The sequence below is a fragment of the Oncorhynchus kisutch genome, linkage group LG13 (assembly GCF_002021735.2).
Source record: "Oncorhynchus kisutch isolate 150728-3 linkage group LG13, Okis_V2, whole genome shotgun sequence".
Taxonomy (NCBI): domain Eukaryota; kingdom Metazoa; phylum Chordata; class Actinopteri; order Salmoniformes; family Salmonidae; genus Oncorhynchus; species Oncorhynchus kisutch.
In genome coordinates, this window is record NC_034186.2 from 30,708,592 (window position 1) to 30,852,770 (window position 144,179).

General features: G+C 42.3%; 3 protein-coding genes across 6 annotated transcripts; 2 read left to right on the plus strand and 1 right to left on the minus strand.

Moving 5' to 3' along the window:
* Nucleotides 1-953: 953 nt before the first annotated feature.
* On the minus strand, nt 954-26,050 carry cdkn2c (cyclin-dependent kinase inhibitor 2C (p18, inhibits CDK4)). 4 transcript variants are annotated; one of them, XM_020499127.2, is made up of 4 exons: nt 25,941-26,050; nt 9,616-9,733; nt 4,034-4,160; nt 954-2,332 (listed from the first exon to the last, which is right to left on the minus strand). In XM_020499127.2, the coding sequence occupies exons 3-4, from the start codon at nt 4,157-4,159 to the stop codon at nt 1,973-1,975; spliced, it is 486 nt and encodes a 161-aa protein (XP_020354716.1). In that variant the 5' UTR covers nt 4,160; nt 9,616-9,733; nt 25,941-26,050; the 3' UTR covers nt 954-1,972. The 4 variants fall into 4 exon arrangements, with proteins under 4 accessions (XP_020354716.1, XP_020354714.1, XP_020354715.1 ...); XM_020499125.2 differs by lacking the exons at nt 9,616-9,733; nt 25,941-26,050 and adding an exon at nt 5,568-5,703; XM_020499126.2 differs by lacking the exons at nt 9,616-9,733; nt 25,941-26,050 and adding an exon at nt 4,951-5,548.
* On the plus strand, nt 25,743-108,075 carry faf1 (Fas (TNFRSF6) associated factor 1). Its single transcript, XM_020499122.2, has 19 exons — nt 25,743-26,061; nt 28,350-28,418; nt 33,908-33,954; nt 38,892-39,127; nt 39,754-39,845; nt 40,051-40,142; nt 44,497-44,602; nt 64,942-65,028; nt 71,544-71,639; nt 71,730-71,856; nt 71,953-72,016; nt 72,117-72,198; nt 82,013-82,167; nt 86,903-87,039; nt 87,231-87,319; nt 91,028-91,108; nt 91,399-91,476; nt 99,503-99,718; nt 106,868-108,075. Exons 1-19 carry the CDS (start codon nt 26,014-26,016, stop codon nt 106,949-106,951), a joined length of 1,986 nt encoding a protein of 661 aa, XP_020354711.1. The 5' UTR covers nt 25,743-26,013; the 3' UTR covers nt 106,952-108,075.
* Nucleotides 108,076-119,662: 11,587 nt separating this feature from the next.
* On the plus strand, nt 119,663-122,719 carry dmrta2 (DMRT-like family A2). Its single transcript, XM_020497567.2, has 2 exons — nt 119,663-120,554; nt 120,873-122,719. The coding sequence occupies exons 1-2, from the start codon at nt 120,107-120,109 to the stop codon at nt 121,715-121,717; spliced, it is 1,293 nt and encodes a 430-aa protein (XP_020353156.1). The 5' UTR covers nt 119,663-120,106; the 3' UTR covers nt 121,718-122,719.
* Nucleotides 122,720-144,179: the final 21,460 nt, after the last annotated feature.

Here is a 144,179-nt window from a genome sequence, read left to right on the forward strand (position 1 = left end):
AATAAATAGTTATATTAGCTATTACATAGCCATTCACAGTTTGACTACACTGATATGTATGCAGTGTGCTTTCTTCAAATAAATATTGACGTTTTCTCGCTTTTGAAAGAAAAATAACATTGACATTCAAAGCGCCAAAATTCGAAAATATGACCGTCGGACAAAAAAAGGACATGTTCCTCCTACTCACCTAACGGTTGTAGGCTATGCTTTTGCATTTCTCCATGTGGCATGCACAAGCGTGTGACTGTTTTAAGTTCGTGTTTTAATGTTCATTGCACTGTCAATTTGCAAAGGAATAACAATATATATAAAAAATTATATAAGAATCGCCTGTCTCAGTGGTGAGTGGCCTATAATTTCATGCAGATATTATTAGTGTTGGTTATATATCAAATAATGTTGTCTAACATGTGTCATAATCGCATCTGAAGTATCCTATAAGTATTACTGTAATTGTAAGTGAGGCATGCCGAGATGATGTACTGATTCAAAATCTGTTTGAATGTGAAATTAGGGTGGCCTATAGACAGACGTGTCTATAGACGGCTTGAATAGCCCCATAAAATAAAGCAACTCTATAGTCACAGCAAAACTAACATTATGTGATTTCATAATCACACTGATATTACTAGACACTCAATTCAGAAGTAACGGGGATGTCATATAGCCCATGTTTGGATATGAGTAACAATATTTGCAGCATTTTTCATTTTGAACACTATGTAGGCAATTTACGCTCCAGCTCAGATATTTAATTCCAATATATAGGCCTACTTTCAATAGCCTATATTTTCTTCTGACTGAGTAAAGGAAAGGCTACAGTGTAATGCAAAATGATTCATGTAGGTGCATTTATCACAACTGTAGTGCTGAGTAACCTCGGCTATCATGAAAGCATGGGGATCTAGATAAAAAGGTCAAATGCTAAAAGAAAAACGACAACAATCGAATAATCAGTGGACAACTGAATTTATTCGTCTCACAAATGACAACAGTGCAAAACATTGATTAGCAATATTCAAATAGAAGACAATACAGAAAAATGACGGCCGTCTACATTCTATTTCGACCTATTTTGACCTGACACGCCAATCAGAAAATGAAACAAACAGGTTAAACAATGCAGACCTGTAGTCAGTTGCTGTCTTTGGTACAAAATAAAACGTCAATATTAGCAAACGCATGCTTTCACAGTTCATTACAAAATGTACTTGTTTCCCTATTTACAAAGTGCAAATAAAATCGAAGAGAATCGCCACATCAGTCAGGCTACCATTAGATTGGTCATTTATTACCAATGGTATGCATGGAAAAGGAGAAGAAAGTTATAGGCTACAGCTTTTTAGTCAAAATATCATGAGTTTAATTAACCGTGACAAATGGGACAAAATAAGACATTTGCTATGGTGCACAAGAGTACAATGGTTGAAGAGGGTCATCTTTTTAAATTGTTACAGTCTAGAGAAGTTAAACGATACAATGTTGTTCCTCGTTTCATTTGAAATGGTCGGTATAGCCTACTAAACCCATCTCAAATTCAGTTATTATATGATTGTGATTGAATTGAAAGACAAATTCCTCTTCACTTTAACCAGCCATTAGGCTTACATTAGGCAACATCCCAAAACGCAAGATCATGTTGCCGCTCGAGATGTTGAGTTGTTAGGGAAATGTTGTGGGCCTAAAGGTTTTTAATGGATTCAAATTATTGTTATAGTTCCAGTGGCATATAATCTTGTCACATTTGTTTCGCAATGGAGCAAACTGGAGTCAAAACCTATATGGAATGTGTTCTTATCAGGTTACAAGGAAACGTAACTCGGCCTGAGTTCATGATAGTCTTTATGGTTGAAATTGAGGCTATCATGTCTGAAAACATCCAAACACATTGCAACAAAGGAGAGGTAGATTACATGTTTGCTACTCTCTCTCCACCTCTTTATCCCAGTCAGGATTGTCCCATGTATATTCATAAATTCATGTGCGCCTGAATGTATAGCGCAATGGATACTCTATTGTTCATAGTCGCCAAATCATAAGGTGTATGGCCTCCGGAGTTGTGCCTTGCGGCGTCCTTCGTACAACCAACAAGGAGCTGAACCACGTCAAGATAGCCTTCTCTTGCGGCTAGATGCAATGGAAGATTGCCGTCGTTGTCCAAGAGGTTGACGTCTGCGCCATGATCTATCAGGACGCGTAGGGTGTCCACGTATCCATCCCTTGCAGCATCATGAGTGATAGTGAGACCCCTGACATGGTCGCGCACGTTTGGATTTGCGTTAGCCCTCAGCAGCGCCTCCGCGATGGCTGGGTTACCAAGTTTCATCACCTGTAAAATATAATGAGAAGAGGTTATAGAGCAGGATAATTACACACAAGTAATAATATAAAGACAAAATGTACCCTATAGGATGTAAAAGCTACAGTTTTAATATAAAATATAAATCATTTAGGGATATGTTGCAGAGACACAGGTCTAGATTTACACCTATGTTTTCAAAAGGAATGATCAAAAATAAATCGTACCCACAAAAATATTTATCAGTCCTGGGATATAAATGATTATCTTCACCTTTTTTTATTCATCTTCAGACCTAAATGCTGTAGACCAATTACCGTCTGATAAACAGAGTACACTTAATTAAATCATAGAGCCTTAGTTGATCATCGGTATTTAACTAAGTTTCATGATAGGCCTATATATTTTTCATTTGGAAGAGAGGAGCGATACGAATAGCTCATTACAGTTTTGTGGCAGTTTTTTTGTTTGACACAGTGTTGTGTCATAGGCCTACTTAGATTATATATATTTTTTAAATAAGGTCAAGTTTGAGCGCTTTGAATAAAGTATGCCAATTTGTAAATTGTCATTATACATTCAACAGGCTAAAGCAACTTGTCCTAAATCTCTCAAAAACGTGTGTTATGGTTCAGTCAATGAACCATACTTGAAACCCTTTTCTTGTAGCATTTTCATCTGTGCCCTGTGCCCTATGACATGGTAAGAGATTAGCCTATCTGAAAATCTATGCAGCTTGGTCATATGAACAGGCTGTCCAAATCAACCAAGTCTTTCACAATCTGCAATGTGTTCGTTTTTCATATTAGTTTGATTGTGTAACTTGACAAAACAATAAACGGTAGTTACATTCCTATAGCAAACATAGCATGTTGGGACTCCCATGTGGTACAAGGAAGTTATTCAAAGGTATCGGTCAAGGAGGTAACAAAACAAGCAAATCAATACCGTATAAGTTCTCAACCACCATAATTGAAGTATGAGATGAAAAAACAGATAATTTTAACTATATTTCTATAAATCGAGAAATATTCTTGTTGAAAACGATTAACGTTTTCATAGGCCTATTTGAGTGTGCATGCGGGCCCAAAGTGCATGGGGTCATGCAGGGTCTTGATGTTTCTATCTTATTTTCTTATCACTACTGATCAATGATCTAAGGCACACATTATTCTTTAAAAAACAACATAATCACATTATTCAACGAGATTTCATAGTGAACCCATGTGATTCACCATCTTCATTAAGAAATATAATGCTGCTAATCTTTTAGCCTACAAAATGTGTAAAACAACCATATTACATTGCATTTAGAGTGTTGTATTCTGTATTTCACGTCTCTGGTAAATCATATATAAATCATTCATCTACATTGTTTTTTTTTGTGGTTCAGATAGTGCTACTAAATTAAGGCCTATAAATCACTTTAAAGCCCTCTAATTCCACAAATCATACAATACAATTATGACATCCAACATAGTAGTCTATGCTTTATAAGGCCTTGAAAATCACTTGGATTTTTTAAAGTAAATCCAAGTTACAGAAATTGTATAGCCTCTTAATACCTTTACCACTTTGTCACCAAAGCACACCGTTCAGTCTATTTGACATTATGTCAATGCACAAATATGCTAATATGTTGTAGTTTAAGTTGAAATCGATCATATAACTTCTGAATAGACCGAATAATGAATTTATAGATTTAGGCTTCATATAAAATGCTTTACCAACCTGTAACGGTGTCCTTCCGAATACATTGTTTGCATTAACATCTGCTCCGTTCTGTAATAACATCTCAACTTCTGCCAAGTCTCCTCTCGCAGATGCGCTGCTCAGTCTGTTTGCCTCTCCAGTCATTCTTGGTGGACGAAAACAATAAAGAGAATAAGGTTATATAATACAGGTTAAAAACCTTGATAGGCCTCCTCTGTATGTGCTTGATTTTGGTTGTAAGACTTGGTTGTGACACAAGGCACTGCTAAAGTGTAGTAAATAGTCTGTAGCCCTCTGAAAGAAATTGGTAGGCTACACTGCCAGGGTCCGCCTCCCTTTTTAATGCCATCCCACTGTAACAACTCGCTTCGGCACGGAAAACAACAGGGATGTCACGCCATTTCTAACTCAAATTCATGGTCATCATCACCTTCCTTAAAAATATTGATTTTCATCACGTTGGATTGGTGTTTGGGATTTCCAATAGAGGACCAAGACGCACGAAGTTGAAAAATGTCAAACTAATTCCAATCGTCCAGCTGCAGAGTTGACGTTCATACTTATTATTGAACCCCGTTCACGTGCAGTCGGTAACATTTGAGATTCTAAAATAGAGTACATGGATATTCCCCATGTTTATGTATAGGCTAGGCCGGTGTTATTCCAGATTATTTTACTCAACTCTGCAGGTAGCATAGCCTACCCTCATTAGATTTTAACCTATAGCCCGATAATGTATTCTAAATGCAGAGAGAGAGGGGGGGGGTCCATGAAATGATATCATCCAACAGTTACAACGCATTAGGCTACAACTCACATTCAATGTCCAATTCGACCTTAAGTAAAAACCCATATTAAACTATTCTGTTTCATAGACAGCCTACTCCGTTCGCTAGTCTACTTCACTCTGGGACTGACAATATAGGTTAGCCTACAGGTGCAACTCCCCAAAATGCTGGTCTGCTGCTCTCAAAAGCGTTGCTTTTGTCCTGCAACTGTATCCATGGCTGCCGTTTCGATAAGGGCTTGCAACTTTGTAGCGTCTGATTGCCGACTTGCTCTCTCACCAGTCCCGGATGAGAAAGAGAATAAAAAATATTCTGACAACGTTAGGTTATCCAATGACATTTGGAGAGATGCTTGTTCAGACTTTTATGTAAACTTCCCGCCCATTTTCAAATGATGATACTTGGTCTGGATATCGTCCTTCTTTTGGTTCATTAATAGTAAAGCGTTTGTTCAGACAGTGCGCGGGAACAGTTTCGTCATTTGATAAGCAACGTTCTCTTCTTCCACTTAGCACAATGTAGCAGTATAGGCGACCATCTGTTACAATTAAAATAGTTAGACTACTAAACTTTTGTAAAGGTGGGTAAATCAATAAAAAAATCAACCACACCACGGAGTTTACGGGACTTAGTAGCGTTTCAAGTTCAGCCTGCAATAGGCATATGCCGGGTAGGTGTAGCCTAGTCGTGTAGGAATATTAAACAGAAAAGCTTACACGATTTTCGATTTATAGCCTAGACTTGATATAACATCCCCTACTTACTAGATACAACACCTCAGCATCAGTTGTTGAATGAGTTCACTCATTCGATTGGTTGGCAGTCAATATTTAGATGGGAAAAAAACGCTGATTTTGACATAACTTATTTTTTGAAATACAGAGCCATACGCCCACATAACAGTCGATGAGAGCAAGAGAAGGAGGGCGGGACAAAAAAAGACTGCAGTTGTGACGATAGCCTGGGCTTCTTTCCCGGTTGTAAAATAACATTTTCATAACCGAAAAATGCCACGACGTGTTGCTCTAGAACAGTTAATATTGCTTTCTGGTTAGTTTCGGTAGCGCTCTATGGGAAAGACAACAACGATAACCTAAATCATAAGCATGATTCTTTTGCTATGAGGCCTGTATGCCTAGATGAGGTATTGAAAGCCCAGTCTTTATCATTTCAACACCCCTTTGATAAAATGAGGGATGGAAAATATTCAAAGGCAGAGCTAGGATGCAAGAATTGATATTCCATGGGATTGATAATTTGAACAATAATTTGAAATCTTTGCCACATGCGCCGAATACAAGTGTTGACTTCAACGTGAAATGCTTACTTACAAGCCCTTAACCAACAGTTCAGTTCAAGAAGAAGAAAATATTTACCAAGTAGGTTAAAATAAAAAGTAATAATAAAAAGTTACACAATAAGAATAACAATAACGAGGCTATATACAGGGGCACCAGTACCGAGTCAGTGTGCAGGGGTACAGGCTAGTTGAGGTAATCTGTACATGTAGGTGGGGGCGAAGAAACTATGCATAGGTAACAAACAAAGAGCGAGTAGCAGCAGTGTACAAGGGGGGATGTCAATGTAAATTGTCCGGTGGCGATTTTTATGAATTGTTCAGCAGTCAAATGACTTGGGGGTAGAAGCTGTTGAGGAGCCTTTTGTTCCTAGACTTGGCACTCTGGTACCGCTTGCCGTGCGGTAGCAGAGAAAACAGTCTATAACTTGGGTAACTGGAGTCTCTGACAATTTTATGGGCTTTCCTCTGACACTACCTATTATATAGGTCCTGGATGGCAGGAAGCTTGGCCCCAGTGATGTACTGGGACGTTCACACCTACCCTCTGTACCGCCATACGGTCAGATGCCAAGCAGTTGCCCTACCAGGCAGTGATGCAACCTTGTCAGGATGCTCTCGATGGTGCAGCTGTAGAAACTTTTGAGGATCTGGGGGCCCCTACCAAATCTTTTCAGTCTCTTGAGGGAGAGACTGTGCCCTCTTCACAACTGTCTTGGTATGTTTGGACCATGATAGTTCATTGGTGATGTGGACATCAAGGAACTTGAAACTCTCGACCCGCTCCACTACAGCCCCGTTGATGTTAATGGGGGCCTGTTCGGCCTGCCTTTTCCTGTAGTCCACGATCAGCTCCTTTGTCTTGGTCACATTGAGGGAGACGTTGTTGTCCTGGCACCACACTGCCAGTTCTCTGACCTCCTCCCTATAGGCTGTCTCGTCGTTGTCGGTGATCAGGCCTACCACTGTTGTGTTGTCAGCAAACTTAATGATGGTGTTGGAGTCGTGTTTGGCCACACAGTCATGGCTGAACAGGGAATACAGGAGGGGACTGAGTACACACCCCTGAGGGGCCCCAGTGTTAAGGATCAGCGTGGCAGGCTTGTTGTTGCCTACTCTTACCATCTGGGGGCGGCCCGTCTGGAAGTCCAGTCCAGGATCAGCAACCATCACTCCTGTGTTCCAATGGCACGTTGTGTTTGCCTCACAAGTCCTCAACTGACAGCTTCATTAAATAGTATCCGCAAAACACCAGTCTCAACATCAACAGTGAAGAGGCATCTGTTTCTCAAACTAGACACTCTAATGTACTTGTCCTCTCACTCAGTTGTGCACCGGGGCCTCACACTCCTCTTTCTATCCTGGTTAGAGCAAGTTTGAGCTATTCTGTGAAGGGAGTAGTACACAGCGTTGTACAAGAGCTTCAGTTTCTTGGCAGTTTCACACATGGAATAGCCTTCATTTCTCAGAACAAGAATAGACTGACCAGTTTCAGAAAAAAGTGACTTGTTTCTGGACATTTTGAGCCTGTAATTGAACACACAAATGCTGTTGCTCCAGATACTCAACGAGTCTAAAGAAGGCCAGTTTTATTGCTTCTGTAATCAGCACAACAGTTTTCAGCTGTGCTAACATAATTGTTAAATGGTTTTCTAATGATCAATTAGCCTTTTAAAATTATAACTTGGATTATCTAACACAACGTGCCATTGAAACACAGGAGTGATGGTTGCTGATAATGGGCCTCTGTACACCTATGTAGATATTCCATAAAAAAATCTGCTTTTTCCAGGTACAATAGTCATTTGCAACATTAACAATGTCTACGCTAACCCCTTCATCCCAAAGTTTTTTCCTGTAATCTAATTTAATATGACTGAAGATGCAGAAGTTTGCCAGACCCCTTCTAATAGGGTATAACAGACTTGTTAGAACTTTGACCACACGCCTTCTAGACGGACTACATGCCCTCTATCAAATCAAAACTGGAATATTTAGTCAAAACAAAGATTGTAAAAGTATGCTGGACATTTATAGAATAAATAATACCTGGTTTGATGTTTCTGTGACAAACAGTGAATTAGTTATTGATTCATACCAAATGGAATTTTATAGATTTTATGTATTTCTATCAAATCAAAACTGGAATTTTTCCTCAAAACAAAGGTTGTAAAAGTATGCTAGACATTTCTAGAATAAATCGTATCTAGTTTGATGATTCTGTGACAAACGGTGCATTAGTTATTGATTTTTGGCGAAAATCTGTTGAATGTCCGAATGTGTGAATATAAAACCAACTTTACCTTGGTCCTATATTTGGCCCAAATACAGACATCTATAATTGGTTTAGATTTGGTGCGGGCCTTAATTTGGCCCAAACATAGACATCTATATTTCACAAGTTTGGACAGCACAGCACAACACAGTACAGTAGAGCACAGCAGACTACAATACATTACATTACAGTAAAGAAAAGTAGAGTATATTACAGTACAGTACAAAACAAAAGAGCACAATAGAGTACTGTAAAGTAAATAAAAGTATTGTTCAGTACAGTATAATGTACTGTATTGTACCCTACTCTAATTAAAATATACTCTACTGAACTAAACTGTACTCTACTATACTATATTAAACTGTACTGTACTCTACTGAATTAAACACTACTGTACTCTACTGTAGTCTACTGTACTGTACGTGAAATTTATTTTCGTAGGATAGCCGGAGGCAAAGTCATTATTATGTGTTGGGTGATTAGTTGACGCATCTTGTGTGCTTGACATCACTCCGAGCCCTTACCAAAACACAAAACAATGGCAGACAATTTCTCTCACCTTGGATCTAAAACCAGTAGTAGCTAACCACCAACTTCAATGACAGTTATCTTAAAATTAAAAGACATATCTAATATTCCCACTGTCACGGCTTCTAGGAGTAGTGGGTGGAGAGTCAGGCGCAGAGAGCAGAGTTAGTTCAAACGTGGGTCTTTATTCCAGGAACAGAGTAACGGTCACGCCAAACACACGGGCGTATAAATAACCAAGTCCAAGAAACAGGACAAAACCGCCCAGAAAAAGGAATCCATATAAATCCACACACATGAACAGAAAAACAAGCCCGCCCCAAAGCAGGCGGGCATACCGGGTTTAAATAGCCCAAAACAAAACCCAAACAAGAAACAGGTGAAACTAATCAGACAAAACTAACTGAAACAGAAAAGGGGATCGGTGGCAGCTAGTAGGCACGGTGATGACGACCGCCGAGCGCCGCCCGAACAGGAACCATCTTCGGCGGGATTCGTGACAGTACCCCCCCCCCCCCCCCTGACACGCGGCTCCCTCAGCATGCCGACCCCGGCCTCGAGGGCGACGCGGATGGCGAGGCGCAGGGCGATCCGGATGGAGGCGATGGAACTCCCTTAGTAGCGATGGATCCAAAATGTCCCACACCGGTACCCAGCACCTCTCGTCCGGACCGTACCCCTCCCAGTCCACAATGTTCTGCAGGCCACTCACCCGGTGTCTCGAGTCCAGAATAGCTCGTACCGTGTACGCCGGGGACCCCTCGATGTCCAGAGGGGGCTGAGGGACCTCCGGCACCTCACCTTCTTGTAGGAGACCAGCTACCACCAGCCTGAGGAGAGACACATGAAACGAGGTGTTAATACGATAGTAAGAGGGGAGTTGTAATCTGTAACATACCTCGTTTAGCCTCCTCAGGACTTTAAATGGCCCCACACACTGCGGCCCCAGCTTCCGGCAGGGCAGGCGGAGGGGCAGGTTTCGGGTCGAGAGCCAGACCCTGTCCCCTGGTGCGAACACAGGGGCCTCACTGCGGTGGCGGTCAGCGCTCTTCTTCTGCCGTCCACCAGCCAGGGCGCCTTAGAGCACTGCACCCACTCCTCCACCGCAGGAGCTTCGGTCTGACTCTGATGCCACAGAGCCAGGACCGGCTGGTAGCCCAGCACGCATTGGAATGGCGACATGTTCGTGGAGGAGTGGCGGAGTGAGTTCTGTGCCCATGGGACGTACCTCGCCCATTCTCCTGGCCGGTCCTGGCAATACGACCGCAGAAACCTACCCACTTCCTGGTTCACTCTCTCCACCTTCCCATTACCAGAGGTCAGGCTGACCGAGACCCCAGACGTTCCATAAACGCCCTCCAAACTCGGGACGTGAACTGGGGACCCCGATCAGATACAATGTCCTCCGGCACCCCGTAGTGCCGGAAGACGTGGGTAAATAGAGCCTCCGCAGTCTGTAGGGCCGTAGGGAGACCAGGCAATGGGAGGAGATGGAAGGACTTAGAGAACCGATCCACAACGACCAGAATTGTTACGGTTTTCTTGCGGTGAAGGAGAGGAGGACCAAAATGCAGCGTAGTAATTTTGATACATGGTTAATAAACAAATAAACACGAACAATACAAAACAAGAAACGTAACGTGAAAACCTAAACAGCCTATCTGGTGCAAACAAACACAGAGACAGGAACAATCACCCACAAAACACTCAAAGAATATGGCTGCCTAAATATGGTTCCCAATCAGAGACAACGATAAACACCTGCCTCTGATTGAGAACCACTCCAGACAGCCATAGACTATTCTAGAATAACCCCACTATACCACAATCCCAATACCTACAAAAACCCCAAGACAAAACACACCACATAATAAACCCATGTCACACCCTGGCCTGACCAAAATAATAAAGAAAACACAAAATACTAAGACCAGGGCGTGACAAGAATGGTAGTGTTTCCCTGAGACGGGGGAAGATCGGTAAGGAAGTCCACCGACAGATGAGACCAGGGCCATTGTGGAACAGGGAAGGGCTGTAGCTTCCCTCTAGGCAGGTGCCTAGGAGCCTTACTCTGGGCGCACACCGAACAGGAGGAGACATAGAGCCTCACGTCCTTAGCTAAGGTGGGCCACCAGTATTTCCCCCTAAGACCCGCACTGTCCTCGCAATACCTGGATAACCTGAAGACGGTAGTGTGTGAGCCCACCGAATCAATTGATCACGGAAACCAAGCGGCACGTACCCGAGACCGGTAGGATCATGTGAAGGCGCAGGTTCCAACCACAATGCCCGCTCGATATCCGCATCGACCTCCCATACCACCGGTGCCACCAGCCTAGAAGCTAGAAGGATGGGAGTAGGATTGATGGACCGGTCCTCAGTGTTATAGAGACGGGACAGCGCTTCGGCCTTAGTGTTGAGGGAACCTGGTCTATAAGAGATTGTGAATCTGAATCGGGTAAAGAACATGGCCCACCTAGCCTGACGAGGATTCAGTCTCCTTGCCGCCCGGATATACTCCAGATTGCGGTGGTCAGTCCAGATGAGGAAAGGGTGCTTAGCCCCCTCAAGCCAGTGTCTCCACACCTTCAGGGCTTTCACCACAGCTAACAACTCCCGGTCCCCCACATCATAGTTTCGCTTCGCCGGACCCAGCTTCTTCGAAAAGAAAGCGCAGGGGCGGAGCTTCGGCTCTCGCGTTCTGACCTTAGTTCCTTTGTTATGTCTTTGTTTTAGTTTGGTCAGGGCGTGAGTTGGGGTGGGTAGTCTATGTTCTTTTTTCTATGTTGTGGTTTTGTGTTTGGCCTGGTATGGTTCTGTCACGTTCTGACCTTAATTTCCTTTGTTTTGTCTTTATTTAGTATGGTCAGGGCGTGAGTTGGGGTGGGCAGTCTATGTTTGTGTTTCTATGTTTTTTTCTATTTCTGTGTTTGGCCCGATATGGTTCTCAATCAGGCAGCTGTTTATCATTGTCCCTGATTGAGAACCATATTTAGGTAGCCTGGGTTTCACTGTTGGTTTGTGGGTGTTTGTTTCCGTGTGTGTGTTTGTCACCACACGGTACTGTTTCGGTTTGGTTATTTCACGTATTCGTTTATTGTTTTTGTATTTCATAGTGTTCAGTGCTTTTCTTATTAAAATCGTCATGAACACTTACCACGCCGCATCTTGGTCCGATCCTTACTCCTCTTCAGACGAAGGGGAGTGTCACGCCTTGGTCTTAGTGTTTTGTGTTTTCGTTATATATTTTGGTCAGGCCAGGGTGTGACATGGGTTTACGTGTTGTGTTTCGTATTGGGGTTTTATAGGAATTGGGATTGTGGTTGATTAGGGGTGTGTCAAGTGTAGGCTTGGCTGCCTGAGGCGGTTCTCAATCAGCAGTCAGGTGCTTCTCGTTGCCTCTGATTGGGAACTGTATTTAGGTAGCCTGAGTTCGCTTTGTATTTCGTGGGTGATTGTTCCTGTCTCTGTGTAGTGTTCACCAGATAGGCTGTAATAGGTTTCACGTTCCATTGTTGTTTTCGTATTTATTTAGTTATTTCATGTATCGCCGTTTTCTTTATTAAAGATCATGATTAACCACCACGCTGCATTTCGGTCCAACTCTCTTTCGACAAACGAAGAACGCCGTTACAGAATCACCCACCACACACGGACCGAGCGGCGTGGTTACAGGCAGCGACAGCAGGAGCAGCGAAAGGAGGACGTTATGGACAGCACTGGCATGGATTATACGACGTGGGAGGAAATCGACAGGTGGGCGGCCGACCCAGAGAGAGTGCAGGAGCCCGCATGGGATTCGCTGGAACAGTGCGAAGAAGGCTATAGGCGAATGGAGTTGGAGAAACAGACACGGCGGCGCAGAGCGAAACCCGAGAGTCACCCCAAAAAATTTATTGGGGGGGGGGGCTCAGAGGGAGAGTGGCTGAGTCAGGAGATGGACCTGAGCCAACTCTCCTTGTTTATCGTGAGGAGCCAAGGAGGAGACCAGAACCAGAGCCGGTGTTAGAGGTGAGCGAAGATGAGACTGTGAAGGAGTTAATGGGGAAAGTGGAGTGGAGAGTAATGAGGGAGTTGCTAGCTTGGTGCTATAGATATCATATTCGTCCGACGGATCGTGTCGGGGATTTGATGGCACCTGAGTTAGCGCTCCATACTCGTCTTGAGGTGCGTGTTAGTCGGCTGGTGAAGTTGGTGCCAGCCTCACGCACCAGGCCTCCTGTGCACATCCCTAGCCTTGCACATCCTGTGCCACCTCCACACACCAGTCCTCCGGTAGCAGCTCCCCGCACCAGGCTTCCTGTGCGTGTCCTCGCTCCAGTATCACCAGTGCCCGCACCACGCATCAGGCCTACAGTGCGCCTCGCCTCTCCTGCGCTGTCGGAGTCTCCCGCCTGTTCAGCACAGCCAGAGCCTTCCTTCCCTCCTGCGCTGTCGGAGTCTCCCGCCTGTTCAGCACAGCCAGAGCCTTCCTTCCCTCCTGCGCTGTCGGAGTCTCCCGCCTGTTTAGCGCAGCCAGAGCCTTCCCCCTCTCCTGCGCTGCCGGAGCCTCCTGCCTGTTTGAAGCAGCCTGAGCTGCCAGTCTGCAGGGTGCTGTCACTCTGCAAGGAGCTGCCAGTCTGCAGGGAGCTGCCAGTCTGCAAAGAGCTGCCAGTCTGCAGGGTGCTGTCAGTCTGCATGGAGCAGTCAGAGCTGTCAGTCTGCATGAAGCAGCCAGAGATGTCAGTCTGCATGAAGCAGCCAGAGCTGTCAGTCTGCAAGGAGCTGTCAGCCTGCAAGGAGCTGCCAGTCTGCAGGGAACTGTCAGTCTGCAAGGAGCTGTCAGTCTGCAAGGAGCTGTCAGTCTGCAAGGAGCTGCCAGTCTGCAAGGAGCTGTCAGTCTGCATGAAGCAGTCAGAGCTGTCAGTCTGCAAGGAGCTGCCAGTCTGCAAGGAGCTGTCAGTCTGCAAGGAGCTGTCAGTCTGCAAGGAGCTGCCAGTCTGCAAGGAGCTGCCAGTCTGCAAGGAGCTGTCAGCCTGCATGGAGCAGTCAGAGCTGTCAGTCTGCAAAGAGCTGCCAGTCTTCCAAGGAGCTGTCAGCCTGCATGGAGCAGTCAGAGCTGTCAGTCTGCATAGAGCAGCTAGATCCGCCAGTCAACCAGAATCTTCCAGATCTGCTAGTCAACCAGAATCTTCCAGATCTGCTAGTCAACCTGAATCTTCCAAATCCGCCAGCCAGCCAGGATCTACCGGAGCCTACTACCTACCTGAGCTTCATCTCAGTACTGGGCTTCCTCTCAGTACTGGGCTTCCTCTCAGTACTGGGCTTCCTCTCAGTACTGGGCTTCCCCTCAGTTCCGGGCTGCCCCTCAGTTCCGGGCTGCCCCTCAGTTCCGGACTGCCCCTCAGTTCCGGGCTGCCCCTCAGTCCCGAGCTGCCCCTCAGTCCCGAGCTGCCCCTCAGTCCCGAGCTGCCCCTCAGTCCCGAGCTGCCCCTCAGTCCCGAGCTGCCCCTCAGTCACGAGCTGCTCCTTAGTTCTGTGGGGTTCTGGGTGAGGACTATTAGGCCATGGTCGGCGGCGAGGGTGGATTATCCCAGGACGCGAAGGGGAGGAACTAGGACATTAATGAAGTGGGGTCCACATCCCGAGCCGGAGCCGCCACCAATGACAGACGCCCACCCGGACCCTCCCTATGGTTTTGAGGTGCGTCCGGGAGTCCGCACCTTGGGGGGGGGGGGGTTCTGTCACGCCTTGGTCTTAGTGTTTTGTGTTTTCGTTATATATTTTGGTCAGGCCAGGGTGTGACATGGGTTTACGTGTTGTGTTTCGTATTGGGGTTTTATAGGAATTGGGATTGTGGTTGATTAGGGGTGTGTCGAGTGTAGGCTTGGCTGCCTGAGGCGGTTCTCAATCAGCAGTCAGGTGCTTCTCGTTGCCTCTGATTGGGAACCGTATTTAGGTAGCCTGAGTTCGCTTTGTATTTCGTGGGTGATTGTTCCTGTCTCTGTGTAGTGTTCACCAGATAGGCTGTAATAGGTTTCACGTTCCGTTTGTTGTTTTCCTATTTATTTATTTATTTCATGTATCGCCGTTTTCTTTATTAAAGATCATGATTAACCACCACGCTGCATTTCGGTCCGACTCTCTTTCGACAAACGAAGAACGCCGTTACAGGGAGGAAATCTGCCGTTACAGGTTCTCGTTCGTTGTCTCTGATTGAGAATCATACTTAGGTAGCCTTTTCCCACCTGTGTTTTGTGGGTGATTATTTTCTGTTTAGTGTTTTCTGCACCTTTCAGGACTGTTTCGGTTTTCGTTTATTTCACGTTGTTATTTTGTATTTTCAGTGTTCAGTAAAATAAACATCATGAACACATACCACGCTGCACATTGGTCCAACATTTCATACTCCTCGTTAGAGGAGGACGAAGAATTCCGTTACACCCGCACAAAAGCAGGCGGGCATACCTGGTTTAAATAGCCCAAAACAAAACCCAAACAGAAACAGGAAAGGGGATCGGTGGCAGCTAGTAGGCCGGCGACCGCTGAGCACCGCCCGAACAGGAAGAGGAACCATCTTCGGCGGGACTCGTGACACCCACACCCCAATAACATTGTTGCCGAGGTGGGCTTGTTAGTTAGCTACAGGGTGTGAGTCACCTCAGCCATTTGTTACCTTTATTTAAGTAGGCAAGTCAGTTAAGAACAAATTCTTATTTACAATGACAGCCTACCCTGGCCAAACCCGAACGATGCTGGGCCAATTGTGTGCCGCCCTATAGGACTCTCAATCACAGCCGGATGTAATACAGCCTGGATTCAAACCAGGAACTGTAGATGCTGTGCCTTAGGCCACTGCGTCACTCGGGAACCCATAGACATAGGCTTCAGGAGCTAGCTGGTTAGATATGATTCCACCACGGGCAACAACAACTGGCGACAAGTTCGTTTTCAGACAAATATGTTAAACTCATAGTGTATCCACTGACCACCACATTTAGAAGGATAGCTAAATTACCAAAATGTTACTGGCAAACTAATTGTGATTTCATATTCTTTGATACATTTGGTTTAACTTGCTCATATCGAGTAACAGACAGTTTGTGGAAAGGTAAAAATAACAATAAGTGGACTAGTTTTATGAATCGGACAGGGAAACTAAAATAGATATGTAGCTAGCTGGTGAGGGTTTCATTTATTCTCCAGTTAATTAAGCTGAAGCTGGGTTTCCCGAGTTGTTCGGTACTTCTATATCTGCATTGCTTGCTGTTTGGGGTTTTAGGCTGGGTTTCTGTATAGTACTTTTTGACATTGGCTGATGTAAAAAAGGGCTTTATAAATAAATTTGATTGATTGATTGACTTACTGCTCATGCTGGCAAGCAAGCTAAACAGACGTCTCTGCAGCGTATCTGTGTGATGTTTGTTAGCATCCCTATTTGTCAGACTTTTATGTAGGATTAATAACCTAGCCTACTTAATTCCAGTGGTGGAAAAGTACTCAATTGTTCAAGAAAAGATAGGAAAATGACTCAAGTAAAAGTGAAAGTCACCCAGTAAAATACTACTTGAACAAAAGTCTAAAAGTATGTGGTGGTGGAAAAGTACAACATTGTCATACTTCAGGTGAATTCAGAAAGAGTGGGACATCATATAAACTGAGACAGCTTAATCCTGACACGTTTATTTCTTGGTCTGACATAAAACATTTTGTTGTTTCTAAACCACATGACCAAAATTACATCCCTTCATTGGTGTGACATCATAGAGGGCCGGAAGCTCACCCGGCTCAGTGACAGCTGTTTTTCTGTTTTGATGTTAAGGTTATAAAACGGTAATAAATAATGCACTGTCCCAAATTGTGATGTAAATGTGCATACTATGAACTGGTCAATCAAAACACATAAAAGAGTTGCCAATATTAGGTTTCAATTTTGTAATTCTGTTTTTTTTTTGTCATCCCACTACCATCCATAGTTAGCTAAAGTAAAAGAGCATGGAATAGCTAAAGTGGGACAGACTTACAGTATAAGCTTTTCCAGTTCACATTACATTACCCTGTGCTTAGGTTAGGCAGAACTCGGGTTCTTGTAGTACTATTCATGTATTTCTTGTACTGTTATTGTCACGGCTGGCTGAAGGACTGGACCGAGGTGCAGCACGGTAAGCGTACATTTGAACTTTATTTAAAAATGACTCCGACAAAATGAAGAACAAAAAAAACACCCGTGAAGCTTTGGGCTATGTGCCCTGAACAACTACAAAGTTAACTTCCCACAAAACAGGTGGGGGAAAAGGGTACCTAAGTATGGTTCTCAATCAGAGACAACGATAGACAGTTGTCCCTGATTGAGAACCATACCAGGCCAAGACATAGAAATACAAAACATAGAAACAAGGACATAGAATGCCCACGCTAGTCACACCCTGGCCTAACCAAAATAGAGAATAAAAAGCCTCTCTATGGCCAGGGCGTGACAGTTATTTGAGTGAATTCAGAAAAAGTGGGACACTTTTTGCGTTTCTGTCTTTTGTAACTTCTTCCGACATCTAGCCAACATATTAGCCCAACACATGATAGATATCTGAAATCGTCAGATGTTTCCAAATAACACACAATTGAATTGAATGGTGTCCCAGTTGATCTAACCTGCTTGATCTAGTCTACCGAATGCAAACTGAAAATAGGATTTTGACTCAGTGTACACATGCCTCCTGTGAATATGATATCAACATTTACTTTGTGTGTGATTAGGAAACATCTCGAGGATTTCAGAAATGTATCACGTGTTGGGCTAATATGTTGTATAATGTCGAAGGAGGTTACAGAAGACTGAATTGCAAGAAGTGTCCCATTTATTCCATATTCCCCCGACATCAAATTCTTTATATTAAGCAAACCAGACTGCACCATGTTATTATTTTTTAAATTACAGACAGCCAGTGGCACATTCCAACACTCAGACATTATTTACAAACGCAGTATTTGTGACCGCCAGATCAGAGGCAGTAGGAATGACAACGAGTTATATTGATAAGTGTGAATTGGACCATATTACTGTCCTGCCTGAGCCTCCAGGTGTCGGGGAAAATGTATGGGAGTAAAAAGTACATATTTTCCTAATCCTCTTAGGCAAAATTGGCAAAATAGACATACCCAAAATTAACTGCTAATCATGTGTAATTGCATGATTCTGACATGCCAAAACTTGGTATATTTGGAAAGAAGATATCTGGGAGATTATGAGGAAATTATGAGAAGGTAGATATGAGTTACACAGTTCAGAATACACAAGATCAAGCACACACAAAGTAACCGTTTTGTTATTTTGAAAGTAATCTTTAATTGACATCCTATCAGTGAGTTATTGATGCCCAGAGCTGGAAACACATCAGATGGCTTCCACAACATGTGAACAATATCAGGAAAAAATGGGATTGATAGAATTAACAACTAGAAATGGGCAGTTGTTTTTCGTAAGTGGTGTCAGGTGTGGTCACAGGACGTTTCAAAGTGTCCCTAAACCTCTCCAAATCAAATGTATTTGTCACATACATATGGTTAGCAGATGTTAATGCGAGTGTAGCGAAATGCTTGTGCTTCTAGTTCCGACAATGCAGTAATAACCAACGAGTAATCTAACTAACAATTCCAAAACTACTACCTTAAACACACAAGTGTAAAGGGATAAAGAATATGTATATAAAGATATATGAATGAGTGATGGTACAGAGCGGCATAGGCAAGATGCAGTAGATGTATCGAGTACAGTATATACATATGAGATGAGTATGTAAACAAAGTGGCATAGTTTAAAGTGGCTAGTGATACATTTATTACATAAAGATGCAGTAGATGATATAGAGTACAGTATATACATATGAGATGAATAATGTAGGGTATGTAAACATTATATTAAGTAGCATTGTTTAAAGTGGCTAGTGATGTATTTTACATCAATTCCCATTATTAAAGTGGCTGGAGATGAGTCAGTGTGTTGGCAGCAGCCACTCAATGTTAGTGGTGGCTGTTTAACAGTCTGATGGCCTTGAGATAGAAGCTGTTTTTCAGTCTCTCGGTCCCAGCTTTGATGCACCAGTACTGACCTCGCCTTCTGGATGATAGCGGGGTGAACAGGCAGTGGCTCGGTGGTTGTTGTCCTTGATGATCTTTATGGCCTTCCTGTGACATCGGGTGGTGTAGGTGTCCTGGAGGGCAAGTAGTTTGCAGACCTCACTACCCTATGGAGAGCCTTACGGTTGTGGGCGGAGCAGTTGCCGTACCAGGCTGTGATACAGCCCTACAGGGTGCTCTCGATTGTGCATCTGTAGAAGTTTGTGAGTGCTTTTGGTGACAAGCCAAATTTCTTCAGCCTCCTGAGGTTGAAGAGGAGCTGCTGCGCCTTCTTCACGATGCTGTCTTTGTGGGTGGACCAATTCAGTTTGTCTGTGATGTGTACGCCGAGGAACTTAAAACTTACTACCCTCTCCACTACTGTCCAATCGATGTGGATAGGGGGGTGTTCCCTCTGCTGTTTCCTGAAGTCCACAATAATCTCCTTAGTTTTGTTGACGTTGAGTGTGAGGTTATTTTCCTGACACCACACTCCGAGGGCCCTCACCTCCTCTCTGTAGGCCGTCTCGTCGTTGTTGGTAATCAAGCCTACCACTGTTCTGTCGTCCGCAAACTTGATGATTGAGTTGGAGGCGTGCGTGGCCACGCAGTCGTGGGTGAACAGGGAGTACAGGAGAGGGCTCAGAACGCACCCTTGTGGGGCCCCAGTGTTGAGGATCAGCGGGGTGGACATGTTGTTATCTACCCTCACCACCTGGGGGCGGCCCGTCAGGAAGTCCAGTACCCAGTTGCACAGGGCGGGGTTGAGACCCAGGGTCTCGAGCTTGATGACGAGTTTGGAGGGTACTATGGTGTTAAATGCTGAGCTGTAGTCGATGAACAGCATTCGCACATAGGTATTCCTCTTGTCTAGATGGGTTAGGGCAGTGTGCAGTGTGGTTGAGATTGCATCGTCTGTGGACCTATTTGGGCGGTAAGCAAATTGAAGTGGGTCTAGGTTGTCAGGTAGGGTGGAGGTGATATGGTCCTTGACTAGTCTCTCAAAGCACTTCATGATGACGGAAGTGAGTGTTCCGGGCGGTAGTCGTTTAGCTCAGTTACCTTAGCTTTCTTGGGAACAGGAACAATGGTGGCCCTCTTGAAGCATGTGGGAACAGCAGACTGGGATAAGGATTGATTGAATATGTCCGTAAACACACCAGCCAGCTGGACTGCGCATGCTCTGAGGGAGCGGCTGGGGATGCCGTCTGGGCCTGCAGCCTTGCGAGGGTGAACACGTTTAAATGTTTTACTCACCTCGGCTGCAGTGAAGGAGAGTCCGCATGTTTTGGTTGCGGCCGTGTCAGTGGCACTCTATTGTCCTCAAAGCGGGCAAAAAATTATTTAGCTGATGTTATTGAGGGTGTAGCGAAATGATTTTGTTTCTAGCTCCAACGGTGCAGTAATATCTAACAAGTAATATCTAACAATTTCACAACAATATACACAAATCTAAGTAAAGGAATGGAATTAAGAATATATAAATATATGGATGAGCAATATCAGAGTGGCATAGACTAAGACACAGTAGAATAGAATACAGTATATACAAAAAGTATAAACAAAAATATGTAACCGTTTTTAAAGTGACTAGTGTTCCATTATTAAAGTGGCCAGTGATTTCAAGTCTATCTATATAGGCAGCAGCCTCTAATGTGCTAGTGATGGCTATTTAACAGTCTGATGGCCTTGAGATAGAAGCTGTTTTTCAGTCTCTAGGTCCCAGCTTTGATGTACCTCGCCTTTTGGATGATAGCGGGGTGAACAGGAAGTGACTCTGGTGGTTGTTGTCTTTTGATCTTTTTGGCCTTCCTGTAACATCAGGTGCTTCAGGTGTCCTGGAGGGCAGGTAGTTTGCCCCCCTAGTGATGCGTTGTGCAGACCGCACCATGCTATTTGTTCAGTATGAAAACACAATTTCTACCATTTCAACCTCACTCAAACATTGTGGTGGTGTTATGGGGTATCAAGTATCCTTTCAACTTCTCTAAAGTGTCAGAATTTTTGCACACTGGACGTTTACCACCCTCTGGAGAGCCCTGCGGTTGCGGGCGGTGCAGTTGCCGTAGCAGGCGGTGATACAGCTCGACAGGATGCTCTCAATTGTGCATTCGTAAAGGTTTTTGAGGGTTTTAGGTGCCAAGCCAAATTTCTTCAGCCTCCTGAGGTTGAAGAGGCACTGTTGTTCTTTTTTTCACCACACTGTCTGTGTGGGTGGACCATTTCAGTTTGTCCGTGATGTGTACGCTGAGGAGCTTTCCACTTTCTCCACTGCGGTCCTGTCGATGTGGATAGGAGGGTGTTCCCTTTGCTGTTTCCTGAAGTCCACGTTCAGCTCCTTTGTTTTGTTGACATTGAGTGAGAGGTTGTTTTCCTGGCACCATACTCCCAGAGCCCTTACCTCCTCCCTGTAGGCTGTCTCATCATTGTTGGTGATCAAGCTTACTACTGTTGTGTCTTCTGCAAACTTGATGATTGAGTTGGAGGTGTGCGTGGTCATGCAGCAATGGGTGAACAGGGAGTACAGCAGGGGGCTGAGCACGCACCCTTGTGGGGCCCCAGTTTTGAGGATCAAAACCTCCATCGAAGTGGAGGTGTTGTTTCCTACCTTCACAACCTGGGGGCGGCCCATCAGGAAGTCCAGGACCCAGTTGCATGGGGCGGGGTTCAGACCCAGGACCTCGAGTTTAATGATGAGCTGGAGGTACTATGGTGTTGAATGCTGAGCTGTAGTCAATGAACAGCATTCTTACATAGGTATGCCTCTTGTCCAGATGGGATAGGGCATCGTCTGTGGATCTATTGGGGCGGTAAGCAAATTGAAGTGGGTCTAGGGTGTCGGATAAAGTAGAGGTGATTTGATCCTTGACTAGTCTCTCAAATCACTTCATGATGACAAAAGTGAGTGCTATGGGGCGATGGTCATTTGGTTCAGTTACCTTTGCTTTATTGGGTACAGGAACAATGCTGGCTATCTTGAAGCATGTGGGGACAGCAGACTGGAATAGGGAGAAATTGAATATGTCCGTAAACACTCCAGCCAGCTGGTCTGTGCATGCTCTGAGGACACGGCTAGGGATGGTGTCTGGACCGGCAGCCTTGCAAGGGTTACCACGCTTAAATGTCTTTCTCACGTTGGCTTAAATGTCTTTCTCACGTTGGCCACGGAGAAGGAGAGCCCACAGTCCTTGGCAGCGGGCCGTGTCGTTGGCACTGTTATACTCAAAGCGGGCATCTCATGTCTCGTGTCTGAGCCGTTGAATTGCGACTCCACTTTGTCTCTATACTGATGTTTTGCCTGTTTAATTGCCTTACGGCGGGAATAACTACACTGTTTGTATTCGGCCATATTCCCAGTCACCTTGCCATAGTTAAATGCGATGGTTCATGCTTTCAGCTTTGAGTGAATGCTGCCATCTATCCACGGTTTTTGGGTAGGGTAAGTTTTAATAGTCACAGTGGGAACAACATCTCCAATACACTTCCTGATAAACTCAGTGACTGTATCAGTGTATTTGTCGATGTTATTGTCGGAGGCTACCTGGAACATATCCCTAGTCCACGTAATTTAAAACAATCTTGAAGCATGGATTCCAATTGGTCAGACCAGCGTTGAATAGTCCTTAGCACGGGTACTTCCTGTTTGGGTTTCTGCCTATCGGAAGGGAGGAGCAAAATTGAGTCGTGGTCAGATTTGCCGAAGGAAGGGCAGAGGAGGGCCTTGTAGGTATCCCGGAAGTTGGAGTAGCAGTGGTCAAGTGTTTTAGCGTGAGTACTACAGTCTATGTGTTAATAGAACTTCGGTAGCATTTTCTTCAAATTTGCTTTGTTAAAATCCCCAGCTACAATAAATGCAGCCTCAGGATATGTGGTTTCCAGTTGACATAAAGTCCAGTGAAGTTCTTTGAGGGTCGTTGTGGTATCGGCTTGGGGGGAATATACATGGCTGTGACTATAACCGAAGCCAGCCATTCTTCTTCCCAGAGAGATATTTATTCCTGTCTGCACGATGAACTGAGAACCCAACTGGCTGTACAGACTCAAGACAGTATATCCCAAGATACTCTGTTTCACGGAAACTTGGCTATGTTACAATCCCTGATGTCTCATTGGAAGGAAATCCTCGCCCTCAGCTCGTCAACTTTATTACCCAGAGATTGAACATTAGCGAGTAATATACTCGGAAGCGGTGGGTGGTGTGCGTGCCTCCTGAGTCAGACTAGAAGTCCACTCTTCTCCGCCGGCAATATTTTGGATCTGCCTCTGGATCAGTTCAATTGCCCGGGTATGAACAAAGGATGCGATTTGGGAAAGTCGTATTCCTGGTCGTAATACTGGTAAGTTGTCGCTGCTCTTATATCCAAAAGTTCTTCCCGGCTATATGTAATAACACCAAAAAATATCTGGCCTAGTAATGTAAGAAATAACACATTTAAAAAACGGTAAAGTTGTGTAGGGGCTAGAAGCACGGCTGCCCTCTCTATAGGCACCCTTTTCAGTAAGTGGCATACGTCTGTAAATTAGATAATTGCCAGTGTGCTTTTACATATTTGTAATCCATAAATTATATTTGTTCAGTATAAAAACACAATATATACCATATCAACCTCACTCAAACACTGTAGTGTTGTTATGGGGTATCCAGGGTACATTCAAGTGTCCTTTCAACCTCCCCAAAGTGTCCAAATGTGGTAATTGTACTGTTTTTGCACACTGGATGTGCCTTAAGTTATTGTTCACTATAAAAATGAATGTCTACAACACCAACCTCTCTCAAACATTGTGGTGGTGTAGGGGATATCCAAGTGTTTTCATCATATTTTTCATGCATCATCAGATAACATTGGCAGTAGGCTAGATTTGTTCCAATTTAAGCATTCATTTCATACACCCCATGTAGCTATAGCTCAAACACAGACCAAATCTAAGATGTTTGCTGTTTGGTGAAAACGTTGTGTACAATAAACATTTTCACTCTCAGGGCTGCTGATCAATAACGGTAGGTCACAGGCAGACAAATAAGACATCCTCATGATCTGTGGAGTCCCGGCTTTCGGTGTGAATCAACGTATTCCGTGTTAATTTCGTTTATGCTTCACAGCGCTAACCGGAATGTAGGTAGCAGCCATCTTGAAATTAGGTCTGTATACGGGCATTTGTATGCCCATATATGGTAGTAAGTCACACCAAAGATTGTGCACAGATCAATAGCCAAGACACTCAGCTTTCCGCAGACACACTGCTTTTGCAAATAGGGACTACCGTTCACATACCAGACTGAATTGAAAATAAATAAATAGGATCCTCAAATATTGGGACTTTACATTTAAGAGGTTTAGGGTTAAACTTTGTGCATACAGTGAAGGCGCAAAGTTACAATGTTGCAGATAGAGCCCTCTTGGAGACTTTTTGTGCTTATACATTTCATTCCATCTGCAATATTCAGACCATTGTGGCAAAATTAACCATATACATAGAAAATAAAAGAGGCTTCTAGAGGCCAAAAGGCCGTTTTTGCATGGGCAGCGCCATTGAGGACTTCCACTATGCTTCCACCATTTTAAAGTAGTCAAAGTAGGCCCAGACAATTTGGTGGGGATTCCAATGGATTGTAGCCTAAATGGCACTGTGCCCATGCTGTCACTGACACTATAGATGGGTTAGCTGACAACGTCACAAAAAGGATGTGCACGCTTCAATGGGGAGTTGTTGTGATTCTAGATGGCCAGGTAGCTACCAACAATTACAAGAAACTGCCATGTGGGGAATCATAAGTGACTTGTTGGAGCTAGTTTCATCTTGTTCTTGATACCATGTCTTGTTTTGAGGTGTTTTGGCTGATTTCATGTCAATGCTAATATGGCTCAAATTCGCTAGCTAGTTAACCAACAACTGTAATGATGTATTTGAGAGATAAACGCTCATTGTGTACATGTATTTATGTTCTCAATAAACATTGGAGACAAAATATAATTGACATGTTGTCAACAATATATATTTTTTTTAAGTATTTTTTTATTTAACCAGGTTGGCCAGTTTAGAACAAGTTCTCATTTACAACTGCGACCTGGCCAAGATAAAGCAAAGCAGTGCAACACAAACAACAACACAGTTACACATGGAATAAACAAATGTACAGTCAATAACATAATAATAATCTAAGCCAACCCTGTCTGTTTTTCCACCTAGTTGCTCACGAGTCGGTTGTGTTGCTAAACATCCAACCCAACCCGTATATAATAGAGAAATAGTAATGGTGTCTTTTTGTAGGCACTAACTCCACTATGGTTCATGGAACAATCCCTATTGAGAAAATGAATGGCGTTTCAGTAGGGTTTTTGGATAAACACTGAAAATAAGGTCTGTGGTAGCCTAAACACTGGCGTAGGAGATCTTATATGTTTTGTTCTATGAGATAATGTTAATCAGCTAACATCCGTTTTTGTAAATTTTGAAGAATGTATGTTATAAAAATTTTTAAAAGCACATAGGCTTCATAATTCATAGTCATGTTAACTGGCTACTATTATATCACAGAACAAAACGTATAAGATCTCCTAAGCCTGTGTTAAATTAAGACCTTATTTTCTGCGTTTATTGCAAAATCATATTCTGTCCCCATTGATTTTCCATATAGCGATAGCTGAAACAACCAGAGCGAACTATTTTCCGGGTTTTAGGACTACAAATTGGCGAGCTCTATGGCACAGATATAAAGATGAGTCCTCTATCAATCTCTATTACGTTATCCCACTTTGTGATTGCCGTAAAGAGAAGACAAAGCCGTGAATACCAACCAGAAAAAAAGTGACGATAACAGAGAATTGAAATTCATTTAAGTCGTAAAACCCAACCCAAAGTGCGGCATTTGCAACTTACATAGCTACCGCATATATATATGTATTGAGTTTACTTAAGCAGATATTTACATGATATCGTACTCACCATTTGCTTGAGTGAGTGAGGCGAGAAAGCAAGTGATAGCTAGACGAAGAATCGCGTTTAAGCAGTCACTGTGATGGCCTCCGATAGCATGGACAGAGAAATGATTCTTGCTGACTTTCAGGTGGGTTCGGACTTTCCTTAGGATACAAAACTATCTAGATTGCTAGTTTAATTATGTTGAACCTTAACATTAAACAATAGGCAGTGTTAACGTCAACAGCAATGTCTCGTCAGCTGACACGGCAAACACATTAGCTTACTAGCAAGCTAGCTAACACGATAGCTAGCGAACATTAGATGCGTTACTAATGAACGTTAACTAGGTAACGTTACGTCTAGACGCAGGAGCGAGTTAGCTACTAAATAATTGCATTGTTGCATAGCATTTCGTAAAGCTGTCTACCCCAAAAGTATCCGAAGTCAGCAATATAATATACCAGTATGTCTGGTAGCTATCTAACAGTACTGTTATACGTCAATTTAGCGAACGAACGTTAGTTGTTAGCTAAAAAGCTAGCTAGTTAGTAAAAGCTGGGATCATCGTAGCTAATTATAGAGTAATTTTAAAACGATATAGCTACCGTTAGCTTGCTTTGACATTTCTCAGCGAAGATATATGCTGTATGAATTGTAAATGTTCTCAACTGAGTTGGTTAGCTAGCTAACTTGTGTTTGCTTAACTCTCAAACTAACGTTAGGTAGCTAACTACTTGCTTGGTCACTATTGAGTTTAGCTAGCTAGCCTACTATCAAGTGACATCACTAGCGTGCATTTCTTGTGCATGTTTCCAAGCTCTGTAGATTTAACGTTCGTGTTGAACGCTTGATCTCTTCATCCTGACAATTTACAGGTCTTTGAATAAATAACAGGGCCACAAAAAACTGAAGAACACAGTTTTAAGCTGTCAGTGCTACATGCACTCCTTTTTAGCTCCTCGTTAATCACATTAGGCTACATGGAGGTAAATAGTAATTCTGGAAAAACTTTCTTTCAATGTAGCACTAATACTAGCTTGAGCATACTTGGTTGGTGCAATGTAAATACTTCTAGCCCAACTGAAACATGTCGTTATACTGATAATGACCAGTCAGTCAAACCACCCGGTGATATACTGAGTGGAGGACCAGATTAATTTGTGAGGTTGATACCAGGTAAATTACAGTATCATTCAGTGTTATGATATTGATAAGGGTAATTTATGCGAGCAGTGTACTTTCAGCTCACTGTCCATTAGGAACATTTGGAATGTGGAACTTTTTGAAAGTCAGCTAAAAACCAATATCTTAATATCAATCAATCAAATGTATTTATAAAGCCCATTTTTACATCAGCAGATGTCACAAAGTGCTATACAGAAACCAGCCTAAAATCCCAAACAGCAAGCAATGCAGATGTATGGTGGTTAGGAAAAACACCCTAGAAAGGCAGGAACCTAGGAAGAAACCTAGAGGAACCAGGCTCTGAGGGGTGGCCAGTCCTCTTCTGGCTGTGCCGGGTGGATATTATTAGAGTATATGGCCATTAAGGCCAGATTGTTCTTCAATATGTTCAAATATTCATAGATAACCAGCAGGGTCAAATAATAATCTGGTTGTAGAGGGTGCAACAGGTCAGTACCTCAGGAGAAAATGTCAGTTGGATTTTCATAGCCAAGCATTCAGAGGTCGAGACAGCAGGTGCGGTAGAAAGTCGAAAACAGCAGATCTGGTATAAGGTAGTGTGTCCGGTGGAACTGGAGAAGCAGCACGACCGGGTGGACTGGGGACAGCCAAGAGTCATCAGGCCAGGTAGTCCTGAGGCATGGTCCCAGGGCTCATGTCCTCTGGGGGGGACATGAGAGAGAATAATACAATTCACACAGGACACCAGATAAGACAGGAGAATTACACCAGATATGACTGACCCTAGTTCCCTGGCACATAGACTATTGCAGCATAGATACTGGGGGCTGAGACAGGGAGGTCGGGGGACATTGTGGCCCCGTCCGACGATACACCCAGAAAGGGCCAACCAGGCAGGATATAACCCCAACCACTTTTCCAAAGCACAGCCCCCACACCACTACAGGGATATCAACAAACCACCAACTTACTACCCTGAGACAAGGCTGAGTATAGCCCACAAAGATCTCCTCCACCGCACGAGCCCAAGGGACAACAAACAAATCTGCTAAAACTCGTCAGTTTCTAAGAAGATGTCAAAGTTGGCCTTGATTTATTTACCAGATGCTTTTATCCAAAGTGACTTAGGCTACAGAACAGGTCATAGTGGCAGATTCAGTATATGTTGCAGGATGCAAGAATCAAATCCATAATGCTGGGATTTTTGGTCAGCATCATAAATGCTCAATTACACTTTCTATTGGTTCTTGTGTTTTATGTACATGACCTCTTCTGTTTTTCTCACAGGCTTGCACTGGCATTGACAACATTGCAGAGGCAATCACGCTCTTAGAACTCAATAATTGGGATTTAGTGGTAAGTTCACACATCAGTAGGTCATACGAACCTGACATTTTCTTCTTTTAAATTGAAAATATATTATATACTTATTTTGCTATTAAAATTGTTAAACAACCTGGCCACTGTAGTGACTATAGCCTTTACCTCATTGGTCCACAATCATAGCCGTGGGCCTATTTTCTTTTTTTCCTTGAACAGATGATCGGGAGCCAGAACAGAATCTAGTTTTCTATCAAATTGGCAAAGATTTCCATGCAAATATTCTGAAATCTGCATTAAAAACAATGTTTTTTTCCCATTAGATGTTTCCCTCAAATGTACTTTTTGTGTAAAAAAGGCTGTGTGACGACGCGGTGCACATAAAAATGTCTTTGGCAATTAAATTCTCATGCACCCAATTTAAAAATAAATAATAATAATTTTAATGTGTTTTCATTATGAACTCCGCACTAAAAGAAACGTCCTCTCACTGTCAACTGCGTTTATTTTCAGTAAACTTAACGTGTAAATATTTGTATGAACATAAGAATCAACAACTGAGACATAAACTGAACACAGCCATGTGACTAACAGAAAGGGTGGGTTCAAAAGTTACTTTCAGTGTCTGGTGTGGCCACCAGCTGCATTAAGTACTGCAGTGCATCTCCTCCTCATGGACTGCACCATATTTGCCAGTTCTTTACTGTGAGATGTTACCCCACTCTTCCACCAAGGCACCTGCCGTTTCCCGGACGTTTCTGGGGGGGGAATGGCGCTCACCCTCCGATCCAACAGGTCCCAGACGTGCTCAATGGGATTGAGATCCAGGCTCTTTGCTGGCCATGGCAGAACACTGACATTCCTGTCTTGCAGGAAATCACGTACAGAACGATCAGTATAGCTGGTGGCATTGTCATACTGGAGGGTCATGTCAGGATGAGCCTGCAGGAAGGGTACCACATGGAGGAGGAGGATGTCTTCGCTGTAACGCACAGCGTTGAGATTGCCTGCAATGACAACAAGCTCAGTCCGATGATGCTGTGACACACCGCGCCAGACCATGACGGACCCTCCAAATCAATTCCGCTCCAGAGTACAGGCCTCTGTGTAACGCTCATTCCTTCAACGATAAACGGGAATTAGACCATCACCCCTGGTGAGACAAAACCGTGACTCATCAGTGAATATTTTTTGCCAGTCCTGTCTGGTCCAGCGACAGTGGGTTTGTGACGTTGTTGCCGGTGATGTCTGGTGGGGACCTGCCTTACAACAGGCCTACAAGCCCTCAGTCCAGCCTATTGCGGACAATCTGAGCACCGATGGAGGGATTGTGCGTTCCTGGTGTATCTTGGGCAGTTGTTGTTGCCATCCTGTACCTGTTCTGCAGATGTCATGTTCGGATGTACCGATCCTGTGCAGGTGTTGTTACAGGTGGTCTGCCACTGCGAGGATGATCATCTGTCCGTCCTGCCTCCCTGTAGCTCTGTTCTAGGCATCTCACAGTACGGACATTTCAATTTATTGCCCTGGCCACATCTGTAGTCCTCATGCCTCCTTGCAGCATGCCTAAGGCACGTTCACACGCAGATGGCATGTGGGCTGGAGCCAACAGCTCGCAGATGCGGTGTGGGCATTGCCTACATTATGAGATTATGGTCAAAAGAGCAGGATTATTTTTATTTGTCAAACTGCAGCCAAGCATCAATCATCATGTCACCAGAGTAAGACCCTCAATTTATTGGAAAGGCGCATCAAGTGATTCACCTTGCACTTTCACCACCCTGTGAAGTTTATCATAATTCATTTAATCTGTAACCAAATTACTGCATGCTTTCCTGAGTTGTTGTTGTTGGAGGACCACACAACATATCATCGCGAGACTCCAAGTTTACTATGATTTGATGGTTATTACAGTGCATTCGGAAAGTATTCAGACCCCTTGACGTTTTCCCCATTTTGTTATGTTACAACCTTATTCTAAAATTGATTTAATAAAGTAAAATCCTCATCAATCTATGCGCAATACTCATTATGACAAAGTAAAAACAGTTTGAATTTTTTTACCTTTTTTTTATAAAAAAAAAAAAACCTTTTATTTACATAAGTATTTACACCCTTTTGCTATTGGACTCGAAATTGAGCTCAGGTGCATCCTGCTTCCATTGATCATCTTTAAGATGTTTCTTCAACTTGATTTGAGTCCATCTGTGGTAAATTCTATTGATTGGACATGATTTGGAAAGGCACACACCTGTCTATATAAGGTCCCACAGTTGACAGCGCATGTCATCGCAAAAACCAAGCCATGAGGTCAAAGGTATTATCCTTAGAGCTCCGAGACATGATTGTGTCGCGGCACAGATCTGGGGAAGTGTACCAAAACAATTCTGCAGCATTGAAGGTCCCAAAGAACACCGTGGCCTGCATCATTCTTAAATGGAAGAAGTTTGGAACCACCAAGACTCTTCCTGGATTTGGCTGCCCTGCCAAACTGAGCAATCGGGGGAGAAGGGCCTTGGTCAGGGAGGAGACCAAGAATCCGATGGTCACTGACAGAGCTCCAGAGTTCCTTGTGGAGATGGGAGAACCTTCCAGAACGACAACCATTTCTGCAACACTCCACAATCAGGCCAGATAGAAGCCACTCCTCAGTAAAAGGCTTGGAGCTTGCCAAAAGGCACATAAAGGACTCTCAGACCATGAGAAACAACATTCTCTGCTGTGATGAAACCAAGATTGAACTCTTACCTGAATGCCAAGCGTCACATCTGGAGGAAACTTGGCACCAGCTCTACGGTGAAGTGTGGTGGTGGCAGCATCATGCTGTGGGGTTGTTTTTCAGCTGCAGGGACTGGGAGACTAGTCAGGATCGAGGGAAAGATGAATCCCGCAAAGTACAGAGAGATCATTGATGAAAACCTGCTCAGGACCTCAGACTGTGGTGAAGGTTCACCTTCCAACAGGACAATGACCCTGAGCACATAGCCACTCCTGCATTGAGTTGGCTTCGGGACAAGTCTCGATGTCCTTGAGTGGCCCAGCCAGAGCCTGGACTTGAACCCGATCAAACATCTGGAGAGATCTGAAAATGGCTGTATCTGCTCTGCCATCTAACTTGGCAGAGCTTGAGAGGATCTGCAGAGAAGAATGGGAGGAACTCCCAATATACAGGTGTTCCAAGCTTGTAGTGTCATATCCAAGAAGACACAAGGCTGTAATCGCTGCCGAAGGTGCTTCAACAAAGTACTGAGTAAAGGGTCTGAATACTTATGTAAATGTCTGTCTTTTATTAGACATTTCCGCTGCCATTTCTCGCATAATGAATGTTTGACCCCTAAAGATCCCATGTTGTCTAGTCTGTTTTTTGTTGTTGCCATTTGCGATGTTTACAGATGAATTTGCTATTTCCATCAGGCCTGTCGTGATATTTTTGTACTTTACTCGCATAAATTGGTTGTGTGGAAACCTAGTTAGAGTTCTAAATAAATTGTACACTGCAAATTTAATTGCAACCGTCCCAAATGGATATAATATTTGACAAAAACAGAATCGGACCTTGATTACATTGGAATACGATCACGTATGCCTCGATTTATGCGTTTGAATACTTGAACAGATTTCCTAAATCAAAATCACTGAGTAGATTTCCTGGTGATATTATAGACTTATGTCCAACAACAAAAATTATACGAAACAAATTATATATTAAAATATATTTTGCTCAACTTGGGGTGCCAATTAAAATCACCGGACCACCCTTTACATTGTTGCACGTACTCTTGTGTAATGTGAGTTATAGATTTCCGTATGTGCTCTACGTTGAAAGTACTAATGTTGTCGTTTCTAGAATATTATGCCTAACCATTTTTTTTGCATGTAATGTCTATTGATACTCCAATTACTGTATTCTGAGATACATTTATCAAACGAAGACCCATTTATATAAATTCAAGGCCATGGGTAGGCCTAATTCACAACTCTCTACTCCTGTCATCCACCAAGGCTTAGTCTACATGGTGAACCTGACCAAATCATACTACAGTACAACTGTGAGCACTAGTGCTTGCTAGTTACTTCAACTTGTAAGCCAATTCAAATGACCAATTAAGCAAAAAGCATAGCTGCTAAAAGCACACAGTATGTGATTTCATTACCTATTTCAGTTTGCTTCCTATCTGAACTAAAATGCTACACTTATTACTGAGATGTATTTATTTATTTATTTATTTTACCTTTATTTAACCAGGTAGGCAAGTTGAGAACAAGTTCTCATTTACAATTGAGACCTGGCCAAGATGTATTGTCACCTTGATTGTGACATTTCAATCAACAATGCACCATCATTGCCATGTGTCTCCGTTTATCAGTGAGACATCATTTGGGCTACCTACCACCCCTCTTTAATGGGCGTATAAAGAAAGTCTTGTGTCAGCTTTGATTTCAAGTTTGAGATTCAAAGGAGCGGTATGAAACGGTTTTACTTTATTTCCACAATGTAACCCTTTATCATAGTGTGTGTTGGATGGGGTGGGCTATATTTAGCTGAGAGCTGTTCTTGTGCTGGCAGCTTTTCAAAGCAAGCAAGTAGAGCCTAAGCAGTGGTTAAACGCACCTGTAAATGTGATGACTTGCAGTTCCTTTTCGGTGATGTTAGGTTGATAAAAATTTACAAAAGAAATCTGTGTGTTGGGACAGGACAGCGAACAAAAGAAACCTGTGTGTTGGGACAGGACAGCGAACAAGTGTTAAATACTCAGTGGCCCTTTCTCATTGATTTGTGGCTTCACTAGTAGACCTGCTTACAAACTTTTCTTAATACTTGCCAAGTTTTCACAATTACAATTTTCTCTGGTATTTTTGTCAATTTTAAAATATTTTCTGTTCATGTACTTTTTAGTTGATGGTACATTTTGCAATGTTTGGAAACTGCTGGACATTACCCAGTGTTCTAGAGCACTCATCTCAATAGGTCTCCTAACAATGGGCCAAAAATAAACTCATTGCAAGTATTGTCCTCTCGCTGCTCTGTGTACTCAACAGTTCCCCTAAATCAGTTTCACTGTTTAAAAAAACTTTCTGAGGCCAACTACCTACTTCAACCTCCTTTCTCATCAATGATCTGTTCTCGTATGAATGTCATATCATCGTTTGGGCACCAGTTCCCCCTCATTTTCTTGCATTACGTTCCCTTTGCGTTGAGTCCAAATATGATAAAAATCGAATTGTTTTAACTGAAAAGAGTAGCCCATCAATGCATGCCTATACCTAATGTGTCTGACTATCATCCTAGCTTAGTACACTAACATTCATTTCAGAATTATAGTTGCTGTAGAGAGACTCACAGCCACTCGTATGGCTACCAAAAGTTGCCTTTGAAATTCAAATGACTAGTTCTATTGGCAGGAACTGGCAGTAGATAGTTATGGGAACGTTTACTGTTGATTATCAGTGTTTGAACATGCATGCTCTCAAGAGTGTAATACTTTGCGACACATTTTATTCCATGGTCTTTTCTCTTTTTACAGGCAGCCATCAATGGTGTGATGCCACAAGAGAATGGGATCTTGCAAAGGTAATATGCCAGATTTTTATTTTTTATTTTATTTATTTTACCTTTATTTAACCAGGTAGGCAAGTTGAGAACAAGTTCCCCTTTACAATTGCGACCTGGCCAAGATAAAGCAAAGCAGTTCGACAGATACAACGACACAGAGTTACACATGGAGTAAAACAAACATACAGTCAATAATATAGTATAAACAAGTCTATATACAATGTGAGCAAATGAGTTGAGAAGGGAGGTAAAGACAAAAAAGGCCATGGTGGCAAAGTAAATACAATATAGCAAGTAAAACACTGGAATGGTAGTTTTGCAATGGAAGAATGTGCAAAGTAGAAATAAAAATAATGGGGTGCAAAGGAGCTAAATAAATAAATAAAAATTAAAAACAGTTGGGAAAGAGGTAGTTGTTTGGCCTAAATTATAGGTGGGCTATGTACAGGTGCAGTAATCTGTGAGCTGCTCTGACAGTTGGTGCTTAAAGTTAGTGAGGGAGATAAGTGTTTCCAGTTTCAGAGATTTTTGTAGTTCGTTCCAGTCATTGGCAGCAGAGAACTGGAAGGTGAGGCGGCCAAAGAAAGAATTGGTTTTGGGGGTGACTAGAGAGATATACCTGCTGGAGCGTGTGCTACAGGTGGGAGATGCTATGGTGACCAGCGAGCTGAGATAAGGGGGGACTTTACCTAGCAGGGTCTTGTAGATGACATGGAGCCAGTGGGTTTGGCGACGAGTATGAAGCGAGGGCCAGCCAACGAGAGCGTACAGGTCGCAATGGTGGGTAGTATATGGGGCTTTGGTGACAAAACGGATTGCACTGTGATAGACTGCATCCAATTTGTTGAGTAGGGTATTGGAGGCTATTTTGTAAATGACATCGCCAAAGTCGAGGATTGGTAGGATGGTCAGTTTTACAAGGGTATGTTTGGCAGCATGAGTGAAGGATGCTTTGTTGCGAAATAGGAAGCCAATTCTAGATTTAACTTTGGATTGGAGATGTTTGATACGGGTCTGGAAGGAGAGTTTACAGTCTAACCAGACACCTAAGTATTTGTAGTTGTCCACGTATTCTAAGTCAGAGCCGTCCAGAGTAGTGATGTTGGACAGGCGGATAGGTGCAGGTAGCGATCGGTTGAAGAGCATGCATTTAGTTTTACTTGTATTTAAGAGCAATTGGAGGCCACGGAAGGAGAGTTGTATGGCATTGAAGCTTGCCTGGAGGGTTGTTAACAGTGTCCAAAGAAGGGCCGGAAGTATACAGAATGGTGTCGTCTGCGTAGAGGTGGATCAGAGACTCACCAGCAGCAAGAGCGACCTCATTGATGTATACAGAGAAGAGAGTGACTGTTGCATCTTCAGAAGTTAATCAAGTGTTCACTGTGCATTTTCTAAACATCCCCTCAAACTATTTTTTTTTATCACATTGCAAAAATTAATATGTTAACCAAAATAGGAAGCACAACTTGTACACAGGAGATAAGCATAAGGGACGGGAAAGGGGGATACCTAGTCAGTTGTACAACTGAATGCATTCAACTGAAATGTGTCTTCCGCATTTAACCCAACCCCTCTGAATCATATGGCGTAGTGTCATATGCAAAAACACGTCACCGTCAATGTGACGTTCTACCTGCTACACCGAAACAAACCAAAATCAACTTTATTTGTCATTTCAATTCACAAGCAAGAATACAAAACTACCATAGCACATGCCCACACCTGTGCTTACATGAAGAGCAAGGCCAATAACCTTGTTTTGTTGACCTGAATATCAATCAAATGTATTTATAAAGCCCTTCTTACATCAGCTGTACAGAAACGCAGCCTAAAACCCCAAACGGCAAGCAATGCAGGTGTAGAATCAGTACATCATTTTGTATGCATTTCTGCTAGAGGTTATAGAAATGTACTGTCTAGAACTCTCAGTGAAAGCACATTTTGGAGCAATGGTGGTTACTTGTTCATGCAAAATCATTTTTATTATTTTATAAAGTGCAGCTGTGGTCTCGTCTGTGTAGGCCTAGATGTTAAGAGCTAGGTTTTGTTATGTTTTAAAACTGCAATATTTTTTTATTTATTTTTACCTGGAAGGGCTCATTGAGATTAAAATCTCTTTTTCAAGAGTGCCCTGGCCAATTGAATTGTAACCTTGTGGCCTGATGACGATTGAGGAGTTCAGAAGATGTAGGATACATGTAGTAATCAATGGCTACATCAGTCACTTGACCTCTTGAATATGTAGCTCTCGTTTTTGTACAAAGCCTATTGAGTAGGCACAAACTGACATGATGGAAAAAATCGTGATCATCAGTGCAGGAATTTGAGGCTTTAGATCTCATTTCCCCCACAAAGCTCAGTGTCATGTAGTTATTCAGTCAAGATTTGAACACCAAATTAGGCGGAAATCAAACAACCAGATTTGTAGCCCATAGCTGGGCAATATCAAGTGAAATACTGTGGGGGTGGTTATAGTTTGAAGTGATATTCAAAGTCATAGGCTTGATATGGCTTTGAATTACTGCATTTCAGTGGTAGGCAGAAAAATAGAACTCTGATAGTATTTCGTATGCTCTTTGAGTAGAGTATCAACAGAAACAGAAGTGTTTTTATGTGAAAGAACAGAGAGGAATATCTTCCCAAAAACTGGAATTAAAAGGGCTACTGAGAAAAACGCCTCTGAGGCATTGTGGCTCACGTTTTTTCTCAACGGTCAGTCTGAACTCCATGAATACACTGGGCTGAAGAACAAATACATTGACTGGGCACATTCTGTTAAACCGTTTATTTTGCGAGTTTCTGAAGACTTTGGGCATGAGAACATGGTTTCTTAAGGGCACACATAATTATGAATGGAGCCTGGCTGTGTGACTTGCAGTCAGCCCGTATACTGGCTGGCACCAGGCTGCTCTCGTAGGATGGCACTCCTCCTCAGTAAACGGCTCCATTGAGGTGACCGGAGCCAGCTGGAGGCCTGCTCTTAGCCCCAAGCCTGCCTCCTGACTAGGTGGAGAGCGACATCTAGATGTATGCCATGGAACAACCATTTGTATTATTTTTAACTCTCATAATAGTCAACGATCCTCTGTATTAATGTGCCAAGTTTCAAATTGTAGCTTAGAATGCTTACAAAAACCTGCCATCACGTTGCAAGGGAAATGTATAGCCTACCGTCTAGGGTGAATTATGACTGTGCTTCTTTCATCCTGTTTAAGAAATTGCGTAGCATGTCCTCATTGTTAGACCATGTTATGGTTTCTTTGGTTGTCTACACTCCTGATGAGAGTACAACTCAAACACACCAACATCTTCTATGATGGATATGAATGACAATCAACTGTGTATAACAGTTTTGCACCAAGATACTGAAACTGAAATATCAGTGCACTCTAGTTTTCTAATTTGTGTAGGTACAGGAATTGTTTATTTGCGGTATTGGCTGTTATTTCACTCACTGAATTTACTAGCTAATGGTGAGTTACCTCAAACTGTCAGTTTGTTTTCTGTGTATATGTAAATGCTTACTGCATAGCTGATAATGACATGATCTAATTTTCCTAACATCCATGCTTGTAGACTTCTTATTCTGTGGTTCATAAGAGGTCATTATGCACCTGTGCAGATCTCTGTAGGACAGGTGTTTGTCCATGCAGACTTAGACGGTTAGACCTTTTGTATATGTCCAACAACAAGCCTCTGCTCTCCCTGAAACATCATTTCCACCTGCCTATGACGGTAGGCCTAATTCTTGGCTGTGGGTGAATCCAAGCCTCACAAGTGGTTTCTGTGTACGGTATGTTGTTTTTATGCCATTATCATGGAACATTGATCTGTAATGATTTCCTACGTGCCCTCAGAACCCCCAACGTCTTTAACCTTTTTGGTATTGTAATCGGGTTGGATAAATACAGCCTTTGTGCAAGACCCTGCTCTCCCTCCCAGCACGATATGTGCTGACCCACGAGGAAAAGAGAAGCGCCTTTGTCCGGGTTGGGAGAGAGAAAATACATTATTTACTGCCGTGTGGGACAGAGCCTCGAGGGAATTCAGGCCTTAGACATGGAGAGAGGCTGAGAAAAAAAAATGTTTTGTCTCTGGCCTCTGCATCAAAATAAGACTGAATTTGCTCTGTGGCAGACAATTCAGCATCTGCCCATATTATCCACTAAAGCCTGTTTACACTGACTCTGAAACTGTTTGTATTGCTGCTGAGAGGCTCGTGTTGCTGCCTCAGAAGGGGGCTGTGGGTATTTTGTGGATTTGGAATATTTCTGTTCAGTGTTGCTTGTACCATTTGTGATAGGGAAGAAGCAAAAAGCATAAAATTATTTAAAAAAATAAATAAATCAAGCAATTCAAAGGTTTAGCCCAGGGTTTTCAATGAGGTTCGGAGGGCTGGCCTGAATGTGTTAGTCTTTTACCCAAAACAAAACCTTTTTTTAATGCTCTCTCACTGTCTAGCTTTCATTTCTGTGATTATTAGTTTGCTGGACACAGTCAAGAAACCTTAATGTAGGTCCTTTATCACTTCTGCACAGTTTCTATTTGGTTTTTAGGTTTTTTAAAGTATGAGTTTTATTTTTTTGCTCAAACTACCCGTGGGCCGGATTGAACCCCTGGTTTGACACCCCTGCTTTAGCCTATTTAAGTGGACAATACTTTTTTCCTGCAGTGGACAAAGTATTCAGAAACCCAGTCAAATCTAAATAGGCTAAATGTTTGAGTTTATTGAAAAATGTTGCTTTGTTTTTGCATTTCAATAGTGTTGAGTAAAATTCCACATGTAGGGTTTAGTCTGAGAATTACATTATTTTGGTGGTAGACTTTCTACTTTTATAGACACACTTAACTCTGTATACAATTCAATATGATATTGAACTGCACAACATGATGCTCCCTGTGTTGATGTTTTCTGAACCTCTGCTTACTGTCTGAACCCACAAAAACTTCCCCAGCGAGGTGTCTCAGGCCAACATCTATGGGCCTCACAGCCAAGCAGCAACAGCAGAGGCAGCAGTGGCCCCACCAGCCACCTCATCGTCTTCCTCCTCGCCGCCATCCTCCTCCTCAGCCTTCTGCCCTGTCCTCCCCTCTCGACACATTGTGGAGCGGCAGCCGCGCATGCTCAACTTCCGGGTGGAGTACCGCCAGCGCACTGTGGAAGTGGTCGTAGAGGAGGGCAGCGCAGTTGGTGAGGAGATGCGCTCACCTTACACTACTCTTCATACTATGGTTCCTACACTAATATTCCACTATGGGCCTACTCATCATTAATATGTTGTAGAAATCTGTTGTGAATGTCTTGTAATTAATTTTTTTTATTACTGCCTTGATTTTGCTGGACCCCAGGAAGAGTAGCTGCTGCCTTGGCAGGAACTAATGGGGATCCATAATAAATGCAATACATCACACACCCTTACTGCTTACTCAGAGAAAATGTGGGTGTTACAGATGTGGTGTTACTGAGAATCCAAAATATTTTGTGTTTCTGGTAAAAGGAGCGATGTTGGTCAATACAACACCTAGGTATAGTGCTTTTGTTTTTAGACTTCGAACCCTTTCTCAGAATCTACACACTTGTACACAGTGTTGAAACTATTTATGTTGTGAAGATAAGGTAGTGGAAGTGTGTATTACAAGTGTTTTACTCAAATGTAAATTGCTTGTAAAGGTGTAGACTTTCATTAATACACAGTGAATTTTGTACTTTGCTTTGAAAACACGTTTTCTCATCTATTACTGCCATCTTATGGTGGGGATATGTCCAACTGCCAGTTCATAATTCTACAACTTGTTTCTTCCTTTTCTTGTTTGTAGGGGAAATCAAACATATTCTTGAGACAGAGCTTCAGGTCCCCATATCACAAATGCAGTTAAAGGGTTGGAAAAGTGGAGACGTATCTGACGTTGTGAGTAGTTCTCTCAAAACAATTGTTTTGGTTAATGTAATACCTCTTGAAATGAGCATGTTTAAAGCATCTCTGCCACCTTTTTAAGTTTTATCTTTTATTTTTCACATCGGATGAGGTTTCACAAATGTCACTCACACCCATCTAGTGGGGATGGATAAAGTACCACTTAGTATTATTTATTGGTCTGTCCCTGTGTCCTCAGACGGTTCTGCGAAGTTTACACTTGCCCAAGAACAACAGCCTGTATGTGCTCACCCCAGATATCGCCCCCACTGCCAGCACCAGCCAAAACAGGTACCCAACTTGACTCCTCCTTTGTTTCCTGTTTTGAGTCACATTATCTTCAGCAAACAATTCCCAGCAGGTAACTGACACTGTTTACCCAATACCCTCCAGTACCTCAATATGCAGCTGCATTGATTGTTACACTGATTGTTACCCACATCAAAAGGACTGGTAAATCAACAGGACTGCACCACTTTGCCAACAAAGCCATTTTCATATGGGTTGAACACTAGGTGGCACTGTACACCTAGTAATTTAAAAAATAGTTTATGGAATATATGCCATGAATATTGTACAATAGCTTCCAATTTGAATATTTACAAAGATATTTGACCCTTGTGCACAGAAGTTATTTTGACATTTGAAGTGAAATCCTACTGAAATATTCTTTGTATAATGTAAATAATGCTCTTTATTGCTGTATTTGTTGCTATTTCCAGTCTTTATTTTGTTGCTGAAAATATAGAGCAGCCTTTTCACTTCTGTAATTTTGAGAGAAATTTGAAATTCAATGAGGAGGATCCATTAAGCCACTCTAGAAGGTCATTCTACCAAGCTTTATGAATCCAATGAGGCTTTAGCCACTTCTCCTTCTAAAATGTCATAATATTCATCATTGAGCTATAATCCTGTCACGAAGGCTGGTTTTGTCACTGATCTGATATTTCATCTGTATCAGCCAGGTAAAGTTCATACTAATAAGGAAATCCCACTCACTGTAATAATTCTCTCTGGTGCATCTGCTCACCAGCATGGCAACACACCAATAAGGCTTGTCAATATTTGGTACGCTGTACACTTGTTCAATTTTTATCTGAGCATACTTTAGCAACATCCTATTCAGATTTCCCCGAATGTAGAGCGAGAACGGTGTGAAAGGCACTAAGGCATTGCTCCTGTATTTGTTGATGAGCTGAAGTGCTGTTGGAGTGTGTCTGTTGTCGGTTGTAACAGGAGGGGATGTGTCTGTGTAATTATCTGTGTTGATTAGGGAGGCTGTCGGGCCCAGAGGGGTTGCTGAGGAGATAGACACGTGGCACTGCCATGCATTATGAAGAGTCACTCCGGTTCTACAGCAGTCGTTGTGCACCGACGTGTGTCGGACAGGAGGACAACAGTCAATACAGCTGGCCTCATGTTTCTTCCCCGTGTTCATCTCAGAACCCATTGAATCACAGAGAAATGGACAGATACCGGCATGGGTCAAATATTGCAATGCCTTGTATGGTTAGGGTTCTATAATATGTAGGGTGTTGATTTCCAAAAAGAGAGAAGGCTCCTGCTGCCGTTGGCTGTGCTGCTTTGACAACCAGTAAGTAGAGGTTTGACTGTGTGTAGCAGGCAGCTAATGGCTATTTTCTGGCTAACTATGGCCACTGCAGTGTCTCTTAGTGGTACAATTCTCTTAGTGCTATAGCTATCATTTTCAGTGTTAGGCGCTCATTATCCTCCATAAACTATTTTGGTAAGGGTGTGTGGCGACCCTGTTGTGATCTTTGCTGCTGGAAGAGGGTGACAGATCACACTGCTCAGAGGAGCAGGCCTCCTACAGGGAGGGCAGGCAAGCTGTTAGCACAGCGGCATTAAAAATAACCGTTGCAGTGCATTCACAGAGCTGGAAGTCTGCTGCTGTCAGAGAGCTGCCATCCCACCGTTCTGACAAACCCTGTACTAATACCTGCTGAAACAGGGCACTACTAGCAGGGCTAGCTTGGGTACCACCTTTTTAAATCCCAGGGAACAACCAAGATGTACAGTAGCACTTCTGAGTTTAACTGAAGAGGGTCCATTCAAGCCTGCTTAACTCTAATTGAAATGAAACTTTGTAGTAGGCAGCAAGCTGAGAAGATTAACACTTTTTACTATTTATCTATTGCCTTCAGTTATGGAAGGCCATTACTTTTGGTGGCAATTTATTTATTCCAAAATAATCATATTGACTGCTTGCTGGAATAGACGTTCAGTATTTAGTACTTCACTAGGATGTTTGTGTGTATTACTATTACTATGCAAGGAGTACTTGTGTCCATATGTAATATACTCATTGCTTGAGTTTAAAATAACATTTTACCTATGATTTAGTTCCTATTCCTTTGTAATAATTGGGAGAAGTTTCTGAACATGGGACATAACTTAACAAATAAAAGCCACAGTAGGCAATTACTTCAAAAGCACATCTCTGCACACCTAAACCAAACAGACTATACAAATAGTTATCCATATCACCAGGCCCACTCAGTCAATCCTCTGTTTGATTTGAAATAAATTGGGAGGCTTTGGAGATTTCAGACAAGTGCTCCCTCCTCAAAGGTAGTTACCGAGATCCACTCCTGAGCCAAACAAACGTTTCCCGGTGTCTGTGTTGACTGACAGGTTAATACAGGAGGGTATCTAGATGGAGCTAATCTCTTGCATAAATAATGTAGGGTGATTTTATATTTTAATGCGACTCATCTATTTCTGTTGCTTCCATGAAGTGTTTTATTGAAGGTTATTTTAATTTGAACTCTGAATGTGAAATACAAATGGATTATTAGACGTTTGGTATTAATTTGCAGCGTCCCTCCCTCCCCAGTTTGTTATCCCCTCAGAGATACTGATGCCTCATGCTGGCTGGCAAAAATCTGTGGAAATCATTAACAATTAGTATGCTGGTTGGTCTTGAGACAAAATTGCAGATCAAGACATACCAGATCATGGGAGATTGCGTATTTGCCTATTATGTTGCAGGTCCAGAATGTGAGGGTAGGATGGTTATGCATGTCTGCCTGTAGTTTTGCCTCTTTAGATCATACATCACAGATGAGATGGTCAATATGTGTGGTGTTCTAACGTAAAGGGAAAAGTGTGTGTGTCTCTCTGGCAGGGCTATTTTAATAAAGTATGTGTGTCTGCTCAGTGCCTGGGGACCCTCAGAGGCTTATCTCAGAATGAAACCAATCTGTCGAGCCTGCTTCTCCCCTGCAAAACGGTTTATTTTTTTGTCTATAAAGTTAATTGACATTTTACTCAGAACACCTCATGCCGTGTCAAGTACTCCTGAGAGGACACACACGGTGCCTCCATGTATAGAGGTCGCTGGCGCAAATGCTCAGACGCAGGACAGCCTGATGGGAGTGTAGGGAGAACGTCATGAGAGGAGCTGAAAGCACTGAGTCAATAGTAGGACCCCGGAAGCAAAGATATTAATTCTCCTCTGTATATTTGCTTAGGTCTTTTATCTCAATACAACCAACTTGCTGGAAGCCAAATTGCTAAGTAACAGAGGAGACAAATGCCTCACAGTATGGGCCACATAGTCCGCTCACGTTCAGTCTTTACTGTGTAAAGCCATAAGTCCCCATATTATTATTATTATTATTATTATTATTATACAATTATTATTTTATTATTGCTGTCTTCACAATGGTTTATGGTAATGCTACAACACAGCTACCCACTTTTCCCCTATGCTGTTTTGTCTGCCAGAATCAGTCGGGACTGTGTCTAAACAAATCATGCTGATATTAGCTGGCTCGCCTATGCGAGTCCCCATTCCTCCCTCTCCCCTGCCTGCCTCTCCCTGCTCAACCCATTACATATGCATCCAGTCCTTCCACACCACACATTTTCAATCTTCCCGGTTAGCTACAACAAACATTACATTTACATATTGATTTCGTAGTTTTAGTCAATGTAAATATGCTGTCATTACAGTAAATTTGAGCTTCTGTTAACATAAGCTCGTCCAGATCTGCGCAGATTAAGGCAGTGATTGCATAATTAATGTGTGCTACATATTAATTCCGACTATCCTTTTCCTCCTCGCTTCGAGTTGAGCTCTGATTAACTGCCTGGCTTGGACTAAGCTTCCGATTCTAATTCACGAACACAGACTGAGCGTTTGCTCAAACCGCTACTTAACCTCAACGTTTATTATAAGTGAAGCGTCCAAAACTTTAATCTCTCTGTGAAGCACAGTGTCTTCCTGTACTGTACACATCCTCAGTCATTGCTCATAGCTGAAAGCCAGGGCCTAGAACTCTCCACTTGTCTGCCCTTAAAAACCACTCTGGCCCAATGTATAGGAGCAACTTTGAGAAAAAATCAGTCTGACAAATCAATACATTGACTTGTCTGCCAGATGAGCAATGTTGAGGGGGCTGTGAACAGGTTGTGTAAGTGTGTGTGTGATGTCACTGCTGTGGCCCTGTGTCCTGACCACCCCATGCGGTCTCAGGGAGCAGGCACCAGGCCTGTCTGGACAGAGACTGAGGAGTGGGCACGAGCCCCAGGGGAGCCATCTCACTGCAGGGATAAGTGTCTGACTAGTCTCAGCTTGTTCTCCACTTGACTCTTGTTTTATTTGTTCCTCCTTTTCCAGTGTTCTTCAGGAGTCATTAAATCAGAACTTCCTGCTTGTCATCAGCCACCGTGAAGCCCAGAGAGACTACAACCTCAACTTCCCTGGCAGCAGAACCATACAGGAGGTGGGTCTCCCTCTCTCTTCACATAATGTCCTGTCAGTGCTGAAAGTTCTTCAAGATATGGCCTACTTCCAGTAGGATAGTTGTCAGGTTTGATTGATATTACAGTTCTTATAAAACATAACTCCCATCACTGAGTAGAAACATTTTTAATATTTGAATTGACTATACAACTCTAATAACCGCTAACTGCAATCAAAGTTTTGCTCAGTCATGTTGCTACAATAGGAATTAATATCAATATTCTACATGAATGCTCAAATTTTACACTCAGCTGTGGTGAATTGTTTGCTTACTGCAGCACCTCAATAGAGTTGGTAGTTATCATTTCTCTTCTCCAAGATTGCCCATCTATCAGGTCCACACAGCCAGTGACTTTCTAAATGTCTGAAAAGTTGTTTGAGGTCCAACACCATAATCTATTCAGTCAGTACATCTCAGTTCAGTGGTTTCCCTATATGCATTTAGCAGTGGTGGGCTGCCCCTGCTAAATTGTTGTTGCCCCTCAAAGATGTATACAAAAATCTCACTCTTAAATGTTTTCAGTGTTTAACTTTAATTAAACAACTTAAACCAGATGTAAAGTATGTAGAAAACATAATGGAGCTATAATTTTTGTATACACATTTATTTATATTTTAATCACCAAAATAACTAGACAGTCGGAGAATCTAAAATTCAAATGTCATGGCATCGGCCATTGATCTTATGTTTGAGTCACTCATAGTATAAAAGCAACGTGTATAATTGTAGGATGATAGAAAGAAAGAAACCTCTGCAGCCAATAGAATGATAGTAAAAAGCTTTGGAGCACCTTAAATTATGTTTTGGGCCAACAGGCAAACTCTGCTCCATCATTCATTGAATCAGATGGCTTATTCATCACAAATTGCACTGATATTGCCAACTACTTTAATTATATTTTCATTGGCAAGATTAGCCAATTTAGCTGTGATATGCCAGCAACAAATGCTAACACTACACATCCAAGTATAACTGATCAAATTCTGAAAGACAAGCGTTGTTATTTTGAATTCCGTAAAAGTGATTGTGGAAGAGGTGAAAAAATGATTGTCTATCAACAATGACAAGCCACTGGGGTCTGACAACTTGGATGGAAAATTACTGAGCATAATGGCGGATGATATTGCAACTCCTATTTGCCATATCTTCAATCTAAGCCTACTAGAAGGTGTGTGCGCCCTCAGGCCTGGAGGCAAGCAAAAGTAATTCCGCTACCCAAGAATAGTAAAGCTCCCTTTACTGGCTCAAACAGCCGACCAATCAGCCTGTTACAAAATGTTGAAATTGAGCAAGTTGATGTGACTAAACTGCTTGGAGGAACCCTGGATTGTAAAACTGTCGTGGTCAAATCATGATACAACAGTAGCTAAGATGGGGAGAAATCTGTCCATTAATACATCGTTACTCTGCCTTAACACTCAACAAGGCAGGTCCTGCAGGCCCTAGTTTTGTTGCACCTGTTACACTGTTCAGTCATGTGGTCAGGTGCCACAAAGAGGGACCTCAAATTGCTATTGGCTCAGAACAGGGCAGCACGGCTGGCCCTTAAATGTTCAAGAAGAGCTAACATTAATAATATGCATGTAAATCTCTCATGGCTCAAAGTATAGGCGAGATTGACTTCATCACTGCTTGTTTTTGTAAGAAGTGTTGACAGCTCGGTGCATTCAGCCTATCTTTTTAAACTACTTGCACACAGCTCGGACACACATGCATGTCCCACAAGACATGCCATCATAGGTCTCTTCACTATCCCCAAGTCCAGAACAGACGATGGGAGGCGCGTAGTACTACATAGAGCCATGGCAACATGGAACTCTATTCCTTGTCAGGTAACTGATGCAAGCAGTAGAATCTGATCATAATAAACATTATGGAACATCAGGTACTGTGAAGAGACATGCGCACAGATACACACGTAAGACACACACTCTACCCACACATACACATGGATTTTGTATTGTAGGTAAGTTAATTCGTAAAGTATTCAGACCCCTTCCCTTTTTATGTTAGTCTTATTTTTTTAATTGATTAGATAATTGTTTCCCTCAATCTACACACAATACCCAATAATGACAAAGCGAAAACATAAAAAATAAAAAACATCCACATTTTCTTCAAACCCTTTGCTATGAGACTCGAAATTGAACTCCAGTGCATCCTGTTTCCATTGATGATCCTTGATGTCAGAGCAGCTCACAGATTACTGCACCTGTACATAGCCCACCTATAATTTAGCCCAAACAACTACCTCTTTCCCTACTGTATTAAATTTATTTATTTATTTTGCTCCTTTGCACCCCATTATTTTTATTTCTACTTTGCACATTCTTCCATTGCAAATCTACCATTCCAGTGTTTTACTTGCTATATTGTATTTACTTTGCCACCATGGCCTTTTTTTGCCTTTACCTCCCTTCTCACCTCATTTGCTCACATCGTATATAGACTTGTTTATACTGTATTATTGACTGTATGTTTGTTTTACTCCATGTGTAACTCTGTGTCGTTGTATGTGTCGAACTGCTTTGCTTTATCTTGGCCAGGTCGCAATTGTAAAAAAAGAACTTGTTCTCAACTTGCCTACCTGGTTAAATAAAGGTGAAATAAAATAAATAACTAAAAATGTTTTACAACTTGATTGGAGTCCCCCTGTGATAAAAGCAGTTGATTGGACATGTTTTGGAAAGGCACACACCTGTCTATATAAGGTCCCACTGTTGACAGTGCATGTCCGAGCAAAAACCAAGCCATGAGGTTGACGGAATTGTCTGTAGAGCTCCGAGACTGGATTGTGTCGAGTCTCAGATCTGGGGGAAGGGTACCAAAACATTTCTGCAGCATTGAAGGTACCCAAGAACACTGACCTCCATTATTCTTGAATGGAAGAAGTTTGGAACCACCAAGACTCTTCCTTGAGCTGGCCTCCACGGCCAAACTGAGCAATCGAAGTAGGTCAGGGAGGTGACCAAGAACCCAATGGTCACTTGACAGAGCTCCAGAGTTCCTCTGTGGAGATGGGAGAACCTTCCAGAAGGACAACCATCTCTGCAGCACTCCACCAATCAGGCCTTTATGGTAGTGGCCAGACGGAAGCCACTCCTCAGTAAAAGGCACATGACAGCCCACTTGGAGTTTGCCAAAAGGCACCTAAAGGACACTCAGACCATGAGAAACAAGATTCTCTGGTCTGATGAAACCAAGATTGAACTCTTTGGCCTGAATAGCAAGCGTCGCGTCTGGAGGAAACCTAGCACCATCCCTACAGTGAAGCATGTTGGTGGTAGCATCATGCTGTGGGAATATTTTTCAGCAGCAGGGACTCTAAGACTAGTCAGGATTGAGGGAAAGATTAATGGAGCGAAGTACAGAGATCCTTGATGAAAACCTGCTCCAGAGTGCTCAGGACTTCAGACTGGGGTGAAGGTTCACCTTCCAACAGGACAATGACCCAAAGCACACAGGCAAGACAACGCAGGAGTGGCTTCGGGACATGTCCTTGAGTGGCCCAGCCAGAGCCCGGACTTGAACCTGATCGAACGTCTCTGAAGAGACCTGAAAATAGCTTTGCAGCGAGGCTCCCCATCCAACCTGACAGAGCTTGAGAGGATCTGCAGAGAAGAATGGGAGAAACTCCCAAAAATACAGTTGTGCCAAGCTTGTAGCATCATACCCAAGAATACTCAAGGCTGTAATCGCTGCCATTGGAGGTTCAACAAGGTACTGAGTAAAGGGTCTGAACACTTTTGTAAATGTGCTATTTCACTATTCAGTATTTCAGCAGTTCTTAACCTGTTTTTGCTTTGTTATTATGGGCTATTGTGTGTGTATTGGGAGGGGAAAATTACAACTTTAATCTAAAATTGATGAAATTGTTAACTTAACAATGTGTAAAAAGTCCAGGGGTGTGAATAATTTCCGAATGCACTGTATTGGCTAGTAGAGCAGTGGCCTGAGGGTGCACACTATTTCAATATTTATTTTCCAATAAAAAAAGAATAAAAAAGACAGATACCAACATTGACCTCCATTGTACTGTTGCATGGGATGGTATATTTAGAGGCCAAAACTTAACTCAAGCATACAAAAAGAATCATATTAGGTGTTATACACTGCACACAAAAATAAAGGGAACACTAAAATAACACATCCTAGATCTGAATGAATGAAATATTCATATTAAATACTTTTTTCTTTACATAGTTGAATGTGCTGACAAAATCACACAAATTATCAATGGAAATCAAATATATCAACTCATGTAGGTCTGGATTTGGAGTCACACTCCAAAAGTAAAGTGGAAAACCACACTACAGGCTGATCCAACTTTGATGTAATGTCCTTTTAAAATAAGTCAAAATGAGTCTCAGTAGTGTGTGGCCTCCACGTGCCTGTATGACCTCCCTACAACACCTGGGCATGCTCCTGATGAGGTGGCGGATGGTCTCCTGAGGTCCTCCCAGACCTGACTAAAGCATCCGCCAACTCCTGGACAGTCTGTGGTGCAACAGGAGGGATTGGTGCACGTCACAAAAAAGATGACACCAAGCATACTTCCAAAGTTGTGGCAAAATGGCTTTAAGGACAACAAAGTCAAGGTATTGGAGTGGCCATCACAAACCCCTGACCACAATCCTATAGAAAATTTGTGGGCAGAGCTGAAAAAGCATGTGCGAGCAAGGAGGCCTACAAACCTGGCTCAGTTACACCAGCTTTGTCAGGAGGAATGGGCCAAAATTCACCCAACTTATTGTGAGAAGCTTGTGGAAGGCTACCTGACACGTTTGATCCAAGTTAAACAATTGAAAGGCAATGCGACCAAATACTAATTGAGCGAATGTAAACTTCTGACCCACTGGGAATGTGATGAAAGAAATAAAAGCTGAAATAATTTTCCTATTATTCTGACATTTCACATTCTCTTATAATAAAGTGGTGATCCTAACTGACCTAAGACAGTGAATTTTTACTAGGATTAAATGTTAGGAATTGTGAAACTGAATTTAAATGTATTTGGCTAAGGTGTATGTGAACTTCCAACTTCAACTGTACCTTTTTTATGTGGGCCTGGAGCAAATTATAAAGTCTAGAGACTGACCCTTTTGAATGGGGTTTGATAAGGTTATCTAATGTAGGATTCTTTGGCTTAATGCCGTACTGTGGGATGTGTCCTTAAGAAATTCCTGATTTGGAGGTATCTGAAAAAGTGTTGATGGCATGTTAAACTGATTCAGGCAAATCGGGCTGTCAATGTATACAGTGGGTATGTTAAGAAAATACAGAATCTGTTTCCAGATCCCAAGAGTGTGACCATGTCTGGGTTCGAGTCATATGCTGGGCTGTTAACAAGTGCAGGGAGTGAGGAACATTTGACCGGCGCTCTGCTCAATCAAAAGTCATGAAGGCATATCATTCTGTCAGATCCCAGTTCAACTTCCCTCCAGAAATACACAATGTTCAGATTTAGCAGCCCAATAATACAGTTTAAAGTGAGGAAGACCAAAACCCCCCTTGTAACTTGTACTTTCTTAAATGCTTCTTTGAAATTCTGGCTGCCTTGTTATCCCATAAGAATGGAATTATTATTGAATCCAGTTTCTTAAAATAGCTTTGGTATGAAATTGGGTAGATATTGGAAGATGTAAAGAAACCTGGGTAGGACAACCATTTTGAGTGTTTATACGACTAACCAAGGAGAAAGGCAGAGTTCTCCAAAAATCTGTTTTTGTTTAAGCTGATCAATTTTCATATCCCAATTTGTTTTCAATAGCTGATTTAAGTTTTGTTACTGATGCCAAGGCTTGTGAACTTGTCCATCACTGTTCTAAATGGGGTAGATTGCAGAAATGGCATAATCACAGGCGGTGATATTGGCATCAGTTTGCTTTTTTGCCAGTGTATCTTGTAGCCAGAGAAGGAGCCAAATGTATTCATCAAGGGGGAATAGAAGTTTTAGGCTTGGATAAAAACAAAATAACAGTCTGCATTGAGGGAAATTTTGTTCTGCGTGTCTTATTTTAGCGGGAGCTATATCTGCACATACACGAATGAGAGTAGCAAGGGGTTCCATGGCTATAGTGAAGAGAGCAGGCAAAATTGGGCACCCCTGTCGGTAGCCTTTGAACAGGTGGAATGACTGCAACATCTCCTGATTGGTTACCACGGATGCCATTGGGTGTGCATAAATAATTCTTATCCAATTAAAACGTTCCTTTCCAAACCCGAAATGCTCCAGAAACGACATACTTCCACTCAATCTGATCAAACGCCTTCTCTGCGTCGAGCAATTACCACTGCCTCAACTTTATGATCATGATACATTACGTTGAAACGGCATCTCAAATTGTAGTATATATGTCGACCTGGAATAAAAACCTGTCTGGTCAGGGTGTATGATGTCAAACACATTTTTTTCTATCGGTTTGCCAATATCTTAATCCACATTTTATTTTCTATGGGGAGCAACAACACGGGGTGATAAGAAAACATCTCAGTGGAATCTTTTTTCAAGATCAGTGCTATTGTAGCCTCATACAGTGTTTGGGAGTTTGGCATTTTCTTTGGATTGTTTAAACATTCGCAACATAACTGGAGCTAGACTTGCGCAGTACTACTTATAGAATTCTATTACATATCCATCAGGCACAAGTGCCTTGGTGTTTGGAAATTGTGCTATCGCTGTGTTAATCGCCTCTAAAGTTATCCTGGCATCAAGTGCAGCAGCTGCCCCCCTGTCTAGTTTAGGAATTTCACATTCGGTGAGAAAGCGTTCCATAGTTTGGAACAGTAGCATCGCATTTCGATTGATATAGCTCTGAGTTAAACTGCACAAAACATTTAATATCCTGTTACTATTTTACCATTGTCTCTTTTATTTTATGAATAGCTCTAGATGCCTGTACATGCCTTACCTGTCCTGCTAATAATCGATGTGGTGTTTCACCCAGTTCAAAATAATTTTGTTGCGTTCTAGCAAGTAAAGAGCCCAACCGTTTCGAAAGGATGGTACTGTATTCGTATTTCAACTTTGATCTTCTCAAGGACTGCATTCGAGGAATTCGTAATAAAACCTGTTCCCCAAACTCTTTAAATTTCTTTCAGCCTCGTATTGGCGTGTTTCTTCCTCTCTGATGTATATGAAATAATGTAACCTCTAATCACAGCATTGAGAGATTCCCAAAGGGTGGAGTAGTCAACATCCCCTGTGTCGTTAGCTCCGAGGGTGAATAAAGCTATCTGCTCCTTCAAGCACTGACAAAGTATCATCTTTCAACAAGTATGCGTCTAAGCGCCACGGTCGCAGACACATTGTCGAGTTTCAGCACCATGGACAACGGAGAGTGGTCCGTAATTACAATCGGGTGATGTGTAACCAACGCAGCTGCTGAAATTAAGTTTGGAGTCCAACAAAAAAAAGTAAATGATGACTTATCAACTGACGAAAAGAATGAGCCACCCAATAGATAGGCATTACTCTCCAAATATCGACTGTTACGGGTTGTCATCAATGTATTTAGACTGACACTGGCATTTGATTGTTGAAGTGCCTTGATAGCTGTTTAACTGTACATTAGATCCTCTTTTAGATGGTCACCTCCAACAATAACACTTGTATTTGAGATATTTGGTATGGCCTTAAATATCGTTTGAAAAAATAATGGATCATCGACGTTGGGTCCATATAAATTGACCAAGGTTATTGGTATCAAATTCAGTGTACCAGCCACAATAATATACTGACCATTTAGGATCTGAAATTGAGGATGGGTAAATAAAAGGAATGTTTTTCCTTATCAGCATTGCTACCCCTCTAGCTTTTGACTCAAAATTAGACTGGTATATCTGACCGATCCAGCTGACTAAGTTTTGGCCTGAGCTGACCGTTTTATTGAGGTTCTTGAAGAAGCACTCTGTCAGCGCCCAGATCTTTTTAAGATGAGTAAAAACATTTAACTCTTTTCACGACATGACCTAAGCCATCACAGTTCCAACTGACTATCTTTAATCCACCAGGTCTACTCTGTGCCTGCTCACTTTGGCATTTCTTATTTTAGAGCAAATTGTTGCTGTCTTATGAAACCCAAACGAAAAACATCCCACCGTGTGGGAACTTGTCATGCCACCTGTACTAAAAGTAAACATGAAACACAGACCATGTCCTCTTACTGAGTGACTTAACCAAACGAAGCACTCCTTGACTAACACACAAACATTAGGGTGCCTAGACAAAGCCTGAACTAACTCGGCATCTATAGGCTCTGCATATAAAAACAAATATTAGATTACACTTAACTCTCACATTGGGACTAAAACATGATAGGCTAAACAATGCTGTATAAGCAATAACATCTCATCCAACAAGTCCCAATCTTTGATCTTCTGATCAAAAAGACATCAGTAGGAAATTCAAACACATTCCTGGCCTCTGTTTAGCCACTTTGCTGGTTGACACAGCAGTTCTGTATCCTCAGCCAGGGAGCTTGCTTGACAAGAACAGGTCAGCCTCTCTGTCAAACGTACTTGTTGATCCCTTGACTGTCACCTTAAACCAGGCTGGGAAGAGGAATCCATGTCGCATGTTGGCCGCCCTGCATTTCTTGTGCAACTCATCATACTCTTTCTGTTGGTTCCTCACCCCCTTAGTAAGATCTGGGTAGAAAGGCACCCTGGCTCCTTTGTAGTTAAGGGGAAACTTTTGACTAGCCAGTTTGAGGATGAGATCCCTGGTCTAGAGAGAGTGCAGTCGTGCAATGAATGTCCTTGGTGGTGCGCCCTTGGCCGGCTTCGTTGCCTGTGATCTGTGTGCGCGGTCGACCGGGATGGGTGTTTTGAAGTGTTCACTCTCCAGCAATGCTGGTATTGGCTCTGAAACAAATTCAATGGGTTTCCCTTTCTCAGTGTCCTCCTGCATCCCAAATATTCAGATGTTCTGGTGTCTTGACTGCGACGCGAGCATTTCCAGTCTTGCTTTCATGGTTTTGTGATTTTTTTTTTTTAATGTGCACTGTTTCTCTATGTCCTGTAGCCTGGCCTCGTGATTAACTGTCTGCTCGACCTAATGCACCCTGCCCTTGGTTGCCTTCACAGTTTCAGTCAAAGTCCCAATATGCTTTGAGATATCAGCCAACCTTGTGTCCACCTTCTTGCTTAGTGAGTTTATAGCAGCCAGTAGGTCACTTGGAGTAGGTTCTATTGGGAGCTAGCATCTTCAGCTAACTCCTCGTTGGTCGGCGATGTTGAAAACGGTTCGTTGTCCGTCTCATCCAAATTCTTGTTTAGGGCCCCCTTTTTTTGTTGCCTCTTTTCCCTTATATCATATTGCCAGATAATGTTTGAAATAATAGGTGGTGAGAAATTAATATTAAATATGAATTATTTCAAAATTGAGTGGATTGGGGCCTCCCGTATGGCGCAGTGGTCTAGGGCACTGCATCGCAGCACTAACTGTGCCACCAGAGACTCTGGGTTCGCGCCCAGGCTCTGTCGGAGCTATTTCGCCGGATTAGGGAGGGATTTTCGTCCGGATTAGGGAGGGTTTGGCCGGTAGGGATATCCTTGTCTCATCGCGCACCAGCGACTCCTGTGGTGGACCGGGCGCAGTGCGCGCTAACCAAGCTGGCCAGGTGCACGGTGTTTCCTCTGACACATTGGTGTGACTGGCTTCCGGGTTGGAGGTGCGCTGTGTGAAGAAGCAGTGCGGTTGGGTTGTGTTTCCGAGGACGCATGGCTTTCGACCTTCGTCTCTCCCGAGCCCTTACGGGAGTTGTAGCGATGAGATAAGATAGTAATTACTAACAATTGGATACCACGATATTGGGGAGAAAAGGGGGTAAAATGTATTTTATTTTTGCATTTTACCCCCTTTTCTCCCCAATTTCGTGGTATCCAATTGTCTCATCGCTACAACTCCCGTATGGGCTCGGGAGAGACGAAGATTGAAAGTCATGCGTCCTCCGATACCCAACCAAGCCGCACTGCTTAACACAGCGCGCATCCAACCCGGAAGCGGCCGGTTACGACAGAGCCTGGGCGCGAACCCAGAGTCTCTGGTGGCACAGCTGGCGCTGCAGTACAGCGCCCTTAACCTGTAGTGATGCCCAGCCCGTGAACGGGACTGTTATCATCATCTGACACTAATTAGCATAACGCAACGGACATAAATCTTCCGAGAATCTTCCTATTCATGAAAATCACAAGTGAAATATATCGGAACACAGCTTAGCCTTTTGTTAATCACCCTGTCATCTCAGATTTTCAAAATATGCTTTACAGCCAACGCTAGACAAGCATTTGTTTAAGTTTATCATAGCATTATGCCTTGCTAGCAGCAGGCAAACTTGTCACAGAAATCAGAAAAGCAATCAAATTAAAATCGTTTACCTTTGAACTTCGGATGTTTTCACTCACGAGACTCCCAGGTAGACAGCCAAGGTTCATTTTTCATATTATTTTTGTAGGCGAAATAGCTCTGTTTGTTCTTCATTTGACTGAGAAATCGCCCGGAAATTGCGGTCACCGCAACGCCGAAAAATATTCCAAATTAGCTCCATAATATCGACAGAAACACGGGAATGTTTTTTTTTTCAAAAATGAAAAATACTGCCCCCTAACACCAAGAGGTTAACCACTGCGCCACCCGGGAGGCCCCATAAAATGTTTTTTTTTTTTTAATAAATAAAATTGAGCGGTGCTCTAACAAAAACCGTCTTTTCCATAGCTAGCTCTCTAGCGCCCCCGAAGGGGGCACTTAATATCTTGCGAAAAGTGTTATTGAGACATATAAAATATTAACTGTTGCTGGACCCCAGGAAGAGTAGCTTCTGCTTGCGATCCTTAATAAATACAAATAGGATGGCCACCATTGCCCCCCCCTCCCCACTAACTTTACAGCCACTGCTGAGAAAATCCTAGGGGAAACACTGCAGTTGCTCTCTTTTCATCCATTGCAGCTTTAGCCTCTAGTGTTTCCACTTAGTTAGCTCAGAGGACTAAAAAAATGCTTATATTATAAGGACACACCTCATCCTCTTTCTCTTGTTTTAATAGCATATACAGAGCAATCTGAAATGGCTCCATTAATTATTCACAGCAGGTAGTCTGGTCCACATTAAGTGTAATAAGCTCCCCATGGACTGACGGTGTCGCTGAAATCCCTTTTCAATGTGAGCGATACTTTGTTATGTAACTCACTCGGGGAGTAGCCTCCATTTTGAAGTTTGAATCAAGTTTGTTGGGACCAAGTAAAAATGTTGAGTCGGCAATGACCTCTGACAGTCCCAAGGCACAAGAAGTTCTGATTGATAAAAAGCAAGATGATATTCAAGTACAAATGTATCACCTTTGTAGTAAAGTTGTTTTCATTCTATTCTGTTCATGTCAAAGGCAGCATTTCCACTACTGGTGACTCTAGCGACGCCAAAGTGCCCGTGGTTATTGTTTCTGTCTCTCATAATTAGTCGGACTGCAGACAGAACGTTGTGTTTTGCTGGTGCATCGGTTAGATTGGTTTCCTGGGCCCCAGCGTCCCCTGCTCTTGGTGTTGCTGCCTGTATGGCGCTGGTGACCATTACTGTAATCAACCTACTTTACGGGTTTGTAATGGTGCTAATTGAAGAGATTAATACAGCAGCAGCGGTGTGAGGGTGTCCTCTCCCCTTCCTCAGGCAGATGGTTTTGATGAGCACCCACTGTGAACCTTAAGTGTTTCTGCTGGGATTACAAACACTGGGGAGGGGTCCCTGTTGTGAAGAGGGGGGAAAATAAAAGAGGAAGAGGGCTGGTAGCTTGGTGGGGGAGCAGGAGAGGGGACAAAGCAGAATCAAACAGTCCTCCATGTCCTCCCACATGCTTGTCTTTTAGGCATTCTGTTCCCTCAAGAGGCCCAGCACCTTTACCACCATACATTGATCTGTGGTTCACTGCGTGTTGGGCACATATTTACTGTTTGGTCATTGACAGTTTTATTTAGTATTTTATTTTTTGCACCAAATGTGTAGAACATAATGAAAGATGCAGGTGATGTTTCATAAACATGTGGAAAACTGCTATTTGTATCGTCAAGTGCCAGGCCTAAAGAACATCAAAGGGTTTTGGAATACTTCATAAAACTCTATGAAATTCTTAGAATAAGTAGTGTGGGGAAATATGTAGTTGGCTGTCTATTAATTGACTTGCCAAGTACAAGTTCTACTGTAAGGGATTGTATTGCGGTCATGGAGATCTGAATGATCAAATAAGAAGGCAACAAAGAAGCAACACCATATTCAAAGATGCAGCCCCCTTTCGTCCATTCTGTCCCCAACACCGTCACATAGGGAGCCCAGTGCCATCTTTCTCATCCTCTTTTGTCTTAGTTGAAGACCAGCCGATGGTCTCTGCTTATGCATATCAATGGGGAGAGTCCTGTCCTCTTGTTTGTCTTTGCCAAAAGCTCTGGCTTTGCCTTGTGGCTCCCAGGGAACGGCTCCCAGGGAACGGCTCCCTGCTCTCCTCGCTCACCACAGTTCGTCCTCGGGGGCTCTGATTGGCATTCACAGCCAAAATGTGGGGGTACGCTAAGCTGGAGTGCAAATGTTTGCCAGGAAAGTGGCGGGTAGAATAGTGATTGCCGATGGGTCTGGAGTGTCCGTGATCAGAAGAGTTGTCCGGGGGATTTCTCCAGCCCTTGCCGTTTCTACTCTGCAGCTGGAGAGAGGAACGGAGAACAGAAAAGAAAGGGGGGAGAGAGACTGAATGAAAGGCATCTGGTGCTGGAGAGCTTGTGACTGTTTAACGGCAACCTTTTCTTCTCTTTGATTTTGCTCCAGCCAAGGATTACTAGTACTTGGCATTTAGAATGATTTGATCATTAATGTTTCTGTGTATGTTGCCCAAGCACTGTGATATTGAGTACATGCTGGTCTCAGCCTTAACAGCAGGGAAGGGCTTTCTGTATGTTATAAATTCTGTTATATATTAATGTGTTATTACAGTGGATAATTCATTTTCTATCTATATCCTTGCGTAAAATGACACCGCCTCAAAGCATTTGTCACAAACAATTTTTTTCATTGTCTGCGTCTCAAACTGCTATTACCTTTTTGTAGTCACAGCCCTTTTGTTATAACTTAAACATTTACATTTTAACAGGGAAATCCCATTGAGACCAAGGCATCTTTTGCATAGGGAATCATGCATGTATACAAAATTTACAAATACAATGTAATATTAGCATCCGATATTTACAAGCAATTTAAAAGCAATCCCAATCCTCAACAAGGAGGTCCTCCATTAACTACTACCCCACTCCAGAGCATCAAGGTGCAGAGAGCTCTGCAGATCATTCTATCCACGGGTGCAAAAAAATAACCGAATGCAGATTCACCTAATTCCATAGAGGTCAGCGGGACCTCTAGAATTTCTGTGGAATGTGGATTTGCACAAGGCTTTTGACAGGGTTGACCATAGTATCATTCACTACAAGATAAAAGCCCTTGGTTAACCGCAGGATCAAATGGTGGATGTTAAATGAAAACATTCTAGTGCGAAAGGGATCAGCTGTGGAGTCCCACAGAGGAGCATCCTTGGTCCACTTCTCTTCCTACTGTACATTTAATGATAAAATCAGCCTGCTCTCGTAATTCTTTTTTTATGGGTAACTACTCTACTGGTGTCCCATAAGAACAAAGCCTCGGTCAAAGAGCTCCTTAGTGCAGAGTTATCCAATATCAGTAAATGGCTTTCCGATAACAAGTTTTCTCTGCATCTTGGAAAAACAGAATCCATCTTATTTGGTTCCAGAGTAAAGCTTGCATGATCCCCTGGTTTTAGTGCCAAAGTGGGCAACTCTGTGGTTACACCAAAAACTTCAGTCAGTGACATTGGGTGTGAATTGGAAAAGTACCTGACTGGTGAAACTATGCCCCTGAAGGTTTTAACAAAGATGAACCAAGGCATTTGATTCCTAGCTCAGACCTCAAAATATCTTGATAGTGACAAACTAAAGACTCTGGCAGGTGCGCTAGTTCAGTGACACTTTGATTATGCGTACACATACCTTTTTAAAGAATAAGCTACAGACCAGCTACAATACAAGCTGGTGAGTTGTACTTCAACTGTCCCCTCGTACTCATCTGAAGGTCAAGCATTTTAATCAGCTAGGCTGGCTATCTGTACAGAAGTGTAATATTAATTGAACTTAGTCTGGCCAATGTAATTTTGGACCAGACCAAGGTACCCTTTTCAAGATTATTTTACTCATTAGATATGACCACCAATACAACACTAAAGCCAAAGACTATTGCCTGTTTAAAATTGTTTTTTGTTTTAATTGTTTTTTGTTTTAATTGTTGTATCTGGTAAGAAGACCTTTTCATATGTGTACTGTTTCACGCAACAGACTACCACAGCAACTACCACAGCAACTCCAAGTCATGCCGACCAATTTAAAAAGAATCTCAAAAGCTGGCTAACGATCGAGCAAAAGAAAATGTTTGTCGGTATGTAATGCTCTAGGTTATGACAACGTTGTCCTTTTTTGTTTTGTGTAACCAAAGTACGCGTAGTTTACCCTAGGCCTACTAAGTTTTGATGGCGTGCGCAATTGGCATGCTGAATGCAGGAATGTCCACTAGAGATGTTTCCAGAGAATGTAATGTTAATTTCTCTTCCATAAGCTGCCTCAAACATCGTTTTAGAGAATTTGTCATTAACCTGTTGCGTCGAGCCATCCGGGATCGTGAATACAGCCTCAAGCTCATTACCATAACTATTCATGAAAATCGCTAATGAAATGAAATTAATATGCTAGCTCTCAAGCTTAGCCTTTTGTTAACAACACTGTCATCTCAGATTTTCAAAATATGCTTCTCAACCATTGCAAAATAAGCATTTGTGTAACAGCTAGCGCACCTAGCGTAGCATTTAGCGTTAGCATTAGCAGGCAACATTTTCACAAAAACCAGAAAATCATTCAAATAAAATCATTACCTTTGAAGAACTTCAGATGTTTTCAATGAGGAGACTCTCAGTTAGATAGCAAATGCTCAGTTTTTCCTGAAAGATTATTTGTTTAGGAGAAATCGCTCCGTTTGGTGCGTCACGTTTAGCTACGAAAAAAAACCTGTATCCAGGAGTGTAATTATCCCCGCAGCTCATTAGCATAACACAACGTTAACTATTCATGAAAATCGCAAATAAAATGAAATGAATATGCTAGCTCACAAGCTTAGCCTTTTGTTAACAACACTGTCATCTCAAATTTTCAAAATATGCTTCTCAACCATTGCAAAATAAGCATTTGTGTAACAGCTAGCGCGGCTAGCGTAGCATTTAGCGTTAGCATCAGCAGACAACATTTTCACAAAAAACAGAATCATTCAAATAAAATCAATACCTTTGAAGAACTTCAGATGTTTTCAATGAGGAGACTCTGTTAGATAGCAAATGCTCCGTTTTTCCTGAAAGATGATTTGTTTAGGAGAAATTGCTCCGTTTGGTGCGTCACGTTTGGCTACAAAAAAAAAACGAAAATTCAGTCTTCAAAACGCCGAACTTTTTTCCAAATTAACTCCATAATATCGACTGAAACATGGCAAACGTTGTTTAGAACCAATCCTCAAGGTGTTTTTCACATATCTCTTCGATGATATATCGTTCGTGGAAGTGTGCTTTCCCCTCTGAATCCCAGGAGAAAATGCCTGCGGCTGAAGATTACGCACCAATTTACACAAAGGACACCGGGCGGACCCGTAGTAAATGTAGTCTCTTATGGCCAATCTTCCAATGATATGCCTACAAATACATCACAATGCTGCAGACACCTTGGACAAACGGCACAAAGCTTAAGCTGGTTCATGGCACATTCACAGCCACATAAGGAGACAATGGAAACCAGAGCCTCAGAAATTCTGCTGATTTCCTGTTTGAGGTTTCATCTTGGTTTCGCCTGTAGCATGAGTTCTGTGGCACTCACAGATATCTTTGCAGTTTTGGAAACCTTAGAGTGTTTTCTTTCCAAAGCTGCCAATTATATGCATAGTCGAGCATCTTTTCGTGACAAAATATTGCGCTTAAAACGGGCACTTTTTTTATCCATAAATTAAAAGAGCGCCCCCTATATCCAAGAAGTTAAGTCCAACCGGCTTCACAACCACAGACCACATGTATGGCGTTGTGTGTGTGCGAGCGGTTTGCTCATGTCAACATTGAACAGTGCCCCATGCTGGGGTTATGGTGTGGGCAGGCATAAGCTACGGACAACAAACACAATTGAATTTCATCTATGGCAATTTGAATGCACAGAGGTAACGTGACGAGATCTTGAGGCCCCTTGTTGTGCCATTTACCCGCCGCCATCACCCCATGTTTCAGCATGATAATGCATGGCCCCATGTTGGAAGGATCTGTACACAATTCCTGGTAGCTGAAAATGCCCCAGTTCTTCCATGGCCTGCGTACTCACCAGACATGTCACCCATTGAGCATGTTTGTGATGCTCTGGATTGATGTGTACGACAGCGTGTTCCAGTTCCAACCAATGTCCAGCTACTTCACATAGCCATTGAAGAGGAATGCGACAACATTCCACAGGTCACAATCAACAGCCTGATCAACTCTATGCGGAAGAAATGTGTTGTGCAGCATGAGGCAAATGGTTACTAGATACTGACTAATTTTCTGATCCACGCCCTTTTTGTTTTAAGGTATCTGTGACCAACGGATGTATCTGTATTCCCAGTCATGATTAGGGCCTAATGAATTTATTTGACTGATTGCCTTATATGAACTGTAACTCAGTAAAATCTTTGAAATTGTCACATGTTGGGGTTTTATATTTTTGTTCAGTATATTTATAGTTGGCTATCCATGTGATCTGGTTTGGTGACTCGTGTATCTGGAATTTAACAATGAACTAAGGTACTGAGGAAGTTAAGAGAGCTTTATAAACAAAGAGAGCAGTGTATCAATCTACGAGACTTAAGAGAGGGCCAGCCTGCTTTCTGATATAGGATGCAATGATGTGTCCTCAACCTGTCCCCTGTAATAAAGCTAAATGTGCTGTGGTAAACTGCATCTAGTGGTTTCAGTGTAGTGGCAGCTGCATTCATATAAATGGTGTCACTGTAGCCTAGCACTGACAGGAAAGTTGACTGAATTATCTGTTTTCTCCTGTTCATGCAGAGGCATAGTCTATTTCTAAAGAAGCCCATTTTTATTCATTTATTCTTATGCTTTTCAAAATAACTTTTCATCAATCCATATGCCCAGATATTTATTTATAATATAATAATCTGAGAACTTGTACAGTTTCTTAACATGTACCATTCTAAATATTCTACATAAAGGGGATTGGGCTACATGTTAAGAAATGGTACAAGTTGTGTGTGATTTTAATGTAATGTATCTGGTGAAGTGAGACCCTAATCAAGCTGCTCTCAAAGTAAATACAGTTCTCTGGCAGACAGGGGGCAGCATTAGACAGCACTGTTATCAGAGTATGTGTCTAACTGGCCTTACTAGTAATGTGATGGGCTTTTTTGAAAAGTGAATTGTAATATCGCTTTCGTCAGCAGTGGTAACGGTAGGTTGCTTTGGGGAAAGCTGAGCTGGGCGATTGGCGTTTTTAATGAGATTTGTAATTGGAATGTCTAGCAAAAGGCTGTAGTACATAGAGAGTGCATAAAATCATCATGAATAGTTAATGCTGGTTCTATTTAGCCAGATATTGATAAAAAATGTTTATTGTTTTTAGGGCAGCTTCAGAGAGAATTGGTCAATATGGTTGTTATAAGCAAACATAATTTGCCTAATTGCTCATTCAGTTCTTTCCAATTAGGGATGGGCACGAGTACTTTAACGGATGTAAAATTTCCATCTTTAACCAGAAATACTGTTAACATTTTTGGTGGATGTGCGTTGTGGGTGCCCGAACAGGCAAGTGAAATTTTGTCTTGAAGACCTAGTTAATTTTCTTTGACTCTAGTGTTCCATTTGTACATGTGCATTTGTGGGTCACAAAAAAAATAAACCAAGCCAAGCATCACACAGTTCTTCTCCCTAAATTACTTTTCCCCCTCGATGTCTCATTCACTCAATTGCCTTCCAACTGCTCCCTACACACACACACACACACACACACACACACACACACGTGTGCGGAGTGCACCCACAAGCTCCAGTTAGGCCTACAGAAATAAATGCCTTTCAAAACACAACTAATGGTACACAAGCTACATTCCTTGACAAATGACAGTTTTAACACATTCTAAATGGACTGGATTTATTAAGCATAGGCCAAAGAAAATGTCAAAACAGGCAGAATTTTCTAAATTGAGCATCTGTATATCACCCCGTTTCAAATTATCATTCTTTTAGAGTTTAACTGGTCCAGATGTGAAATGTGCATCACAACTTTTCTTTTTTCATTTGGAAAAATATTCTGTTCTTTTTGTGATTTCATTTAAATAAATAAAAATTTACGATAAAATAATTGTCTTGACTGTGATGAGGGCTCAGGAAATATGGGTGTCTTGTCTGCTAAATTTAACCTTATTTTGTTATGCCATTGCACATCCATAGGCTTCTACAAGCAAGCACCACTGCTGAGGTTACTGCCTTTTTGAAGATTGCGTTGCACCATCTTACTTAACCAGTTGATATTACGGTTTCAATAAATTAATTTTATGGCACTTTTTTTTTATCGACTGACGTGTATACACTACATGACCAAAAGTATGTGGACATCTGCTCATCTAACATCTCATTTAAATATCATGGGCATAAATATAGAGTTGGCACCCCCTTTGCTGCTATAACAGCCTCCACTCTGAAGACTTTCCACTAGATGTTGGAACATTGCTGCGGGGATTTGCTTCCACTCAGCCACGAGCATTAGTGAGGTCGGGGTTCCAATTTTCGAAATCAGTGTGTAAGAACTTGACTGGCCTCCACAGCCAAGACTTCAACCCATCGAACACCTCTAGGATGTTCAACGAGCAGGTTTCCACATACCTTTGGTCATGTTGTGCATCTTACTTTTAGAAACTGTTCTCACAGTTCTGTCAACTTCCTTGTTGGTTTTGAGGCTCGCCTTCCTGTTCTGTCTGCTATCCACGTGTTAGAGGATGTGGATACGTTGTGCTAGGGAAAACCTTCATTAAAGCAGGAGATTGTAATGCGTCTCGTAAAATCTGAGCTAATAAACGTATCGCTGCTCTGATAGAATAGGTTTGGTTAAAGTGCTGTTTCCAACTTGCAGCCACCAGGACCTCCTTTATGGGCATTAGTTTGTTGTTTCTCTAAGGCTGCCTTAACCTTTGACTGGAGACGCTTAATTACAGCTGGGCGCTAGTGTTTATGCTTGCCTGTCGGTCAGCGCTAGGAGGAGAAATCCCTGTAGCCCTCTGGTCAAACACAGATATTACACTCTGTAATAACACTGGTCACCCGGCCTGACCCCACTCCACTTCATAAAGAAAGGCACTGTGCATGTGTGTGTTTGGGACTGGCGAGAGAATGAGGTTTGAATATCGTGATCCCATGTCAGCCACGCATTGTCTAAACTTTTACCAAGGCATTTTCAGGCTAGTCTGCTTCTTACCAAGTGACACAGACCTCAACACAGACACTCGTCTGCAGAATTGTAGACTTTTATTCAACATAAAAAAGCACTCCATCTGTGGGCACGAGACCGCCGTCTCGGCAAGGATACATCTCTCCCTCTGAGTGTTGGAGGATTTGGCTGTGTGTGGAGGGAGCTTTCCACCACAATGGCCAGTTTGCTCAGCATCAGTATCTACCCCTGCAGGGTAGTGCATTCTGCAGGGGTAATGCGCTAGAATCCAGCACTCAGGCGACACTAGCTTTGATCACCCTCGCCTTGTGCACATCAGGCTGGCATTGTGCTTTAAACCATCAGGGCAGGGATGGCGGGAGCTTGGTGCTCGTGGGACGCTGCTAACGGTTTAAAAGCACGGAATGTTAAGTGCAGATACACCGGTCAAGAATGGGAGAAGATAAATACTGTTCATTTGAGTGTTTCTGTGCATTAAGCAAGGTATCTCTGTGGAATGCAGATGACACAGCTTTTTCTCTCTGTCCAATGCCCTGTGCCCTCCCTCCATCTTTGTTGTTCCTTTCCACACCTCCACGGGAGACAATCAAAGCTATACCGACACACCAATGATGCTGTCTCTCATGATGTGTTTACTGTTATAGTTCGGTATAGGCTACTTACTGATATTTGCCGTTATTTTCTTCAGGATTTCCATTAAAAGTATTCATGTTTTAATCTGAAATGATAGATTTAATAATTATTTGCCATTTGTCTTTCTTTCCAGGTGAAAAGGAATGTTTCAGACCTGACAAACATCCCAGTGCGACACCAACAATGGGAGGGCTGGCCTGCTGCGGCATCTGACGATTCGGTAAGGATCAAAAACACATGTCTTTCAGGCTTGGACTTGGGAACACCACTCCATTTCCATGTGGTCTTTGGACCTTATAGCTGCTGTTCACCAGCAGTCATACATAAATTAGGAAAATATGTTACCCATGTTTTCATTTACTGAATATATTTTGATTTTAACAAGGTTAAAGACCCGGGTTAAAGTTTATTCCATGAAGGCTTGATAAAAGCCTATTTTACATGTAAATGAATCTCGGTTTGAGAGAAACTGTTAAATGTTTTCAGTGCTAAAACCATCTGTCCAGTCTAAAAGTAAGAGGTAGAAACTAATTAAAATGTCAGGACGGTTTGCAGGGTCCTTCTATCTGTGGACATTAAAGCTCACGTCATTGAGTGTCACTGACCTCTCCCGCCTGGGGTCACCGTTCAGCCATTCAGCTAAATTTAGTCAAAGTGATCAGACGCGGTCCTCACACGGAGCCCTGAGGAACTCCGACCCCCCCCCCCCCCCCCGCTTCTTTGACAGCTTGTATGTTCCCATGCTAATTTTATGGATGATTGTGCAACTGGGTTGTTCCATACACATTCTGTTGGCTCTTCAACTTTTATATTTGCTGTTGGTATTACCTCTTATTACATTATTTTGTGGCATCCTCTTTACTACCCTGAACTGGGTTTTCTTGCTCTGATCATGATTAAAATCTACAATGACCTTTCTATTTTAGATTTAGTACAGGGTGTGGTCACCTGGTGAGAACCTGTTCTCTAAATGTTGTGTGGTTCTTATGACAACCCTCTCTTTTCCCATCTACATTCAAATATTCACTTTGGCAAATTGAATTAACAATCCCTGCATCTTTTGTTTTGTTTTTAAGTGGAGCTTTTATGTCTCGTTTGGTTGCTCTCTTGTCAAAGCAAATACATGCATTGCAACCGTTTATTTTCCTGAAAGGCTGAGACAAAAGGTTATATTTCTTTTTTGTTCTAAATTGTTTGCTCTTTGTGTGCCTTAATGTAAAGCGCAGTGGCCAAAGGCAGCCTCTCAAACCACAAACCCTATACAGCACTGATATGGATCTATTTAATTGTTATCCATCTCTTTCCTTAGACAGGCAATCTAGCCAAGATATCAAGTCCAACCTGAAACTACAGTAAAGTGTACATTATCACTTCTCACCCACAGCCCTTTGGAACCCACAATATTCAGGAATATGAGGTGGGCTGCTTCTCAATGAGTCTTGGCTCGACCAAAGCTCTAAGGTGGCTTGGGGATGAATAGAAAGTGGCTTTAGGTCATAGCAATGTGCCTGGCCATAGCCTGGTTAAGGCGGCTCACTGCTCCCATGTTTCTTGGGAGGAGATATTAAAAGCATTGACTGCAATATTAGGCCTCTCCAGCCCAAACCCTTATTGAAAGGTCTCTGAGCATTACAGAGAAAGCCCTTGCATGCCAGCCTGGCTCTTCCATTGCATATCTCATTAACCCCGCCTCATCTCTGGGGATTTGTACCAATAAACATGGCAGCTAGGGTTTAAAATTACATTTTCAAGGAGTCAGAATCGGTGACTACTTTCTCATTATTTTTCAGCCTTTTTTTCATTCATTGCACTCACTTAATATTTAGTGGGGGGGAAAGTCAGAATTATTTTTTACAGTGTAATCATTTGTTCAATTTAGGGATCAATATTGTTCAAATGTAGAGGTTTTATTGTCACCAGGCTGTTTTATAATTAAATACCCAATTTAATCCACATCAGAAATGATTGTCTACGTTCAAGTGAATGGGAAAAACAAAAAAAATTCGACACAAACATGCATAATGTTAGATAACAGGCCTTTTATATTTGTGGTGCACAGCTTTGTACACTGCTGGAGCATCTCTGGAGTTAAAGATCAGTTCACAAGCTCAGCTGGGCACCACTTCTGCCAGCCACTCCAACACCCACTGCCTTTTGATAACCAATTACCCAGACTCATTTTTATTTAAAGCCTTGCTGAGGTTGAAAATACAGTTTTCACATCCAAGGCTTAGATTTGTCTAATTAAACATGAGCTAATTGATTAACTTATTTACCTTCTGCTTATTTTATAATTGTGCTTTACACTCAGAAATCGTCATCTTCAAAGATTGTTAGGTTGTTTATTTTTTTTGTACAAGAAGTCAAATGTGGTAGGAGCTTACCTGTGGAGAAACAAGTGATTTGGTTTTGGTACTTCACCTCCCTGATTCCGTGCCTTTGTGTATTGATCTACAAAGTGTTAGCCTACATCAAATTTAAATCGGAGCAGGAAGAAACACCTCTTGTTTTGTTTGGCAATATGATTCAGTGAGGTAATTTGATACAAAAAATTAAAAGGATGTGAAATATAAAAGGTGATGAAGGGAACTGCAAGCAACCTGGCCACAAACAAGAGGGTAATGCTCATTTGGCAGTGTTAGCCTATATCCATGGTGCCTTAGTTTATGATGAAGCTGACGCTTTGAAGTCCCCATGCAGTCTTGAAATTATTGTTTTTAAATCACTGTCATCACTGTGTGTGTATTGAAAATAAGAACTTTTTGTAATTTATTTCCCTGAGCCTCCTTTTGCCATTTGAAATGTTAAAGGTTAAACTAGGCAAGTCGGTTAACAATTTCTTATTTACAATGACGGCCTACCCCGTCCAAACCCGGACGACTCTGGGCCAATTGTGTGACGCCTCCGCCCTATGAGACTCCCACTCACGGCTGGTTGTGATACAGCCTGGAATCGAACCATGGTCTGTTGTGACGCTTTTAGCACTAAGATGCAGTGCCTTAGACTGCTGTGCCACTCGGGAGCCCCTCCAGTGTCGTCATGTGTTTACATTAACAACCCTGAATGGCGGATAGGATTGTCTAGAATCTAGAGCAGGGCTCTCCAACCCTGTTCCTGGAGAGCTACTGTCCTGTAGATTTTCACTCCAACCCTAATCTTCCACACCTGATATTGGAGACCCCTGCTCTAGAGCTTACCCCTTGAAAGTTGGAGGGTACATATGGAAATAAAAGATGACTGACCATTGGTCTAAATCAGATTTTGATGATCTGGGCCAAAAACATCTCACCTGAACAGACTGAAATTCCTGTATTTAAAAAAAAAAAACAATAATAATAAATAAAATACAAATTCAAATGACTCTTACACAAAAAGGGCATTATCATAATTTCACAATTTGAGTTTTTTTCTGACCTCTGTGGAAATATCATTAAAGAGGGGCAGTGCAGTCAAAAGTTTGGGGTTAGCTGAGTTGAAAAAACATTGTGGAGAAACAGTTGTTGCTTGAGGTAATGGGCCATTGTCTGACTCCCTTGGTGTGAAAGATGATTGATCTGTTGTGAGACTTTCTTATTACCACCACTTTCGTCTACTCCTGAGGAAACAAGCCGAGCCAAGCGGCAAGTATTCTGGCCATTCTGATTGACAGAGCGGTCCTGCACCTGTGGGAGTGATTGACAGACAGTGAGACATCCTTATTAGACTCTGCTTTTTTCTCTTCCGCCATAATTGCTGACATTTATCCAGTGTTTCATGGTGTTTGCTAATGTATTAATGCAGTCACTCTGAGGGCTCTGAGCCCGGCTCCTCTCCTCCCGGCTTTTAATGGATTCTCTGGTTGACAGCCCCGTGCAGGCTTATTGGGGCCTGCTGGTTGCCGTAGCGACAGGGCTCAGTGATAAGCCAAGAAAGAGCCCCCTGTGTGATTGCTGTCTTCAGGTAACATTCAGTGGGGCCAGACTCAGTGAGGAGGACATGCGCTGCATGGAAGAGCGACTGTGTAGGCTCAGCCTCTATCCATCTCCCTCTGACCAAATGCATTTGCTACTTTGAGGGCTTTAATGCACAAGTTCCTCATTCGTTTGGTCACTTCTTGGATCCCCTGCTCTGTGAGCATAGTAGTGAAATGCCCCGCTGTTGATTTCAGCAGCATTTTCCTTCAACACTATGACTTTCTGTGGAGAAGCTGGTGTGTGAACCTCAAACACTTGGTGCAGGACCCCTGATCTTAATCAGGAATGACATACTGTAAACAGGCAAGCAGGAACCTATAAGAGACCAACAGGTGTTTAGGGTGGGGCTTCTTTTCTTCTGTCTTTATTTTCTCAGGCTCTGTTGTCCCCCTTTTATCAAAGAGTTGTTGAACAAGGTGGTATTGGGGCTCTGGGTACTGTCAGTGCAGCTGTCAGTGATAATTATCTCACACTCACAGCCAGAGACCTAATCCAAACACTGCCCAGACAAAAAAGAAACAAAGAATGAGGGAGAGCGGGAAAGAGAGGCGGCAAGGGGGGCAGAGAGAGAATTCTTTCCTGGCATCGCTCCCCAATGCTTAGAAGCTTCAGTGCAAGTGTTAATTAAAAGAATCCAAAAAAGAGGAGCTTGTTCTTTGTGTTGGGATGGAGGAGAAGGTCAGTAGTGGGGGGGGGTTAACCTCTCCCCTGTGCCCCGCAGCGTTCCGCCACAGAGCTGGGAAGCTGCACTTATCCCGCAGCATCAGTGGAAGGCACGGGGTCAAAGCTTGGCTTGGATGACCGCTCAACTTTATTTTTCTGATTTTCAGCACATGTCATCCCTCCCCTCAATGTCCCCCATTGACAAGAGAAGTGATCAACTTTATTTATACACTTATTAGGGCCTTGGAGGAAACCTTTTATTGTTGAGGGGGTCCACTTAGCCGCCATTAAGATTCTCACGTTTGATTGCCACTCGATTGGAGAGGCAAGAGAAAAGAGCAAGACATTCCTTCACATCTCAAAGCCCTCGTCTCTGTCCTGCTCAAGGGGTCAGCCTCTCAAACCACTGTGTCGATAATTTTTTTAACAGCACTTGGATTTCTATGGAGCACTGTTTAGAAATGTTCTTTCAAACCAACAAAGTGTGGCAACCAGACTCAATTTACAGTGAAGGATATTTCCATCCAATTCCATTTGATTTAATAAGATCAACTTGGCTAATGAGAAAATAGGAATTGTACCGTTATACAATAATACTTAACCCGCTAAAGAATTAGTGTGGGAGTATTTTTGTTACATGAACCATGTCAGGCAATTCTGCTAAGTGTTCTTCCTAGGTGTTCCAGTGTTATTCAGTGTAAGTGTTAATGCTTTTAATTAACACTTGCACTCAGCTGTCCCAGCCATGGCAGCCTAGTCCTGCCTCTTTATTAATACGTTTTATTTTAAAGTACATTTGCTTTAAGTTAGTTGTGAAAGACAAACACAATCTGTCGTGTGTGTGTGTGGGCAGCGGAACTAACGAGGCCAAATGGGAAGACCATGACAAGAAGATGGTCACATGACTTTACGGACTCTGCTGCACGGCTTTCCTGCATTTTCCCCTGGTACTGTGCTGCACAGCAGGGAAATAGCTATGGGCCACAGCAGGATATTGCTCATGCTTTATTTGTCCAGGGAATACTGTTTTTCTGCTGTTTTTCCTGTTGAGCAAGTGGGAATTATTTCTTGTGCCAATAGTAATTTAACAGTGGATTCAAATGAGAATGATGGCTCTCTCTATATTTGGATATGTTCTGTTTTTATCATCCAGCAAATCATGTGCCCAACGAGGACTAGTGGTTACTCTATTCTATGGCTGAATTACTTTAAAAGAGCCGTGGAAAACTCCAGCAGTCACTCTGCTTTTGAAACTCAATTGCCGTTACATGTAATCGGGTCCTGATTCAACAATTACCAACTGGTTTTGTTGGCTAGAGGACCTGACAATAGCAAAGATTGCCACCCTCTGCTGTTGACGGCCAGGGACTTTCCCTTTTGTCTGTCCGTGTCAATCACGGCATTAGGGTTAAACCTCCAGTTAATGCCACTATAGCACTTGTTTGCAATAAACATAAGGTTGTTTTCTCAAACGATGAACCAGTAGGTAAATACATTTTGACTTTATTTGAACTGTAGTGGATGAGTTGGCTTGCTAACGTTGATTATGAACAGACTAAAATACTGTATTAAGTAGAGATGATTTCTGCTAGGTTTTGACAATGCTTTTATTAATTTGCCGCTTGGCTTCAGTGGGCCATGTAGGATGTTGTGGTCAGGTTCAGATCATCTGCCCCATACTTGAAATGAAAGCCTTTTAGGACTTGCATTATCGATTTAACACTGATAATCCCTTACACTCTCAGGGAGAGCAGGTTAGTGAGTAGCATAGTTAGAAAGGTGGGTGCTGGGGCCCCATCACTTTCTATGGCACCTGCCTCTATCTTTACCCTATCCCATTGGGTTCAGCCATATAGACCGTCTTTAATGAGTCCCTCCAGTGCTGCGGTTGGTGACATTTCCAGTCTTTAATTAGATTGTCCATAAACCATGCCTGTACATTTTATTCTGGGCTTCCTTATAAGTCTGGATAAATGTTTTGTTCTAATCCTAACAAAGTCAGAATGGTTTATCTGTGAATGTGGAACTTGGATCTCTTTCTGCCTTTACGCCTCCTTATAGAATGTTAATGCATTGTTCAGATTTTATTGTTAAAAAATATATATGTTTCTGTCCCCAGATGACACTGGCTGCCTCTGGAATCAGCTACCCCTGCCATCACCTCAGTGTGTGTCGAAGGTCCTCACCAGCCAACAACCAGGAGCCCACAGAAGAGGTAGAGCAACACACAGTACATTTGGCTTTGTTTTACATTTTTCATTGTGTTTGATAGGTCAACAATACTGAAGCGAATATGTTTGAACAGTGCGCAGATGTCCACATGGTAAGCGACAGCGAGGGGGATGACTTTGAGGATGCGTCTGAATTTGGAGTGGACGAATCAGAGATGTTCGGTATGGGGTCTTCTACAGGCTGTCGGAAAGCCGCCTTGAGTACGTACCTCACTTAGCATGATGCTACCACTCGATTCAAAAAGGTTGATTTGGTATTTAATTGTTATCAAGCTAATGTGTTTTTTTTCTCTGCAGTGCCAGAGAATAGTGAGAATGAAAGTGATGCCTTACTGCACTTTACTGCTGAATTTTCAACAAGGTACGTATTTAGTATTGTTTTAAGGGGCCTGTGCTTCTCAAACGATGTGGAAGATCCATGCATTCTTTTTACGGGTCAATCTCCTATGTGTGTGTTGCAGGTACGGAGAATGTCATCCAGTGTTCTTCATTGGTACTTTGGAGGCAGCATCTCAAGAGGCCTTCTATGGCAAAGCCAGAGATGTAAGTAACAGTAGAGGAGCTGGTCTCAGTAGTATAATTTACAGGTTAACAGGACATGATACTAGTGCCTTCAGAAAGTGTTCATACCCCTTGACTTAATCCACATTTTGTTGTTACAGCCTGAATTCAAAATGTATTAACCGCTTACAGCTACCCCCCTACTTTTTTCAATTTCCGCCTGAAGACATACCCAAATCTAACTGCCTGTAGCCCAGGCACGGAACCAAGGATATACATATTCTTGGTACCATTTGAAAGAAAACACTGAAGTTTGTGTAAAGGTGAATTGAATGTAGGAGAATATAACACAATAGATCTGGTTTAGATAATACAATGAAAAAAAACATACGTTTTTTCATTTTTATTGTTGTATCATATTTAAAATGAACAAGACAAAACAAACATTCAGATAGGATGATGGGGATAATTTCAGTGAAAAACATGAGGGCAACTACTTGTGCAAAGTTTCAGAATGATAACATCCAAAATGAGTGTGCTACATGACATTTATCATGAAGTCACTCAGGTGTCCCACACAAGTAGCCCAAATGTCCCCATGTTGCCAAATTGGTGAAGTTATACATTTTGAATGGAATAACTATATACAAAATACCAAAATGGTATTCTAAGACCCTCAGTCCTCTACACAATATTGTGCTGCTGATACCAGGTGCCAAAGTAGTCTCTTTCTGCTATAAAGCAGAGGGTCACCAAGCATGTGGTGCAGGTGATGGGGGGACTTAATTTAGCAAAGAACACAGTGACGCCTCCATGCTGTGCCCCTTTGGCCCTGAGGCACATCCATGCCTGCAGAAATTAATTTGGGCAGATGAACACCACTTGTGGCAGGAGCAGAAGGGACAGAGGTAGAGGGGCCAGAACGTGGTGCTGTAGCCAGCAAGCTCCTTTATTGAGCAGCTCTCTGAAGGCTAGCTGTGAGATGAGGGGGCTTTCCACAGCTCTTAACCATTTCCTTGTGTAGGATGAATGCATTCACCACAGCAATGTCGATGAAATGATAGAATGTCTTGTACCATTTCATAGTCTTATGGAGAACATTGTAATAGCCAATCAGCGCATCTGACAGGTCCACACCTCAAATGCTCTTGTTGTAGTCCTTTATTGCAGTTGGAACGGGGACATTTTTTGTGGTCCATGCCCCAGTAGCGCTGAGACAACAGGTGTCCGGCTGGATGAACCAGCTTCAGTGGGGGATGGACACCTTGGCACTGGGGGTTCCCATTCGGAGTCAGTGTCACTGTGAAAGAAAATGTTCAGTTAGAATAGTTTCACATATGAGCTCAGTATCAACAGGTATATAAAGTGGGGCAAAAAAGTATTTAGTCAGCCACCAATTGTGCAAGTTCTCCCACTTAAAAAGATGAGAGAGGCCTGTAATTTTCATCATAGGTACACTTCAACTATGACAGACAAAATGAGAAAAAAAATCCAGAAAATCACATTGTAGGATTTTTTATGAATTTATTTGCAAATTATGGTGGAAAATAAGTATTTGGTCAATAACAAAAGTTTATCTCAATACTTTGTTATATACCCTTTGACGATGACAGAGCTCAAACGTTTTCTGTAAGTCTTCACAAGGTTTTCACACACTGTTGCTGATATTTTGGCCCATTCCTCCATGCAGATCTCCTCTAGAGCAGTGATGTTTTGGGGCTGTTGCTGGGCGACACGGACTTTCAACTCCCTCCAAAGATTTTCTATGGGGTTGAGATCTGGAGACTGGCTAGGCCACTCCAGGACCTTGAAATGCTTCTTACGAAGCCATTCCTTCGTTGCCCGGGCGGTGTGTTTGGGATCATTGTCATGCTGAAAGACCCAGCCACGTTTCATCTTCAATGCTGATGGAAGGAGGTTTTCACTCAAAATCTCACGATACATGGCCCCATTCATTCTTTCCTTTACACGGATCAGTCATCCTGGTCCCTTTGCAGAAAAACAGCCCCAAACCATGATGTTTCCACCCCCATGCTTCACAGTAGGTATAGTGTTCTTTGGATGCAACTCAGCATTCTTTGTCCTCCAAACATGAGTTTTTATCAAAAAGTTCTATTTTGGTTTCATCTGACCATATGACGTTCTCCCAATCTTCTTCTGGATCATCCAAATGCTCTTTTTTTAGCAGTATATATCAATAGTCGCCATACTGATTGATATACACTGCTCAAAAAAATAAAGGGAACACTTAAACACCACAATGTAACTCCAAGTCAATCATACTTCTGTGAAATCAAACTGTCCACTTAGGAAGCAACACTGATTGACAATACATTTCACATGCTGTTGTGCAAATGGAATAGACAACAGGTGGAAAGTATAGGCAATTAGCAAGACACCCCCAATAAAGGAGTGGTTCTGCAGGTGGTGACCACAGACCACTTCTCAGTTCCTATGCTTCCTGGCTGATGTTTTGGTCACTTTTGAATGCTGGCGGTGCTTTCACTCTAGTGGTAGCATGAGACGGAGTCTACAACCCACACAAGTGGCTCAGGTAGTGCAGCTCATCCAGGATGGCACATCAATGCGAGCTGTGGCAAGAAGGTTTGCTGTGTCTGTCAGCGTAGTGTCCAGAGCATGGAGGCGCTACCAGGAGACAGGCCAGTACATCAGGAGACGTGGAGGAGGCCGTAGGAGGGCAACAACCCAGCAGCAGGACCGCTACCTCTGCCTTTGTGCAAGGAGGAGCAGGAGGAGCACTGCCAGAGCCCTGCATAATGACCTCCAGCAGGCCACAAATGTGCATGTGTCTGCTCAAACGGTCAGAAACAGACACCATGAGGATGGTACGAGGGCCCGGCGTCCACAGGTGGGGGTTGTGCTTACAGCCCAACACCGTGCAGGACGTTTGGCATTTGCAAGAGAACACCAAAATTGGCAAATTCGCCACTGGCGCCCTGTGCTCTTCACAGATGAAAGCAGGTTCACACTGAGCACGTGACAGTCTGGAGACGCCGTGGAGAACGTTCTGCTGCCTGCAACATCCTCCAGCATGACCGGTTTGGCGGTGGGTCAGTCGTGGGGTGGCATTTCTTTGGGGGGCCGCACAGCCTCCATGTGCTCGCCAGAGGTAGCCTGACTGCCATTAGGTACCGAGATTTTTTTATTTTACCTTTTTATTTTACTAGGCAAGTCAGTTGAGAACAAATTCTTATTTTCAATGGCGGCCTAGGAACAGTGGGTTAACTGCCTGTTCAGGGGCAGAACGACAGATTTGTACCTTGTCAGCTCAGGGATTCGAACTTGCAACCTTTCGGTTACTAGTCCAACGCTCTAACCAGATGAGATCCTCAGACCCCTTGTGAGACCATATGCTGGTGCGGTTGGCCCTGGGTTCCTCCTAATGCAAGACCTCATGTGGCTGGAGTGTGTCAGCAGTTCCTGCAAGAGGAAGGCATTGATACTATGGACTGGCCCGCCCGTTCCCCAGACCTGAATCCAATTGAGCACATCTGGGCATCATGTCTCGCTCCATCCACCAACGTCTGTGTTGCACCACAGACTGTCCAGGAGTTGGCGGATGCTTTAGTCCAGGTCTGGGAAGAGATCCCTCAGGAGACCATCCGCCACCTCATCAGGAGCATGCCCAGGCGTTGTAGGGAGGTCATACAGGCACGTGGAGGCCACACACACTACTGAGCCTCATTTTGACTTGTTTTAAGGACATTACATCAAATTTGGATCAGCCTGTAGTGTGGTTTTCCACTTTAATTTTGAGTGTGACTCCAAATCCAGACCTACATGGGTTGATAAATTTGATTTCAATTGATAATTTGTGATTTTCTTGTCAGCACATTCAACTATGTAAAGAAAAACGTATTTAATAAGAATATTTCATTCTTTCAGATCTAGGATGTTATTTTAGTGTTCCCTTTATTTTATGAGCATTGTATAAACAGCTGAAGATGCGCTTTACCAAAAAAGTGCTGTGCATAGCATGCGCTTCTTCCAGTATGAATCTTCAATGGCGAATGACCCTCTTTACGCCGGAGTTTATTTTTACATATAGCTGTTTACCTCAGCTCATTGGCTGTCTACCCAGCTAGATTTCAAGACGATCAGTGGTCATTGGGTTAAAATACAGTCAATCAACGAAACAGCGGTCATATCATTGGTGCACAATGTCGTCATTACTTGTTGTCTTCAAAATGTTTTTTGTTGTTGTCAATACGTCCCGCGAAATGACCCATCAAGTTTGGTTGTTTTACAAACAAACCAGTTGATTGCAATGAAACCAAACATGACTGGAAAAGTCAATCATAATTGTCTGTATCGCATATAAATTGCACCCACAAGCTACCAGTGGCTGAAAACACAATTGTTGCGGGATGAACGAGTGACGAATTTCTGTGCAAGAGCGGTCCATTTTTAAAATGAATTCCTTCCTCCCTCGCCCTGCATGTGTAAACTCGGGTCATGATGTGTCATCAAAAGTGTCTGGTGGGCTGAGGGGAGAGGGTGTGTCTTAAGTGTTTCTACTTGAATAAACTTTCAAAGTTATTGGCTGCATTCCAGTCACAAAATCCATCAAGCGCTATGATGAAACTGGCTCTCATGAGGACCACCACAGGAAAGGAAGACCCAGAGCTCTGTTGCAGAGCTAACAATTTCTTAGTTACCAGCCTCAGAAATTGGAGCCCAAATAAATGCTTCACATATTTGGTCAGATGAGTCCAAATTGTAGATTTCTTTGTTGTTCCAACTGCCGTGTCTTTGTGAGATGCAGAGTAGGTGAAAGGATGGTCCCTGCTTGTGTGGTTTCCACTGTGAAGCATGGAGGAGGTGGTGTAACGGTGTGGGGGTGCTTTGCTAGTGACACTGTCTGTGATTTATTTAGAATTCAAGGCACACATAAAAAGCATAACTACCACAGCATTCTGCAGCGATACGCCATCCCATCTGGTTTGGGCATCATGCCTCCAGGCTGTGTAAGGGCTATTTAACAGAGGAGGAGAGTGATGGAGTGCTGCATCACATGACCTGGTCGCCACAATCACCCGACCTCAACCAATTAAGATGGTTTGGGATGAGTTGGACCGCAGAGTGAAGGAAAAGCAGCCAATAACTACTCAGCATATGTGGGAACTCCTTCATGGTGGTTGGAAAAGCATTCCAGGTGAAGCTGGTTGAGAGAATGCGAAGAGTGTGCAAAGCTGTCATCAAGGCAAAGGGTGGCTACTTTTTAAACACTTTTTTGTTGGTTACTACATGATTCCATGTGTTATTTCATAGTTTTGATGTCTTCACTATTATTCTACAATGTAGAAAATAGTAAAAATAAACACTTAAATTAGTTGGTGTGTCAACTTTTGACTTGTACTGTATGCCTAATCATAATTATATCTCTGAGATCTACAGACATACTTGGACTTCATGGTATAGTTTCTGCTCTGAAATGTACTGTCAACCTTACATAGACAGGTGTTTCTTTTTTTAAATCATGTCCAAACAATTGAATTGGCCACAGGTGAACTCCAAGTTGTAGTGACATCTCAAGAATGATCAAGGAAATTGGATGCACAATTTGGAGTATCATAGCAAAGGTGTATGAATACTTCTGTAAATGATGTATTTCTGTTTCATTTTCAATAAATGTACTAACATTTATAAAAACATTTTTCACTTTGTCATTATGGGTTATTGTGTCTTCGAGCTGCATCACAGCAAAGTGGAATAAGAAGTGTGAACACTTTTTTTGAAGGCAATGTAAATTGCCATTGTCTTTTCTTTTACATCTAAAGGTGGGAGTGCTTGTTCAAAAAGAGCCACCATTTGATTCCTCTCATAAACCTCATTACATTTTCATCATGACAGCTGTCACTTTTATTTTTAGCCCACAATTTTTCTTCATTTTTCTGCTTTGTCCTTCTTAAGGAGGGTTGTATCAACTGACAGCTTGTGTGGCTTACTGTCTTATTAGAATGGGAGAACACAGCAAGATGTTTGGGGGGTTTTAGACCGTGAGGCAGAGGCTCGGCTTGTCTCCCAGCTGATATCCTCTTCCCTAAGCCAGCTCAGTATGGCCCCCTCTCCGTTGAGCTCTCTGGTGCAGCTGGAGACTGTACATTGTGTCAATGAAAATAAACCAATATGAAGGGACACATGCAGCTGACCCCCTACTCTCTCTCTGTAGCCTTAGAGGAGATGAGAGAAACACACATCTGACTCAGTGACCATTGGGTGTCAACTTCCGAAACACCCCTCCCCAACCAGCACCACCTCCCTCTTCCCTTTTGAAGAAATTGGTCTAAATCTCTCCTCTCTTGTCATTGCAACTAGCTGTTAATTTAGTGGATATTGGTGCCAGCTGTGCCATCAGACTCTGGGTTCGCGCCCAGGCTCTGTCATAACCGGCCAAGACCGGGAGGTCCGTGGGGCGACGCACAATTGGCCTAGCGTCGTCCGGGTTAGGGAGGGTTTGGCCGGTAGGGATATCCTTGTCTCATCGCGCAGCAGCGACTCCTGTGGCGGGCCGGGCGCAGTGCGCGCTAACCAAGGTGGCCAGGTGCACGATGTTTCCTCCGACACATTGGTGCGGCTGGCTTCCGGGTTGGATGCGCGCTGTGTTAAGAAGCAGTGCGGCTTGGTTGGGTTGTGTATCGGAGGACGCATGACTTTCAACCTTCGTCTCTCCCGAGCCCGTACAGGAGTTGTAGCGATGAGACAAGATAGTAGCTACTAAAACAATTTGATACCATGAAAAAGGGGTCAAATTAAATAAATAAATATGATATGATGCAGGTTTCAGGGGAAGGAGGGACCAGGGAGAGATTTTGCAGAGGAATCTGTCACACTCAATGTCTGATGGGCTAATCACTAAGTAAAACACTACATTTGATGAAGCGTTTCTGGAGGGAGAGATGCGCCTCAATCCAGCCTTAATGAAAATGCTTTGGGCCCCTGAGCCCTCCAGAGGATCAGCAGTAAGGCCCTTCAGACAGGCCACCCATCACTGCCAAGGCTCCCCTCAAATCCCCTTAACGGTGCGGTTAATCGGAGTAACCCTGCTCTCTCACTCACACAAAGACACACATCAAAATTCATAGCAGTGCTGGGGTGAGGGTTTTATCACACTCGAGTATCCGCTTAAATCCTCCGTAGTTTAGCAAAAGAGCAATGAGAAGGAGAGAGGAGAAGTCGATACCATGGGTAGGGAATGGATAAACACATTTTCATCCATCTCTCCCTGCTCAGGTGAAAGTGATCTCATTTTAATGTTTTTATTTGTTTCTACTAGAACACTTCCAGTCAGATGAACTGATGCCCAGCTGAATATTTTTACTATAGTTTCATGTGTATAAAGACTGAGGTTTATTATGTTAAGGTGCAATATGTATAAATTGTTCTGCCATTACCTGTTTGCAAAAATTTGAATAGTTTGCCTAATTTCAGCTTATGTGACAAAACAATGTATAATGTTGAGATTGTTGTACCATCTAAACCACTGTCAAATATTTTCAATAACCATAAATATTTTATTTTCAGCTGTTTTTGAAGCTGATGTCAAAGTAAAATATGCAAGAACAGGGAGCATAGAATAGTGTACCTAGAGAAGATCTACCGCTTCTTAGACTCACAGGTCTATAACTCACATGTATATGTACATTTGGTTAGGTCGCCCACAAAGTTACATATTGCAGCTTTACATTCAATTTGACAATTGTGTGCTATTTTGTCTTCACTAAAATTTGACAAGCTAATAGCACCTCAAAAAAATGAAATCAGAACTGGTTACTATTAATACAATGTGTTTTTCAATCATTTCAATCATGTACCTACCATCTGTTAAAGCATTGATCCGAACGTGTGTTCTCAGTGTGTGTGTGTGGCAGGGGTGCAGTAATTTGAGGTCTTCATTTTGAAGTGTTTGTTTTTCTTTGGGCTACTGTGGATGATCACTTTCCCCCGGCTTCTTTGCTCCCCAACACTGGCTATAATTAAAAACGTTCCCCCACAACACAAATGCATAAACTGAATGAGACTAATGAAAACGGATGGCTGGCACAAATTACATATGGTAGTGTATTTATCAGGGGCCATGGTTATCAAGCAGGTGTATTTTCACAAACTTTTTGTCGAACTAAACAAATGCTTGTATTTTTCACTGGAGTCGTGCTGCATTATCACAACCTGTGTCTGAGTGGTGTGGTTAAAGATGAGATGAGTTCAACATTTCACAAACTTTGCGAGTCGTTTTATTCTGACTGGTCTACTGCATCTTTCGGTTGTCATTCTATTCATCCCCCCCAGTGGCACACCTGTGTAGAATTCCTGCTCATGTTGCAGATAATCATACGGTCCAGGCTGGACACAAAGACCATCCGGATGTGAGCTGAGCCCATTCTGCTCCCCCAGCTCCTGGCCAACGGCTACCTGTTTCACATGGCTCTAGTCTACACTAGGAGAGGGACAGACGGAGTGATGGGAAGGGAACACTGACAGGGTGCTGTGTGAAAATCACTACAGTCTGGCTCACAGAACAGATCGGTTTTCTCTAGTTTCTTTACTCTCTCCCCTCTGTATGGTGAACAGGTGGGAGGATTCACACCAGAAAGAGGGCCTTTTGGGTCACTTTCTAGCCCAGGGTGAACCTAGTAAATTGGTTTTAGGGGATTTGTCCTTGCTAAGGAAAGCATTAGGAAAGAAGATAGGGAACAGTTGGAGAAGAGAGGGAAAGACAGTTTAAGTAAAGTGAGGGAGTTGGTGATTGGGTGTTATTATAGGAGAGGGGTTGTTCCCTCTTTACAAAATGTATGTTTTTGAACCTACTGTTTGTAAAAATGTCCTTTTGGAGACTTAAAACAAGTTGCAGAGGAACGAATGTGTGTGCGTCTATGCATGCATGCATGTATGTATGTATGTATGTATAAGATAATGAGTGCAAGGGTGTGTGCGTGTGTCTCATTTCATCTTTTTTGAGAAGGGGGGGGCACTCTCAATGCTGAATTTGCTTGTCTTCTCAGCATGAGTGTTTAATCTTTTCAGGGCGTTCAATTGGGCCACTGAATGAGCCCCAAGCTCCTTCCCGCTAGGAACCGGGGAGCTTATTCTAAACCTCTAATCGCTGAGCAAACACAGCAGTGCTCTCACACTCCTTTTCGACACAGGCCACAATATAGCACAACTTTCTTTTAACTTTTCCTCACTTTTCTGCCTGTGCTTATTTTGCTTTTGGTATGTAGCTACAGCTCCTGAGAAATCACCCCCTTGAGTTTTGCAAGGAACGTAGGGGGGTCAGAAAGAAATTTGTGAGTGTTATGTAATTTAGAGGGCTTTATTTCCTACACCATCCAAGAGAACCTTTTCTGTTTGTAGGTGTTTGTTTTTTAAAAATGTATTAGTTGTCAGTGAGTCCTGAGAATCTGTCGATCATATGATGGTGTCGATATCCTTGGATTTTAGAGCTTCGTCGATATTTCCCACCCCTGCTGCTAACCTGAGAAGGCCAGTTGCATTTGGTGTAAAATAAATTAAGTGATTTGTCTGTTTTTGTTTTCTCATCGGCCCCCTCAAAGGAAGTTTTATTTACTCCCTGTTCATTTGATTTTGTGTGTTTGCTTTTCATTGGTTTGGCCTTTCTGTCGGTGAAAGCAATCACTTTACTCACGGTCTCCTGTTGAGCGACGTGTGAAAGCTGTATAAAACCTCTCCCTTCAATGATTCAATTCTGAGCTAGGACCAGACTCTGCGCAAGGACACTTTTCTCACCCTGTGTTTCAGGGTCTGGTTGGTCATTAGCTTCTCAATCCGCACACACCTCTGCTAATGAAAACCTCTCTGATGTCCATTTCCACAGAGAAAACTGCTGGCCATCTACCTCCACAATGACGAGAGTGTGCTCAGCAACGTCTTCTGCTCCCAGATGATGTGTGCAGACTCCATAGTGGCCTATCTGAGCCAGAACTTCATCACATGGGCATGGGATGTCACTAAAGAAGCTAACAAAGCCAGGTATGTATGAGTACTCTATGCCCTCATCACAACTCAGGAATCCACCGCTGTAGCCCTGAAAACAAAATGAATACCAGAGCTTGTCTGACAAGTGGATGCCATCTTAATAGCTGAGAATCATCCCCAATCCCCTGCTCCGCACCACTCTTTCTCTTTAACTCAAGCCCCTCTTCATCGGTGAGGGGAGGGGGATGTGTGCTAACAAAAGCAGTTGTGTTTGCAGTATGAGGCCCCAATTGGGCAATCTTCACTAATCTGCCTCAATGTTAGAAATGAAGGTCCCATGAAGTCTGCATTGCCTGGGAGAACATCTCTATTTCCCCAAGGCTGAGGGCACTCATGACATGGCAGCCTTATCAACCCAACTTCATCTTTCCTCCATAGCAATTCACAACCCAATTCCATTATTTCCACCAATGTCCTGCCTGTCTCAGTATGTGACTCCCTGCACTAGCAATACTCAACAATACTCTCAAGCCTTCAACTCCTGACCCCAAAGCCAGGCTTAACCCTCCCTGGCCATGCTCTACTCCCCTAGCCAAGGGCAAGAATGGGGCAGCGTCCCAGGTGTGATGTAGGGAATGGTAGAGAGGGCCGGTAACCAGATGGAGGTTTGATTGGGGCCCAGCAGCAGCCTCTTGCTCCGGGGTAGGCCCTAGCTTTTCCTTCCACTAGACTTCAGGGCTAAGCCCACCCCCTGGTAGGAGGCGTTTAAGAAAGACGGGGGAAAGGCTCAGACACTGACTTTCCCTCATTCTGCACCCTTTCTCCCTTTTGGTTCTTGCTTTTTGCCCCAGCTGAGCCTTTTTATTGCAGATTAAAGGCAGGCAACATCTGGAGCTTTTCATAATGTGCACTGCTACTTGCTCTAACGTATGTATGTACGTACACACACATTTTCCCCACATTCTCACGCTCGTAGGTTGATTCTGAGTGACTGGTGATTGGCATGAGTCACAGTGGCTATAAAGAAGGTATTCTAACTCATAGGGCCTCAAAGCGTATCCTTTATTTAAGTGAAAAATGATGCATAAAACCAGACCTGTCGAATACGTGCCAATGTAATTGTTGCCTATGGCAAAATGTCTCTGAAATACCAGACACTGAGCCTCATGCACAGCTAGTATTGAACTGAATTATGAATAAATATACTCAAAACACTACATCTTTCAGATAGTTGTTGGCTTTTGATTCCATGCTTTTGCGTTTGACTGCATACTTTCATACCACATCTCATCTATTTTAATTTATCATACGGTGCTGTACTGATCAATAATGGTATTGAACTCCTCGTAATTGAGCACATTACCAGTAAAAGTGTCATGCACTCATCTGACTTGTTCAGAAGCACTGTATTCAAAACGTGAGAATCGCCTGAGAAGTGCTATTTTCCATTCAAAACATGTCTGCGCAGAGTATCTGTGTTTTCTGTGTAGCATCCGGTTCCTATTCCACGTGATTGACTAAAGCACACCTGAGAGTTTGTTGTATGCTCACTGGAGTGTATGTAAAGTTGCAGCAGTCTCTCAAAATCTCATGCATGACTTTGATGTAAATAAGTGAACCTGACAGTCCAGGGAAACATTAACACTTTGCCATGTGGAGAGGAAGAGAGCGAGCAGAATTAGAAGCTTGTCACTCTCATTACCAAACCAACCATGACCTGATATTCAAGGACCAGGTGTTTCCAGTAGTTAGAAAAAAATAACTCCCTTAAGGATTTTGTGAGAAGCAAAGCTATACATTCTTTAAGATATGTTATGGCTGAAAGAGACTGCAGTGAACCGCTCACCTTATTGACCTTATTCCTTGGTTTCATTTCTACTTCCTGCGCTTCAGACACGATTTTCACCCTTCATTTGTGATGCTGTGTCAGTACTTGTTATTGTGCACCATATACAGGTTGATGTTTATTGTCATGAATCTTGCCCTGAAGGCAGAACTGAGTGATTTCCGCAAGATGGCCCAGATGCAATGTCAAAATTGTCTATCGTAAAAATGTGTGCAAATTAAAGGTTAGTGTTAGGCATTAGGGTTACTGTAGCAATGTGGTTAGGTTTAAAACCAGATTGACTCACTTTGTAGCTGTGCCAGCTAGTGACCACTATGCAGAGCAGCCTCCAGTATGAGTCATCCCAATAAATGTCGACCGGCGAACCATTTATAGAAACATTTCTGCTCTTTAGGGTTACTCCGGAGTTAGTCAAAAGATTAAGCAGCAGTACACTATGTATGGTAGTTGTAAGAGAAAGGTGTCGGGTTGACTCCTAAGGTGTTTGATCGGAACCAAATGAGGTTGTGTTTAATATGGGAATTAAGATTGGGTTTCTCTGAAGGCTGTGGCGATTGTTCCCAAGACCTTGGTGACAGGTTAGAATTACCTCTCTCCATTGTTTTGGCCTGGCTGTGTTGAGGCCTTTTCAGGGCCCCCTAGAGCAAGGACAAGGACGGGGCTTGGACATCCTCATTGTGTCATGGGGAGAACCTCTCCTTAACCACAGCTGGATGGTCAAAAGACTGGTCAGCCACATTGTCAGAACCCATGATCAACTACAGTTGAAGTCAAAAGTTTACATGCACTTAGCTTTGACATCTACTTTGTAATTTACAAGTAATTTTTCCAACAATTGTTTACAGAGACAGATTATTTCACTTATAATTCACTGTATCACAATTCCAGTGGGTCAGAAGTTTACATACACTAAGTTGACTGTGCCTTTAAACAGCTTGGGAAATTCCAGAAAATGATGGCATGGCTTTAGATGCTTCTGATAGGCTAATTGACATCATTTGAGTCAATTGGAGGTGTATCTGTGGATGTATTTCAAGGCCTACCTTCAAACTCAGTGCCTCTTTGCTTGACATCATGGGAAAATCGCAAGAAATCAGCCAAGACCTCAGAAAAAAAATTGTAGACCTCCACAAGTCTTGTTCATCCTTGAGAGCGATTTCCAAACGCCTGATGGTACCGCATTCATCTATACAAACAATAGTACACAAGTATAAACACCATGGGACCACGCAACCGTCATACCGGGGGGGTGCTTTGCTGCAGGAAGGACTTGTGCACTTCACAAAATAGATGGCATCATGAGGTAGGAAAATTGTGGATATATTGAAGCAACATCTCAAGACATCATTCAAAGTTAAAACTTCGTCGCAAATGTTCTTCCAAATGGACAATGACACCAAGCATACTTCCAAAGTTGTGGCAAAATGGCTTAAGGACAACAAAGTCGAGGTATCAGAGTGGCCCTCACAAAGCCCTGACCTCAAGCCTTTACAAAATTTGTGGGTAGAGCTGAAAAAGTGTGTGCGAGCAAGGAGGACTACAAACCTGACTCCGTTACTCCAGCTCTGTCAGGAGGAATGGGAAAAAATTCACCCAACTTATTGTGGGAAGCTTGTGGAAGGCTACCCGAAACGTTTGATCCAAGTTAAGCAATTTAAAAGCAATGCTACCAAATAGTAATTGAGTGCATGTAAACTTCTGACCCACTGGGAATGTGTTGAAAGAAATAAAAGCTGAAATCATTATCTTTACTATTATTCTGACATTTCCCATTCTTATAATAAAGTGGTGATCCTAACTGACCTATGACAGGGAGTCTTTACTAGGATTAAATGGCAGGAATTGTGAAAAACTGAGTTTAAATGTATTTGGCTAAGGTGTATGTAAACTTCCGACTTCAACTGTACATGAGCTATTTGGTGTAGATTTAGCGTAAGAGTTTATTTAAGCATCAGCTGTCAGAGCAGCTTACCGATCACTACCTATACACAGCCGATCTGTAAATAGCACACCCAACTACATCATCCCCATATTATTATATATTTGTTTTCTCTTTTGCACCCCTGTATCTCTACTTGCACATCATCTGTACATCTATCACTCCTTGTTAATGCTAAATTGTAATTATTTTGCCTCTGGCCTATTTATTGCCTTACCTCCCTAATCTTACTACATTTGCGAACACTGTACATTGACTTTTTCCATTGCATTTTTGACTGTACGTTTGTTTAGCCCATGTGTAACTCTGTTTTTTTTGTTGCACTGCTTTGGTTTATTGTGGCCAGGTCGTAGTTGTAAATGAGTACTTGTTCTCAACTGGCCTACCTGGTGAAATAAAAGAGTAATGTTGTGGTTGAAATGACCTTGTTTCTCCTGGAATGCTGATTGGAGATTGGTGCTAATGCTTCCCATGGTTAAGTGTTGAGTTGATGCTGTTCCGTCTCAAAGTTTGAAAAGTAATGCAACCTACACTCTCAACTTTGAATTAATGAGTAGCACCCCCGACCAGATCAATCACTCCATCCCTCTGACATCATCCTCCACCCATTTCATTACTCCTGTATTTTACCAGCCAGTTATTAAAGTGGATCTTATTAAAAGGCGAGCAAAAAATATAATCTGTATTTGCATTCACTCTATAGCAATTCATTAATATTATGACATTTACAGTGAGCGCCAAGGGCCTGCCTGCTTCCCTTTTCCTTCTAGTGAAATGTTAATTTAAAGTTCTGTCTTTGTAATGGAATAAGAAATCCTCTCTGCCCTATCAGTTCATCACCACTGGTGGGGAATACTAATTTGTCTACTAGGCCTATTTAGACAGGGACGTCTCCTGGAAGAAAAGGCAGAATTGGTTTTAAAGTCCTTAATGGTATGATGAGCCATGTACCTCTCAAGTGCTGTTCATGTGAAAAATGTCCGTCCTGTCTTTTCCTTTCCTAGACTACTCACCATTTGCACGAGGCATTTTGGCAGTGTGGTGGCACAGACTATTCGGACATACAAGACCGATCAGTTCCCCCTGCTCCTTATTGTCATGGGAAAGAGGACATCAAATGAAGTTTTAAATGTTATTCAAGGTAATGAATGTCAACAATATTTGTTATGTTCTGGATAAAAGGAGGGGTTTATGAAGCTTTACTTAACCATAGCTATAATTTAGTAATTTACTCTATGACCCTTCTGTAATGATAAAATAGTAAGTATTTGTGCGAATGAGGAAAATGTTTTTTTTTTTTTAAATGCCTTGTTTTTTATTATTCTTTTGAAGGCAATACAACAGTGGATGAGTTGATGATGAGGCTAATGGGTGCAATGGAAATCTTCTCAGCTCAGCAGCAAGAGGACATCAAGGATGAGGTACAGATGAGAGGAACTCTGAAATTACACCGAAGAACAGAGTCTTTAAGGGGGAGTAGATGTTTGAAATGTAAGCCATGATTAGGCCATGGCCACTGAAATATGCCATGATTTGTTTAATCAAAGGAGGCCAAGAGGGAGACAATTATTGTGCCATTTGAGCGGTTCTCATAGAATTATGCCATAGTTTGTCTCGGAGCTAAATGGGGACATGCGGAGACAAATCGGAATGCATTGTGACTGCCACCAGCTCCACTTAGGGCCAAGGCTAGGAACACACATCTGAGATGCCCTTTGTCTGGGGCAGGGGGGCGAAGCACAGTTAATTTCCCTCCCATTTGGTTTTAGTTAACTGTGCCTAAGGTCTTCACAATGGGAGCAGGATACAAACTGTTCTTTTTCACCATTCTCTGTCCATTGCCGTTTTAATCCAATAGAAACTCGACAAACAAATTCCAAGCTCCACTCTGAGAAGAAAGCAGCGAAACAGAAGCGGTATTCTTTCATGTGAGGACAGGAATCTTGGGACAGTATGGCTGGGGTCCCTCTGTCAGACATTTACCTGACCTCATGAATGCTGTCTTTTATGTGTCGAAATGGATGGATTCAATCATTCTCCCGCTCTAGCAGATATTTACTTAACATCAAATAAACAAAGAACGGCATTCTAGTTTTGTCTGACCCTTTAAACAGGTAGTTCCCCTCAGCTGACTACACTAGACCATGTTGTCTTTGGCATACAGTTCTTGTTGTTAGTGAATACAGATGACTCAATGCCTTGTTTCTTTGTGCTGTTTAAACCTCTCATTAATCAGCATTCTGGAAGAGATGAAGTGGGAAGACGTGCCATCAGGCTCAGACCAATGTGCTCAATACTTAGCGTCAACTTGTCAGTGGGAGATGACTGACTACCAGTACACATTCTCTCTCACCGACATATCTTTAGGCCTTTCACTCTTGTTGATGGGATAGAGGTTTAAAGAAAGAAATGGTCACAAAGTGGTTACTGTCTCTGAGATGAAAGGCATCTGCAGCAGCGTGTTGTAGTAGATTAAAACCTGAGATTGTCTCATGTTCCTCAGCACTAGGCCTGGCCGGTTGCCTGTCTGTCTTAGTCACATCATATGAGGAATGTGTTCGACTCCCACTGTGTTTACTTAACAATACTAGTTTAGTGACCTTTCAGTGTTTGATTAGTTTAGTTACAGCATATCGTCATGGGAATTGTGAGACAGTGTTGTTTTGCACACAGCCGGAGGGGTAACTGTAGGTGAGCCAATGAGTGTCTGCACCTGGGGTTCCCATTAGGTTCTTATTGGATGCCTACCCTTTCAGAAAAAATAATTAAGACCAATAAGCAACAAGAAGTGTGTGCACATGTCACTAAGCTGTATGTCGTGTGTGACCAGGCTTGGATGATACAGCACCAAGCTGTATGTCGTGTGTGTGACCAGGCTGGATGATACAGCACCAAGCTGTGACCAGGCTGGATGACACCGCACCAAGCTGTGTGACCAGGCTTGGATGATACAGCACCAAGCTGTGTGACCAGGCTGGATGATACAGCACCAAGCTGTATGATACAGCACCAAGCTGTGTGACCAGGCTGGATGATGCAGCACCAAGCTGTGTGACCAGGCTGGATGATACAGCACCAAGCTGTGTGACCAGGCTGGATGATACAGCACCGTTTAGAGAAGTTGAGGGACAGGTTTTCGTGGGTAGAAGCTTGGGTGGTTGCGTTGCTATTGTCTTCATAGATGCAAAGCGAATATGACAGCTTTTGATGTCAACAGAAATACTGTTATTCACTTAACATACCATGCAATTTGTTTCTTAATGACTTTTCAATTTGACATATTTAGAATGTTTCTGTTCATGACAAGTAGTATATTATTTTCTGGCACATTGACAAGCGATCTGTCTCCATAAAGGTCACTGGTTGTGTTAATTACACAGGCCTGTCGGGATTGATGGAAATGTGAAGTGATAATGTCACAAATCAGGAGAACAAATGATCATGAGTGGGTAATGTACCAGAGTGATGAATAACCGCAGGAATCTGGAACCACATCCTGTAAATGCCAGACCATATACATCTTCGCTGTGAAGTGAACTTTTGTCACTCCTTGAGCTCGCCTATCGCCTTTCAATCATTGGAAAGAGTTATCATATTAGCTAAATCTCCTCACTACGTTTACAGTCATAGATATTTAAATACAATTGTTTGGCCCCTTGGCCCCCTTATCAGTTGAATGCCTTGGGTTAGATTTATGTACAGCATGTCAGTAATCAGTAATCATTTGGACTTGAGAGTTCAAGCAGAGGACTCCTAAGGCTAGGGGTGTTGGTGTACTTTGAGTCACCCTTCAGTACAGGTCACTCAGAAGAATTCAGGTTCACCCCAGGAAGACTAGCTGTCGCCATTGGCGTCGGCTAATGAGGATCCCCCAAAAAATCTAAACCTCAGTCCCTATATTCCGACCTGATGTTCTCCCATTGCCACAGCCCCCACTATCCCAGACTGCTCTGAGCTCACACCTACTCACTGTCTGAGGCTGTCCTGCTCTGCTGGCCCATTCCTCTGAGGACAGACCCAGACATCTGCCAACATCACACTCACATTCCTCACTAACTGACTGACATGCCTGGGAGGTGGACAGACTGCAGCAGAGCCAAAAGTTACTTTCACATAGATTTGAACGAACTTGACTTCACCAAACACACCTGGATTGTCTGTTTAGTTAGTTATGGACTGTGCATCAACAGCAGGAAATACCTGGCTGTTAGAATCTGTTCCATACTTTTTTGTTTATTCCTTTAAAATATATTAATACCAGATAAAGGCTACATAAGTAGTTGGAAACTGTATTGTATAGTATCACTTCAATACCCAGTAAATGAAGAAAGGTACCTGTGCATAATGTGTGTTATGGGTAGTAAAGGCAACGTTTGTTTGTTTCATGATATTTTATTAAAGGGAATGAACACAATATGGAACATTATACTTTACAGTAACTGTTATTGCGTGACTGCTGGACAAATGCACTTACGATAAGTGACCCTTTATTCTTTTGTCCTCAGCCATGCTATTACAATGTCTATTCAGTGACCAATATCATTTAGGACAACAGAAAAATGTATCCTTTTCATTCTCAGGCTTGCAAGAATTGACTACTCCCCCTGCCATGTGCACAAACCCCACAAATCACAATAGCTTAACTTTTTTGCGTCATTGGCACAAAGTCCAGGGTTCAGAAAAGAAAAGGTAGTCTCCCAGGCTCCAAAACAAATGCCATTGCTGACACAATGGAAACAGTTCTTTCTCCCTGCTTTAGAAAGCCTCTTACACACAGCCTGTAGAAAGGCAGTCGTCTGCCTCTGTACAAACAGGAACTCTGAGGGAAAAGAAAAGAGCCCTCAGGTCTGTTAAGGAAGTCAAGGCCCGGATGGATTCCCTTCTCCCACATGATACTCTTTCAAGCCTTGTCTGGCTAAACCACACAAAGCATTCAGTTCTCTCATTCTACTTCCTGCTGCTCAGCTGCCAGGTATCACAGCTATTCAACACAGAACAATATAACATGTGGCAGAGGAAGAAAGCTACTTTGTTTTTACTTTAACTACTTCAGTTATTGGTGTTATTGGTTACCTCATAACTTGAGGGTATTTGACTTCTCTTCTAACGTGGTCTCTTTCTCTATCCAGGATGAACGTGAAGCCAGGGAAATGGTGAAGAGGGAGCAGGATGAGGCCTACCAACTGTCATTAGAGGCTGACCGTAAAAAGGTTGGGCATCAACTACAACACAATGGCATGGATCCATTCTCATCAGATTAATGTTAGAGTTTTTAGCATGCATTTTAGCATTAAACTCAAGTGAAACATTATACAGAGCACAACTTTAAAGTGGATACCCTTCTATAATCATGTTATGATTGTGGCCATTACTATGTGTCGTTAATGGTTATTGTGAAACCACCCAGTAAACCTGTTAACAGTCGCATCGTTGATTGTTTGATCACTATTCGTAATGGTTTGATGTCGGATGGATTAATAAAAATATATTTCTGTTTCAGAGAGAAGCACAGGAGAGAGAGCAGGCAGAACAGCTTCGCCTGCAACAGATCCAGAAAGAAGCAGATGATGAGAAAGAGGTGAACATTAACCATAATGTTTAGAGTTAAACAATAATTGCCTACTTAGATAACTGAAAACACATGGTCACTTTGTTAGATAAAAAAAATATATTCATGATTTATACAGTACATGACCAAAAGTATGTGGACAGATACTCGTCAAACATCTCATTCCAAAATCATGAGCATTAATATGGAGTTGGTTCCATCTTTGTTGCTATAACAGCCTCCACATGACTGGGAAGGCTTTCCATGAGTTGTTGGAACATTGCTGCGGGTACTTGCTTCCATTCAGCCACGAGCATTAGGGAGGTGTGGCGCTGATGTTGGGTGAATAAGCCTGGCTCACAGTTGGTGTTCCAATTCATACCGAAGGTGTTGAATGGGGTTGAGGTCAGGGCTCTGAGCTGGCCAGTCAAGTTCGTCCACACCGATCTCAACAAACCGTTTCTGTATGGACCTTTCTTTGTGTATGGGACATTGTCATGCTGAAACAGGAAAGGGCCTTCCCCAAACTGTTGCCACGAAGTTGGAAGCACAGAATCTTCTTGAATGTCATTGTAGGCTGTAGCATTAAGATTTCCCTTCACTGGAACTAAAGGGCCTAGCCCGAACCATGAAAAACAGCCCCAGACCATTATTCCTCCTCCACCAAACTTTACTGTTGGCTGTATGCATTGGGGCAGGTAGCGTTCTCCTGGCATCTGCCAAACCCAGATTAATCCGTCAGACTACCAGATGGTGAAGCGTGATTCTACTGCTCCAGAGTCCAATGGCGGCGAGCTTTACACCACTCCAGCCGACGCCTGGCATTGCGCATGGTGATCTTAGGCTTGTGTGGGGCTGCTCGTCCATGGAAACCTATTTCATAAAGCTCCCAACGAACAGTTCTTGTGTTGACGTTGCTTCCAGAGGCAGTTGGTATTGAGTGTTGCAACCGAGGACAGGGTTGTTTTACACGCTAAAGCACTTGGCGGTCCCGTTCTGTGAGTTTGTGTGGCTACCACTTCGCAGCTGAGCAGTTGTTGCTCCTTGGCATTTCCACTTCACAATAACAGCACTTACAATGGACCAGGGCAGCTCTAGCAGGGCAGAAGTTTTACAACCCGACCTATGGCGGTGCGACGTTGAAAGTCACTAAGCTCATTAAGGCCATTCTACTGCCAATGTTTGTCTATGGAGATTGCAAGGCTGTGTGTTCAATTTTATACACCTGTCAGCAATGGGTGTGGCTGAAATAGCCGAATCCACTCATTTGAAGGGGTATCCACATACTTTTTTATAGTATTTGAGTCCATATATGTTGTTTGTGGAGTGTATGCTAACATGTGATCCCCATGGTGGAGGCAGAGAAAGAGAGGGACATGTACTAATCTCTTGTGTGTACAGTAAGCCCTATCCCTGTTAAGCTTGTCATACAGAGATGTTATTGTCCTGTTTGAATTCCCTACAACACACAAGCTCATATTGAAACCAAGTGAACAAAAGGTGCAGCACAAAGCACGGTGGGACAAAGAAAAACAATTATGGCAGTGGGAACGCAGTGGTGGATGCTGTAGATATAGCTCCTTTTAGCCAGCTGATTGGCTATTTACTCAGCAGCAAACTCCAGACTGCAGGGATCAGGTGAACCAGCTAGCTGAGATAATTTGTCACATTAGTTAAACAGCCCCGAACAAAAGCCCTTTCTGTCCAGTCTTAATTATATCACTGTAGTCCTCTAGCCCGTTGCCATGGTTTCCTCTCCACCAACCGACCCTGCTTGTATGCAACAGTGTAGATATTCAGAAACATGATACCCAACAATGGCCCCTCTGTTGTTTACATGCAGTCTATACCACATCCTTTACCTCAGACAGGCTTACCTTATTGTGGCCCTAAAGTCTAAAGCAGGGGAAAACACAATCTAGTCATTGACCTGACCTGTGTGTGACTGTATCAGGTGTATTTTCACCTGTCTGGTTGCGTGTCTGCCTGGTCAAGTGTGAGGCAGGCAGGAGGGCATGTGGTGTGTTTTTAGTAGGGTTTCACATTTTGGGGAATATTCAGAGGTGGAAACTCTCCGTGGGAATTAACAGGGAATAAATATGGGAATTAATGGAAATACTTGCATATTAATACCATTTAAATGTATATGTTTTTTGCATTGGATATATTTACCTTATATGGAGACAGAAACCTTATCTTAAGTAGACATAATTGCAAATGATTAAATCCTTCCAATACAAATTTTAAAAACAATTTAGTTACACATTTAACTTAAATGAGTTGACTCTTCACATGGAATGATTACACTGAATAACAAAAGGGAATATTTAATGATCCCCAATGATCCATCGCATCTTCCAAAACTTTTCTCAATGTTCCATCTGTGCCTAGAAACTAAAGCTTTGGTTGTCTTCCTCTCAGGCTTCCATGTCATCTCCCTGGACCTCAATGTCCACCTCTTGAACATCAGACTCTGAGGCCTTATCTTCACTGTCACTTTCCTTGTTGAGGATGACTCGTTGTCAGGCTCAAAAAGCCTCAAATTTGCCCGGGCGGCCACCAATGTTTCAACCCTTGTATTGGTCAGTCTGTTGCGTGTGTGTTCCCAAACAATGACCAGTTGCGCTCTGAGGCGGCTGATGTTGGTGGAATTTGTAGGATGAGGGGAAAGAGCCTCAGATCCACAAAGTCCCTTCCACCAGGTGACTGATGCAATATGGCAGTTGTGCCAGCACATCTCATCTCCAGCCCAAAGCCCTTGCTTGGAAGTGTACTTCGCCAGACTGCCAAGAACCTTGCCCTCATCCAGGCCAAGGTGGTGAGACACGGTAGTGATGACACCGTAGGTCTTGTTGATCTCTGCACCAGGCAGGATGCTCTTGCTAGTATACTTGGGGTCCAACATGAACGCTGCGTCGTGTATGGGCTTCAGGCAGAAGCCATACTTTTTGATGTATTTCAGATCTGCAGTTTCCTCTGCTTGGAGCAACCAAGAAGTGGGCAGGGCAGTATGGACTTCTTCTCTTACATCTGCAAGCAGAGTCTGAACATCAGACAGGATGGCATTGTCTCCCTCAATCTGTGCAATGGCTACTGCTATAGGTTTCAGGAGTTTCAGGCTGCTTACCACTCTCTCCCAAAATACATCATCCAGGAGGATCCTCTTGATGGGGCTGTCCATATCGGCAGACTGTGATATGGCCATTTCTTGGAGAGACTGCTTCCCCTCAAACATGATGACAACGCCACCCCAATGGGTGTTGCTGGGCAGCTTCAATGTGGTGCTCTTATTCTTCTCACTTTGCTTGGTGAGGTAGATTGCTGCAATAACTTGATGACCCTTCACATACCTAACCATTTCCTTGGCTCTCTTGTAGAGTGTATCCATTGTTTTCAGTGCCATGATGTCCTTGAGGAGAAGACTCGATGCATGAGCAGCACAGCCAATGAGTGTGATGTGAGGCTAGGACTCCTCCACTTTAGACCAAGTAGCCTTCATGTTTGCAGCATTGTCTGTCACCAATGTAAATACTTTCTGTGGTCTTAGGTCATTGATGACTGCCTTCAGCTCATCTGCAATGTAGAGACCGGTGTGTCTGTCCTCTTGTAGAATACTGGTTAAGATGTGGCGATATAGTCAATTATTCCTTGCCCACGAACATTCGACCACCCATCAGAGATGATTGCAATAGTCTGCTTTCTGTATGATTTGCTTGACCTTCACTTGAACTCTGAATCCAGCAAATGAGTAGATAAAGCTTGTCTGGTTGTAGGGGTGTATGTGGGCGAGGAATATTCAGACATCTCTTACAATACACATTGCCTGTGAGCATCAGTTGCATACACAGCTCGAGCAAGACATTCATCAGCTTTTCTCTGACTACGTTCCTCTATTTAGTCAAAAACTTCTGTTTCCAGGAGGACTATGAGCTGTTGCTATCAATAAGGTGTCTGATTCATCATTTTCACCTTGAATAGAAGTAGAGGGACTTTAGTCAGGGTTGCTTGTTGTGAGCGCCGTGGGAACTTTATGCACTTCACCAGATTCTGCATCTTTGTTGCATTCTTCACAAATGATTTGGCACAGTATTTGCAAATGTACACAGCTTTTCCTTCTAGTTAACATTAACTGCAGTGAAATGTCTCCACACATCAAATGGTGCCCGTGGCATTTTCCTGTAGAGTAGAAAAACAATGAGGAAAAGAAAAGAAAATACAATTCCATGTACAGATAAATAGTTAAGCAGTTAGATTAAACTCCTTTGTAAGATAAATGTTTTAAAATGAAACATGTATGGAAACAGGTGAATTAACACTCCTCAGTTAGCAGGCTTAACCTCTTGGTGTTAGGGGGCAGTATTTTCATTTTTGGGAAAAAACGTTCCCGTTTTAAACGGGATATTTTGTCAGGAAAAGATGCTAGAATATGCATATAATTGACAGCTTTGGATAGAAAACACTAACGTTTCCAAAACTGTAAATATATTGTCTGTGAGTATAACAGAACTGACGTTGCAGGCGAAAGCCTGAGAAAAATCCAATCTGGAAGTGCCCCAGGTTTTGAAAGCGCTGCGTTCCAATGATTCCCTATATGGCTGTGAATGTACCATCAACGAGCTTACGCTGTCTACGTATTCCCCAAGGTGTCTACAGCATTGTGACGTAGTTTTACGCATTTCTTTTGAAGAATAGCCGTATGGGGGCACATTGCGTAAGTGGTCACATGGTGGCTCCGAGAGAGATTCTCGCGTAAAGTGCAGAGGTAGCCATTACTCCAATCGGTCCTAGAGAAAAAGGAATTGTCCCGACGGATATATTATCGAATAGATATTAGAAAAACACCTTGAGGATGGATTCTAAACAACGTTTGCCATGTTTCTATCGATATTATGGAGCTAATTTGGAATATTTTTTTTCTACAAAGTATTAACTTAAGGGGGCTGAACAATTTTGCACACCCAATTTTTCAGTTTTTGATTTGTTAAAAAAGTTTGAAATATCCAATAAATGTCATTCCCCTTCATGATTGTGTCCCACTTGTTGTTGATTCTTCACAAAAAAATACAGTTTTATATCTTTATGTTTGAAGCCTGAAATGTGGCAAAAGGTCGCAAAGTTCAAGGGGGCCAAATACTTTCGCAAGGCACTGTATATCTGAACTTAATGACTCATCACACAACCGTAACTGGCACTGGAACCTCAGATGTACAGTTGAAGTCGGGAGGACTCCACTTAGGTTGGAGTTTTTCAACCACTCCACACATTTCTTGTTAACAAACTATAGTTTTGGCAAGTCGGTTAGGACATCTACTTTGTGTATGACACAAGTCATTTTTCCAACAATTGTTTACAGACAGATTATTTCACTTATACTTCACTGTATCACAATTCCAGTGGGTCAGAAGTTTACATACACTAAGTTGACTTTGCCTTTAAACAGCTTGGAAAATTCCAGAAAATGATGTCATGGCTTTAGAAGCTTCTGATAGGCTAATTGACATAATTTGAGTCAATTGGAGGTGTATCTGTGGATGTATTTCAAGGCCTACCTTCAAACTCAGTGCCTCTTTGCTTGACATCATGGGAAAGTTGCAAGAAATCCTCAGACAATTGTACACCTCCACAAGTCTGGTTCATCCTTGGGAGCAATTTCCAAATGCCTGAAGGTACCACGTTCATCTGTACAAACAATAGTACGCAAGTATAAACACCATGGGACCATGCAGCCGTCATACCGCTCAGGAAGGAGACGCGTTCTGTCTCCTAGAGATGAACGTACTTTGGTGCAAAAAGTGCAAATCAATCCCAGAACAACAGCAAAGGACCTTGTTAAGATGCTGGAGGAAACGGGTACAAAAGTATCTATATCCACAGTAAAACGAGTCCTATATCGACATAACCTGAAAGGCCGCTCTTCAAGGAGAAGCCACTGCTCCAAATATGCCATTAAAAAAGCCAGACTACGGTTTGTACTTTTTGGAAAAATTTCCTCTGGACTGATGAAACAAAAATAGAACTGTTTGGCCATAATGGCCATCGTTATGTTTGGAGGAAAAAGGGGGACGCTTGCAAGCTAAAGAACCCCATCTCAACCGTGAAGCACGGGGGTTGCTGCATCATGTTGTGGGGGTACTTTGCTGCAGGAGGGACTGGTGCGCTTCACAAAATAGATGGCATCATGAGGCAGGAAAGTTGTGGATATATTGAAGCAACATCTCAAGACATCAGTCAGGAAGTCGAGGCTTGGTCGCAAATGGGTCTTCCACATGGACATGGACTAGAATCATACTTCCAAAGTTGTGGCAAAATGGCTTAAGGACAACAAAGTCAAGGTATTGGAGTGGCCATCACAAAGCCCTGACCTCAATCCTATAGAAAATGTGTGGGCAGAACTGAAAATGTGTGTGCGAGCAAGGAGGCCTACAAACCTGACTCTGTTACACCAGCTCTGTCAGTAGGATTGGGCCAAAATTCACCGAACTTATTGTGGGAAGCTTGTGGAAGGCTACCCAAAATGTTTGACCCAAATTAAACAATTTAAAGGCAATGCTACCAAATACTAATTGAGTGTATGTAAACTTCTGACCCACTTGAAATGTGATGAAAGAAATAAAAGCTGAAATAAATCATTCTCTCTACTATTATTCTGACAATTTACATTCTTAAAATGAAGTGGTGATCCTAACTGACCTAAGATGGAATTTGTACTAGGATTAAAAGTCAGGAATAGTGAAAAACGGTGTTTAAATGTATTTGGCTAAGGTGTATGCAAACTTATGACTTCAACTGTATTTAAACAAGGCTCGAGTTCTAACCACAGACCTAGTTCCAGATTGTTTCGCTCGATCACCCACTACTACTGTTGTCGGTCATCATGTAGAAGGTTGGGAGATAATAAGCGGTGCCAGTGTGTCTGTATAGTGTGTGGAGGAAGGACAACAGCTGTCCCAACCATTCAGAGTTGTGCTGCTTATCCCTGGCTGCTCCAATACCTAATTTCTCTGACATTGTGTGTGAGTAAACAAGGCAGCATGGTGTCCCACACCTGGAGCCCAGCCAAACATCCAGCCTCAGCCGCCCGGGACTACACACGGTCTGTACCCACAGACCAGACCTCAAGTCTGCCCCACGTCTCCGGCTGTCTGCCCTGCACCACCCGTCACAATGCCCCGCAGGGTAACAAACCGCTCAGTAGACACATGAGTACAAGGGGAAATGCTTTCTGTGATTTTTGTCTTTGTGTGGAGAGGGAGATGAAAGCATGAGAGGCAGGGGGGGAGTGGTGATGTCATTATTTACTGGTACCAGTGGCCTCATGGTGCTCCTGTCAGGTGCGCACACTTCCCCCTCCCACCCCTCCTGTGGTGGTGGTTGTTTTTTGCGTTGAGTGGTTATGCTCCTGTGTGTTTTTTGTGAGAAGCAGGCCCTAAGTGAGGCGTGTGCTCTGTGGCTTTACAGACGCCACAGTTCAGTGTGCTGCTGGGGGGCCCTTTACCAGGCATCTACCTGGGGAGTGCCTCTGGCACGCTCCCACTCAAAGCCTGGAGCTGCTAATGAGCTACTGTTGTACACTTTTATGAAATATAATTGCATTATGGTTGGTAAATAAAGCTGCTGTGTGTTGTCACAGCATATGCTACCCTCTGTCAAAACAGGAACAACAAGCTGGAGGGAAAGAGCCCTGCGGGAGCAGCAGGTCCTGCTCTGTGACACTGGAGACCTGATTAATTTCCCTGCTGTTGATGAGGCGATCCTATTTGTTCTGGGCAGTTATCTAATCTACCCCGGCACGAGTTAGCGTTGTTCTGCATGTCTTTATTAATGAGACGCAACGACTAGCCTACACGTTTTGGAAGAAGAGGCCAGAGGATTTGATGCCTTGTGGATTCATTGGTAGTTTTAGAGTAACCCTTTCTACCACAGTTTGTTCCATGAAACAAAGTGAATCTATGTCATTGTAAGCAAATTAATCACACTTAAGTCATTGTCAAACTGTGAATAATCACCCCCTTCCCTACCTAACTCTATGATCGCTTTGTCCCTCCCCTTTGTTCAGGCCATCCGTCTCTCATTGGAACATGCCCTGCCGCCAGAGCCGGCGGAGGAGGGAGGAGAGCCAATTAGCAAGCTGCGTATACGAACTCCCAGTGGTGAGTTTCTGGTGCGGCGCTTCCTGGGCAGCACCAAGTTGCAGGTCCTCTTTGACTTTGTGGCCTCCAAGGGCTACCCCTGGGATGACTTCAAACTGCTCACCACCTTCCCCCGCAGAAACGTGAGTATTTACATTTTTAGTCTTATCCAAAGCGACTTATAGTAGGGGAATGCATACATTTTCATACTTTTTTCGTACTGGTCTCCCGGTGGGAATCTTTCCCACAACCCTGGCATTGTAAGCGCCATGCTCTACCAACTGAGCCACACGGCACCACAGTGTGTTTATATTAGGAATGTAGCGATTCACCAATACGTATCGGTCCCCAATACAAATATTTAAGATACAAGTGCATCGAGCCACAAACCGATTGAAATGTAGCATGCGTCGATCAGAAAATATTTTATTTTATGTTCTTTCTAACTTCCAAAAAAATAACTCCTCTATTGTGACAACTGATGCATCCTCTCGTTTAGTGTGGAACTACATGTAGGCTTAACTGTGTTGAGTCATTTATCTACAAGTCATTTTGCATGCAGAACAACTCCAGGCAATGTCAGTCGCCTAGTCAAACTGAGCTCTGTGCCCAGCTTCGCGCACTGACCAACGTGAGGTAGGCGGTCTGTTCCTGATCTTGCTTATCTGCGTGGCACCTTCAGCATTCAAATGCTTAAATGGCTTGCATGATTTTAGGCTTTTTTAGTTGAGTAACAACCGAGCAAATTACATAGGTTATCTATGTGCTGTTGAAAAAAGTGTTTTACGGGAATGAAAGTAAGATAGTGGAGACAAAAAACAGGCTCCATTAAACACCCCTAATCTGATAGTGGTAGTGGGGTGGTAGAAGCCTGGTCTCCCTAATAATTGTTATTATTAGGTGAGTGCTTACATTTGTCCTATTTCACACAGTGTGTATTATACAAGTGTGATATCCCACTCTCCCTGAGACACCCTCGGAGAGTGGGGCCAGGGATCAGCCATTGACGGCGACCCTGGAGCAATTAGGCTTAAGTGCCTTGCTGAAGGGTACATTGACTGACTTTTTTTCACCTAGTCGGCTCGGGGATTCGAACCAGCGACCTATTGGTTACTGGCCCAATGCTATTATGGCTCAACTCAGGTGCCTACATAGTCCATATGCCATAGACCTACACGGATTATACAAAACATTAACACCTGTTCTATCCATGACCTAGACTGACGAGGTGAATCCAGATGAAAGCTATGATCCCTTATTGATGTCACCTGTTAAATCCACTTCAATCAGTGTAGATGAAGGGGGAAGACATTTTTAGGCTTTGAGACATGGATTGTGTACATGTGCCATTGAGAGGGTCAATGGGCGAAACAAAAGATTGAAGTGCCTTTGGACGGGTATGGTAGTAGGTGCCAGGCTCACCGGTTTGTGTCAAGAACTGCAGCGCTGCTGGGTTTTTCAAGCTCTGTTTCCCATGTGTATCAAGAATAGTCCACCACTCAAAGGACATCAACCAACTTGACACAACTGTGGGAAGCATTGGAGTTGACATGTGGAAATGTTTTGACACCTTCTAGAGTCATACCCCAACAAATTGAGGCTGTTCTGAGAGTAAAAAGGGGTGGGGGGGATTGTGCGCAACTCAATATTAGGAAGGTGTTCCTAATATTTGGTATACTCGGTGTACAATCATTTACACACCAAACACAGAAGGCAGCTCAGACAGATCAAGCTCAGAGGCCTAGGTCATGAGCTCGATCAGCAACAACAAATGTTAGTGCATCGGATTGCGTTGAACCGAATCGCATCGATTTGTTCTCTAATCGCACCAAATCATTTAACTAAAACGTATCGTTCTTGTATCGAATCGTCTTGAACACATCCCTACTTTTAACAAGGTAGAACCAAAGTGTAACTAATGACCATTATTTAACTCTACAGTATGTTTATCTTTATTTGCTCAGTACCTTTGGCTGGCTAACTACAGGTACTAAGCAGTGATCAACACAGCAGCCTGTAATGTAACATCTCTGCAGGAGAAGTCCACAGTCATAATTGGCTCACCCCTGCATGTGGCTCCAGTTTGTTGCTCATCTCAATCCCTAGAGTCCAGAGAGTGTGACTGTTCAGATAGTTAGAGGATTTCTGTATAATTAAAAGCCATGGTGGGCTAATGAGAAATGTGTTTTTTCGTGTGCTTGCGTGAGTGTGTGTGACTTCTATCCACAAGTGCATTTATAATGTGTTGAATATTAATTAGCCAGTACATATACACAGAAGAGCGCTGGCTACTTAGGATACAGTCAACAGTATTCTCCTCGGTTGGTTCCTCTGCATCCGCGGTGCACGGCGCCGCACTGACTGGAGTTCTCCTCCCAGTAATTAGAGCTGTTGGCCACGCTCTGCTCTGTGCTGTGGCAGGTAGCTAATGAGCACCATTTTAACTCCCAGCTTAATTGGAGTGGTGGAAACAAAATGGGATTTCCATTAATCAAGGGGACTGTGTGTGTGCAGGCCTGCCCAGACAGCCTGCCATCCAAGTCTGTAGGGAACATGGGGGTACAAACACTTCACTCTAGCTAACTCACACCACACGCGCACACACATGCGCACACTAGACACATACAGTACACAAACATTGGCGCACATACAAATGCTCACACACTCAGGTGGGCACACATGCCTTCATCTATTCAAGCATATCCATGCCTTATTCACATCTTCTTAAATACACTTTAAAATCCATGTGTTTTAGGCCAAGATAAAAATGTCTTCATCTCCAATGAAGTTCTAGGAGAGATCTGGTGCAGAGGACAGGAGAAAGAGAGAGCAGAGTTTATGGGTATGTCCAAAATGGTACCCTGTTCTCTATATCGTGCACTACCCTGTGGGCCCTGGTCAAAAGTAGTGCACTACCCTGTGGGCCCTGGTCAAAAGTAGTGCACTACCCTGTGGGCCCTGGTCAAAAGTAGTGCACTACATAGAAAACAGGGTGCCATTGTGGACATCACCAAGCAGTGTGTGCCAAAGTGTTTGTGCATCTGAACAGTGCCCAGTCCGTCTAATCCTGCAGCTCTCCTCTCTAATTAAAAGGAGCCTCAATCTCCTCCAGACGCTTCCACTGTTGCTCTGCTCGGATTAGCAGATGTACCACTATTGCATTTGTAATACACCGCAAATGTTTAAACTTCTTCTCTCCTTCCCCTGCATGACAACTCAAGATAATTGCCAGCAATAAGAAAGCAATTAAGTGGAAGATGATTAAACAGAAATAAAATCAAATGCATCGCTGACTTTATACTTTTGTTTCTTTGACTGCTTGTTAGTTATTGGAGGAAGTTACATGTTTGCTCTTTGCGTCAACATGTTACTTCACACTCACCAGAACCAGTATATGTACTGTGTATGTGGTCTAGCTACTTAGTAGTTCCAGTCGTGAGTTAACTTAGCTCAGTCTAGGTTTTAGACCCCCAAACATTCTTCACAGGATATTTTTCTTCACGTTGTGATACTGTACTTTGTGCTGAGTTTAACCTTACCCTAATTGTTGTTCCAGGTTTCTGAAAATGAAATGTTTGAACAGTACCAATGTGTAGAATGATTTAGACAAAACTCTAGATTTAGGAAAAATAAACAGTGCTATGAAATGATCCTCGTGTCCAACTGAACTAGACATCACATCTGCACAACTTGGTTCATTTCAAGGAAGAACAATTGCAGTTTGTTGATTTAGTCCCAAAATTCATACTCTTCCCCAAAAGTATTTCCACAATATCCTCTCCCACATGTATGACTGCATGTGGGATATAGCTCCATGTAGGTTATAGCTCTGATTCCAGTCGCTCTTATCCAGAGCGACTTACAGGAGCAATTAGGGTTTAGTGCCTTGCTCAAGGACACATCAACGGATTTTTCACCTAGTCGGCTTGGGGATTTGAACCAGCGACCTTTCGGTTTCTGAGTCAAAGCTCTTAACCGCTAGGCTACCTTCTCCCCATAGTCCTGTACATGCATACTGTACTCAGTCTCACACTTTATGCACTGTGTGTGTGTGGGACTGGTGTTTGTGTTGGCTCCGCTCTAGACAGCATATAGGGGACTTCTGAGAGCAGATTGCTTCCCTGTTCCAGAGAAGTTAAAAGCTCAGGGCCTGTTCCCCTGGGGAACGGCAGCCCCCCTTTTCACCCTCCTCCCTCTCTCCAGGCCGCGCGGCGGCCCACTTTGAAGTGTGTTGTTCACGCCCTGGCTCTACGTGTTGTCATCGTTCCTGGAAGCACATAATGATCTCCCACTGCTTTTGTAATTGGCCAAATAAACACTTGACAACACAAGTTTTTAAAACAGACAAGCTATATGGTTTGAATTAACATAGAACCTAAATGGCTTCATAAAAAAATGTTATTTCAGCTGCACATTTGATTGTTAGAAACTGACATCTTGAGACGGGTGTTTTATTTTTTCACTCGTCTCAAGTTATCAAATGTTTTATTCATACTAATGAAGTGATTTGCAATATTTATTTTTACTTCAACTTAAGTGTTAATTATGTTAAGCACGATAATCATAACACTGAAGACAATGACATGGAGTTAATCCATTATTTTGTAGATGTGATGGCAGATCCTCAAACGTAGGAACATTTCTTTATATCCTAGTCCTTTACTAAAGATTGAAGGTAAAGATCCAACATTCTCTCAAATAAAATCTAGAAATTTTACTTAGTGGGACATCTGAAACCTCCATAGTCCTTGGGTAACTTGCATAAGTAGTGTACGTGAATGAGCCTGTTTTAGACCAACATTTGCCATTAGTTTTAATTTGATGGAGAACTGTTTTATATGACATCTTCAGAGGAATTAGACTATTTTGGCAGTAGTAGTGGGTCTCTCAAGGAAGGTGGCATCTTGTTCTGCTCCGTTTGTTTGGTCACTGTGAACGGGTTAGATGATTATCCACCAACATTGTCAAGCACTTGAGAAAACACCGCTGCTACGGATTAAACCGCAACCTTCAAAACACTTAAAATGGCCCTCCACAGACTGATGCTAGACTTTCATGTTGTGTGCCAGACATCTAGTTGGTTTATCTACTACACTAAAATGTAATTACAAGTCATACAGTACAGTTTAAATGCTTGTGTATTGCCTTTATCATAGAGCTGTTCGTTGATAAGATTGCTTTGTTGGCCATATCATGAATAATGTAGGCCTGTGTATGTTTGTGTCAGGCTCTGCCCGGCTGCTGTATGTATCAGTCAGGGGAGAAGAGAATTCATCGGATATAGGGAGAGCCAGACAGTGAAAATATAGAGGGTATCGCGACGCAGAGTGGAGAGAAAAACAACAGCTTTGTTTGTTGACAGATGCCTCAATGCTTATGGTCTCTTAATTGGATAACAATGTAAACAATCACTGATGGCGCTTGTCTCCTGTGTCAGTGTGGCATCTTGTTTCTCGACTTTCTTTTTAGTCAGATGCTCTCCCCTCCCCCCGTCAACACACACACAGCCGCACCTGCTCCTCCCTAAACCCTAATTTACTCATACCTGATGCTGTGGTGTCATAACAGCCTGTCAGGTTCATTAGCATAGCTGGCATTTGTGAAATACTGAGCAAAAGGTGGGGGGAAAAGGTGTTTAGTTCACCCGTTGGGATGTAATCTTTTAGCAGCACACCATCTTGCTTTCCCCTGGCTGCGGTGCGTTGTGTAGGTTGACGTGACACCCCTCCCTGTGCTGCCTTATGAGCTCAGGTCATGCTGGGGAGCGAGGAGCACTAATGACAGGAGAAATGAGTATGAGAACGTGATGTCAAAGAGCCTCTATTGGTGTGACATTTCCCTTTTCCTCTGGGAATAGCTGTGTTTGCTGATGAATTCTTGCTCCTCTTTGACCTCCCGGCATCATACCGTTGAAATTATGTAGCTCTATTGAAGGTTAGGTTTTGATGACTCAATGATCATTGGAAATATGACTCATTAGGAAAGACACCTCTTTATTTATATTGAGGGAAGATTAGTTTATTACCATATGTGTGTGGTAGAACAGAAGAACATGTCATATCAGGGAGTAGGATCAGCCTGTTGGCGGCATAACAGGCACAATACATCCAAATACAACGGTGAACCAGGCAGGACAACTGACAACTGCAGGGATTACTTCCCCAGCCAGAGCAGAGGTTGAGAGGGAGAGATCTGTCAGGATAGTTACAGAGCAAACTCTGACTCCATGGTGAAAGGAGAGTTGAGGTGGGTGTTTAACTTGGTTTCAGCCTCAAAGGTCTTCCAGCTTTCACATCATCCAGTAGTGTTTCTCCACCTAATGTCGTTGTGAGGATGGTCTCATCAGTGTGAGGTGAACTCGGACCTTCTTTCGCTGGTTGTCTGATGCCTGCTAGTTAATTACCACCCCAGTGATCATAACAGGAGGTCTAATCAGAGGCTGTCACCACAGGCAACAGATAAGCCCTGCCCTGCCCTGGCCTGGCCCCCACGTCACAGTAGACAGAGGGCCCAGGTGTGGGGAAGGGGATGACGGGGGCCTATGTAACAGGAGACTCCCGGTGATTAACCCTCATAAGCTAGCAGGCTGGGTTGTCTCATGTTAAACAGCATAGGTTACCCGTGTGTCAACATGGCTGACGAAATTGGCTGCATTATGGGTGGCAATGCATTATTACCATCTTGCTCTGCCGATGCCCTCAACCTGGATTTGAATGATGAATATTTTGACACTTATTGATACTGTATGTCTTTTTTAATATTAGCATCTACCTTATGTCTTTTTGTTTGGTCATTCATTCAGTAGGTAAAGGTGATTAGTTTAAGGTCGTAACACACATCGTTCAAGGCAGGTCCTTGTAGAAACCACAGCTGTTTAGTTTGGATGGAAGCCTTAGAAAACAGAAATGATCAATTTCTCTTGGGAAACGCAACGCTGGCCACCAAAACAGAGATGATCAGATTACTGTCTCACCGTCAACGGCTTTTCCACTTGATGATGTAGCTTAGAGACATACCCCAAGCAGAGGCCAAGTTAACACCTTTTCAGTACGTCTGTTTGCATGGTGCAAGGTACACAAAAGTTTTCAATTATAAAAAAGTTAAGAATTGGACTAGTTGATAGTTTGTACTTTTTACCAGGCACATTGCAACTTAACACTTTCCATATGTATGCACATGTGGTTAAATGCCACTTCCAACTGGAGCTAGAACAAGGACTTGTGTAATGACTGTCATGTATCCTGTATGAATGTGTCCTCTTCTCATGCTTCTCTTGTTCTCTTTCTCTGCAGATCACCCAGCTAGACCCAGCCTCGTCTTTACTGGAGGCCAAGCTTTTCCCGCAGGAGACCCTGTTCCTGGAAGCTAAAGAGTAGGACAGCCTGGCCATGTGGTGGTGGGACTGGCTGGAAGAGTAGTGAAGAGTTCTAGCATGGTTTTAGTGGGTCTACAGAGACAGACCACCCTCTCACATGGAGGTGAACTCTCAAACACACACAATACACAACATATACAGTACACTTCACACTCACAAACCCCCCCCCCCCCCCACACACACACACACACACACACACGCGCGCGCGTAAGCATCCCTGCTCTCGGCCTGTGCATCGTACATGAATGCCTAGTGTACACGTATGCACAGAGAAGCTACCACAAGCACACAGCCAAACACTCTCGCCCCTCACTTAATTGCAGTGTCATGGTTTTCTCTGTCCACACTTACAGTATGATAAAGGATATTAATAAGAAACTTTTGAGTAGAAGAACAGCATCACGGACAAGGACTTCCCACTACAGTACAGCTGCTTTTTTTAAGTCATGTTTTGTTTGAATAAAATAAGCAAGGAGACATTTCCTGGAGAACGCTGGACTATCTAATCTCCACCTGCAATTGGCCGTACCCCCATTGCGCCCACCTGCCCCTCCATGCACCCAACCAGGGATGGACCCCCTCCTGCCCCCTTCCCACCCGCAGCCAGAGAGGCTCAATGTTCCTGATCTGCACCCCTCCTGCTCTGCTCTGACCAATCTGGTTTTAATTTCAAAATGCTCCACAACCAACTGTTACTACTTTATTTTTCTTGATCCTTTTTAAGTTTGATGCTGTATTAGTTTTAGTTTGATATACATTATATAAAATATATATGAACATGCATCCGTCTGAGCCAGCACTCTCTTGAAACGCGCACACACACATACATGTCATATGACTTTTGTATTATTGTGGCCTTTTGTGATTATTTTTTATTTCCCCCCCTAATTTAAGTGGTATCGTTAATACAGATTTGACCGTGAGTGTTTTGAGCTGTAGTGGAGAGATGGGTAGGCTATTCATTTTGTAAATCTGACTTGGAACATTTAGTATTTTAAATGGCTATTAGGTTTTATTTAAATTTGATTTATTCCTTGTCAACTTCTGAGTCATTATTTCAGGGTTTCTGTCATTGAGACCTCAGCAAACTTTCTACAAAACATTAAAGCTATTATATTATTTAAACCATTTATTGTCTATTTGGCCAGCAGGCTATGGGCTGTCCTTGTATGAAGGATCTGGAGTTTTTGTGTTTGACTCTGAAGTGTGTACGTCAGCATGCTGAACTCCGTTAGCTAACATGGTAAGCTTCCTGTCAAGCCAGGCATGGGGAAAATACACCACATCTGGTCAGCGATTCGCTCTCTGGAGTAGCTGTGAAGACTACATGTCGATATGCAGCCTGAGTTTGCTTTAAACATTTGAGACATTTCTAAAAGCAATATGTTTGGATGAACTTCAGTGTACTGAGTGACTGAATTCCTGATGGACAATCAGTTCTATTATCTAATATAAAAAATGTAACTGGGTATGGGTGATGGGTATCAGTGTATGATCATGCGTCAGTATTTGCTATTCAGTAACAATATACACTATACATACAAACGTATGTGGACTTCATAGGAACAGCAGTTACAGTTAAGTCAAAGTTTCCATACACTTAGGTTGGAGTCATTAAAACTCATTTTTCAACCACTCCACACATTTCTTGTTGACAAACTAGTTTTGGCAAGTCAGTCAGGACTCAGAAAATTATGTCATTACTTTAGAATCAACTGATAGGCTAATTGACATAATTTGAGTCAATTGGAGGTGTACCTGTAGATGTATTTCGAGGCCTACCTTCAAACTCAGTGCCTCTGCTTGACATCATGGAAAAATCGCAAGAAATCAGCCAAGACCTCAGAAAGAAAATTGTGGACCTCCAAGTTTGGTTCATCCTTGGGAGCAATTTCCAAATGCCTGAAGGTACCATGTTCATCTGTACAAACAATAGTACGCAAGTATAAACACCATGGGACCACGCAGCTGTCAAACTGCTCAGGAAGGAGACGTGTTCTGTCTCCTAGAGATTAACGTACTTCGGTGTGAAAAGTGCAAATCAATTCCAGAACAACAGCAAAGGACCTTGTGAAGATGCTGGAGGAAACCGGTACAGAAGTATCTATATCCACAGTAAAACAAATTCTATATCGACATAACCCGAAAGGTCGCTCAGCAAGGAAGAAGCCACTGCTCCAAAACCACCATTAAAAAAGCCAGACTACGGTTTGCAACTGCACATGGGGAAAAATATGGACATTTTTGGAGAAATGTCCTCTGGTCTGATGACACAAAAATAGAACTGTTTGGTCATAATGACCATCGTTATGTTTGGATCAAAAGGGGGAGGCTTGCAAGCCGAAGAACACTATCTCAACCGTGAAGCACGGGGGTGGCAGCATCATGTTGTGGGGGTGCTTTGCTGCCGGAGGGATTGGTGCACTTCACAAAATAGATGGCGTCATGAGGAAGGGAAATGATGTTGCGTCAATATATTCACATCTCAAGACATAAGTCAGGAAGTCTACATACACTATATATACAAAAGTATGTGGGTACCCCTTCAAATTAGTGGATTCGGCTATTTCAGCCACACCCGTTGCTGACCGGTGTATAAAAGCACATAGCCATTCAATCTCCATAGACAAACATTGGCAGTAGAATGTCCTTGCCCAGTGACTTTCTACTTGGCATCATCATAGGATGCCACATTTCCAACAAGTAATTTGGTCCAATTTCTGCCCTGCTAGAGCTGTCCTGATCAACAACTGTAAGTGCTGTTATTGTGAGGTGGAAAGGTCTAGGCGCAACAATGGCTCAGCCACGAAGTGGTAGGCCACACAAGCTCAAAGAATGGGACCACCGAGTGCTGAAGCGTGTAGCAGGTAAAAATTGTCTGTCCTCAGTTGCAACAGTCACTACCAAGTTCCAAAGTGCCCCTCAAAGCAACGTCAGCACAAGAACTGTTCGTCGGGAGCTTCATGAAATGGGTTTCTATGGCCGAGCAGCCGCACACAAGCCTAAGATCACCATGCGCAACGCCAGGCGTCGGCTGGAGTGGAGTGGAAACATGTTTTTCTGGAGTGATGAATCACGCTTCACCATCTGATAGCCGACGGACGAGTCTGTGTTTGGCGGATGCCAGGAGAACGCTACCTTGCCCGAATGTATAGTGGCAACTAAAGTTTATTGGAGGAGGAATAATGGTCTGGGGCTGTTTTTCATGGTTCGGGCTAGGCCCCTTAGTTCCAGTGAACATTCTAGACGTTTCTGTGCTTCCAACTTTGTGGCAACAGTTTTGGAAAGTCCCTTTCCTGTTTCAGCATGACAATACCACCTTGCACAAAGTGAGGTCCATACAGAAATGGTTTGTCAAGATTGAGGTGGAAGGACTGCACAGAGCCCTGACCTCCTTTGAGATGAATTGGAATGCTGACTGTGAGCCAGGCTTAATCGCCCAACACCAGTGCCTGACCTCACGAATGCTCTTGTGGCTGAATGGAACCAAGTCCCTGCAGCAATGTTCCAACATCTAGAGGAAAGAGTGGAGGCTGTTATATCAGCAAATGGGGGACTAACTCCATATTAATGGCCATGATTTTGGAATGAGATGTTCGACAAGTAGGTGTCCACATACTTTTGGTCATGTCGTGTATCATGGTAGAGACTAGCTTGCTTTTCCTAAAAAAAAAAATGCATTATTTTCTTGGTTAGGAGCAATATTTTCCAGACATCTCCTGGTATTATCTGCTACAAAGGCATCAAAAAAAAAATCTCACTTCCACGACAAGCTTATAAGCTTATCTCTCCATCTGAAATGGCGTTCTTTTAACAGCAAAAAGCAACGTTTGAGCCGGCACAGTGGGCCCAACAGTAGAGCCCTCCTGTTCACTGAGGACTTTTCCTTTTATCAAAGAGGCAGGTTTTGGGAATCAGGATTAGTGCTCTCAATGCATGCCTCTAATGAAATGACCAGAATAGATTTAGTTATTTCTGGCATTCTTATTTATTCTTTGGGTGGAGGGTCAGTCATTAAGATGGAACAGGAGCTCATGCAGTGTGTTTCAGAGCAGGAGTCTGGCGTTCATTGGGTCATTGGTTAAAACAGGTGGTGAGCAAATACGAAAATCTAGAAATTCTTAATCTTCTTGTCAGATTGTGTTCATATGACCTCTGTTTAAGTGGAGAGGAAAGAATCTCTCCATCCTTGAGGCGAATTCATCCCTCTGCAACATACCCACCGCTTTCTTGGTTCTCACGCAAGGAATTTGAATGTTTTAATGTGTTCATTCAGTCAGACTTCCCCAGGCTGCTGTGTGTGTGCCTGGTGAGACCGAGCAGAGCATGCGTCAGTCGGTCCCCTTCACAACCTGACATGACACACCATGTCAGTAACATACTGCTCACAGCATTTAAATCCTCATTTGAATTATCCAGGATTATACATAGATAGGAAAACTGTTCCTGATACCCTGGCGAAACAGATAACTGTCAGTGACAAACTTCCCTCATGCTTTCCCATTTTAAGCTCCCACAACTCTGACTCGTTTAAATGGGTAAGATTATGATTTGAAATGTAAGGAGCTTGCTGCATGTCAGAGGTGGGCACGTCCAGATACAGAGCTACCTGTTTTGGCCCAGAGTTGACATCATGGTTGTAAAAATAAGGAATCCTGAACAGAGCTTACGGCAGAGGAGAGGTCACTGGAAGGTCAGGATTTCATTGAACATATACTAGGTGCACTTAATCAAGAGACAGGTGCATAATCCTTGTCAGGCTTTCTTCCCCAGGGAACTATGTGGATTGTGCAACTCCTGGTGTGTGATATTACTGTTTCAATCACTGAATGGTTCACTAATGCACTTGGGCATCTCTTTTGTACAGCTGCAACTAATGATGATGATTCAGTCAGAAATGCCTATTGGATATTGTGATATTTCTCTCAACTTGATCCAACTTGTCACCTGATGTTTTTTAATATATGTTTTTAAGGCCAGTATATGTTAATTGTGCCATGCTAAAACCACATTTTACTGTACTAGAATTGCAATTTGTCCTGTTAAAGATTTCTCTTCCAGAGAATTGGTTGGGTATTGATGTCTACACGGTTATTCAAAACCACTATCGCTAAATAATTTGTCCGTAAAAGCCTGTTTTTACAATATTGTTGAAGTTTGTAGGAGTCACCATATTCCCCAGGAAAACCGTTCTCAGGCATAATGTTGCAGTAAACAGTGGGTGAGGTGAGTCTCAATGACTTGATCATTCAGAATTGTAAAACTTGCTTTCTTCCAAAAATATTTGACTACACTGTCCCACTTCCATGTATGGATATGATGCTTAGTAGAAATATTGTTGTATGTTGTTGACTGTGAGATTTTCCACCATCTCTCTTAGACTGGACCGTACCATAATTATTACAAGGTAAGTGTTGTGTAGGCCCATGTTCATATGGATATTAGAATGCAGATAGCTGTTATTATGCATGTACAAATCAAGTCAATATGGCTTGACTATTTGGTGATGTCAGCTTGAACTCCCAGGACATCTATTTTGTTGGGGGTTCTTGGTCAACCTTTGGATGCCAGTGTCTTAAATACGGTAGCTGTCACTCAGGTTCTGATCTTGTAATGCCACCACCGTTAAAATCCCACAATTTGAGAATGTGGCGGTGTGACAATGGACTTATTCTCTGGCTTCCTATGACACAGATTCACTGGTGGCAACATCAGGTGGTGACCTTCTTCCCTAACAAAAGGGAAGTGTTCAATAATGTTTAACCAGTCTTCCAGGGTCAAGAATGTTGGCCCCTGGTGAGGGAACAGAATTCCTGATGCAAGTCATCTCTCCTTTTGAAGTAAGATGTGATCCCACAGCATCCTGCTTTTTAAATCCACTCACCAAGTGATGGAGGGATCCCAGACTAAACTAACCTGGAGGGTCACTCAAAGTTTACTTTCTCAGAGATGTTGGCACTCAATGAGTGCCAAAGAAACAGAATCTATGCAGCTTAAACTGTTGGGCACAAAAGGGGGCTCATTTCTCTCTGGGTTTCTTGTTCAATAAGAGGGAGTGTGGTGGTGGGGGTAGAGCAAGCGAGAGTCTGGATATGTGCATGGTCGATGGACAGTGAGTAGGGGAGGTGGAAGAGTCAAAAACGTTCATCTGAAGCAACAACTTTTTCCAAATGAATACATATTAATTGTACCTCCCTTCACAACATAGCATCAGAAGATATGATTCATTAGGTTTAACAGCCTTATGATGAGCCTTATCATTATTGCCTAATACCCCACCCCTAAAGTCAATTTAGCTTTGGATGATGCAAATATAAAGGTTGTAAAAGTATTATTTAGTAGAAATAAACGTGTGTACACACACACTCTAGGTAAAGTAGCTATGTTGAACACTAATCAGTAACCTGCATATTTTATATGGTGTAAATCTATAAGCTTACATGTACATTGGACCGTTAAATACTGATTACAGTGAGTCCCCCTAGTAATAAAACTCAACTGTTTTTCGATTGAAATTAGGATTTATGGCATATGAAAAATGTATAATTTCTGTTTTTAGGTCTTTCTTGCAGTATTGTTGGTCTGTCTTTTATTCAATTTGTAGAAGTAAATAAGTTCAGAACTTAATTAAACCTCTTGAAGCCTACAAATAAATGACTTTTTATAGAATTGTATCCTTTATGTAAATTCAAACGGAATAAAAACTGTTTAGGATAACGCAGACCATTTTATACTATTTTAATGCAATTGGCCACAAACATTGGCACCGCTACAGTACGTTTAAAATGTTTGTTTCATGTAGTTTATAGGGACTGTAGGCCATTTAAAAAATATATAAATTATTATTATTTCACCATTATTTAACCAGGTAGGCCAGTTGAGAACAAGTTCTCATTTACAACTGCTACCTGGTCAAGATGAAGCAAAGCAGTGCGACAAACACAACACCAAGTTACACATGGCGTAAAACAAACGTACAGTCCAGTAACACAATAGAAGAAGAAAAAAATATCAATATGTTCCATTTTTAGGCCGTTTTATTTTGATAGAATATAATAATTACAGCCTCCGTAGGCCTACACTTATAAATTATGTATTGTGAACAGCATTTTAATCATCAGCTATTATGAGGCTAATCATGGCAAAAGCGATGCAGTTACGTTTCGCTGCGTGCTTAGAGGATCAATTAGCATACAAAAAGTTTTTTTTTCTTTCCATTTATTAAATTGTTTAACTTTCCCTCATTCGTTGCCCTACTGAGTTGTAGCTTTTACGATTTGTTATTTTTCTGTTTTTTTTTATTCCTCACTAAAAACATGAGATAGTGAGTTGATATGCGGAGTGCGATTTTAATAAACCTATTTCTGACAGCCAACCACCAAATAAACTAAAGGCGCAAAAAAAACAAGCCAATAGGTTTGTTTCCCGACCCTCATGTAAATTGCATGACAATCTAAATGCTGTGTGACAAAGCTGTTCAGTTATTACAAGGTCTGAAATACTGACACAACTGTGAACTCGTGTCAGTAATTTCAGCTCTTGTAAAAACACAAGGAAGAAATATTATCAATGCCATCATGCCAATTGTTGATGTTTACTGTTTTGTAATTCTAGTAAATTGGTAATCGATTAAACTCAAATTGACGCTTAATTGACTGTAGTTGTGTTTTTATTATGGGCCTAACATCCGGCTAAACTTTAGGCCTGAGCAAAAAGCTATAATTCAGCAGGCTGGTATTGCAACGACATGGAACATGAATTTATTTAACGAGTCCCAAATCAATTTATATGCAAAAAATATATACGCCAAATAAATTAAATCTGTTGCTTTCGGATTATCATGCCCTGGAATAAAGCATTAAGCATCGCTAAAGGGAGTTGAATGGGAGCAGTGGCGTGCGAAGTGAAGCAGAGTAGGCTAATTATTGCTTCATAATTGTGTTATTTTTCTTTTTGAGCACGGTCTTGAGGCGAGCATTCAGGAGGTGACATTTAGGAGGCAAGCCTTTGTACTGAACACTTCAAGTTTAAAAAACAAGGCCAATTGAAGCGGCAGAGCTCAAAGCCCAGCCCATTGTAGGACAACACATTGAGTTTTGATTGGGGACAATGGTGTTTCTCAAATTTCGAGCAAAAACCCATACTCCATCTGTGATCTCAATGAACGCCCATTCATGGGCTACCTTTTCTGTGCCATTCGTTTGCAAAGGAGGCAGATGTGGAAGGATAACGTCTGCATTTTAATTGGCTGTGCGGACGTAACACACACACACACACATTTAGGCTACTCTAAAACTGTTTAACATTTTAGAATTGGAGGCGTGGAATGGCTGTATATTAATAGCTTGATTACTTTTGTTGACGTAGTTATATGCACACTGTTGTCATTATTGTATGGGTGGGTCTAAGGCTAAGTAGCCTAATACAGTATGACATTATCAAATTAATCTCTTTATGGATAAATTCATTTTAACCCCCACTATGTAAAGTGAGGGATGATACCTCTGCCGCACTGCCTCTTGGGCAGAAGAAACGGCCGGCTTCAAAAAGAGTGTGTGTGTGTGCGTGCGTGCGTGGTGCGTGCACTGCCACTGAAAGGTGGGGAAAAGGTTTGGCAAAAAGACCCATAAAATGTGATGTCGGGGTTATCCCTCATTTAGAAATGCGTGTTCCATCGGTCAAGAGTGGGGAAGAAGGGCTCAAGTTTTTTTGGGACTGTGACCTTCCACGTATTCTCAGAAATGTACAGCAATGCCAGTGTCTCGCCTTGAGCCTATGGGACTCATTATTTGAAGAGTAATCCATGAGTTATGGGTAGAGTAAATTAGGCCTAAGTCAATTTTTTACTGGGGTGGCCTGTGAGGTTCAATATAACTCAACTAGTTCATGGCCTATATTGTGTGTCACAGCAACAAAGGGGTATTTTTATGCAGTTATTTTAAGGTTTAGATCTAAAATGTCTTTCGGGAAATGCCACCATTCGCTTAAACTCAACATCGCCAGAGCCTAATTTGAACTAAAGGTTAACAACCTAATGAGCACTTGGTGAACAGATGAAGCGTGTAAATGCGCAGTGGTTTTTCCACCAAACCCGGTGCCGCTTACACTTTGTATAACTGCTACTCTCACCTCGGTCTCGTTTACTAAACTATGCTAGTTCAGCGAAAGACCCCAGGAGGCAATCCTGGTTCAACCGTGCTCAGGCAGGGCGGCAGCAGCGAAAGAGTTCGCTCGAATACTTTACCAGGGTGCTGCGGTAGCAGAAACATGCTGCTACATATGTTGTGTCAAGCATTCCTTTTGTGGCTGTCTAAAAAGGTGTAAAACTCAGTCACCTAGCCTCTCGTAAAGAAATGAAAGCCTCACATGTTTTTTTATGCATAGGCTTAATGAACAGTTCATAGAATGTTGAATTTCTTAAGTGCCCACAGTCACTTAACTGCGCTGGGGCATTTCATTGGAAACCACGAGAGAACCCAGATAAGAATGTTGTATGGTACTAGGCCTATTGAATTCTTATTCTTATTCTTATTCTTAACTACTATTTTACAGGAAAATGCCACCCCAAAATTATCTTTTGGTATTTCTTTCATTAGTCCATTGTTGATATAGTCCCAAAAATATTTTGCATGTCAGCAATCACGTTTTAAAGATGTACAACTTTAAAATGACAGATACAGCCAGTATGATGCATCATACCTAATGTATTTTGTAAGTTATATGTTTAAAACTTGATTGCTGACATGCAAAACAATTTGGGACTATATCAACAATGGACTAATGAAACAGTAAAATATAGTTTCTGGGTGGACTCTGTCAAGGCTATTATATTTTCAACTTTAACCGATATTGTTAGATGAATGCTTAGTGCCACACAGCCCTCAACGGATTTGTGTGCTTGTGTTTAATTAGCATGTTGATGTTTATCGTCAAAATATTAATCAACAAATTTGTTCAACATTTACTACAGGTTAAAAAACTACACATTTTAAAAATAAAAAAAATCACATATTAACCCACACCGTGATTTATAGTGAACGCAATGAACCTCTTTTTTTCATGCGTGTGAGATCACTTGCCGACATTACTTGAATGTAAAAATAAATAAACAATATGTATTTAATATCTTCTATTAGGTAGGCTAATTAAAGGTGCAGATGACAGCTGCATGGAAAACAGGTGTCATTTGCTTACTGTGATTCTGTACGTAATCATTGAGTGGCAGTTCCGCGTGCTGGGATACGCATCGCGCGGACCAGAGTGGGGCATACACCTCCAGTGGAGGAGCCCAGAAAAGCCATATACCAAATGTGGAAAGGTGCTCAGGGTTATAGAGGTACAGGTTATGATGTTTTGGTTTGCTTTTGTGAAGTTACTCATGCAGCCCTATCCAGTCAATATAGCCTAAACCCACATTCATTAGAATACAATTATTGCAGTGTCCCATGTAGGCCTACAAGTGAAATGTTTAGCCGACCTGTATTAAATTGAGTATTATTACTAAAGGTTACTGGAGAGGGGACATGGGTAATGTTGAGTTTTCTGCGGTCCATCAATATCACTGTGAAATTACAGAATTGTAGGCCCTATGTTTGTTAGTTAATTTGGTGCAAGTAAAACGTAACACTCAACATTGCATGATCCACCAGGATCGAAACACGAAGGCCTACAGACCCATTTGCGCTTGATATTTGCGTTTGTGCCATTTAAAAATTATTGGAGTCGACTAAATTAAACAAAATATTCTTATTGAATTGATCCACTCAAATTGACATTTCTCACCCGTTTATATTTTATAATACATCATTATCGTTAATTATTTGCCTCTATTTAAATGGTTTGTACAAAATGAAAAATTAAGTTCTACGGTTGATGAAAATTGACCCAGTAGAGCATCCGCGAAGTTTCATCCAATTTGTCAACCATACCCACGTCGTTTACAATTTGATTGTAGGCCTAGGTCATCGAGGGCAGGGATCCAAGGCACCATCAGGATCCCAAGTTCATCCTGGAGTGACATGAACGATTGCAACATCATCCCCTGGTGTCCATGGCGGGCCAGCAACCTTCAAGTTAGTATCACCTGCAATCTGGTCGTCCAAAAGTACAAATTAAATATTTTGCCATGTTGTGATTTTTTTTTTTTTAACAATTCAATGTACACTTAGGCTGCAAGTTGAATAATGGTTCATATACAGGCTAAGTTGGAATTTATTTGTCATAATTCAATATGAATCTTTCAACATTTGCTAGTAATATAATTGTTAATTTGTGTAAATAATTACTTACTGATTCTCACGTTGGCAGTCAATGCCATTTTAAATGATTGTCTTAAAAGATGAAATAAATTAAGCTAAACCATAAAAACACTTATGAACATCGATTTATTAATAGAAAACAATACAATTATAAACTTGATTGGAGAAAAATGTAGACGTTGTCTATGGAGTAATTTAAGAATTTCGCCTGTTGTTTTTTTCTTGGGGTGCTGCATACAGGCTTTGACTACTGTTTGCACTTGACTTGAGGTATTGCCTACTGACAAAAGCCAACGTGACAAGCAGCAATTATTTCAAGATGGTTATTCTCAAAAATAATTCCACGCAAAAGACCAGTCTGTCAAGTACGAGGTTGTTTGATTTTATATTTTCTCACGACCTCAAATGCTGTAATTGCAAAACATGCGGTCTTTAAATTTCCGGCTCACTCACAGTAAATGATTTGTTTAGGCTATAGCCTATCAACTTATAAGGTTACTCGTTTTTTTACCATTTGATTCATGCATGTTGAAGGTATTTGGTAGCTATGTGCTTGAATTGAAATATTGTACCCCAAAAAATTGAATGGAAGGATAGTTGTTGGCTCACTTTGCTGACGACGTAAATAATATGTAGGCTAGTTTTCGATATGCCAATTCTATTCCTAAACTTAACCGCACTGAAACTTTTTTTATTATTGTCAGTGCACAGTAGGCTACTTATCAAAGGGTCCGGCTTGGCTCAATCGAATCGCATAATGAATGTCCATGAGTAGCATTACAATCGTGTAATAATGGTGCTATCATTGTACAATAAAAACACGTAAATTACTATTATGACAAAAAGTTGTATTTTTATTTATCTTAAGACATGTTTTTTCCCAACTCCATGCACAACATTCTACCAGCTCTTGCACTGCATAGGCTAGTCTATTTGAATCAATATGTAAATGTACTTACCTTGTGATTTGACGGAATTAAAGGACAGTGACGTCAGTGAGCCTTTAAACATTGTCTTAATAAAAAAAAAGCGTAAATGAAAGGATCAATAAAGGCGTTTTATACAGGAAAGACACGTGACGATACATCAAGCAATATAATCAAGTAAAGCAATACAGATCAACTTCAGAAATCGAATTATTGCCTGAATGTCTCGATAATTGCATTTAATATGAGCTTTGGAATCTTTCCATAATATTTAAATTTTTTATAAATATTACTTGATTTGATATGTAGTTTTCTTTTTGCTTTTGAATTGAAGTTGAAAATGATGTATTTTAGCTCTTCAGGATCCCCTTCAGATTCTAAACACTTGTTATTTGAGAAAGAACTCAGGTGGACACAGTTGAAAAAGTGACAGGCCAATCAGATTGCACCTTCCCCCTTTGGCCAATGACAGGCGCCACATTGTTGTCAAATTTGTCTAATGAAAACGTAGGAGTAACAATGGAGAGAGGAGGATCTGTATCTAGTGGCAATCTCTTGAGTAAGTTAGTGTCTCACGCTGGTGCGAGTATAGCAACCTCGGCTCCTTTTAGGTGATATTAAGTTAAAACAGGGCACTAATTTCTGCAAGTCTCTCGGATTTCTCCTCGTACATAACACGTTAAAAGTTAGTTTTTCAGTACAGATTGTTGCAGAGTTAATCAACTCTTGACAGGTTGCATGGCGTTTTTATACCTTACTCGCGCAAGTTGACAATAGGTATTTTATCTGGTTGCGGCTACGTATCTTCAATGGACAGAACACCAGTAGATTAACCTACTTTAGAAGTTGTGCAGGGATGTTGACAACTGTTCGACTGGTGTGAACAATTTACTCCTTAGCATCAATACAAACTACGCTGCATCATCAAGTTACTTTTTCCGATTGATAGTAGATATTGATCAGCAATAGGACATGGATCTGAGACCAGAGCTCTCCACCGCACCGTCAGGATCCCAGATCCACCCTGGAGCCGGAGCGTCTGTCAACATCCCCGTCTCCATGGCCAGTAGCCTCCTGAGGGGTCCAATGCTATATCGCGCAACGGAGAAGTATCCTCGCACCCCGAAGTGTGCCCGCTGCAGGAATCATGGCGTGGTATCTGCGCTGAAGGGCCATAAACGCTATTGCCGCTGGAAGGACTGTATGTGCGCCAAATGCACCCTAATCGCTGAGAGACAGCGCGTAATGGCCGCACAGGTGGCTCTCCGTCGACAGCAAGCTCAGGAGGAGAACGAAGCCCGGGAGCTGCAGCTCCTGTACGGGACAGCAGAAGGTCTAGCTCTGGCGGCCGCCAACGGCATCATACCACCTCGTCAGAGTTATGAGGTCTTCGGTTCTGTCAACAACGAAAGTAACTCCGGTAAGTGGATTTATATATTATCCTGCTCAGAGTAGCCTGCTCATAAAAACTGATAGGCCTACGTAATGCTATTGGCACATTGTAGGTCAGATTGTTTTGTGCGTAAGCGTGTTTTCCGCAACTTTGAAGAGTAACGTAAAGGACCCTGATGGAGAAATGTTTGAGGTGACACATATTTCAAGATGACAAGTTGGCATTTTAATTTACCAAACTGTCAAGTGACAGTGAACATCTTGGTAAAACAATCAAACGGAGCGTATTGGGCGTCTTTGTTATTTGACTGACATCTCATCGTTTTTTAATGCATCTATTTCACAGATTCAAGCATGCAGAAGTTTGAATTGTTTCCGAAGTCCCAAATGTCAGTATCAGTGACCAAGCAGCAGACTGTGGGCAAATCGGTTTCCACCGACAGCGAACCAGGGATCTCATCCCCAGACGGGCGTCATGGCTCGGGCTCCGAGAATGGAGACGGAGAGTCGTTCATTAGCTCTCCTGTCTCCAAGGCAATGAAAGACGGAGAGGACACCCCGGGTTCGATCAGCCCCTTAGGATCTGACTCGGGTTCGGAGACCGACAAAGATGATCAAGAACCATCGGCCGCCTCCAGGCAAATGAACCCCATCGACATATTGACCAGAGTGTTCCCCAGCCACAAGCGAAGTGTTCTCGAACTGGTTCTACAGGGCTGCGGGAAAGACGTGGTGCAGGCCATCGAGCAAATTCTCAACAACAGTGGACAAGCAAAGGCCCCGGAGCAGGTGTGGACAGCAGAACGCATGCTCCAGAGCGCACAGCCGCACCTTTCTTCCACTCCAAGGCCCATGTTACCCGGAGCAATAACGCTGAGCAACCGCTCCGCCTTCTCCCCTCTGCAGCCAAATGCGCCACACTTTGGCGCGGATCCCAGCACCTACCCCCTGAGCACCCATCTGGGACTAAACCCCTTGCGGCTGGCCTACTCGGCCCACAGCAGAGGGCTCACCTTCATGACACCCTACTCCACCACGGGGTTGATGCCAACTCTGGGCTTCAGGCCACCAATGGACTACTCATTCAGTGACCTCATACGGGACAGGACACTCTTGCACAAAGACCAAGGGTACACCAATGGCCTGTACGGGCCCCTCGTTAACAATAACCCAGACAAACCGTTAGACTGAGAATGTCCAATGTTTCATTAACTCAGTCGTGTTGGGGCTAGGATTCAAGTGGACACATTCAGAGAGGAACAGTGTATTTGTAGCCACAAGTGTTGAATGTTATGAAGAAATCAGTAATGTTTGATACTCCATCGCTGTACATAATGCTTTGTTTTTAGTCCCATGCGAACCCAGACTCACTTATATAACTTTGTTTTCTCAGAGAGCGCCTATTATTCCATGGGCATATACACAATTGTTGCTTTAAGTCCCCCGCCAATCATAGTGTGTAACCTGAAAATATCTCGCCAATGAAAGTATTTTGTCTGAAACATTACTAAAGGGGTTGCAATTCCAGAAAAACGGACAGACAAATTATTCATCACACCATAATGTATGCAGTAGCATAATACTGAAGTACATATATGAAGCACATCCAAATTATAACTTCGATATGGTTCCTGTAAATTGTAGGGTTTTGTGAGATTGAAAAAAAAAGTGGTGCAACCCAATTTCACTTTTTGAAATATTTGGGTTGTTGTGTTTGGTGAACCTGGTGCAATTGTTACTTTTTATTTTTAGTATAAAAAAAAAGAAATCTGGAGGAAACATCCAACCTTAGTTACTAAGGAATTATTGCTCACACTTAAATTATTTTTTTTATTTTTAAGGAGAGCCAAGCTTTAAAACAAATACGTTCAAGTGGGATCAAGTTATTTCCATAACGTTTAGGTTACTGACGTTGAACATTACAATCGAAAGCTTAATTGTTAAAACGAATGATGTATTGGCATTATTTTTCAGACTTTTTATCCAACAGTACATTGTATATTGCATTTGATTATATAAGATTGATTATATTATAATTGACTTTACCTGTGTACTTTATCCAGCATTTTATCAACTACACTACAACACTTCTCTGTTTTGTGAAATTGCATTTGTTTGCAAGTCTATTGCTCCTCTGTCACAAGCTGTAGTGTCACGTGAAATTACTGGAAATAAATGTTATTTTATACAAAATTATTGCCAATTATTTCTAGACACCACACAAACAATTTACTGATATTATTTTTATTATTCCTATAAGGCTATTATTTGCAGTAATTATCATATAGTGCTTATACAAATATTATGTAACCTTTACTGACTTTTATGTTTCAGAAATTTGTCATGTCTCGTCATGCACCCCAAAAATCTGATGGGTCTCAAAGTATGTGAGGGTGGCCTGGTGGTGGTCCGGAGGGGGTCATTTTTCGAACACCTGAAAACGCTTTTTCCTGCAATCTACAACCATAATCATTATGCTTCATTCTATGTAAAAAAAAAAAGTGTTTTTCTGCATATCTAAAAATACGTCTTGAGCTATCTGTATACTCTTGACTGTTGGTTCTTTTTTTTTAAATTTAAAGAAACGAAATATACATCTCTGCTAAAATCGGGGTAAAGAAATTTGTCTTATTCAGTACATTTAGTTAGTGGTTGTTTTTCTTAAGTCTACCAACCTTGCCAGCAGGGCATGCCAGCTAAGATAGTTTGACAAGCCAGCTACTCTAACTTGATTTCTAGCCTGAAATGGCTTCTTGATAGCTAGTTATGAAGTTGGGAGATTGGGAACCTAGCTGGCCTAGCTAAAGCCATCTTCATGAAATTGTTAGGTGGCTAGTAATATTACAGGCAAACAAGATTTATATATATATATACACACACACACACACAGTACCAGTCAAAAGTTTGGACACATCTATTTATTCAAGGGTTTTTCTTTTATTTGTACTATTTCCTACATTGTAGAATAATAGTAAAGACATCAGAACTATGAAATAACACATGGAATAATGTAGTAACCAAAACAGTGTGAAACAAATCTAAATATATTTTACATTATTCAAAGTAGCCACCCTTTGCCTTGATGACAGCTTTGCAAATGCTTGTCATTCTCATAACCAGCTTCACCTGGAATGCTTTTCCAACAGTCTTGAAGGAGTTCCAGATATGCTGAGTATTTGTTGGCTGCTTTTCCTTCACTCTGCGGTCCAACTCATCCCAAACCATCTTAATTGTGGAGGCCAGGTCATCTGACGCAAAACTCCATCTCTTTGGTCAATTAGCCCTTACACAGCCTGGAAGTGTTTTGTGTCATCATTACCCTGTTGAAAAACAAATGTGCAAACCAGATGGCATGGTGTATCACTGCAGAATGCTGTGGTAGCCATGCTGGTTAAGTGTGCCTTGAATTCTAAATAAATCACAGATGGTGTCACCAGCAAAACAACCCCACACCATCACACCACCACCTCCATGCTTCACGGTGGGAACCACAAGTGAGATCATTCGTTCACCTACTCTGTGTCTCACAAAGACATGGCGATCGGAACCAACAATCTCAAATTTGCACTCATCAGACCAAAGGACAGATTCCCACTGGTCTAATGTCCATTGCTGGTGTTTTTTGGCCCAAGCAATTCTCTTCTTATTATTGGGGTCCTTTAGTAGTGAAGCTGGTTGAGAGAATGCCAAGAATGTGCAAAGCTGTCATCAAGGCAAAGGGTGGCTACTTTAAAGAATCTCAAATATAAAATATATTTGGATTTGTTTAATACTTTTCTGGTTACTACATGATTCCATGTGTGTTATTTCGTAGTTTTGTTGTCTTCACTATTATTCTACATTGTAGAAAAAAGTTCAGAAGGGGCACGTGCCCGTGTGGGCATGACGCCTCTGTCTCATGATAATATTTGTATTCCTTTGTATGCATTTTTTAAACTTATAGTAATCGTATAGACTTTCCAGCTATAGACCTGGTCGCATACATTTTGAGAGGGAAAACAGAAACCCACTGGGGAAGTGGCAAAGAGCACATTCATTTCAGAATTCAAATTTCACTACTCTTGAAATATGCCGTGGAAACCTCATCTCTCTTGCTCAGCGGAATTGAAGTGTTCACTCTCACCTTCCAAATAACAATGTAAACAAAGTCATTGACAGGGTGCCTTCATAATGACAAACGGAAAACGAAACCCAACACTTACTGAGAGGCCCATTATTACACATTTCATAAAGTGTATTTGTTGTAATAACTTCAGAGCCTTACATTAAATGACCTGCCACAAGGAATGATAATAAATCTGGTTTTCGAATATCGGATTGAGCAATCCTTGTAGTATCTGGACATTCAAACCCTGCGGTATAATCGTCTCTTTTATACTATGATTGTCCTTTGGACCAAGTAATTGTCAGTCAGCCGCATACATCACATGTTCTTAGTAAGGTGATATTCGATAGGAATGGGATAGAGATCATTTGATGGCTTTAATTTAACTGGAAATACATGTTCTCTGTTATTCGATTCATATCTTTAAATTATTATTTGTAAACAAAAATGTATAAATTGTTTTTGATTCGTTTTTCCACATCACAAACGCAACACAAAAACCAAACGCCCACTATACAAACCTTCCCCGGTGATCAAAAATAAAATAAAATTGTATTTGTCACATAGCGCGGAATACAACCGGTGTAGACCTTACAGAGAAATGCTTACTTACAAGCCCTTAACCAGCAGTGCAGTTTTAAGAAAAATAAATATGGTTTCCAAATTTTGTCAAACACTTCCGGTTTTTGTTTACATTTTACAATATACAAAATCCAACGGTACGTAGCTAGATAGTTTGAGGGTGAAAATGAGGCTTTCCAACTGATGGCTCTACATTTTTTTTGCAGCAGCAGTAATTAGACCTAGATTACAAAACTTTGATATTGAGAACCAATATTTACATTTACCAACAGACATAATCGTGGAGATGGATGGGTATAAATTCCTATACACAATGAAATTATAGCACATACATTATCCCAAAATGGTATCAGTTTATTACAGGACCACAGCATATGTAATAGGGTTCGAACAGAGATCTGATATTTCTGAGTGCATTGCATGCATTCTGGCAGGAGTGCAACCTGGTCAGAGCATTTTGGATCCTTCTGTACATAAATCCGAGACTCCATTTAGTATGGTATTTATTAATTTGTGGATGTCCATCACCCATTTCGTATGACATGTTACGAAATACAATTCGTATTATATGTTACACATTTGCAAAACGTACAATATGTTACGAATGAGCTAAATGCATATGTTGCAAATTCTAGCTAACGTTAGCTAGCCTAGGGGTTAGGGTTAAGTTTAGGAGTTGGGTTAAGGTTAGGGGAAGGGTTAGTGAAAAGGGTTTAGGGTTAGCTAACATGCTAAGTAGTTGCAAAGTAGGAAATAGTTGAAATGTTGCGAATTAGTTAAATTGCTAAAGTTGTTCATGATGGAATTTGAACTCGCAACCTTTGGGTTGCTTTATGTTCAGGTTATACACCCACACATCCACCCTTCAACCATTTAAGCCTAAAGTAACCATCTGTCTTATGTAACCATACCAAACATAACACAACATAGAGTGTCTCGGATTTAGTATATAGTAATATGAAATGCTCTGAGACCAGGTTGAGGAGTGTAGTAACTCCTATGTATCATCTTAAATTACAGTAGTTTGTCTTAGATTTTAGGAGCAAGTATGAACATTTTCACATATCTGTGATCAATGGTTCTCCTCAATTTCTTCCTTTAGATCTGTTTCCCATTTTTCCCATATACAGTGGCTTGCGAAAGTATTCATCCCCCCTTGGCATTTTTCCTATTTTGTTGCCTTACAACCTGGAATTAAAATATATATATATATATATATTTTGTATTATTTGATTTACACAACATGCCTACCACTTCGAAGATGCAAAATAATTTTTATTGTGAAACAAACAAGCAAAACTGCTCCAGCTCCTTAAAGTTGGATGGGTTCCGCTGGTGTACAGCAATCTTTAAGTCATACCACAGATTCTCAATTGGATTGAAGTCTGGGCTTTGACTAGGCCATTCCAAGACATTTAAATGTTTCCCATTAAACCACTCGAGTGTTGCTTTAGCAGTATGCTTAGGGTCATTGTCCTGCTGGAAAGTGAACCTCTGTCCCAGTCTTAAATCTCTGGAAGACTGAAACAGGTTTCTCTCAAGAATTTCCCTGTATTTAACGCCATCCATCAGTCCTTCAATTCTGACCAGTTTCCCAGTCCTTGCTGATGAAAACATCCCCACAGCATGATGCTGCCACCACCAGGCAGCACTGTGGGGGTGGTATTCTCGGGATGATGAGACGTGTTGGGTTTGCGCCAGACATATCGTTTTCCTTGATGGCCAAAAGCTTAATTTTAGTGTCATCTGACCAGAGTACCTTCTTCCATATGTTTGGGGAGTCTCCCACATGCCTCTTGGCAAACACCAAACGTGTTTGCTTATTCTTTTCTTTAAGCAACAACCTTTTTTCTGGCCACTCTTCTGTAAAGCCCAGCTCTGTGGAGTGTACGGCTTAAAGTGATCCTATGGACAGATACTCCAATCTCCGATGTGGAGCTGTGCAGCTCATCAATCCAATCCAAGATGGCGTAGCAGTCAGACGTCCTTGTCCTGTCATGTCCCTTGTATATATCGTTTTACATCTTTTTCGTCGCATATCCTTTAAAATATTTTGCTAAACCTCATCATCTAAATACTCCCCTGCAACCCGCCTCACCCAATGTGGCGTGGATCTGCTTTTTTTTCCTAAAGTATTTATATTTACTTCGGATCTGGAATCCCTCAAATGAAGCTAGCCAGCTAACTACCAGCTATCAGTCAGCAAACCATTGCCAGCGGTCATCAGCTAACCTTCAGCTCGGAAAGTTCTCGTCAGTTCGAACAACGTGACTCTAACCAGAGCATAATGGACCAGTTATTTTTATCCACGGATTCCTACCACAAACTGAACATTTTCATCTGGATCTTCACAACTAGCTAACCGCAATCCCGGATGACTACTCCTGGCTAGCGTTTCCATCCCAGAGCAAGCACAAATTAGCTTGAAGCTGGCCCGGCCAGGGCTCCTGTGCTACCACTGAAGTATACTCCTGGGCTACCACCGAAATATACTCCTGGGCTACAATATCCGGACCCCTTCTACAGCTGGTACGGGGCATGGAACCCCGCAGATCCCCTACGACTGGAATACCGACATAATCTGCCCGAGGACTCCCAACAGGCCCCTCAGGTGCGACACCCGCTGAAGGCCCATTATGCTAACCAGCTAGGCCTGCTAGCTACCTAGAGCTACTTGGAACCCTACTAATTCCACAACTGGTCTATCGACGTCACCGCACAAAGAGGCAAAAACAGACTTACCCCCATCGCGACGTCCCCCAAAGGCTAACTTTCTAGCCCCTGCTATCTGCTTGCTTGCTAACCCGGTCTGCTAACTGCTAGCTTGCCTGCCCGGTCTGCTAACTGCTAGCCCTTGCTAACTGCTAGCTTGCTAACCCGGTCTGCTAACTGCTAGCCCCTACTAACTGCTTGCTAACCCAGCCTGCTAACTGCTAGCTTGCCCCGGTCTACTAACTGCTAGTTTCCAGCCCCGGCCTGCTAAGTGCGAGCTTACCTGCCCGGTCTGTAACTGCTAACCCATGCTAACTGCTAACATCACCTGGTTTAAACATCTCTAGAGACTACATCTCTCTCTTCATTATTCAATGCCTAGGTTTACCTCCAATGTACTCATATCCTACCATAGCTTTGTCTGTACACTATGCCTTGAATCTATGCTATCGTGCCCAGAAACCTGCTCCTTTCATTCTCTGTTCTGAACGTGCTAGACGGCCAGTTCGTATAGTCTTTAGCCGTACCCTTATCCTACTTCTCCTCTGTTCCTCTGGTGATGTGGAGGTTAATCCAGGTCCTGCACTGCCTAGCTCCACTCCCACCCCACAGGTGCTCTCATTTGTTGACTTCTGTAAACGTAAAAGCCTTGGTTTCATGCATGTTAACATTAGAAGCCTACTCCCTAAGTTTGTTTTACTCACTGCTTTAGCACACTCTGCCAACCCAGATGTCTTAGCCGTGTCTGAATCCTGGCTTAGGAAAACCACCAAAAACCTTGAAATTTCCATTCCTAACTATAACGTTTTTGCCGAGATAGAACTGCCAAAGGGGGCGGTGTTGCAATCTACAGCAGAGATAGCCTGCAGAGTTCTGTATTACTATCTATGTCTGTACCCAAACAATTTGAGCTTCTACTTCTAAAAATTCCCCTTTCCAGAAACAAGTCTCTCACTGTTGCCGCTTGCTATAGACCTCCCTCTGCCCCCAGCTGTGCCCTCGATGCCATATGTGAATTGATTACCCCCCATCTATCTTCTGAGCTCGTGCTACTAGGTGACCTAAACTGGGACATGCTTAACACCCCGGCCATCCAACAAACTAAGCTTGATGCCCTCAATCTCACACAAATTATCAATGAACCTACCATATACAACCCCAAATCAGTAAACACGGGCACCCTCATAGATGTCATCCTAACTAACTCGCCCTCCAAAATGCACCTCTGCTGTTTTCAATCAAGATATCAGCGATCACTGCCTCATTGACTGCATCCGCAATGGGTCTGCAACCAAACGACCACCCCTCATCACTGTCAAATGCTCCCTGAAACATTTCTGCGAGCAGGCCTTTCTAATCGACCTGGCCGGGGTATCCTGGAATGACATTGACCTCATCCCGTCAGTAGATGATGCCTGGCTATTCTTTAAAAGTGCCTTCCTCACCATCTTAAATAAGCATGCCCCTCTCAAACAATGTAGAACTAGGAATAGATATAGTCCTTGGTTCACTCCAGACCTGTCTGCCCTTGACCAGCACAAAAACATCCTGTGGCGTTCTGCATTAGCATCGAATAGCCCCCGTGATATTCAACCTTTCAGGGAAGTTAGGAACAAATATACACAGGCAGTTAGAAAAGCTAAGGCAAGCTTTTTCAAACAAAAATTTGCATCCTGTAGTACTAACTCAAAAAAGTTCTGGGACACTGTAAAGTCCATGGAGAATAAGAGCACCTCATCCCAGCTGCCCACTGCTCTGAGGCTAGGAAACACTGTCACCACCGATAAATCCACTATAATTGAGAATTTCAATAAGCATTTCTCTACGGCTGCCTATGCTTTCCACTTGGCTACCCCTACCCCGGTCAACTGCCCGACAGCATCCCACCAAAGCCCCCACCATTTCTCCTTTACCCAAATCCAGATAGCTGATGTTCTGAAAGAGCTGCAAAATCTGGACCCTTACAAATCAGCCGGGCTAGACAATCTGGACCCTCTCTTTCTAAACATATCTGCCAAAATTGTTGCAACCCCTATTACTAGCCTGTTGAACCTCTCTTTTGTATCATCTGAGATTCCCAAAGATTGGAAAGCTGCTGCTGTCATCCCCCTCTTCAAAGGGGGTGACACTCTAGACCCAAACTGCTACAGACCTATATCTATCCTACCCTGTCTCTCTAAGGTCTTCGAAAGCCAAGTTAACAAACAGATTACTGACCATTTCGAATCCCACCATACCTTCTCCGCTATGCAACCTGGTTTCAGAGCTGGTCATGGGTGCACCTCAGCCACGCTCAAGGTTCTAAACCTCATCATAACTGCCATCGATAAGATACATTACTGTGCAGCCGTATTCATCGACCTGGCCAAGGCTTTCAACTCTGTCAATCACAACATTCTTATTGGCAGACTCGACAGCCTTGGTTTCTCAAATGATTGCCTCGCCTGGTTTACCAACTACTTCTCTGATAGAGTTCAGTGTGTCAAATCGGAGGGACTGTTGTCCGGTCCTCTGACAGTCTCTATGGGTGTGCCACAGGGTTCCATTCTCGGGCCGACTCTCTTTTCTGTATACATCAATGATGTTGCTTTTGCTGCTGGTGATTATCTGATCCACCTCTACGCAGACGACACCATTCTGTATACTTCTGGCCACTCCTTGGACACTGTGTTAACTAACCTCCAGACGAGCTTCAATGCCATACAACTCTCCTTCCATGGCCTACGACTGCTCTTAAACGCAAGTAAAACTAAATGCATGCTATTCAATCGATCACTGCCCGCACCTGCACGCCCGTCCAGCATCACTACTCAGGACGGCTCTGACTTAGAATTTCGTGGACAACAACAAATACCTTGGTGTCTGGTTAGACTGTAAACTCTCCTTCCAGACTCACATTAAGCATCTCCAATCCAAAATTAAATCTAGAATCGGCTTCCTATATCTCAACAAAGCATCCTTCACTCATGCTGCCAAACATACCCTTGTAAAACTGACCATGCTACCGATCCTCGACTTCGGTGATGTCATCTATAAAATAGCCTCCAACACTCTACTCAACAAACTGGATGCAGTCTATCACAGTGCCATCCGTTTTGTCACCAAAGCCCCATACACTACCCACCTGCGACCCGCTCTCGCTGGTTGGCCCTCGCTTCATACTCGTCGCCAAATCCACTGGCTACAGGTTATCTACAAGTCTCTGCTAGGTAAAGCCCTGCCTTATCTCAGCTCACTGGTCACCATAGCAGCACCCACTCGTAGCACGCGCTCCAGCAGATATATCTCACTTGTGACCCCCAAAGCCAATTCCTCCTTTGGTCGTCTTTCCTTCCAGTTCTCTGCTGCCCATGACTGGAACGAATTGCAAAAATCTCTGAAGCTGGAGACTCACATCTCCCTCACTAGCTTTAAGCACCAGCTGTCAGAGCAGCTTACAGATCACTGCACCTGTACATAGCCCATCTGTAAACAGCCCATCTATCTCCCTACCTCATCCCCATACTGGTATTTATTAATTATTTATTTTGTTCCTTTGCACCACAGTATCTCTACCTGCACATTCATCTTCTGCCAATCTACCATTCCAGTGTTTAATTGCTATATTGTAATTACTTCGCCACCATGGCCTATTTCTTTCTTTTACTTACCTCATTTGCACTCACTGTATATAGACTTTTTGTTTTATTTTGTTCTACTGTATTATTGACTGTATGTTTTGCTTATTCCATGTGTAACTCTGTGTTGTTGTATGTGTCGAATTGCTACGCTTTATCTTAGCCAGGTCGCAGTTGCAAATGAGAACTTGTTCTCAACTAGCCTACCTGGTTAAATAAAGGTGAAAAAAAAATAAATAATTTAAAATAATTTTAAATTTTAAATTTAAAAAAGCTCCTTCAGGGTTATCTTTGGTCTCTTTGTTGCCTCTGATTAATGCCCTCCTTGTCTGGTCCATGAGTTTTGGTGGGCGGCCCTCTCTTGGAAGGTTTGTTGTGGTACCATTTTCTTTCCATTTTTTAATAATGGATTTAATGGTGCTCTGTGAGATGTTCAAAGTTTCAGATATTTTTTTATAACCCAACCCTGATCTGTACTTCTTCACAACTTTGTCCCTGACCTGTTTGGAGAGCTCCTTAGTCTTCATGGTGCCCCTTGCTTAGTTGTGTTGCAGACTCTGGGGCCTTTCAGAACAGGTGTATATATACTGAGATCATGTGACAGAGCATGTGACACTTAGATTGGACACAGGTAGACTTTATTTAACAAATGAAGTGACTTCTGAAGGTAATTGGTTGCACCAGATCTTATTTAGGGAATTCATAGCAAAGGGGGTGAATACATATGCACGCACCACTTTCTTTCTGTTTTTTTCTTTTTTTTTCTGAAACAAGTCATTTTTTTCATTTCACTTCACCAATTTGGACTATTTTATGTATGTCCATTACATGAAATCCAAATAAAAATCCATTTAAATTACAGGTTGTAATGCAACAAAATAGAAAAACGCCAAGGGAGATGAATACTTTTGCAAGGCACTGTTGATTTTTTCTATGCTAAATGCCTTAGATTCATCCAGATTCTGTTGAAGCGATTGAATAAGACTTCTGAGTTGTAAAAAAATAACTTCAAGAAGTCAGCCTTGGATAATCCAAATATTTATTGTAGTTGATTGAAGGACAGTAGAGATCCATCATAGTGCATGTTCAAAGTTCATGATGACAGTTTGGAACCAGCACAGGTGTTTTCATTAAACACTTGAGGTAAGGTGGGGTTATTCCAAATAAGGTTGCCTGGTGATATTGGTTCTTTCCACCTCCTGAAATGATGTACATTTTCCCAAATAAGAATGGAATTTGAGAATCCATGGATTTACTTTTTTTCTTTAACACCTTGGACCTGAAGTAATGAATTACATTTATGGCTTCGATATTCCTCCATGCACATGGATATGTTGCTGTTCATTGTTTAAGTGAATGCAGTTGTGCAGTCCAGTAATACATCTTCATATTAGGTAGTCCAAGACCTCAAGCTTTATAGGGTAAGTATAAAACAGTCCATTTGACACTTGAGGTCTTTCCATTCCAAATAAGATTGGAAAGCAGGCCATTTATTTTATTTAAAAAGATGGAATTGAAACTGTCAGGGTTTGGAATAAATACATAAACCTTGGTAATATACTGAACAAAAATATAAACAATTTCATTTTTACTGAGTTACAGTTCATATGAGGAAATCAGTCAAATTAAATAAATAAATTAGGCCATTATCTATGGTTTTCACATGACTGGGAATACAGATATGCATCTGTTGTTCACAGACACCTGGGCTTCACAATAAGTCTCAGGATCTCCTCACAGTATTTTTGTGCATTCAAATTGCCATTGATGTAATGCAATTGTGTTTGTTGTCCGTAGATTATGCCTGCCTATACCATAACCCCACCGCCACCATGGGGCACTTCACAACGTTAACATCAGCAAACCGCTTGCCCACACAACGCCATACATGTGGTCTTCGGTTGTGAGGCCAGTTGGACATACTGCCAAATTCTCTAAAAAGACGTTGGAGGCGGCTTATGGTAGAGAAATTAACGTTCAATCCTCTGGCAACAGGAATGTCCTCTGGTGGACATTCCTGCAGTCAGCATGCCAATTGCATGCTCCCTCAAAACTTGAGACATCTGTGGCATTGTGTAATGTGACACCTGCACATTTTAGTGTGGCCTTTCTTTGTCCCCAGTACAAGGTGCATCTGTGTAATGATCATGCTGTTTAATCAGATTCTTGATATGCCACACCTGTCAACTGAATGGATAATCTTGGCAAAGGAGAAATGTTCACAAACAGGGATGTAAACAAATTTGTGTACAACATTTGAGAGAAATAAGCTTTTTGTGCGTATGGAACATTTCTGGGATCTTTTATTTCAGCTCATGAAACATGGGACCTACACTTTACGTGTTTTGTTTATATATAAAAAAAAAGTATAATCATTTTGATTATGCTGACCCTACCTAACATAGAAATAGGGAGATATCTCAATCTCTGAATATCAGATTCAATCTAATCTATTAAAGGAAAATAATAGTTTTGATATACCTCCTCCAGACTGTATGGTATCAGGCACAAGTATTTCATGTGTCTTTGGCCATTTCCACGTACATTTACTTTCTAAGCTTGAGAAGTCATAACTTGAATAATGGCCATTTAACATTTTCTCCCAATTCACTTTGAATCATGATACAGCACCATGTGTCCAACAAGGATCCTTTTCAATGACAAACAATTCCATGATATTCCATGGGCCTACATCTTGACCCAATTTAAGTTCTCTTTTTTATTTGCGATAACCCAGAAATTAGTGGAACTAGCTATCTATTTCTGTTAATTTAACCACGGCCCTTTTATACAATGTACAATGTTTAAAGTGCATACACTGATACTCTGTATCAAAGCATAGCCATACCTCAAACAGCAATTACGTAAACAGTGTAGACTATAGTTTTATTATAGACATGGCTTAATTATATCTGATCATCTTTAGCCAAAGCTGAAAGCATCATGAAACAGCCTTTCAGACTAAGGCCACAACAGTTATGCTACATTGGTTAAACTAAGCCCTGTTTTCATAGGCAGGCTATACTCCAGAGGTGACATGTGAACTGGCAACCACATTACATTCTGAATGTCAGTGGCAGACAGTTGAGTATGTCCATAGCCAGTTGACAGTAAACAGTAACAGTTTTTTTGGTTAATCTCCTATTCCTCAATATGTAAATATTTTGCCCTGAAAGCTTTTAGGGTGATGGCTTGGCAAACCTTACATACTTTATTAGTGTAAAGGGAAGATATCTCTCAGTTCAAGTATATGAGAGACCACTTTGTAATTTTAGGCAGCCACATGACTCCATATCTGGGCACATATTCAATAGGTAACTGCATACCTTTTCCCTGCCACTGTTGAATCACTCCCTTCGATGGGATAGGATTTGATATAGGTGTAAGCTCCTGGTTGGTAAGACCTATGTCAGACACTCAACCTGGCCTTCTAGCTAGCTTAGGTGGAGCTACTACCATATTGCTCAAACACTTCCACTTCCTTTCAGATCAGCAAGGGGTACTCAACAAGGGCAGAGAAAATGGAGCAAGATATTGAATTTGGATTAATCCCTGGATACAGCCTAGAGGACTAACAATGTCTCTCCTGCTCTTAGCTGTGAGAGTGGAGTAAATCCAGGACTGGGCGGAAAACCTCAGATCTGAGAATTCATTTCAGTGCATATACATACACTGTGTCACTAGGATTTTACTACATTTTTGTTATTTTAAAAATAAAGTCACACTTAAGACGCTTTCTCTAAACAACCTTATACTTAGGGCTCTATTTGGTCAAATCCGATTTTGCCGACATCAGCACAGCACAGTTTTTTTTGTTTCGCGTGTCGGAGGTGGAACTGCTTTAGAGCTGTCAAATCCACAAGAGGCTCCTGGTAATGTACCTAAAGCAGACATTGTCATTGGTCACATGATGAGAAATCCCATGTAGCCTTGTTTATAAATTCGAACTCTGGAATGTGAGATGTCATCTACACCTTGATTAGGCTGATAGAAATCCTCATTATTTCGTTGAATGATTTTTCACGTTGAGCTTAATTATTTCTATATAGCCTGCATTTTCAGAACATCTAACAGGAGTGGGGTGGGTGTGGCATTGTGACAATGATTGCAAGAGCAGCTGCTCACTGATTTGACAGCTCCAACTCAATCAAACATCTGGTATGCATGCGGGTGTCTGCTATCACAGGTTGATCTGATTGAATCTAGGCCCTAGATTTGATCAGTGATGTATATACACCCTGGATTGCTGATGCTATGTATTGGCCATTAAGAGGCTTTGAAGCCACCGGTCGGCCATATTGCCCCCCGAAGGAGCAGTCCTTCATATGAATGTATGGAATTCTACAGCATTTAAATCAAATGTTATCTATCCAGTTCCCTCGGTACTTTACCCCTGCCTATGTATACATACGGTATCTACCCCTGCACACCGGTACGGGTGCCCGGTGTGTAGAGTCGAGTTATAAAGAAAACAAAAGAAGTGTATAGTCAAGTTATCGTTGTCACTACTCATTGTGTATTAATTCCTCGTAATTATTTTACTATTTTTTTCTCTGCGTTGTTGATAAAGGGCCTGCAAGTAGGCATTTCACTGTTAGTCTACACCTGTTGTTTACGAAGCATGTGACAAATAACATTTGATTTGATTATTTGGTATCGGCTTTGGCCTGTCATCTTCCATCTTCATCATCAAGTTTAATGCAGCCAGGGTACAAATCTTTTGCTGTCATGATCCCAGAACTTGTCTGACCACGGCCTCTGCTGTAAATTATTGTTATTACAACTTGGCAGCATCTTAGTGACAACACCACCTGCCTGCTGTTGATCAACTTGATAGCCACTGTGATAGTACTCTGTTGCATCCCTATGTTTTCTTTCTCTTCCAGAAGGGCGTCAAGAGCGTTGCCATTTAGACCTGTTTGAGATGGATAGAACAATACAGATAGAACAATACAAATGTAACAATTGATAGAACAATGCAGATTTAACAAGTTATAGAACAATACAATTTTTTAAAAAGCGGTCTGCAGGTGTAACGTAAATTGGAAGCCCCAAGGGCTTATATGAAAATCGCACCACAAAAAACAATATCCAATAGATAAGTACAAAAATAAAGATTTGTTGAAACCGATAACAAAATCTACTATACTGAACAGAAATATAAACGCAATATGTAAAGTGTTGGTCCCATGTTTCATGAGCTGAAATAAAAGATCCCAGAAATGTTCCATATGTACAAAAAGTGTATTTCTCTCTAATTTTGTGTAGCAATTAGTTTGCATCCCTGTTAGTGAGAATTTCTCAGTTGCCAAGATAATCCATCCACCTGACAGGTGTGGCATATCAAGAAGCTGATTAAACAGCTTGTTCATACTTGAAACTGCAGATTACCTTGATTCTCCTCTCAGCCTTGAAGAAGTTATCCAGTCTATCAAGTCAATGCAAGGCAACAAAGTTCCAGGGCCTGATGTGTTTCCAACTTAGTTAGCCCATTTACTTTTATCTATGTATAATGAGTCACTTGAACGTGGCTCGCTGCCACCTACCCTAACACAGGCTTCAATAGTGCTTATTCTTAAGAAGGGGAAAGACCCCACTTCCTGTTATTAATTTAGGCCCCTAAGCCTCAATGTGGATGTAAAGGTGCTAGTGAGGCATCTGGAAGTAGTCATAACCAGGATTCATATCACAGGAACAAAGCTGTTTTATAAAGGACAGATACTAATTTTTTAATATCCGAATGCTGTTTAACATGATTTATTCTAAACCATTCTCCAACTCCTCTGAGGAGGTAATCTTCCTAGATGCAGAGAAAGCATTCAACAGAATTTAATGGGAGTACCTATTTGCTGTTCTTAAATCATTTGGATTTGGGGACAAATTTAGCCCATGGACCCATCTCTTGTATACATCTCCCCAGGCCAGTGTCTGTAGCAATGACACATGTTCTGATTATTTTGCCCTGAAATGTGGGACACGCCAAGGTTGCCCACTGTCCCCTTTATTATTTCCCGTCGCCATTGAGCCCCTTTCTGTAGCTTTACGGGCATCCTCCTCTTTCCAAAGTGTAACACGGGAAGGAGTTGAACATAGAGTAAGACATCATCTGCATATAATAATAACCTATGTAAATAACCCTGTAACCTCTTTACCTTCTATCCTTTCTATTCTGAAGAACTTTGGCTCCTTCTACAGTTACAAGCTGAATCTCCAGAAAAGTGAATGCTTCCCAATCAATCCAGCAGCGCAACAGCTCCAGTAGACCGACTCGCCTTTTCAGCCTAGCCGCTCTGGTTTCAAATATCTTGGAGTGAACGTAACTCGTAACTCGTTCATAACATGCTCTGAGTGGCGCAGCAGTCTAAGACACTGCATCTCAGTGCAAGAGGCGTCACTACAGTACCTTGTTCGAATCCAGGCTCTATCACATCTGGCCGTGATTGGGAGTCCCATAGGGCAGCGCACAATTGGCCTAGCGTCGTCTGGGTTTGGCCGGGGTAGGCCGTCATTGTAAATAAGAATTTGTCCTTAACTGGCTTGCCTAGTTAAATAAAGGTTAAATTAAACATTAATAAATGTTGTTCCCCTCCTTACACAAATGAAATGGGGTAGATTACCACTATCACTTATAGGAAGGATTAATGCATTGTTTTTACCAATGTTTTTTTTAGAAAGTCAATCAATCAGGCTGTTACCACATTTATTTGGGGAGGAAAGGTACCCAGAGTCAGTAGACCTTTACTTCAGAGATGCAAGTTTAGTGGAGGGCTTGCACTAGCCAACTTTTTATATTATTACTGGCAACCAACTTTCAGAAATTGCCATTCTGGTTAGTTGGTCCTGATACCCCATGGTGCCACCTAGAGGCACATTGTATTTCTGCTTCTCTTCCTGCTTTACTCTGCTCTTCTCTCCCAGCGTCCCCCTCTCGCTATACTGGCAATCCTGTAGTGCTTTCCACACTTAAGATTTGGTACCAGTTTCATTTTAAATTCTCCTCTGCAACTATTATGGGTCCTATTGATAATAATCACTTATTCCTTGCTTCCCTAATAAATAATACCTTTCCTTGTAAAGTAAGAGAAAGCATTAAGTCCTTCCAATACTTATATGTACATGTTTTTTTTCTAGTTTTCCCAACCTGGTCTCTAAATACTCTTTGCCTCATCTCACTTTTTCCGTTACCTTCAAATTAGGCATTGTGCCTCCTTCCAATTTTCTGGCTTCCCTGCTCCACCCCCTTGCCGACCCTGGGATGACATATTGACTCTATTACCTCGACAGAAAGCAATAATTTGTCAGATCTATTTGTATTATGTCATTGGACAAACACTCCACCAACAAAACTAAATCTGCTTGTCAATGGGAAATGGGTGTTGAATTTACACAGGAGTGATGGGATGAGGCGATTCATAGAGTACGCTCCACTATATATTGTGCTCATCTTGGCGTCATACAATTTAAGGTTTTACATAGAGTGCATTTTTCCAAATCCAGATTGTCTGAAATATATCCAAATGTAAATGATCAGTATGATAGATGTTGACCGTAGTCACATGTTTATTCTACACTCTAAACTACAAAATTACTGGGATTCTATTTTAAACATATTATCTGAGGTGCTTGAAATAAACCTGCAGCCATGGTTCTTGCTAGCTGTTTTTGGTATTGCAGAGACCTTGTTCTCCTTGGACCCAAATATGCCGATATTGTTGCTTTTACATCCTTAGCAGCTCGACGTATACTTGTTTCCCCCAGTGGAAGCCTGCTCATATCTGCTCTACTTTTCAATGACTCAACAATGTAATGTTCTTCCCAAAGCTTGAGAAAATTAAGTATTCTCTTAGGGGCTCCAATGATATGTTTGTTAGAAAATGGCAACCATTTATGTCATACTTCAATGGCTTGCAGAGGCTCCCATCTGATAAGATATATTAAGGTTTCCCAGTAGTCATTACATAATAGGTACAATCATCAATATAATGCTATCCAGTTGTCTTAGGTTTTCGGATCATTTATTAACTTATTTTTATTACCCCCTTTTTCTCTCCAATTTCGTGGTGTCCAATTGGCAGTCTTGTCATCGCTGCAACTCCCGTACAGACTTGGGAGAGGCGAAGGTTGAGAGCCGTGCATCCTCTGAAACACAACCCAACCAAGCCGCACTGCTTCTTGACCCAATGCCCACTTAACCTGGAAGCCAGCTGCACCAATGTGTTGTAGGAAACACCGTACACCTGGCGACCGTGTATTGTATCCGGACCGCCACAGGAGTCACTATTGCACAATGAGACAAGGACATCCCTGCCGGCCAAACCCTCCCCGAACCTGTGCGCTGTCCCATTGGTCTCCCGTTCGCGTCCGGCTGCAACAGACCCAGAATCACTAGTGGCACAGCTAGCACTGCGATGCAGTGCCTTAGACCACTGCACCACTTGGGAGGCCTTATTTCTGTTTTTGTTGCTCCACTTTTTGTATCTTGAATCTGTATTGAGTTGTTTATGTGAGTGGATGTCTTGAGTGGAGGGAGGGAGGGTGGTTGGGATATGATAAAATTGGAATGGCCTGGATTTCTGCATAAATCTGTCATAAAATTCAATCTGATCCTGATCCAAATCACAATAATGAACAAACACAGTGTAATTAAACTAATAACACACAACTTATGTATTTTCTTGTCTATATTGAAATCATAATGTAAGCATTCAAAGAGTAGGTTGTGAAAAGTATGTGAACCCCTAGGTTAATGACTTCTCCACAAACTTGACATTTTGCAGGAGAATGTAAGGCTATCTGTCCGCCAATTGAAGCTCAACAGAAGTTGGGTGATGCAACAGGACAACGATCCAAAACACAGAAGTAAATCAACAACAGAATGGTTTAACAGATGAAAATATGCCTTCTGGAGTGGCTCAGTCAGTCCTCACTTCAACCCGATTGAGTTGCTGTGGCATGACCTCAAGAGAGCGGTTCACACCAGACATCCCAATAATATTGCTGAACTGAAACAGTTTTGTAAAGAGGAATGGTCCAAAATTTCTCCTGACCGTTGTGCAGGTCTGATCCGCAACTACAGAAAACTTTTGGTTGAGGTTATTGCTGCCAAAGGAGGGTCAACCAGTTATTAAATCCAAGGGTTCACATACTTTTCCCACCCTGCACTGTGAATACGGTGTGTTCAATAAAGACATGAAAACATATAATTGTTTGTGTGTTACTAGTTTAAGCAGACTGTGTTTGTCCATTGTGACTTACATGAAGATCAGCTAACATTTTATGATCAATTTATGCAGAATTCCAGGTTAATTCCAAAGGGTGTACATTTTGTAAAACTTGAATAAAACAAATCATAAAATTATATATAATAAATATATAAAATATATATATTTAAAAAAAATATATATATATATATAGATATATAACAGCATGATCATTACTACACAGGTGCACCATGATCATTACTACACAGGTGCACCATGATCATTACTACACAGGTGCACCATGATCATTACTACACAGGTGCACCATGATCATTACTACACAGGTGCACCATGATCATTACTACACAGGTGCACCATGATCATTACTACACAGGTGCACCATGATCATTACTACACAGGTGCACCATGATCATTACTACACAGGTGCACCATGATCATTACTACACAGGTGCACCATGTGCTGAGGATAATAAAAGGCCACTAAAATGTCCAGTTTTGTCACATTACACAATGCCACATATGTCTCATTTTGAGGGAGTGTGCAATTAGCATGCTGACTGCAGGTATATCCACCAGAGCTGTTGCCAGATAATTTAATGTTCATTTCTCCACCATAAGCCACCTCCAAAGTCGTTTTAGAGAATTTGGCAGTATGTCCAACCGGCCTCACATCCGCAGACCAAGTATAATCACACCAGCCCAGGACCTCTACACCCCGCCTTCTTCACCTTCGGGATCATCTGAGACCAGCCACCCAGACAGCTGAGGAAACTGAGGAGGATTTCTGTCTGTAATAAATCCGTTTTGTGGGGAAAAACTCATTCTGATTGGCTGGGCCAGGCTCCCCTGTGGGTGGGCCTGGCTCCCAAGTGGGTGGGCCTACAGCTGCACCTCTGCCCAGTCAAGTTAATCCATAGATAAGGGCCTAATGAATTTATTTCAATTGACTGATTTCCTTATATGAAATGTAACTCAGTAAAATCATTACAATTGTTGCATGTTGCATTTATATTTTGTTCAGTATAATTACAAATGTTTTTTGATTAGCTTTAAAATTACATTTCCATTTTAGTCATTTAGCAGACACTCTTATCCAGAGCAACTTACAATTAGTGCATTCATCTTAAGGAAGCAAGTTGAGACAACCACATATCACAATCATAGTAAGTCAAATTTGATGGGAATGATCATGCATTTATTGTTGCAGATTTTGGATGATTTGTTTCTTATGCTTATTATTCTTATCTAATGTATTGATAGTATGTTTAGAAAAATATGTCTTTCTTGATAAAAGCAACTTGAATCACCTGCCAGCTTTGTGTGATGAGGAGGATCATTTAGAAACTACAATACCCATGAACAACTCATCCATGATTTGCGCTTCATGACTTAAAGAAATGTACTGTTGCATGCAAGTCTGATCTAAAGACACTAGATGGCAGCCTATCCATACAAATGCCACCTCCAGCCGAAATATGCAGCATGGATGTCTGTCATGTAAACAATAAGGTCAAACATGACCCTGCATGCCCCTAATAACTGCACTTCATATCACACAGTCAAGTAGCTTGCATCATGTGGAAATGTTCTAAACACACCATCATATTGCTGCAAGGATTATAGTAAACACCACCAAAACAGTCCTAAGAATTGTAATGTTTCAGAAATGTTTTTGCTTATATTTTTGTATAGGCCTACTACCTTTATTTTCATGGTGACTGATGGATGTGAATATACTGTATGTTTTCAGGACATGGTTGCAGAGGCATGGAAATACAGATTGTGGAATACCAGCACAGTGTATCCCCTAAGAATAGTTCTAATGCCCACAGAGCTGCATGTGTCTCTACAAGATAATGCTTTAATCCATTTATTTATCTGACTCAGTTCTGTCTACCCTCTTCTGTCGCCCCGACAACAGCAGTCTGCATTGGTGATTGATTAGTTTAGCATGTTGGAGCGTGTCGTAGTGTAGTGGCGAGTTTGGAGAGGGGCCAGGTGGGTGAGTGGTTGAAGGGCTGTGGAGCAGCAATAGCGTAGGAGTTGGGGAACAACAGTTAAGGGTTAATTAGAGTGGAAGTGTTTTGGCAGAGAGAGAGCACCATCTTCTGGATGTAAGCTGGTAGAGCACTCACTGAGCTCAAATCATCCAATTCATTCCCAGTACACATTGAGTATACCAAACATTAGGAACACCTTCCTAATATTGAGTTACACTCCCCTCCTTTTTGCCCCCAGAACAGCCTCAATTCATCGTGGCATGGACTCTAGGTGCCGAAAGTGTTCCACAGGGATGCTAGCACATGTTGACTCCAATGCTTCTCACAGTTTTGTCAAATTGGCTGGATGTCCTTTGGGTGGTGGACCATTCTTGATACACACAGGAAACTGTTGAGTGTGAAAAATCCAGCAGCGTTGCAATTCTTGACACAAACCGGTGCGCCTGGCACCTACTACCGTACCCCGGTCAAAGGCACTTAAATATTTTGTCTTGTCCATTCACCCTCTGAATGGCACAAATGCACAATCAATGTCTCAGTTGTTTCAAGTTTTAAAAATCTTTCTTAAACCTGTCTCCTCCCCTTCATCTACACTGACTGAAGTGGATTTAACAGGTGACTTAAATAAGGGATCAGTCTATGTCACGGAAAGAGCAGGTGTCCTTAATGTTTTGTATAGTCAGTGTACAGTATATGCCCCACACCAATGACATGAAACCAGTGATCAACGGAATCTTTAGGATGTGATAATCAAATGATTAATTCTTAAATAACAGCAACATCCAGTTGTGTCAGTCAATGATAATTCAATTTTTTTTTAAATCAAATTTGACATGACATTATTGCAGGATAACTACAAAGGGATTACCCATGTATCGATCTTCTAATCTACTCAGCATGTACAGACAATTACATAGTACTTAAGCCACTGTTGAAACTATTTTCCAATAAATTATTAAAAAGGACTGCATGTACTTATGACAATGTAATTTAATGGGTTAGGCAAGTGATATAAAGTACATGTAATATCATTAAAGTGTTTCCCAGAAAAGTTGCTGATGGCACCCTTTAAATTATATTCCAGAAGGGCTTTTCAGATGATCTCCAAGGACTAGGGTGCTAAAACGAGAAACACAATTGAGGCACTATTTTGAGAAATCTGGTGCTTCTATCTGACTGTATGTTTTCCATGTTTTCCCTCAGTGTGCTGTAATGAAAAATTAGCCAGTAGAAGATAAATAGCCACAGGGCCTCCTAGTGTAGAGAAAATCCATTTAGGTTGTTACTCCTTACATAAAACTCATTTTCATTTTAAGAGCCCTGTTTACTGTCTGCACTGAATTCAAAAACAACAACTAAAGAAAACCATTGCTTTCGTTGTACTGAATAGACCCAACTACACACAACGAGCTAACA

Coding starts and splice junctions, on each gene's coding strand:
- faf1 (XM_020499122.2), top strand. CDS start 26,014: ATGGCCTCCGATAGCATGGACAGAGAAATGATTCTTGCTGACTTTCAG. Junction 40,143..44,496: donor GCCAGCACCAGCCAAAACAG/GTACCCAACTTG, acceptor CTCCTTTTCCAG/TGTTCTTCAGGAGTCATTAA. Junction 91,109..91,398: donor TAGAGGCTGACCGTAAAAAG/GTTGGGCATCAA, acceptor TTTCTGTTTCAG/AGAGAAGCACAGGAGAGAGA.
- cdkn2c (XM_020499127.2), bottom strand. CDS start 4,159: ATGACTGGAGAGGCAAACAGACTGAGCAGCGCATCTGCGAGAGGAGAC. Junction 2,333..4,033: donor TCGGAAGGACACCGTTACAG/GTTGGTAAAGCA, acceptor TATATTTTACAG/GTGATGAAACTTGGTAACCC.
- dmrta2 (XM_020497567.2), top strand. CDS start 120,107: ATGGATCTGAGACCAGAGCTCTCCACCGCACCGTCAGGATCCCAGATC. Junction 120,555..120,872: donor CAACAACGAAAGTAACTCCG/GTAAGTGGATTT, acceptor TCTATTTCACAG/ATTCAAGCATGCAGAAGTTT.